At 45.8% G+C, this 125978-nt stretch overlaps 2 protein-coding genes across 2 annotated transcripts; both read left to right on the forward strand.

The window, feature by feature from the left end:
* The first annotated feature begins 59966 nt into the window (after window positions 1–59966).
* Window positions 59967–100121, forward strand: LOC127585402 (synaptotagmin-1-like). Its single transcript, XM_052042826.1, has 8 exons — window positions 59967–59982; window positions 64226–64407; window positions 69816–69929; window positions 71864–72031; window positions 84068–84235; window positions 86955–87072; window positions 92736–92869; window positions 96439–100121. The coding sequence occupies exons 1-8, from the start codon at window positions 59967–59969 to the stop codon at window positions 96646–96648; spliced, it is 1110 nt and encodes a 369-aa protein (XP_051898786.1). The 3' UTR covers window positions 96649–100121.
* A 4802-nt stretch (window positions 100122–104923) lies between these two features.
* On the forward strand, window positions 104924–121380 carry LOC127585612 (dynein axonemal assembly factor 3-like). The gene is made up of 12 exons (XM_052043214.1): window positions 104924–105027; window positions 109075–109170; window positions 110475–110617; window positions 111990–112083; window positions 113176–113333; window positions 114534–114710; window positions 115529–115651; window positions 116610–116732; window positions 119013–119295; window positions 119682–119796; window positions 120060–120134; window positions 121003–121380. The coding sequence occupies exons 2-12, from the start codon at window positions 109089–109091 to the stop codon at window positions 121148–121150; spliced, it is 1521 nt and encodes a 506-aa protein (XP_051899174.1). The 5' UTR covers window positions 104924–105027; window positions 109075–109088; the 3' UTR covers window positions 121151–121380.
* Window positions 121381–125978: the final 4598 nt, after the last annotated feature.

A 125978-nucleotide genomic window follows, 5' to 3' on the forward strand; every position in this document is an offset into this window, starting at 1 on the left:
AGGAGTCGTACAACCTGCAGGCTGAGGAAGGGTTAAAAACAGGAAAAAGCTCTGCAGGTCGGGCAGCATCTGCGGAGAGAGAAACTTCGTGTTCATGTAACAGGTTGATGACCTTTCGTTAGAACAGAAATTCAGGTGTTGCATGGAAAATGATTGAAACCTCCAGCCAATTGCGTGGGTGAAGACAAACAAGGTACATGACTACAGCCTGGGGGATGACAAGCCGTGGCAAACCATGGCCTCCTCTGTTCCTTTTGCACTTTCTACAGTTTCCCAAGCCACCAATTCACATCTCTTGCTTCTCAGTGCATTCATCAGTAATTTCCTTTCAATGTTTAATGTTCTTGCGGCTGTGTTACGTAAAAAGAACTCCACGGCATTTACTGGCTGTGTGTACTGTAACCAGATGTAGCTGGATTCCCTTCAGCAACTCCCGATTACACCCATCAAATCCTCACTCACTCTCTTTCATGTGTCAATTCTACCTCCTGTCACTTTCTCACAGCCTCCCTGTACATCTGTGCTGTCATATTCTGGGATTGTTCCTCCTGCAGGTTAGGAGACGTGAGAAGGGATTTGTAAAGGAGTTTCATTTTCAGATGGTTAATTCTAGTTAATTACGGATTATTACATTTCACTGATTTGCATTGAGCAGTATTGCTTCTGAAGGGGTAAAAATTGAAGATAAAATGCTTGTCGAGATCTCACACCAGTTCGTCATGTGTGGGCGCTCCCTGTTGTGATTTCTTCATTAATCCTGGCTGTTCTGTGTAAGATATTCTGGCAGGCAGCCTGCACTCAGCCCCAGCACTAATCTCACAGCCATTCTTACTTGCTTCAATGCCCACAGGAACCTTCCTACTGGAGACCTTCCTATTGCCGCCCTATGACCAGGTGTAACCACACCTCAGTGGGCTAACCCCGGGCATGGCTCCCCACTGCCCCGGTACCTGCCACTCTCAATCACCTCTTACACTTCTCAAACATCTCTCATATTCAGAAGCACCTCAAGGCAGTTTAAATTAATTTAAATAACCTAAGATTATTTTTAAATAATTTAAAATAAAAATAAAATATCTTAAAACTTGTAAATTAATTTAAACATAAATATTAAGTGAAATAAAGATGCATTTTACATGAGGGTTGTCAGCCCGTTCTCATGTAGAGCGAAGGGGCAAGATGGGGAGTGGGAGCAGGAGGTTAGATGCACAGTGCCTAAGCTCCAGCGCAATTCCAGATGTGGATGTCCGGGAGCCTGAAGACCCACACCTCAAGGTTCAACCACAGCTGAACCCACCTGAGAAACCCCAACACCACCTCAGACTGTGTTTCTTTTTCTCTCTCTCTACCTGCACAGGTGTATTTATGTTTATTTTGTTGTGTGGGTTTTGTATAATTTAATGTATAATTTAAACTGACGTATGTAAATGTGTTTATGTTAATTTATGTTTGCCATGTCTGTAATGTATTGTTCTGCTGCTGCGAAAAGCTAACTTTCATAGCATTTATACCTGTGATTGTATTCCCAAGGCAATAAACTTGAACTTGAACACCTGTGGAGCACCAGTGGGCTGTTCCCTTTGGAACCCACTCCCACACCAGAGCTTGAACTGGCATAGTAAGAACCAGCACTTGTCAGCCTGGTCTTTGCAACCAACTGATTGGAGTTATAATCCCCATTGCACTGCAGAGGGAACGACTGTGTGCAGTATCCTAGACATTGCATTGAGATCTTAACACAACTGGTTAACAGATGCAGGTACACCCTCCTTATTGGATCAGTGTTTGGCTGCAGTCCTTTCATATTCATCTCTTCATCTTGTAGATTGGAGGTGTCGATAAGTTCATTCTAACGGTTCTGTGGCTGTTTGCTGTGCTCCTGGTTTTGGAACAAGAGCTTTAGACTTTTTCCTCTCTATGTTATGGCCTTTGTATTGCCAGTGTGAAAACTGTCCTGGTTCACAAGAGAGCTGACCTACTCCATTCCCATTCCTCACCAGGGTATGTCCATAACCAAATCCCCTCTTTCCCTCAGCTCCCATTCTGGAAGATGATTATGGAATGGGAGGAGATGCATGAAATTCAGGAGTCATGCTATTTGAATGTCCTATGAGATTTTAATTCTAAGTAGCTGCAGGATTCAGATAGATCACAACCTACCCAGAACCAAGAAAGGAAGTGTTACATTTCTATAGCTGGGGTTATAGAGATCCTGCAATCAAGTGCTGAGATCTTATTGAAAGGCAGAGCAGGCTTGAGGGGACGAATGGCCAAATCCTGCTTTGATTTCTTCTGCTCTTGTAAATTGCAGCAACCAATTTTGACAAGGAAATTTCCTGCTTTTCAGTAATTGGTTGAGGAGGAGATGCTGACCAAGACACCAGGTATAACTTCTCTCCCCTTCAACAACTTTGACATCTCCCTGAGAGATCAGACAGAGCCTCAGTTTAACCTCTCACCTGGAGAAACCGACTGCCTTTGGTGCAGCACTCCCGGTTAATATTTTGTGTCTAAAATGGGAATTGAACCCACAACCTTCTGACTGTGAGGGTGCTGCCAACTGTGGCTCAGAGTCTGTGACCTACAAAACAACATTGGAGGTCACAAGTTTAGCAGTAATTCAAAATTAACAAGAAGCCTGAATGCTAATTAAAGATCATACTGCCTCTAATTAATTAAGACTGCATCTCCTTTAGTTCAAACATTGTGACATCCCAATGTTCAGTGGAGGCTTTGACTTGTTTGAAAATGATTGAGAGGGGCCTGACTAATACCCTCCATTAGTTCCTATTTACTCTGAGATGTCTCCAACAATTTAAAAAATTAACTGATAAATTAAAACTGAAACATCTCCGATTAACCCTATCTTGCTCCCAGGTAAAGAGATCTTGCTCTAAAAGTTTTAAGAAGAATTACAGCCATATCTCTTTTGAGAAAATGGTTTTATTATGCACCCTCTTATTGGAGCAATAATTGTGAAAGATGAGTGGGGGAGGGTGGCAGGGGAAATGGAGACACTTGGTGAGGACAAGTGCTCTGCTGTTTGTTGGTCTGCCTCTGATATTCTTATCTAAACCTGGCGTAAAAAATGACACACAGGAAGTAGATCACTTATCAAGGGAGGCAGTCATTAATGAGATATAGAGACACTGTTGGATTATTTCTAGATTATGCAATGTTTGCATCATATGCCTCTGCTCATTTCCTTTTCCTACAGACAGGAAGGGGTCGATAATGGTGCTGGGTGTCTTTTTATAGGCCGCCCAATAGTGACAGGGTTATTGAGGAGCAGATAGGGAACAGATCCTAGAAAGGTGTGAGAATAACAGAGTTGTTGTGATGGGGGATTTTAATTTCCCAAACATCGACTGGCATCTCCAAACAGTGAGGGGTTTAAATGGGGTGGAGTTTGTTAGGTGTGTTCAGGAAGGGTTCTTGCCGCCGTATGTAAATAGACCTACAAGAGGAGAGGCTGTGCTTGATTTGATATTGGGTAATGAACCTGGTCAGGTGTCAGATCTCTCAGTGGGTGAACATTTTGGTGATAGTGATCATAATTCTATCTCCTTTACATTAGCACTAGAGAGGGATAGGAACAGACAGGCTAGAAAGGTGTTTACTTGGAGTAAAGGGAATTATGAGGCTCTCAGGCAGGAAATTGGAAGATTAAATTGGGAACAGATGTTCTCTGGGAAAAGTACAGAAGATATGTGGCAAATATTCAGGGGATATTTGTGTGGAGCTCTGAACAGACATGTTCCGATGAGACAGGGGAGTCACGAGAGGATACAGGAACCGTGGTGTACGAAGGCTCTAATAAATCTAGTCAAAAGGAAAAGAAAAGCTTACAAAAGGTACAGGGAGCTAAGTAATGTTAGAGATCTGGAGGAGTACAAGGCTAAAAGGAAGGAATTTAAGAAAGAGATTAGGAGAGCCAGAAGGGGACATGAAAAGGCCTTGGCGGGCAGGATCAAGGAAACCCCAAGGTGTTCTACAGGTATGTGAAGAGTAAGAGGATGAAATGCGAAAGAATAGGGCCTATCAAGTGCAGCAGTGGGAAAGTGTGTATGGATCCGGAAGAAATAGCGGAGGTACTTAATGAATACTTTATGTCAGTATTCACCACGGAAAAAGATCTGGGGGATTATAGTGGGGACTTGCAGTGGCCTGAAAAGCTTGAGCATGTAGATATTAGAAAAGAGGTCATGCTGAAACTTTTGGAAAGCATCAAGTTAGATAAGTCACCGGGACCTGATGAAATGTACCCCAGGTTGCTGTGGGAGGCGAGGGAGGAGATTACGGAACCTCTGACTATGATCTTTGTGTCGTCCATGGAGACGGGAGAGGTTCCGGAAGATTGGAGGGTTGCGGATGTTGTTCCCTTATTCAAGAAGGGGAGTAGGGATGGTCAATGAAATTATAGACCGGTGAGTCTTACCTCAGTGGTTGGTAAGCTGATGGAGAAGATCCTGAGAGGCAGGATTTATGAACATTTGGAGAGGTATAATATGATTAGGAATAGTCAGCATGGCTTTGTTAAGGGCAGGTCCTGTCTTACGAGCCTGATTGAATTTTTTGAGGATGTGACTAAGCTCATCGATGAAGGGAGAGCAGTAGATGTAGTGTATATGGATTTCAGCAAAGCATTTGATAAAGTACCCCATGCGAGGCTTATGGAGAAGGTGAGGAGACATGGGATCCAAGGGGACATTGCAGTGTGGATCCAGAACTGGCTGGCCCACTGAAGGCAAAGAGTGGTTGTTCAAGGGTCATATTCTGAGTGGAGGTCAGAGACCAGTGGTGTACCTCAGGGATCTGTATTGGGACCCTTACTATTTGTGATTTTTATGTGACCTGGATGAGGAAGTGGAGGGGTGGGTTAGTAAGTTTGCAGATGACACGAAGGTTGGGGTTGTTGTGGATAGTTTGGAGGGCTGTCAGAGGTTACAGAGGGATATAGATAGGATGCAGAGTTGGGCTGAGAGGTGGCAGATGCAGTTCAACCCGAATAAGTGTGAAGTGGTTCATTTTGGTAGGTCAAATATGTTGGCGGAATATAGTATTAATGGTAGGACTCTTGGCAGTGTGGAGGATCAGAGGGATCTTGGGGTCTGAGTCCATAGGACGCTCAAAGCGGCTGCGCAGGTTGACTCTGTGGTTAAGAAGGCATACGGTGTATTGTCCTTCATCAATCGGGGAATTGAATTTAGGAGCCGTGAGGTATTGTTGCAGCTATATAGGTCCCTGGTCAGACCCCACTTGGAGTATTATGTTCAGTTCTGGTCACCTCACTGCAGGAAAGATGTGGAAGCCATAGAGAGGGTGCAGAGGAGATTTACAAGGATGCTGCCTGGAATGCGGAGCATGCCTTATGAAAGCAGGCTGAGGGAACTCGGCCTTTTCTCTTGGAGAGACAGAGAATGAGGGGGGACCTGATGGAGGTGTATAAGATGATGAGAGGTATTGATAGGGCAGATAGTCAGAGGCTTTTCCCCAGGGCTGAATTGGTGGCCACAAGAGGACATAGGTTTAAGGTGCTGGGGAGTAGGTACAGAGGAGATGTCAGGGGTAAGTTTTTTACTCAGAGAGTGGTGAGTGTGTGGAATGGGCTGCCAGAAATGGTGGTGGAGGCTGATACGGTAGGGTCTTTCAAGAGACTGTTAGATCGGTACATGGAGCTGAATAAAATAGAAGGCTATGGGTAAGCCTAGTAATTTCTAGGGTAGGGACATGTTCGGCACAGCTTTGTGGGCCAAAGGGCCTGAATTGTGCTGTAATTGTTCTATGTTCTATAGACATGTAGAAACTGTGAAACATCAGTTTCTTAGAGCAAAGCAAAATAGATTTTGCAAATGTGATTAAGGAATTGGACTTTCAGTCTCAACGGAACTATTCCCAATTACCTGCATGTTTTAAAGCAAGGGACAGATTGATCTGTTGTGGAGGTTGGTGGCAATGAGAATGAACTGCATTAGTTCTGAGGATGGAGTCATGAGCAGGCCAGATGGGTCACGGGGGTAGGTTTTCGGAGGTCTACCTACTTTTGGGATCATCCAGATATCCAGATATAGGACGGGCTCATGCTGAATGTGTTCCTCTAGCAGTGGTCTAGCAGAGGAATAGATAGAGTAGACAGTCAGCGCCTCCTTTCCAGGGCACCAATGCTCAAGACGAGAGGTCATGGCTTTAAGGTTATGGGTGGGAGGTTCAGGGGAGATGTCAGAGGGAGGTTTTTCACCCAAAGAGTGGTTGGTGCACGGAATGCACTGCCTGGGGTGGTGGTGGAGGCAGATACATTGAACAGGTTCAAGAGCTTGTTGGATAGGCATATGGAGGAACGTGAGATAGAGGCATATGTGGGAGGAAGGGGTTAGGTAGTGTGAGGGTGGTCTGATGGACGGCACGACACGGTGGGCCGAAGGGCCTGTTTTGTGCTGTATGGTTCTATGGTTAACCCCTGCACGTACCTGATCGTGATGTTGAGTGCTGATCTTGCTGGTGGGGAGGCCTCAGGGGCAACAATTTGCAAAGGGTGTGTCCTTGGGGCAATGCCTGGACATCTTAAAGCTGCCAGTACCTCTGACAGCTATTAACGTTGACGTAATTAATTTTTTTAAAAATGGATGTTTTTAAAGCACAAAAAAGTTAATTGAAAACACAAAGCCTTGGAAATAATTTTGAAAATTAATCTGAAATATTTTTGTTTAATTTCTTCCATCGCCGTGCTCCCTGGTTCATGGGCCGATATTCCCCACTAAAGTCATTGGATCTCAGTTGGCACAGGCTGTGTGAGCAGTGTAATGTTGGGACTCCCAGCAACACTGGGCACCACTGCTGCAATACACCTGGTGTGACAGGAACAGGGGGTGTGGCAGATGCAGTGGCACCTGTCCGTCAGGCAGCCGAGACCTACTGAAGGTTCTGCAGGTCACATCAGAACCGTTAAATGAAGTCGGAGAATGTTCCCATCGGATCTGGATTGTAACCAGAGTGTGCAGAACTCCCTGTTCAGAGTACTGTTGGAGAAGGAATTCATAAAGTAGGTATGGGAGGAGGGAGAACAGAACATCACCAGGAATAAACATTCCAGGAGGTTTGAGAATTGAAGGAAAGGCACCTTACCTTCTCTGTGTCTTTTCTCCAGTTTTAGTGGCACCACCGCTGGCAGTCCAAGGGCCTCACTTCTGGAATTCCCTCCTCAAACTTCTTAACATTTCCCCTCTGGCTTGTTCCCGAGAACACGGCATTGCTTTTGGCTGTGTATCCCAACATTGTCTTCTGTCTGATCACACTCTTGTGAATCACTTTGTCACATCTTCCAGCAATGTTTCACATAGATCTGGGGTGTTGTTATTGTTGCTTGCTGCCATTGGAGTGTAGATTGTGCCCCTGGAGAGGAGCTTCTCAGGTCACTTTTGTAAACATCTTGCAGCAGAGGAAATCTTTTTTCCCTTGGGGAAGTCCTTCCCCTTTTCACAAATAGACTAAGTGTGGTGTCTGTTGTGGACTGAGTAATGATCCTTTCATAACACTGTGCTTGTATTGTGTGACTCTTAGCTCTGGATAGGGGAGAGGATGCACTACAGAAACTGAGAGGTCTTTCTGCAACTGTACTGGGCTGTTGGACTACACCTGGAGTACCGTGTGCAGTCCTGATCTCCTTATCTAAGGAGAGATACACTTGACTTGGAGGCGGTGCAGGGAAGGTTCAATCGATTGATTCCAGGCATGAAGAATGATTGAGCAGCTTGGGGTTTAGAAGGTTGAGAGGCATCATACCAGAGTCTGAGGGGTGTTTGACGGAGTGGATAGAAACATATAAACATAGAAAAACTACAGCACAATTCAGGCCCTTTGGCCCACAAAGCTGTGCCGAACATGTCCCTACCCTAGAAATTACTAGGCTTACCCATAACCCTCTATTTTATTCAGCTCCATGTACCTATCTAACATTCTCTTGAAAGACCCTATCGTATCAGCCTCCACCACCGTTTCCGGCAGCCCATTCCACGCACTCACCATTCTCTGAGTAAAAAAACTTACTCCTGACATCTCCTCTATATCTACTCCCCAGCACCTTAAACCTATGTCCTCTTGTGGCCACCAATTCAGCCCTGGGGAAAAGCCTCTGACTATCTGCCCTATCAATACCTCTCATCATCTTATACACCTCAATCAGGTCCCCCCCAACCTCCGTCTCTCCAAGGAGAAAAGGCCGAGTTCCCTCAACCTGTTTTCAAAAGGCGTGCTCCGCATTCCAGGCAGCGTCCTTGTAAATCTCCTCTGCACCCTCTCTATGGCTTCCACATCTTTCCTGTAGTGAGGTAACCAGAACTGAACATAATACTCCAAGTGAGGTCTGACAAGGGACCTATATAACTGCAACAATACCTCACTGCTCCTAATTTCAATTCCCCGATTGATGAAGGACAATACACCATATGCCTTCTTAACCACAGGGTCAACCTGCGCAGCCGCTTTGAGTGGCCTATGGACTCGGACCCCAAGATCCCTCTGATCCTCCACTGCCAAGAGTCCTACCATTAAGACTATATTCCGCCAACATATTTGACCTACTTGGATGTTGAGAGAATGTTTTCCCTAATGGAGTCTAAGGGGACAAAGTTTTAGAACAAGGGTCTCCCATTTAATTCAGGGATGAGGAGAAATTTCTTAGAGAAATACAGCACAGAAACAGGCCCTTCAGCCCAACTTGTCCATGGTGACCAAGGTGCCTACCTGAGCTACTCCCATTTGCCAAGTTTGGCCCCTGTTCCTTTAGACCTTCCCTATCCAGGTACCTGTCCAAATATTTTTTAAATGTTGTAACTGTCTACCTTTACCACTTCCTCTGGCAGCTGGTTCCACACACCAACCACCCTCTGTGTGGAAAACTTGCCCCTCATGTCCCCTTTAAATCTCTCCCCTCTCACCTTAAACCTGTGCCCTCTGGTTTTAGACTCAAACCCTCCATTCCAGAGATTTGCACATCTTTGGAGTTCTTTGGCCCAGAACGTTGTGAGTCAATGAAAATATTTAAGGACAAGATTGAAAGATTTACAGGGGGAATTAAGAGTTCAGGGGAGCAGGCAAGGAAGACTGGATTAGCCATGGCTTATTGAATGGTGGAGGTTCTCCTGCTCCTGATTCTTGTTCTTCCCAGTTAACCCTACGGAATAAGTTTACACACCATGCCTTTCTCCACTTCCAGATGGGCACCTCTTGGAGTGACAAGTCCGCATCACACTGTGCTCTGAGGTTTTCCAGTTCCACTGGTACCTTAGGACTCTGGAAAGCACTGGATGGCAGAAGTGGTCTTGGATATTATAGGTTAGGTAGTGTGAGGGTGGTTTGATGGACAGCACAACATGGTGGCTGAAGGGCCTGTTTTGTGCTGTATGGTTCTATGGAACTAACGTCAATTCAGAGTTTGAACAGTGAACTTTTTCAGAGTAAAGTGTACCCCAGAGAGCAAGTCACATGCATTCCTGCTCTGGTCATGTATCCAAGGCTATGCAGTGAGGTAACATGTAGCTGGCCTCCGATCCCATCGGAACCTTGACCAATACCCATATTATATTCTCCAAATAGAGGGATATTCAGAGTCACACTTCTGTACCCAGGGACTCGTGCTTCATGTATAGGGTGGTTAGGGGTCAACAGAGATGAAAACCTCTGTCAAAATGAGAAATTCATCTGCTAGACCATGCAATGGATGGCATGAACACAGGGGTTGAAAGGGAGTCAGTGGAAGGCATTGCGTGGTATACCCACTGCAGTCGAGACCAGAGCACAAAACTGTTCATAATCCTGAACATGCAAAATCATCTCATGCCCCTGAGACAACTTGGAGATTCATTGAAATTTACAGCACAGAAGGAGGCCACTCAGTCCATTGTACCCATGCCCACCAAAATTGGACTTTAGGTCTACCTCATTTCCACACTCTTGGTCATAGCCCTGCAGACAGTTCCTTAAGTGTTCACCAAAGTACTTTATAAATGCGGTGTATAGATCTGGGTCCAGGGCATTTTCAGGCAGTCAGTGCCAGATCCCACCACTCATTGAGCCCACTATTAACTGGTTTTACATCAGAGACCAGCATTTACAACCCTTATGCCTTCACCTATTACTCCCAGCCCCTGCCTCCCAACAACACCCCTCCCCTTCCCCCACCTGGCTCCATCTACCCATCATCCCTCCACCTAGATCCACCGATCACCTACTGGCCCCTGTCCCTCCCCTTCCCCTCTCCCCTTTATTCTGCCTATCCTCTCTCTACACTCTCAGTCCTGTTACTGGGTCTTGACCTGACATCATTGACTATTCCTTTCCCTCCACAGATGCTGCCTGACCCTCTGAGTTCCTCCAGCAGTTTGTTTTCTGCCCCGTCTATTCCAGATATTGGTCTAGTGACCCTTCTCTGAACTCCTTTTAATGCCTTAACTCCCTTCCTTAAGTAAGGAGACCAGTATTGGACACAATATTCCAGGTGTGGTCTCAGCAACACATAGAAACGTCATTTTCCTGCCACTGCATTCATTTCCCTGACAACAAACAGTAACACAACGTGCAATTAGTAGTACTGCTTCCTAACAATTCCAGAGACCCAGGTTCAATCCTGACCTCCACTGCTGTCTGTGTGGAGTTTGCACGTTCTCCCTGTGACCACGTGGGTTTCCCCCGGGTGTTCCAGTTTCATCACCCATCCCAAAAACGTGGGTTAGTAAGTTAATTGGCTGCTGTAACTCACCACTTGTGTATTGAGGCGAATGTTGATGGTAATATGGGGAGAATAAAATGGGGTTGGTGTAAATGGGTGGTTGATGGTTGGCAGTAACTTGATGGGCCGAAGGGCCTGTATCACTCTCTGACTCTATTGCATTGTGTTCATTTTCCTAATTACTTGCCACACCTGCACACTGGCCTTTTCTGAATCATGGACCAAGACACCCAGATCCCTCTGTGCCTCAGATCTCTGCAATCTCTCACCACTTAGATAATGTATTTTATTAATTTTCCTGCCAAAATGAACAATTCCACATTTTCCCACATCATACTGCATTTGTCCTGAGGCCGAAACATTGACAATTCCTTCCCCCCACCCCCACAGATGCTGCTCGACCAGCTGAGGTCCTCCAGCAGATTGTTTGTTGCTCCAGATTCCAGCGTCTGCAGTCTCCTGTGTCTCCATCTGACAGATCTTTGCCCACTCATTTAATGTATCTATATCATAGACAGTTATATATGCATATGTAATAAAATCAGAATCCCTTCTGTAAGAAATTCATCAGTGAGATTTTGGGCTTAAGACACAGTCCTGAAGCAGCATCAGGCACTTTTGCTTTGTTACTGTTTTGTTTTTCTTTCATCTGAGATTTCTCTGTAAGATCGGCTTAAAAGACGTGTAAATATTTCACATCACAGGATAGTGAACAGGAGGCAGAGAAAAGAGTGAATTAGGACGTGGATGTTGAGAGAGGAGGAGGTAAGGAGGGAGGTGGGAAGATGGAAGGATCCAAGCAGAGTTTTTCAGAGACCGCAGCATAGTGACTGAACAAACAGAAAGAGTGCTGAGGAATGGAAGGATCCCAGGTGCGTTGGACATCACTGATGTACCACATGAAGCATTTGAGCTCTGGAAAGTGAGGGCAGAGATTTTGTATTGAACTCTCCAGGGCAGAGGGATGTGTTGGAATTTGGGAGCACAGAAACAGGGAGGAGAGTGGAGAGCAACATCAAGATAGAAATCGGCTGCTGTGTGTGTATGAAAATAATCGCAGGAGGCAGCTTAGTCAAGAAAGCGAAAGTAACGGTCTTGTGATTAGCTCAAGAAACATCCGGTGGGAGATGTCTGTGCCTGTGGGAAGGGGTGGTGATGTCTCCATGTCTTAGGATCTGAGCTGGTGGAGTGACTGAGGCAAGAGGCAGAAGGTCATCTCCAACCAAGCCTCCCGATGCTGCTGCGGGGATTGTGTGGCTGGGGCGTATTGCTCTACCTCTGTGAGCACTAACATTTATCGTAGAAAAACTATCCATCAAACAATAGCTAAAGGTCACAGCAGAATGAAATCATTTCCCATCTCAAGCATATTGCAGCTGACTCATGTAAGATTGTGGAAGAAATCTGCCTCTTTTATTAAAAAAAGGTACATTTGGCATTAACTCCCAATTTCTAAATTACTGTCAGCATCAATTAGCTCCCAGACATGGAATCCTTCCAGATGAGGATTCCCACTGGCCGGAGTCAGTGCCGAGGGTGAGGTCGAAGGTCGGTCAGGTTCCATTGTTCTACAGCCTCCAACCTCTCCCCACCTTGTCGCTATGGTGATATATGAACAGCCAACCCACAGCCACGTGGGTGTATTCAAAGCCTGTTATTAAGCTCACCCGCTGAGCCTGAATGTACCACATCAGTGTCAGATGAGCTTTGGCAAGCCCCGGCATTAAGGGAGAACACATCCAATTCCTTTGGGAACGGTTCGGGGCTGTCAGGATGAGAACGTCGGACAAATGCCACCCCCGCATTAGCCTGATGCATCATCGAACAAAAAACAAAAGCAGATGATTGGACCTGTGTCATTGTTTTGTTGGGGGCAGAGGGGTGAGGGGGAAGTTGTGACAAGAAGTCAGCGGCAGATGGTGAACAGGTTGCAGAGAGTGGGGAGTGTAACTCGATAATTTGCAACAGAAAGGAGCCTGTTTTTGCCAAGAATAAGTGAGAAAACATTTTTGTCAAGCATCACTCTGTCTGCACAGTGCACTTGCAGCCCATCCGATGGGATTGTGTGAAAGTTCCGTACCTTTTCTCCACCATCACGTGCCCCACTAACAAAGTTATCTTGATCACATTCCCATAAAGCACGTTGTCGTGATGTTTGCTAGGTTAAAGATGTTGTATAAGTGTCAGGATTGTTGCTTTACTAATGTGTTTAAACTTGGATCGTGAACAGCTTCTTTCTCTGCTATGGTGACTTGTCCCCCACCCACCCAACAGACCCACACTGTCGAAAACCCTGAGTCCATCCAAAGCTTTGCTGCTTGTACCCTCACATGTTCCGAGTTCCTTTCACCTCTCACCCCATGCTTGCTAACCTGCACTGTCTTTCAATCCAGACAATGCTTTGATTTTAAAATTACAACCTCACCCCTCCCTATATCAGTAACTTCCTCTAACCGTACATTGCTGCACGATCTTTGAGCTCATCCAATGTTAGTCTTCTGAAGACCCCCAAATCCCCTCCTTCACCCGGTCGCCCCCACCTCCAGTCGACGCCTTTGACCAGACTTTTGATCATCCACTGTAATTTCTTAAGTGGTTCAGCACAGCTTGATTACACAACTGTACAGAATACTGAAATGTTTTACTGCGTTAAATGCACATTTAAACACAGATGTTATTATTTGTTTATTGAGGGCTGAGTACAATAAGATTAAAGTTCCTTCTTTCCACAGACGGAGATAATTGCTGCAATTATTGGGTCTCTCCCTCATGTGAGATTGCTGGACTGTGAAAGGAGTTAAGCAGCTGATCTTGCCTCCCATTCATAACATGACGGGTTTAGACAGGGCGGTTAGAAGGAAGTGAAATGTCCAGGGATCAGCGGACACAGATTCAAAGTGAATGTGTAATAAGTACAGTGGGGATGTGAGGAACGACTTTCTTCTCAAGGAGTGGTGACTTGGATTCTCTGCCAACGAGGGTGTTGAAATAAAACATAAGTCAGGGCTTTCAACAGGGGTTTGTAAAGGCACCTAACTAGTGGAGCGTGGGTAAAGAACAAGGGAAGTGATGGGATTGTTCTACATTCAATGGGCCAAATGGCCTCCTTCTGTGCCACAATGGTTCTATGCCAACCCCCACCCCCGACACCCCACCCCCGACCTACCACCCCAGTAGCCATGTGTCTGCTACAATATACACTGGCACCCGGATCTGCCCTGATTTGTTCCAGAGCCCTTGGTTCTTCAGTCTGAGTGCTGAGGGCACAGACCCCATGGCACTTTAACAAGGACATTAGCTCCTCTTGCCCACTGCTGAGTCAGGGACCTGCAGCAAACCCCTGCCGGTGCTCTCGTAGCGAAGAATTGCCTGGGACTCGGTGTGGGAGGCTGCCACTGGGGCTGGTGTTGGGCTGGGCTACGTCAGCTGTACGGCCACTCGGCACTGAGACCTGGGGCTCAGGGCCATGGTGAGTGTGAGCTGGGTACTGACCGACAGCCCAGATCCCACAGCTCCTCCATCACCACTCTCTGTGCTTGACCTATCACCACCACCGAGCTTGTCACCCTACGGAAATAGCACCAGGTTCCCAACACTAGGCGCACTGAAGTAGAGAGCGTGGAGGTGCGCCGGATCCCATCTGTAAGGAGGGCGGGGAGGCGTCAGATTCCATCAGTTCCTGGGCCCGAGCAAGTCTCAGTTTCCCTGCTGGATGGTTTGAACCTTTGTGCTGCTAGTTACTGCTGATTTTCCAGCGAAACTGTTGGTTGGAACATTGGGCAATGGTGGAGTCCACAAGGCATTTTATTGTCTGCATCGACTCAGTCTGAATATAATTCGCTAAAGTGTAGGGTTACGTACCTGTAACCTAAGACAAAGATGCCCTGAGGGTTTCTAAAAAGTTACACTGAACTCCTGGGCACCCCTCTGGTGCTGCAGCTGACGTTATTCATTTGTAACTTGTTGCCTGTTTGGCGATGACATTTCTAACGTTTCAGCAACAGAGGAGCCATCTGTTCTGCATAGCTTTTGATTATCTATTTGTACTTATCTTTATTGCCCACCATCCCACTCTGAACCACTTATTAATCTGGTGCCATTTAAAGGTGTTAACATGCAAAGCAGACACAGCTTTAATTGGAGAGTTCAGTTTCTCTTTGCACAACAAAGACAGCTTTGAAAATCACCGCCTTTGTCCACTGTTTGTTAATTTAATGCTCACTGCCTTTAGCTCTGTATTAGCTCTGGTTAGAGAACATACTTGCGCTGAAGTATTGACCCTTTTATCCTTTGGAATCAGTTTCTTGATTGAGAAATGATCAATGTGTTTTGGGACATGCCTCCGTGAGCTGATTCCCTGTCACTCTCCTGAGCTGCCCACAGTGTACCTGTGACCCTTGTCACGGTGCGATTATGAGATCACATAACAAGAGTGGGATTGTGAGAGAGGTAAAGGATCGCACTGCTCCCTCAATATCTTTAAGTAAATTTTAAAAATTGTCTGCCATTTCTGACTGCATCCACTCCATCTGTGTAATTCTCTTCAACACGATTGGCCTTTTGTATTCACCATTGATCCACTGGGTTTGACATTGTCTGTAAATCTTACAACATGACATGTAACTTCCCTTTTCGATCCATTAGTTTAATGGGCTCACATCTCAAGAGCCCAAAGGACCTCCAAAGGGTGAGGAAAGCAATGTATGTCACATTGGGGCAGCTTATATATAACTTCCACAAAATAACGATGCTCCTGCCAGGATAAAACAGTGAGTGTCTTGAGGTGAGAGGCACTGAAGGGGATTTGAATGTATCATTGAATGGTGTGAGATCCAGGCCAGAATCCAGCAATGTTGCCAGATAGAAGTGAAGAATGTAGGAGCGAGACATTTCCACCCCTCCTGCCTGCTTTCTCATTCCATAAGTTTGCAGCTGATCTTTTAAGAGCCCTTGATTCCCTCACTCCACCATTCACCATCCTGAATATACTCAGCAGCCAAGCCCCCACTACCTTCTTGGGAAGAGAATTCCAAAGATTCACAACCGTTTAAATGAAACGTTCTTCTCATCACTGCCTGAGTGGCTGACACCTTATGTGGCCCCTGGTTGCAGACCCACCAGCCAGGGGCTTCTGCCCTGTCGAGACCAGTAAGTACTTTCTGCATTTCGATGACATCACTTCTGATTATTCTAAACTGGAGGGAATGTGGGTCCAATCTGCTTCTCCTCTGCTCACAGATCACACCTGTATCCTGGGAACAAATCTGTGCTTTTGACTTCCTGATCCTTGAACCCCATTCCTTTCCCACAGCCTTGTGGAGTCTGCCTGCTGCTCCAAACTTGGAGCTTGGTCATTGTCGATTTTCAGTGTTTCCATGGTTTCAACAACAAGGTCAACTGGTTGGAAGTCATGTGTGCCGTGGATAAAGGGAGCCGGTGGATATGCTGTCAGATGGCAATAATGAGGTGCCTCTTCAAGGGTTATTGTGGAAACCAAAAGCTCATGGTGTGGGAGGCCGTGTATCGGTGTGGCAAGAAGATTGGCCAGCTAACAGGAGGCAGAGATTCAGCAGAAATGGGTCTCTGAAAATAAGATAAACTGCAGACGCTGGAAATCTAAAATCAAAACCGAAAATGCTGGAAACACTCAGCAGGTCAGGCAGCATCTGTGGGAAGTGAAGCAGTCAACGTTTCAGGTCTTAAACCCTTCATCACCTGCTAAAATTTCCCAGCATTTTCAGTTTATATTATAAAGGGGTCATTCTCTGACTGTCAAGGTGGAGTGAGTCGTGTGCCTCTGTTAAAGGATAAGGAGCAGACACCCCAGATGTAATGAAAATGGGTGACAATTTTGCAAGTGATGTGTTGTTTAACTAGGAGCCAGTGCGGATCAGTGAGTGGTGAGTAAATGGCACCTGGTATGAATTATGACGTTGGCATCAGATTTGTGGATTTCATTCTCCCCACATTCCCATCAACTCCCCCAGATTCTGCCACCCACCTACACACTAGAGACCATACACAGTGGCCAATTAAACCCACCAACCCGCATGTCGTTGGGATGTAGGAGGAAACTGGAGCACCCGAGGGAAACCTGCGCGGTCACAGGGAGAACGTGCAAACTCCACACAGGCAGCAGCCGAGGTTGGGACTGAGTTGGGTCTCTGGAGCTGTGGGGCAGCAGAACTACCCGCTGCCCTACTGTGCCTCCCTCACTCACACATATACAAGGAGGCTGAGGTCAACTGGATTCCCTTGGTCACATGCACAGGATGTGGAAACCTGTTGAAATTTTCGGACGATGCAGGAATGAGAAAGCTGAGAGCAGATTTATGGAAGCAGCAAGTTGCTCAGTGACTCCAGAGAGCAACGCCAGGCTGAGGATCGGTTGGTAATTTGCAGGGATGAGGAGGTTAAGAAAAGTGTGGAGGTTGAATCATTGAATCAAGACTGAGGTAAACTTCTGGATTTCTGGGAGTCAAGGATTATGGGAAAGGGGCAGGATAGTGAAACCAAGGCCCAGATGTCAGACAGACTTAGGGCTCTGTCTGGCCCATCCCTTCTCATATTTCTTTTGTCGTGTTAGTGTTTGGGAAGGCATGGTGGTTACAGGGAATGGAATGGTACCTGAGGAGGGAGAATTGTGAACACCAGCTGGCAGTTGGAATGGCAAGTACTTCAGTGGGATCGGAGCAGTGGAGCAGGAACTGGTCTCATGGCCAAGGTCAACTCAGACAAGGTAGGACGGGATCAAGGAAGGGAATGTCTGGGGTGGGCTGGGGAAAGGGAAGCAGCTGATTGGATGGTCTCAACGTCAGTAACAAGGAAGCCTCTGACCTGCCTCCCAGGTGTTGGAGGAGAGGGTAATCCCTGTATGTATGAGCACCAAGTTCTCAGACTCCCTCCCTACACATCCCCATAGGTTTACCTCTCTTTCCTTTCCTTAAAACACTCCCTCAACCTCATTGACAAAGTCTTGTTACCTCTCGGTATTTTTCGGTATGTGGGGATCACTGGCAAGGCTGCTATTGGATGGCTATCGCTATGGAAGATGGGGGTGAGACATCTTCCTGATCCACTGCAGTTCTTCTGCTTGAGGTGCTCCCACAGTGCCAGTGGCTAGGGTCCAGCAACAGTGAGGGACCAGAAAGGTAGCATCACTGATGTCTACCTCAGGGACAGCCATTGCCGGTCCTTCTAATCCCTCTCCTCTGAGTGGCTGAAGAACCGTTCCCCGAATCTCAGTGTGGATTTCGAGGTACCGTGGGCATGATCTTTACCACACAACAACTTCAGAGAAATGCAAGGAGCAGCCTCAGCCACTTATCTGACTTCACTAAAGCCATTGACGCTGTACCAACAGAGCCTGTGGAAGACCCTCTTCAGTTTTGGCCACTTGTGGAATTCCAGTCATTGATCCTAACCAGTGGATCCACAGCAGAGACAATCTCAGTGCAGACTGGTGTCAAACAAGGCTGCATCATGGCCCGACACTTCCTTCAGTCTATTCTGCACCAACACTGCGCCCCTCCGCCAGCAAGCTTCCCACCAGAGGGGATCGAATCCACAGAACTAATGGGAAAGTGTTCTGTTTCCATCCCTGAACCAAGATCACATCAAGCTCAGCAGATGAGCTACACTGCACAGACTGCTTGCATTTTCATACGTTTGGAAGCTGAGCTCCAGGTCATCACTGGCCTGTTCATGCAAGTGGATGGATCAACCTCTGCAAACCAAAGGTCCTGCATCAACCTGCCTCCAACGCCAAGACCCAGGAAAATCTCCCAGGCCTCAGGCACCTTCCCTCAGTGAAAACAGACATCCATGATATAATTGCCTTCATCGGACACAGCATTGAGTACAGGAGTTGGGGAATAAGGTCACAGTGGTACAAGGCCACATCTGGAGTACCGTGTACAGTTCTGGTCGCCCTGCTGTAGGAAGGATGTCATTAAACTGGAGAGGGGGCAGAGAAGGTTCACAAGGGTGTTTCCGGGACTGGAGGGCTTGGGTTATAAGGAGAGGCTGGACAGGCTGGGATGGTTTTCTCTGGAGTGTTGGAGACTGAGGGATGACCTTATAGAGGTGTATTAAATCACGAGGGGCAGAGGTAAGGTGGATAGCAAAGATTTTTCCCCATGGTAGGGTAGGGGAGTCTAAAACTAAGGGGCTTAGGTTTAAGGTGAGAGGGGAAAGATTTAAAGGGGAGCTGAGAGGCAACTTTGTCACACAGAGGGTGGTGGGTATATGGAACGGGCTGCCAGAGGAAGTGGTAGACGTGGGTACAATTATGACATTTAAAAGACACTTTGGACAGGTACACAGATAGCAAAGGTTTAGAGGGATATGGGCCAAACACGGGCAAATGGGACTAGCTCAGGTAGGCAACTTGCTCAGCACAGATGAGTTGGGCCGAAAGCCCTGTTTCCATGCTGTCTGAATCCATGACTAAATTCACCATAGCTTTCACTGCACACGTAGTCTTTGCCTGCCTGAAGTAAAGGGTGTTTGAAGACCAACACCTTAACTTGGTGAACAACAGGTGGTCTGCTGGATAACAGTGACCCCTGCCCTCCCGTACACTCCAGAGACAACAGGCGGCTCCTCAAGGTAATGGAGAGAAACCACCAATGCTGTCTCCACAGATCTCCTCCAAACCCTCCCGAAGGATAGAAAACTAACTTCATTCAGTGTCTTCTCCCAGGCCAAGGCTCAACACTGGGGCCTGATTACACTCTGTCCACCCCTGTTGGATGGGCTACATCACTGATGCCAGACTTCTGAAACAAACAGCATATCCCAAGCTCTGTCGTAGGAACAAATGACCCGACAGACAGAGGAAACGAGTCAGGAATGTTCTCATTGAGAAAATGCCTCTGACTCCTGAGAATTCCTGGCCCAAGAGCACTCAAAGTGCAGCAGGAGCATTCCAAATGGCACTGAGTCCATGTGTCTGGAGTACACAAGTGTCCTACGTCAACGGCAGAAGGATAAAATAAGAGATAAGATAAGATATCTTTATTAGTCACATGTACATCAAAACACACAGTGAAATACATCTTTTGCGTAGAGTGTTCTGGGGACAGCCCACAAGTGTCGCCACACTTCTGGTGCCAACATGGCATGCCCACAACTTCCCAATCCATACACCTTTGGAATGCGGGAGGAAACCGGAGCACCCAGAGGAAACCCACGCAGACACGGGGAGAACGTACAAACTCCTTACAGACAGCGGCAGGAATTGAACCTGGGTCACTGACGCTGTAATAGCGTTACGCTAACTGCTACACCACCGTGCCGGCCGTCTCACGGAATCCCCACCCACCCATCACATCAGGTACCTCATACCCCCTGGGGAAGTCCCACATTGACCTCATCAGCCACCTCAGGACCAGAGTGGAAGTAACTCATCCTCAAGCCCGAGAGACAGCCCAAGGAGTACAACAGTAATTCATATCACTTGGATGTTAAATGTTAACTGACCAAACCCTGTGAAATCAACAGCACCCTATGTATAAGTGCATGTTTTTGTCCAAAATCTTTTCTGTGTCTACAAGTTCTGCTTTTTCAGTAAGAGGGTTAAATTGACTTTTTCAATGATTTTGTGAAATCTTATCCAAGTAAGAGTTAGCACACACTGGTTATGGGTTTTATATAAATACAAAAGCCTGAGAATTGCAGGCTCTAATTCGCCAAGGTTGACATTTCCTGAAGTGTTATCTGTGTTATGAGGAGACAGTGACTGACCTCCATGGCTCTAGGTTAGATTACAAACGAATTAGAGGGATCAGTCTCACTGACAGCTGGACTAACATCATTATATACAAGAAGATAGATTTGTTTTCCACGCAGCTTTGACGTAAAGGCTATGGGGCCAGCTGTGGTTGCAAGTGGTAATGGTTGTTATTTGTTGGGTTCCTGAGCCTGTCAGGAAGTTGTCTCAGCATGGTTTGTTTGGGGAGGTCTATCACTGCACGGTGTGTTTGGGGAGGTCTATCACTGCAAAGGATGTGCATTCATTTGTTCTCAATGAGGTTCAGGCTGTAGATGTGCAATAACGTTATAGAACAACATAACCTGTGACCCGACTGATTCAGCAGGTCCCAGTGAGTAGCAGTGTGCAAGATTCCAAGCTGAACCTTAACTGGGTCCGTGAGTGGGGGCTGGTGGGAGCGAAGAGGGGAATGAGGGCTCGGTTATAACCTGGTGGTGTTCACAGTAATTATTTATACCCTGCTCTCCTGAGATAGAGGGAGGAAGTATAGACAGGAGTGTGTGTGTGCGCGCGCGCAAGTACGCACCTGCGTATATAGACGCATCCAGATATTTGCATGCGTGTGTGTATAGTGTATGTGTTTTTACATTGTCCATATTGTGGTTATTGTTTTTTGTTTGTGTGTGGATTTGTGCATGCAGCTTGCGTGTGTACATGTGTATGTGCACAAGCAAATCAAATGCAGGCCATACTGAGTTGCCAAAACCGTGTCCATGTCTGAATCCCTGCACAACTATCGGATACTTGGAGCACACTGAGGTACGCACCAACTAACCCAGCCGCCAGGCACAGGACAGGCAAGTGACTGAGCCCAGGTCTGAACCACATTGCAGTTAAAGTATTTCTGCACCTCTATGTCCAGCTTATAACACACGGGCAGGGACTTCTCTCAGAATAACAGCTGCTTCCCTTTCACTCTCTCTTCACAGCCCCACTATCAGTAAAACCACACCAGGTTTCATTGTGAAAACCCACACTTGTTTTTATGTTCCTCCTTGTTGGTTGTTCCAACACCAAATGTTCAACGACAGATACAATAAACATGAGTGGAACCGGGAACCCACAGTTGTATCATCGACTGCCCCGGCTCTCGCCGGTGCTGATGCAGTTGACACAGGTTTAGTCAGAGAGTGGACCCACAGAATCACACAGCACACAACAGGAGACAATTCAGACCCTTGCACTTGTGCTAACTTTTTAACCGTCCAATTCATCCCACTTCCCCTGATCCGTCCTCCGAAACATGGAATCACAGAGTCATATGGAAACAGGCCCTTCAGCCCAAATGGTCCATGCCGACCAAGATGCCCATCTGAGCCAGTCCCACTTGCCCATGTTTGACTCACATCCCTCCAAACCTTTCCTATCCGTGTACCTTAAAAATGTCTTTAAAATGTGGTTATTGTACCTGCCTCTACCACTTCCTCCATAGACTGACCACCTTCTGCGTGAAGCAGTTGTCCCTCAGGTCCCTTTTAAATCTTTCCCTTCTCACCTCAAACCTACACCTTCTGGATTTTGATTCCCCAACCCTGAGAAAAAGACTGTGTGCATCCACCCTATCGATGCCCCTCGTGAATTTATACACCTCTATAAGGTCACCTCTCAGTATCCTACGCTCCAAGGAATAAAGTTCTAGCCTGGCCAACCTCTCCCTATAACTCAGGCCCTTGAGTCCTGGCAGCATCCTCATAAATCTTCCTTGCCTTGCAAATTTTCCCTTTCCTGGTCTTCACTTTGGAAGCAGTATTCAACCCTCCCCCTGGCTGAGCATTTCAGATCATGACAGCACATTGTGTGAATCATCTCTCCCATCACCATGGGGTTTTTCTCTCTCCATGCAGTAAGTCCGTCTCCTCTGGTTACTGAGCAGTAATTAGGGATTTCTTTTGTCTGAAATTGAGGCTCTGAAAGAAGTTGTGAATAGTGTGTTAGCAAAGAGCAGGAGCCAGAGTGGGAGGAGAGCGAGCTACTCATTTACAATGATGTGTGAAGAGATTCACCAGACCCGCAAAAGAACTTATCAACTGCATCTGGCTTTGCAAAAAAAATGGATGGGGGAAACCTGAAACAAAAAAACGCTGGAAACATTTAGCAAGTCAGGTGGTGTCAGTGGGGAGAGACACAGAGTCAAGGGTCTGGTGAAGGAACAGGAAAAGTGAGAAAACGAGTGTGGTTTAAATTGTGGGGGGAGGGAGAGATGGAGAGACGGGGAGCGTTTGTGCAGAACGAACTTGTCAAGGTAACAATTACTTTAAAAAATAGCCATTGGAGATAAATGTTGGGAAGAAAGGTACAAACAATTCCCTGGGGAGCGAGAGAACAAGGAGGGGGTCTGAAATTGTTAAGTTCAAAGGTTAGTTTGCCTCCACTGTCTCTGGTCTGAGACTGACTGCTGGGATCGTACTCTGCAGGTTAGATCAGTCCTGCTCTTTCTGAACAGGGCACATATGGGGAATGATCAAAAATCAGTTTGGCAGAGGTGGTGGGTCAGTGTGTGAGGAGGGGTCAGTGAGGGGGCAGTGAAGGGGGTCAGTGTGTTGAAGGGTCAGTGTGTGTGGGAGAGAGGGTCAGTATGTGAGGGAGGGAGGGTCAGTGTGTTGGAGGGTCAGTGGGGGAGGGTCACACTGCCAGAAGTACCAGCCAGTCAGGCAGCTTCTGTGAGGAGACAAACAAAGTGAATGTTTCAGGGCAATCACCCCTCGTCGGGTGAAAGTTCATTGAGCTGAAACGTTGACTCCCATTTTTCTCTCCACAGGCGCTGGCTGACCTGCCGAGTGTTTCTGGCACTCTGTTTACTACGTACAGGACAGTCTTGCTTTCGCCAGTATGTTGGAGCAAGGACTCCTTTAAGAAGGGTGTGGAGCTCGTCCTTCATATCCGTGTGGGAGTCTGGCATTTACATATCTGCGTGGGCGGCTGTTCTTTGTGAGTGTGGCTGTATTAAATCGGTTTCCATGACTTCAGTGGAACTGAAAATTAAAAGAGGTATATAATGGGCAGCTGAATCGATTTTGCACCCTCACCTAATGTCAACATTAACCTCTCAGCTCCCACACAGGTTCAGACACAACTGGGACCCAGCTCCTGCACAGTCACCTTGTAAGTCAGGACTAATTCAGAGAAACCTGAGGATGATTTCTCCGCCTGTTGGTACCAAGCTCTCATCCACAACAACATCCGTTCACCTGTCCATTTACCTGTCTGTCTACAGATTCGTACTTGAGGTCTAATACTTGTTGACTCAAGAAACATGATGCAGAAGAGGGACATTCAGCCCATCGTGTACATGGCAGTCAGAGAAAAGCTGCCCAACCTAATTCCACCTTCCAGCACTGGGCCTGTAGCTCCCAGGTCCCAGTTCAGCCATTGTTTAAACGCAAGGAGTGTTTCTGCCTCAACCACTCTGGAGGCAGTGAGTTACAGCCCCACAACCTCTGGCTGAAGCCTCTAAACGTCTAAACCAGGAAGTCCAGGTGGAGCACACCTGGTGAGGCAGGTCTGATTAGACAGAGCACAAGCCCTTGCCATACCTGATGAGGACTGGCTCACACGTAGAATTATTGAATCAGGGAATGGCTGCAGCTCATCAGGAGACCTCTCAGAATGGGACAACATGGATTGCCCTTGCAATATAGACTCAATGGGCCGATGGCCTCCTTTCACACTGACACCATTTTGTGAAGATTAATCCCACATCCACATTCTTTTCCCAAGGCACTGCCAATTGCTTTTTTAACTCCCAGCTCCCTTATGAAATTTATTGTTGAACATTTCTGTGCTTCTCCTTGTTCTATTTGCACCAACCCCCACAGTCCCCTGTACGACTGACTTCTCACTCCACCAGCAGAAAGCAGCGAGGTGGCTTCCTGTGGCTGTGGGATTGATTGAAGCTGAAGTGATAGTCAGGAAGCAGCCAGTGTCTCCTTGGAGCTGAGGCTATGAACCTGTCCCCTGTAGGGCAGGTCCCAGGTCCCAGGTTCCTGGGCTTGGTGTTGGCTGCACCTCCCAGAGCAGTCAAGGTCTATCTGCTATTATTGGCAGGTGAGAATATTGGTAAAGTTAAGTAAATCTGGAATTTAAAAGCTGGTGACCATTACCGATACCTGATTGTGATAAACACCTTCTAGTTCAGTCTGTCAGTCTAACCTGATCTGACTCATGTGAAACTCCAGACCCATAAATGTGGTTGACTTTTAACCCTTCTCTGGAATGGCCCAGGAAGCCCCTTAGCTGGGGACAGTTGGGGATAGACCACACACTGGGCTGGTCAGTGAGATCATGTCCTGGAACAAATAAATGCAACAGAGCCTGAGTTTGTGACACTGAATCACAGCACAGAAGGAATCATCGCTGCCCTTTGAAGATCCACCCAGTTAGTTGCCTCTCCTCCTGCCATCCCCCTTGATGGCAAGTTATTTCCTCCTTTCAAGTATTGATCCAGTTCTCCTTTGTTATAATTAGATAATTTCAGGCAGTGTGCTTCAGATCACAACTAACTGTGTAGATTCATTTTACATCACCCCTCCATTGTTCACCATAGGTCTGTGTTGTCTGGTTATAGACTTTTCTGCCACTGGAAACAGTTGCTCATTATTTACTTGATAGGTATTCATGGATATTGGAGACATCAGTAGGAGAGAGGCAATAGAAGTGTTAAGATATTCCATTTTATCACAGCCACCAGGTAGCTGTGTTGACCCTGCCTTCACTGATGTTCTTTGGCACTTCAGACCAGGGGAATATGTACAGTCCCAAAGACAGGGCCCTAATTTACACCACTGAGCCTGACAGCAGTGACTGAACCTGTGGCAATCCTGGTTCAATTCCCTTCACTTCCACCCACCCTCCAGCTGGTGTTTCAGATCCAGTAAACTGAGGGCACTCGTTTTGTGAGTTCACATAACTGCTCGGGGGCTCGGGAGTAGCGAGGGTGGGGGTGACAGATTATGCAGGTAGCTGGGAACAATCAGATCATACGATCTTGTTAAACAGCGGGTCAGGTTTGAAGGTCTCGAACTGTTCCTAGTTCGTACATTTGTGTGTCTGTTCGGTGGTTGTGTCGGAGAAAGACCCAATCAGGTTCTGTCCTTGGGGCCGTTCTTCGTTAGGGTGGGCCACTGTTAGAAGAGTCCACGGCCACAATTCATTAGTCAAGTGAGTTGCCCTCATTTTGTCCCAGACGTGGTGCTGTGATCTCCTTGCCCTCCAGTGAGACTGCTTTCCCAACAGCTGTTCAGATGATGGTTTAGTTCTATTTGTCTTTTCATCTTTTTCATCCTTTGTATTTTTTCTCCATTGCTTGCTCTGTCTCATTCTTTTTCCTTCTCTCCATTTCTCTCTCTTTCCCCCTCTCTGCTCCCATTTCTCTCTCTCCCTCCTCTCCATTTTCCCGACATCCTCTCACTCTCCCTCACTCTCTCTGTTTCTGTGTTTACCCTTCACATTAAAAACCGCAACCCTTGGAGAATAGTCCCAGATCCCCTTTGAAGTTGTTGTCTGTGCTCTGAACTGTTTCATCTATGCCAATACACAAGGAATTATGGGATATTTGTTGCTAGGTAACTCCTACTCCCTGTTTTCAATGATGCATTGGCAACCTTCACAGGAATCGATTGGATGAAGTGTCCATGAGTTAACTCCTGCGATGCCAATGGCTCAGCAATGCTGATATACTTCTCCACAGACTGAAACGGCTGCTTCATCAGTCCCACCATTCCTTGTAAGAGTGTAGATCAGAGACCATTAAATGCGGAGAGGGTGGAGAATAGATGTCCCTGTGTATATGTCAGTGCAGGCTGAGGCTTTACTTGGCTCCCACTCTGAGAATGTTTGACCACCCTGGCCAATCAGACACAGGTCATCATGGTAGGCCAGTTTCAGCTGCCCTCACCTCTGCCAGTATTTCCCGAGAGGAAGAGCCCTTCATCTACACAGCAGCATGGTCAGACACAGCCCATGCGAAGCTGTCAGTCATGGGTCAGCCCAGAGTGAACTCACTGCCCCAATAGAGAGTCACCACCATTGAGGGATATGGGTCAAATGTGGGCAAACGGGGCTAGCTTAGATGGGCATCTTGATCAGCATAGATGAGTTGGGCTGAAGGGCCTGTGTCCATGTTGTATGACTCTATGTCCATTTGGCAAGGCACCCAGTGACGGGACCTGACAACGGGCACCCTGGAGGAAGTGAGGATTGGCTGCTCTGTGCTACCACAAGGTCTGTGGTGGGAAGGGGACTCTCCCCACCTCTGACCAGAATCTGCTCTTGGTGTTGGTCTCCATTCATTGCAGCAACTCAGCAGGGACCAACAGATGTGGGAAGACCCTCTGCTCTGTCAGAGAGTTCTGGTGGTCCACCTGCAACCCACTGCTCTTCCAGCAGGAGGAGCCGTCCCAGGCTGAGGGTAGCTGACCACCTCTCCCCAGATGTTCCTTGCTGACCACCACCTGATGGACTTGTGGTCAAAGGTTTTATCCTGGTGGAAGTGCTCACCAAGCTTACATCAAGAGATTCTTTCCTCCTTTTCATCAGAGGAGGCCTTGGATTGCCTTTTCCAGGGTGACGTGAAAATCTTCTTCCTCATTGACTTTTGCATGGATTCCACTTCTCAGAACACGAGATATAAATCAATGCAAACTGAGGACGTGAATGTTAATCAAACAACTCTAACTACACTGAACACTGGCAGATACAGTAGGTGCAGATTGCGGGCATACCCCATCACAATGAGTGTATGTGTACAACTAATCAGTGAATAGTTAACATTGAACTTTGACTGATGTGGGGCAGCACAGTGCCCTAGGTGTGGTGTGTCACAGTGACAGTGCTAGTAGAACTGCTTCCTCAGAGTTTCAGAGACTGGGGTTCGATCCCGACATCGGATGTTGTTCTGTGTGGAGTTTACACGTTCTCCCTGTGACCACGTGGGTTTCCCCCGGGTGCCCCGGTTTCCTCCTACATTCCAAAGGTGTGTGGGTCGGTGGGTTAATTGATCATTGTAACTTGATCTTAGTCTTTAAATGAGTGGTAGAATCTTGGGGTTCGATGGGAATGTGGGGAGAATAAAATGGGATGAATGTAAATGGGTGGTTTCCATGCTATGTTGTTCTAGGGCCCTCTCAGGACTTGAGATGTTCCCCTCTTCTCCAATGGATGCTAAGGCTCCCAGTTACAGAGATATTGTCCCATCCCATGCAGAGTCATCCAGCAGATAGAAGCTTCATTTGACACCTATATCAAACCTCAAGTGGGACAATCTTGGTTCCACCTTCTAGAAAAATGTAAAATGGATGATATAGGATCAGCTGTCAGTGAAGGGGATGTTAGAGCAAAGTCGGCAAGAACTTTTTCACCCAGAGGGTAGTTGGAATCTGAACTGCGCTTCCTGAGGGAATGCCGGAGACAGAGGCTCTCACAGCATTTAGACAGGCACTTGAATCACCAAGGCACAGAAGGATATGGGCCAAGAGCTGGAAAATGGGATTAGTACAGAGGAGTACTCAATTGGGTCAGCATGGAACTGGTGGGCCGAAGGGCCTGTTTCTCTGCTCTTTGATTCTAATAGTAGCTGGACAGAGGTTATCTGTTTTATGTCCATCTGATGCATCAGCCCACAGCCAGTAGTTGAACCTAATGAGGGAGAAGATGGACCCACTGACCAAGAGATGAAGAGATTTTTTACCCAGTAAGTTGTGGAATTTGGCTCCTGAAAGAAAAGTGAAGTAAATACAATTGTGGCCTTTGATAGGGGACTGTATAAACATTTGAACATTTAGAAGGATACAGAGAAAGAACAGAGCTTTTTTTGTGCCAAAGGAGCGGTGGACATTTCAGGTTGAGGTGCTAGATCTGATGAAGGGACCTGAATCGAAACGTCAACCATCCCTTTGCTTCCACAGATGCTGCCTCACCTGCCGAGTTCCTTTTTGCTCCAGATTCCAGCTCCTGCAGTCTCTTGTGTCCCCAGAGTCTTTCTTGACTTATTCCTTTTTAGGATGAAGTCACCACGAGCAAGGCCAGAACCAATGGCCTTACAGAAGTAATGGTGAAGGTGCTGCCACAATGTGTTCCATAATAGTGTCTCAGCTGGAATGGGACATATTTTCAAGTCAGGATAGTGTGTGACTGACAGCGGGATGTGGTTCCAGATGCCTGCTGCCCTGGTCCCTGGTTTGGAAAGTGTTGACAGAGCAGCCTTGGTGAGTACCTGCAGTGTAGATGGACACACTGCAACATAGTGCAATGGTGGAGGAGGGGGTGAAGGTGCAGGCTCAGGTCTGGGGTGGGAGTGAATTGGGATGCTCTGTCCTGGTGTTGGGACAACAGATGCACGATGGGCTGAATGTTGTTGGACTCATTGACTTTCCCACAAGGTTGCCCGCCGTTGAGCAGGTGGGTTCAGGGAGCTCTCTCTGTCTGACTCCTACACTAAAAGTACCAACTGAGCCAGCCTACTGGCTGGGAGAGGGTTAAGATCAGAATTTTCTTGGTTGAAGATCAAGAACCCAGGTGCGTTCCTGTTGCTGTTGCCAGCACAAGGAGTGTTGGGAAACTCGAACACATGGAGAACACGGCACACAGTTGAGGATTGCTGTGTGAAGGTGTGCGATCTGTACCGAAGGGATTGTCGGTCATTACAGTGAAGGCAAAAATTTTATTCAGAATGCAAGTGAAATTCGAGACCAACACACCAGATGCTGGAGGAACTCAGCAGGTCAGGCAGCATCTGTGGAGGGAAATGAACAGTAGACGTTTTGGGCTGAGACCCTTCATCAGACTTCAAGTGAAATTGTCTTGTCCAGTACCAAGGTATTATCTGTCGAAACAACACCAGGAAATAACATGGCAGTGAGGTGGATTTGACTGATAACAGTTACTTGAGTGTTTACTGGGTGACAATCAGCTAGACTGTCAATTGTGTAATATTACTGAGAGCACTGACACAGGAGCTTGTTATAACACAAGTTCTTGCTCGATTCTAAACAGAATTAATACAGTCTTGGATGGAATGCTAAAGGGATAGACTGCCTCTGTTTAAACATGATGAAGTGTAAGAATGTGCAGCAGGGAATCTGGGCAGAAATAAGTCATCTGGAGTCAGATTGAGGAAGAATGAAAATAAATTGAATCTCAAAAGTGCCTTCAGAGAAGTACAACAGGACGACAATGTCATTTTCACTGGTCTGCATGAGAAAGATTGAAATCAGAATTTATTCAACGTGATCCTGATGATTGCAACTCTGGGATGTGTTCAAACTGAGAATAGCAAAGGCCAAATATGGAGATGGTGCACTGTTAACCTGACTGAATGTAAATCCTATTAACCCCCTCCTTTCTGGCAAATGTGATTCAGACACAACCTGTAAGCATACATAAGGAGCAGCAAACGTTAGACTTCATATTGTCCAGTTCAGCCAATCCATTGACAATGAACAGGACATGTCACCATTTATCGCCTCTCTGTATGCTGGAGGCACGGGCTCCCATGGTGGCAAACAGTTCACCTAACCTTTGTAGGATCTGCCTGTGCACTTATTTGCCTGCATTTTACTTGGAGGATAATTTATTTCAGGCATCTTTAGAGCTAGGATCATGATTTTTTTATATTGGGACTGAAATCCAGTAGTCAATGAGAAAGGAGAGATGGAATTTGGACTACAGTTGTGTGGTTTTCAGGAGAGGATGGAGAGGAAGAATTGGGCTCTGTGGTGTTCTGAGAAAGGATGAGAGGAGGTGAAGCATGGGGTGCTCGCAGCTGAAGGTTGCACTGTGATTCAGCTGAGGGCACTATCCTGAGTCATGCCCACATTCCTTTCTAATGGCTGGAGCACTGCATTCATTTCTGTAGGGAGGATGCAAAGTCAAAGAGAGACCAAGAAGAGATTTACTGGAACGGTTCCAGGGAGGATCTACAGGATTGGACTGGAGACGTTGGGGTTGTTCTTCTTGGGGCAGAGGGAGTTGTGAGGAGGTGGACAAGATCATGACAGGTTTCGACAGAGAAGTTGTTCCCAATTACAAATGGTTTGTGGGGCATGAGAAACAGATTTGAAGTGATGATGGAAGAGGGATGTGTGAAAATACTATTTTATGCAGAGACTGCATGATGTAGGATTCACTGACGTGTGTATGATGGAAACAAAGACCATCAGGGCTTTCAAAAGAGAATTGAATAGGCACAAGGGAAGATTATTTGTGTGACTCCAGGGAAAGTATCGGGAATGGAACTGTTTGGATTGCTCTACAAAGAGCTAGTATGTTACTTGATGGGCCAAATGCCATTCTCTGAGCTGTAATGACTCCATGCACTGTTGGCTACACTACAAATCAATAAGATCCTTTGCTTTGTTTGTAGTCTCCTTTTATGTGAGCTCTGTTCCATTCTATTGTCTCATTAAAAACTTCCCTTTGATTCCCTGTTATCCATTCTAAAACCTTTTAATGATCACCACCTCAGAGAGAGAATGCCTTCCCGCAGTCGTGCTTTCCAGCACAATCATCAAACATGGAAACTTTGCTTTAATCCCTTGTCACTGTCACATACATCGGAAAAACAGAGGCTAAAGGATTGATCCCCCAGGATATCTCTAATCATCCTTCTCCGGTTGAAAGAATTCCCGTGCAACCATCCTTGTGTGTGGAATGCTTTGCATCCAGATTTTCTCCATCAACATCAACCACCCTTCTGCCCCATCCCCTCCATCCTCCCAAGTTATCGTCCTGGTGTCCTGCTGAAGGTGCCATAACCCACATTCCAGAGTAGTGCTCCCAAACAACAGTTTGCATAATACACACAAGAATGTTCCACTCTATAAGTTATAAATAGATCAACATTTCAGAGCCTCTCCTCTCCCGTGCACAGGGCTGGAAACATGTTTTGGAACTTAGTCATCACATTCGACAATGTCGCATTTCAATCCACACCTGTGAATTTGGCACCCAATTAATCTCCGTTCCAAGGGGACGCTGTCATTGTCAGTGAGGAAGGGGTGTCACATGACATTTCATTCAGCATACACTTGCACAAGTAGAGCTGCTGCCTCACAGCTCCAGAGACATGGGTTCAATCCCGATCTCTGGCACTGTCTGTGTGGAGTTTGCACGCTTTCCCTGTGACCGCGTGGGTTTCCCCCGGGTGCTCTGGTTTCCTCCTACATCCCAAAGACGTGCGGGTATGTGGGTAAATCAGCCACTGTAAATTGTGAAGCTGAGTGGTGGGATTTGGGGGTGTTGATTGGAATGTGGGAAGAATAAAATATGGGTTAGGATAGAATTAGTCTAAATGGGTGCTCGATGGTCAGCACAGACTCAGAGGGCCAAAGGGCCTTTTCCCATGCTGTGTCTCTCTATGACTCTATTGAGCTCCCCCAGGGAAGCAGAACCCTCACCACACCTCCACCTTCTTCCCATTGTCAGTCGTGGCTCAGTTGTTTCCCCTTCACCCTCGGATTCATTGCTTGAGTCCTAATGTGGCCTCAGTGTCCTCTCCCTCCACAACCCCCTCTGAGGGGTCTCTATCTACCAATTCTGGCCTCTTACCAGGGTGAAAGTGAAGTTCCTACTCCCTGGTCGAATTGCTAACATTGCCATTGTACCCAATGTGTACCAGTAGCGATGGCTACTTCCTTCCCATTCTGGCCCATGGTAACTTACTGTCACCTCTGCCTCTACCTTTCTGTAATCTGAGTGGCCAGACCCAAAGCTTGGAATTCTCCAATTTTCTTCCCACACAGGAGGAGGTCATACAGCCCATCAAGTCCATGCTAGCTCTCAGACCATTCCCATCCGTCCCGCTGGTAGCCTCTTCCCTCTCTCCTGCCCATCAACTCTCCCACAGTGCTCTTGTCAGTCCCTACACTCAGGATAATTCACAGTGCTCCAAATAATCTATGACCAGAGCACATCTTTGGGATGTGGGAGGGAACCCCTGGAGTCACAGGGAGAATGTGCAAACTTCACATAGACAGCACCGGAGGTCAGGATCGCACTGGTGTCTCTGTGCCCTGAGGCAGCAGCACCAGTGCTGTCTGTGCTGCCCTAGGTCATTCCCCAAACCTGTCTGTTTCTCTTTCCTCACTTAAGTGGCTTCTTAAGCTCTTTGATAAAGCTCTTGTACTTTTGTATTCTTATCACGTTGACAGTGGACCTCGCATGGGAAGGCGCCTAGTGTTTTCAGGAAGCTGTAACCAGGAAATTTAAGGATGTTCCTGGCCCAAGCTAATCTGCGTGATAATTGAAGGAACAAGTAGCCAGTGTGAGGCAAGGCCTTCCTGTCCTTCTGCTCTTTTCTGCTAATTACTGCCATTCTTTAGTCACACGTAATGTTACGGGGAACTCACAGTACACATGGCACAGAACAACAACAAGTAACCCTTATTAAGTTGCCTTCTGATGGATGCTGGACCGGCCTTAGGCAATGGACCGCGTGCTGGTGAGTACAGCTGTGATTACCCGCTGACCTGGTGTCTGCGAGAGTTTGTTTTCACTGTGTATGTTCTAACAACTCAGAGATCTGACTGCAGTCTCCAGTTACTTCAAATCTAAGTTGGAGGTGTCAGATGTGTGTGAAGCTTGAACTTCAAGTGTTTTTTAAATGGCTGAACAAACTTGGGATGTTTTCTCTGTAGCATCCGAGACTGTGGGGAGTCCTGATAGAAGTTTATAAGATGATGAGAGGTAGAGATAGAGCAGTCTTTTCCCCAGGGTGGAAATGTCAAAAATTAGAGGGCATAGCTTCAAGGTGAGAGGGAGAAAGTGTAAGGGAGATTTACACAGAAAGTGGTGGGTGCCTGCAATGGGCTGTCAGGGGAGGTGGTGGAGGCAGATACAATAACAATGTTTGAGAGGCAGTTAATCAGACACACGAACAGGCTGGGAATGGAGGGATGTGGATCATGTGCAGGCAGATGGGATAAGTTCAAATTGACATCTTGGTCAGCACAGACTTGGTGGGCCGAAGGGCCTATTCCTGTGTGGTATGTTCTATGATATCAACTACTGCTTGAGGTAGGATTGGAATAATTCCATCAGCACCTCCAAGGGCAGTGTCTGATTCCCTGGCGGTGCACTAAACCCACATCATTGGCCGAGAGAACAGTTGCTCAGATTAACCCAATGCCCCTCCAACCCCGGTAGTGACCTCCCTCCACAGTTTGTGGCCTGACTGAACCTACCAATCACCAATCTGCAGAACACCAAACCCACCTGCCCTCCCCCCTGCTCCCCTCACCTCCCCAGCCATAGATTTCCCTCCGCAGGCTGCTGGCTCCTGACCTCCAGCAGCTAACGCAGGCCCCGACTCCTCAACCAACCCTCTGGCAACCTCTGGCCTCTTTACCGATCTGCCCTGACCACTCCTACTTACCCAATGAGCCCATAAGACTGGAAGCCAGCAGTAGTGGGCTAAAGGGCCTGTTCCTGTGTTGCACTACTGTATGTTCCCTCGGGCATTCCCTCAGAGATGAGGATGACTTCTGAGGTGACGGATGGAGCCCACCAAGCCTGCACAGGTTGACGGGAGGTGCCCAATAGGACAAGTAGCTTCCTGTAGGCTGACTTCTGCATGCTCCTGACCGTAGCCTCGAGCTTCTCAGCGTCACCCCATAAGTCCTGGGCCAGAGTTTCCCACATGTTGGGGGGAAGCTGTATCTTCTCAAGGAGGCTTTGAGGTCATCCTTGACTGTTTCTTCTCTCCGCCTGCGAATCCCAGTGTCTGAGCCGGTGTAGGGCAGTCAGCACATGGGTGAGGGGCAATGGGATCTGGGGTAAACCTTGACAACAGAGTGGAGACGCCAGAGACTGCAGACACTGGAATCCAGAGCAAAAAACAGACTGCTAGAGGAACTCAGAGGGTAAGGCAGCGTCTGTGGGGGGAAAGGGTGCAGGGTCTCAGCAACCGTCCCTCTGCCTCCACAGATGCTGCCTGACCCACTGAGTTCCTCCAGCAGTTTGTTTTTTGCTTGATGGTAGGATGCTGGATCAGTGCAAGATGTAGGGCCACCATGGGACTGACTGACTGAGGAACAGAGTTCATATCCCTGGAATCGTTGAAGAAACAATTGGAGATTGTTCAGAGCCTCAGATTTTCAGAATGTCATTGTTTGTTCTGTTTGATTAATTGTGTGGGCCAATCAGTCTTTTATATAAGAATTATCTCAAGGGGATAAAAGAGGTCTCGCCTGCCTGCCTCCCTCACCAAATCATTGCAAAATTATTAAAATAAGATCTCCTTTCCGTTGACAGCTAAATATTTAATGCCAATTAAAAGTCAGATGTTCTTTCACAGTTTCTGCCAGGTAGCAATTCTCTGTCAATACTCACTCTGAGCAAGTCCTGCTAATTATCAGTAATTGGCCTCCTAATGTTCCTGTTCAAACTATCCCTTCTGTTTTGAGTCCTTGTGACGTGCAGATGTGTCTCGCTGCTCCGCACTCCCACAGCCTGTCAGTAGAAAAACTGAGCTGTCTCAGGTTTTGGAATTTTACATCTTCACAATCTTGGTTCTCACTCATCGCCTTCACTAGACGGTGAACATAAGGCCACTCAGTCCCTTGAGCGGGTCATCCTGCCCTCAGTGAGCTCATGGCTGACCTTCTGAGGCAGTCCCTTGGCTTCAAGGATGACTTGATCCCACTCCATTTCTGTGGGTCTAAGGTAGCTGATGGAACCTGCAGACTCAGCCTCAGACGGGACAGGGGGTGAGTGGGGGTAGTTTGGGAAAGGGTACATTCCCTCAGCCCTTTTAACTTGGCACCTGCTTGCTTCTGTTGAGGAGACTCGAGGTGCCCAGTGCCTTCTCCACTTCTGCTTCTGCATCTTGCGTGGGCATGGTTCAGGGATCCCTGTAACTATAAAACATTGGCTAAGACCCCATTGGAGCATTGTGCCTAGTTCTGGACATGACACTTGGGGAGAGATGTGAAGGCTTTGGAGAGGGTGCATAGATGATTCCATGGTTGATGGACCTTGGTTATGTAGATTGACTGGAGAAGTTGGGGTTGTTCTCAGAAAAGAGGAGGTCCTGAGGACATCTGGCAAAGGGTTTTAAAATCATAAAGGGTATAGAGAGAGCAGATAAAAAAGAAATGATTCCCATTGGTGGTGGGTGGATCAAGAACTAGTGGAGATTTAGTGAAGGTGACACGGTGAGTGGTTGGGAAGTGTGTGTTCAGCCAGGGGTAATAGTGAAAGCAGATCCAATTGTAGCACTCGAAGGGGTCACAGAGTGATACAACATAGAAACAGGCCCTTCGGCCCACTAAGTCCATGCTGATCATTAAGCCCCCATTTTTACATGAACCCTGCACCAACCCATTTTATTCTTCCCACATTCCCATCATCTCCCTGGAGATTCTACCCCTCACCCACATGCTGAGGGCAATTCACCTATCAACCAGAGCACCCAGGAGAAATCCACACGGTCACAGGGGGAACATGCAAACCCCACACAGACAGCACCCGAGGTTGGAATTGAACCTGGATCCCTGGTGCTGCGAGGCAGCGGCTCTCTCTGCCGTGCCATCCAGCTGGAGAAGAATGTCACATTTTTCTCAAGGAGATTTTGTGGTTTCCGCTTGCGGAGCTGTGCTGGTAGGTTAATTGGCCTTTGTAAACTGTCCCTGAGGGTAGGTTAATGGCTAAAAGTATCAAAGGGAAGTCGATGGGAATTTGAGAGAAAATAAGTTTCAGGAAGACAGGGAAATGAGAGAGGCTCTGGGACTGATGGGATTGGTCAGCTGGGAGCCAGCATGGATTGTGGGGCTGAATGTCTGGCTGCCTTCTGTAATAAGTAAGTAGCTGAACTGTTGATCTGGGGAAGGTTGCCCCTGTAACTGCCTTGAACTCTCCTTGTCCTATCAACTACCTGCCACTCCCAGACCTGACACCACCATGGGATCCTTCATGGGAGAGAACATCCATGTCTTACATCACACTGTGTGTGACAGGCTTGCAGGTTTTGCTGCAATCTTGAGCGTGTGTAGGTGGAAAGTTTAGGTTGCCAACGAGTGGGGAGTTCCACTGAAGAGGTTCTGTGCATGGGCAGAATGCAGGACAAGCACACCGTGAAACGGGATAATCACCCTGTGTGAATCAGTGGTCCGCTGACACAAGAAGGGGGCCCTAGTGTGTACAAGGGGCCTGTTCCCACAAAACCACTGGAAGAGCATAGTGGGCCAATCCATACAGCTCGTAAGTGAAAGCTGGGAAGAGTTGGAGCTTGGCTAACAGCACAGAGAGTGGGCATGTTTGGTGCTACAGTGGTGGGACGGTCCCGAGGGGAATGGGACTAGCTCAGATGGGCATCTTGTTGGCATGGACAAGTTGGGCTGAAGGGCCTGTCTCCATGCTGTATCACGCTATGACTCTGTGAGGAGCGGGTGTGTGAGGGATGCCAGCTCTGGTCTACCACTGGAGGGATGTTGTGAGAGTGCCCAGCGGTAGATGTACATCAGAACAATGTGGTCTCACTTCCAGCAATGCTTTCACAGAATGACCCCATTCCCTGTGCCCCTGAACTGCTCATCAACTCGAGCACGATTCAAAACCACAAGTGCTCGATTGTCAAATTCTTCAAGTTGTTCCATTCACCCTGGAAGTTGTCACCGTACTCTGGAAACATAGCTGAAAATAACCAGCACTGTGCATAGTAATATCTAGGCCAGCAGATAATAGTTGGGAACTCAAATCCAATTACAGTTACACAGAGAGATGGCTAATAGGTTTAAAAGCCTATGAGAGTATCACAGGCACTTGAATCATCAAGGCATAGAAGGTTACAGACCAAATGGGAGTAACAGGGACTATTACAGTTTAATACACTGGTCTGCACAGACATGGTGGCCGAAAGGCCTGTTTCTGTGTTGTACAACTCTGTTGAGGTGGTCGGAAAGAACTGTAACCACAGTTGCTGAGTGACCTCAGTGTATTTCCAACATTCCTCCTTGCTTTCTTTCAGAGCTGCATCGACACTGATCTACAGAGTGCTTCACTGGGTTGGTGCAGAGGGAAGGTGAGAAAAGCAAAATAACATTGGTCTTAGTTATCGTCACACGTACCGAAATACAGTAAGCAGCTTTTGTTTGCATGCTATCCAGACAGATCATGCCGTACATAAGTAAATTGACATAGTAAAAGAAAAACAGAAAGCAGAATATCATGTTACAGTTACAGAGAAAGTGCAGGTAGACAGATAAAATGCAAGGGCCACGATGAGGTAGATTGGGAGATCAAGAGTTCATCTTTCATCATACAAGAGCTCTGCTCAAGAGTCTGATAACAGCGGGATAAAAGCTGTCCTTGAGCCTGGTGGTACGTGTTCCCAACCTTTTGTATCTCCTGTCCGATGGAAAGGGGGAGAAGAGAGAATGACCAGGGTGGATGGGGTCTTTGATTACGCTGGCTGCTTTCTGGAGGCAGCGGGAAGTGTAGACAGAGTCCATGAAGGGGAGGCTGGTTTGTGTGATGGACTGGGCTGTTTTTACAATTTCTTGTGGTCTTGGGGAGAGCAGTTGCCATACCAAGCCATGATGCATACGGATAGGATGCTTTCTATGGTGCATTGATAAAATTTGGGTGGTGGGTGGGGGGGTGTTCATCAGATACATGCCGAACTTCCTTAGCCCTCTAAGAAAGTCAAGGCTGTGGTGAGCTTTCTTGGCTTTAGCCTCCACATGGCTGAATCAGGACAAGTTGTTGGTGATACTACATAGGGACTTGAAGCTCTCAACCACCTCCACCTCAGCACCACTGATACGGACAGGCTTGCTCCGAGGGAATGTCTGTGATAAAGTGGAAGACAAGAGAGATTGAATAACAAAGGGGGAATCTGTGTAAGATAGAGAGGAGGTGGTAATGCTGTCATGGTGTGAACCACTGTAGTATCAAGGAATAGTAGGATCATTGTTGAAACTGTGGCAAAGGTTGGTGAATCTCTGGAATTCTTTACCCAGATGGTTGAGGAGACGAGATCATTGGAGGTTTTTAAAGTGGATGTCGATACATTTTTGAAAGATCAGGGAACTGAGGGCTCTGGAGAACTGGCACCGAAGAGGAGATGAGGCTTGGGGTTGATCAGCCGTGATCATATTGGATGGTGGGACAGGCTTGAGGGGCCGAGTGGACTCTCCTATTTTCTTCTGCGCCTGGAAGCCTGCAGTGTATTCGATGTGTGCCTGGTTTCTCTGTGAATGAACAGTGAAGGTTGTAGGTTTTCCCCAGGTTCTGCCGGACCCATGTCATTGGTTGCACAGCTGACGTCAGGAAACCACCAGCCACACCGAGGAGACTCACATCTGCATGTCCCTGGGGCAGTTCCCCAGTGGTGATGGTCTCATCCGGCAGAACTCACCAGTTTGATCTACACTTCTCGAGAAAATATGCATGTAAATGCATCCAATTTCTAGATTTGTATAATTTTTCCTCAAGCAACTTGGGACCAGAAAATATGACATTTGTCTGTCTGCTCTTTAATTTGCTGGCATGTCTAAAGAGAACTCGTACAGCGATGAAGCAAAGACAGGTTGCATTTCCTCAGTTTAATGCTGCTTGTCATCTCTTGTTAGTCGGAGAGACAAGCATATCATCAGTTTTTGCCTTTGGTTGCTCTGAGAGCTGAAAGGCTTCTGATTCACTGAGGAGTGAGGGTGAACGACAATGAATTCATCACCCCACATGTTTGTTCACCTCTGCTGGCTCCCACATGAGCAAGGCCTTGGCTTTAACATTTTCATCCTTGGTTTCAAAACACTCCACTGCCTTCCCTTCCCTTCCCCTAGAAACACTCCCCTAGAAGCGCACCATCTCTAGCTCTGATCTTCTCAGTCTCCGATGTTCAGCTTTCCAGCTGAAGTCTCAATTCACCCCTGAAACATCTCACCCGCTGTACCTCCTCATGAAGATGTTTTTAATAACTTGCCTCTTTGGCTGAGTTTTTGATCACTTGCCTTTTAATACATGGCTCAGTGTGACATCGTGGCACTTCTGTGGCAAAGCATTTCCTGTACATTTCACACTCAAAGGTGCTTCCCAACTCATTCTTAAACTTAAAGAGTAAGCAGGAAGGGTCCACTTCTTGAAGGGACATTTCAAATAATTGGATGCAGGACTAGAGCAGTGATGAGGAGCTTTTTCAGCAGAGGGCAATGGGTATCAGGAACTCACTGCCTGAAAGGGTGCTGAAGACAGATACCCTCACACATTTATAATGTAGAATATAGACCAATATGGCACAGGAACAGGCCCTTCAGCCTATCATGTTTGTGCCAACCATGATGCCAACTGAAGCTAATCTCATCCGTCTGTACGTGGTCCATGTCTCTCTATTCACCGGTCAGAATATTGAGTACAGGAGTCGGTACGTTATGATACAGCTGTACCAGATGTTGGTAAGGCCACATTTGGAGCACTGCGCACAGTTCTGGTCACCCTGTTATAGGAAAGATCCCATTAAACTGGTGAGGGTGCAGAAAAGATTTTTGAAGGTATTGCTGGGACTGGAGGGCTTGGATTATAGGGAGAGACTGGACAGGCTGGGACATTTTTCCCTGGAGTGAAGGAGGCTGAGGGGTGACCTTATAGAGGTTTATAAAATCATGAGGGGCAGAGATAAGGTGAATGGTCACAGTCTGTTCTCCAGGGTAGGGGAGTCCAAAGCTAGAGGTCGTAGGTTCAAACTGAGAGGGGAAGGATCTGAAAGGGACCTGAGGGGCAACTTTTTCACACAGAGGATGGAGGGTATATGGAATGAACTGCCAGAGGAAGTGGTAGAAGCAGGAACAGTTACAACACTTAAAAGGCATTTAAACAATTACATGGATAGGAAAGGTTTAGAGGGATATGGGCCAAATGTCAGCAAATGGGACTAGTTCAGTTAGGAAAATTGGTACGAACAAGTTGGGCCAAAGGAGCTATTTCCTCACTATTTAGTTCTGTGGCTCTCTGACTGTGCCTCCATTCCCGGCTTGTTCATGTGTCAGTATAAATGCCTCTTAAACACCACTATCGTATCTGCTTCCACCACCTCCCCTGGCAGCACGTTCTAGGCACCCACCACTCTCTGTGTAAAAATGTTGCCTTGTAAATCACCTCTCACCTTAAAGCCGTGCCTTCTAGTATTTGGCATTTCAACCCTGAGAAAAAGCCTCTGACTATCTACCCTATCATACAAACTTCTACCAGGTCTTCCCCCTGCCTCTGATGCTCCAGAGAAAACAACCCAAGTTTGTCCAACCTCTCCGTGTAGCTAATATTCTCTAATCCAGGCACATCCTGGTGAACCTCTTCTGCACTGTCTCCAAAGCCTCCACACCCTTCCTGTAACTGGCCGACCAGAACTGCACACAATACTCCAAGTGTGGCCTGACCAAAGTGTTATACAGCTGCAACGGGACTTCCCAACCTTTATGTTCAGCACCCCTACCAATGAAGGCAAGTGTACTGTACACCTTCTCTACCACCCTATCCACCTGTGTTGTCACTGTCAGGAGCTATGGACTTGCACCCCAGAATGCCCACATACATCAATGCTCATAATTTAATCAATTTCCAGCTGATCTATATTCTGCTGTTTGCTTTGACAACCTTCCTCACTATCTGCAGCTCCACCAATTTTTGTGTCATCTGCAGACTTACTAATCTGACCACCTACCTTTTCATACAGATCACTTATAGATATCCCAAACAGCAGAGGTCCCAGCACTGATCTCTGCAGAACACCACTGGTCACAGTTGTCCAGTCAGAGAAACACCCCCCACCACACCCGCTGTCTCTTGTGGCCAAACCAATTTTGAATCCAATCAACCAAGTCACCATGGCTCTCGTGCCTTAACCTTCAGGGTCAACCTACCAGGAGGGACTTTGTCAAAAGCCCGACCCTCATCAGCCATCTTTGTCATCTCCTCAAATAACTCAATCAGGTTCGTAAGACATGACCTCCCCTGCACAAAGCCATGTTGACTATTCTCTCTCAGGTACACTGAGAGTATTTAAAAAGCTTAATAAATGGAGGGCAACTGAAGGGTTAAACAGAGTGTTGAGTGGTTGATTAGAGGGAGTGAGTACTTGAGATAATTGGCAGGGACAAATATAAGGAGGGGTAACTGAAGAGGAGTGGTCAGTGAGGAGTGGAATGGAGCTTTGGCTTGAGAGGCTGAGGATGAGCTTGCTTCCAGTAAGGTAAGGCCAGGTAAGTTCCTTTAATTAATTTAATTAACTTAGGAATAGGTAATGAAGGCAGCAGTTAGGGCAGTTGTGTGCTCCATATGTGGGAAGTCAGGGACAGCACACTTGTCCCTGATGACTACAGCTGTAAAAGGTGCATCTAGCTGCAGCTCCTGACAGACTGAGTTAGGGAACTGGAGTTGGGTGAACTCTGGATCATTTGTGAGGCAGAGGCAGAAATAGACAGGAGTTTCAGGGAGATAGTCACCACTAAAAGTCATGAGGCAGGTAGCTGGGTGACAGTCAGGAAAGGGAAGGGGTAAAGACAGAAAGAGCAGGGCACCCCCTGTGGCTGTTCCCATCAACAGTAAATATACTGTTTTGGATACTGTTGGTGGGGGTGACCTACCAGGGACAAGTTGCAGTGGTTGTGTCTCTGGCACTGAGATGGGACCCTTGGCTCAGAAAGGAAGGAGGGAAAAGAGGAGAGCAGTAGTGATAGGGGATTTGATAGTTAGGGGGACAGATAGGAGGTTCTGTGGGAGAGATCGACAATCCCGGATGGTCTGTTGCCTCCCTGGTGCCAGGGGCTATGATATCTCAGGTAGAGCTCTCGATATTCTCAGGAGGGAGGGTGAGCAGCCAGATGTCATGGTCCATGTAGGGACCAATAATATGGATAGGAAGGAGGAGGAGGTCCTACAAAGAGTATAGAGAATTAGGTGCAAAGTTAAAGGACAGGACCTCCAGGATTGCAATCTCAGGATTGCTACCTGTGCCACAAGCTAGTGAGGCTAGAAATAGGAGGATGATGCAGCTAAATATGTGGCTAAGGAGATGGTGCAGGAGGGAGGGTTTCATGTTTCTGGACAATTGGGCTTCCTTCCAGGGAAGGTGGGACCTGTTCCAATTGGACAGTTTGCACCTGAACTGGAGAGGGACTAATGGGTAGGTTTGCTAGTTCTGCTCTGGGAGGTTGAAATTAGATTTGCAGGGGGAAGGGAACCAGAGTGTTAGAGCAGATAGTGAGGTGGAGGAGGAAAATGGTCATGCGAGGACTGCAGGCATAGACAGAAATCAAAGGTTTGTATGTGATAGAAATGTTCTCAGGTGCATCTATTTCAATGCAAGGAGTATTGTAGGTAAGGCAGATGAGTTTGGGGTGTGGATTGGCACGTGGGATTACGACATTATTGCTATTAGTGAGACTGGGTTGCAGGAGGGGCAGGACTGGCAGCTTAATGTTCTGGGGTTCTGTTGTTTCAGATGTGATAGAGGGGGAGGGATGAAAGGGGGAGGAGTGACATTACTGGTCAGGGAAAGTATCACAGCTGTGTGTAGAAGGACAGCCCAGAAGGCTTGTCTACAGAGGCCATATGGGTGAAGCTGAGGAACGGGAAAGGTGTGACCACACTAATAGGGTTATATTTTTGACCGCCCAATAGTCAGAATAGGAGGAGCAAATCTGTAGAGAGATAGCAGACTGATGTAAGAAACAAAAAGTCGTAATAGGGGTTTTTAACTTTCTACATATTGACTGGGACTCCCACACTGAAAGGGCTGGATGGCTTGGAGTTTGTCAAGTGTTCAGGAGAGTTTTCTAAATCAATATATAGAGGTACCAATGAGAGAGAATGCAATACTTGATCTCCTATTAGGGAACCAGACAGGTCAGGTGACAGAAGTATGTGTCGGAGAATATTTTGGGTCTTGTGACCATAATGTCATTAGTTTCAAGTTAATTATGGATAAGGACAGGTCTGGTCCTTGGGTTGAGGTTCTAAATTGGAGAAAGGCCAACTTTGTGGAAATGAGAAAGGATCTAGTAAGAGTGGATTGGGATAAGTTGTTTTCTGGCAAGGATGTGTTCAGTAAGTGGAAGGCCTTCAACAGTAAAATTTTGAGAGTGCAGAGTTTGCATGTTCCTGCCAGGATTAAAGGCAAAGTTAACAGGCAGGGGGAACCTTGGTTTTCAAGGGATATTGACGATCTGGTTAAGAAAGAGGTGTATAGCAGGTTTAGGCAACTAGGAACAAATGAGGTACTTGAAGAATATAGAAAATGTAAGAAAATACTAAAGAAGAAATCAGGAAGGCAAAAAGAAGACATGAGGCTGCTTTGGCAGATAATGTGAAGGTAAAGCTGGAGGGTTTCTACAAGTATATTAAGAGTAAAAGGATAGTAAGGGACAAAATTGGTCCCCCTAGAAGATCAGGGTGGTGGACTATGTGTGGAGTCCTGGGGAAGATCTTAAACAGTCTTTTGTTGCAGTATTTACTCAGGAAACGGGCATAGAGGATATGGAAGGAAGGGAAATGAGCAGTAGTGTCATGGAACATATAGAGATTAGAGGATGAGGTGCTTGCTGCCTTACAGTGAATAAAGGTAGATAAATCCCCTGGGTCTGACATGATAGTTCCTCAGACATTGAGAGAGACTAGTGTAGAAATTGCAGGGGCCCTGACAGATATATTTAATGTCCTTAGCCACGGGTGCGGTGCCAGAGGACTGGAGGGTAGCTCATGTTCCGTTGTTTAAGAAAGGCTCTAAACGTAAACCAGTTAATTACAGGCCAGTGAGCCTGACATCAGTAGTAGGTAAATTATTGACAGATCAGTTATACAAGTATTTGGACAGCCAAGGGCTGATTAAGGATAGTCAGCATGGCTTTGTGCGTGGTAGTTCATGTTTAATGAATCTTGTAGAGTTTTTTGAGGAGGTTACCAAGAAAGTAGATGAAGGAAAGGCTGTGGATGTTGTCTACATGGACTTTAGTAAAGGCTTTTGATAAGGTCCCACATGGGAGGTTAGTTCAGAAGGTTCAGACACTATGTATCCATGGAAGGTTGTAAACTGGATTTGAAATTGCTGTGTGGGAGAAGACAGTGGTAGTGGATGATTGTTTCTCAGACTGGAGGCCTGTGACTAGTGCTGTGCCTCAGGGATCTGTGCTGGGGCCATTGTTGTTTGTTGTCTATATCAATGATCTAGATGATAATGTGGTAAATTGGATCAGCAAGTTTGGAGATGACACTAAGATTGGAGGTGTCGTGGACAGTGAGGAAGGCTTTCAAAGCTTGCAGAGGGGTCTGGACCAGCTGGAAAAATGGGCCAGAAAATGGCAGATGGAATTTAATGCAGACAAGTGTGAGGTGTTACATTTTGGAAGGACAAATCAAGGTAGGACGTACACAGTAAATGGTAGGGCACTGAGGAACAAAGGGATCTGGGAGGTCAGATACATAATTCCCTGAAGGTGATGTCACAGGTAGACAGGGTTGTAGAAGCTTTTGGCATCCTGGCATTCATAAATCAAAGTATTGAGTATAGGAGTTGGGATGTTATGGTGAGGTTGTATAAAACATAAGGCCAAATTTGGAGTATTGTGTGCAGTTCTGGTCACCTAACTAGGAAGGACATCAGTAAGATTGAAAGACTGCAGAGGAGATTTACTAGAATGTTACTGGGTCTTTAGGAGTTGAGTTACAGGGAAAGATGGAACAGGTTAGGACTTTATTCCTTGGAGCATAGAAGAATGAGGGGAGATTTGATAGAGGTTTACAAAATTGGGAGGGGTAAAGACAGTAAATGTGAGTAGGCTCTTTCCACCCAGATTAGGAGAGAAGTATGAGAGGACATGGCTTTAGGGTAAAAAGGGAAAGGTTCAGGGGAACTTCTTCACTCAGTGGTGGGAGTGTGGAACAAGCTGCTATCTGACATGGTAAATGTGGGCTCACTCTGAGGTTTTAAGTATAAATTGGATAGATACATGGATGGGAGAGGTCCAGAGGGTAATGGACTGGGTGCAGGTCAATGGGACCAACAGAATAATGTTTTGGCACAGACTAGAAGGGCCAAATGGCCTGTTTTGTGCTGTAGTGTTCTATTGTTCTATGTCCATGCTTTTCCAAATGTGAGTAAATCCTGTCTCTAAATACCTTCTCCAATAACTTCTTGACCACTGGTAGAACAGAAGTGTACAGCCCATGTGTAGGCAGAGCGGATTAATTTAATTTGGCATCATGGTTGGCACAGATATGGTGGGCTGAAGGGCCTGTTCCTGCGCTGTACTGTTCAATGTTTAATGTGCTATGTTCAGAGTTCACCATTCAACCAGGAGTATGCAGTTGACCTTCATTATTTGAAGATCTACACCATCCTGCTCTCCCTCTACCCTTGTGTCCTGCCTACCAGCCAAACCTAACCCTGTTACAAAGCTGCCTCTTGTTCTGTAATTAAACAGAAAATGTTGGGAATATTTGGTAGGTCAGACAGCATCTGTGTAGAGACAGTTAATGACCTCATCAGGTTGAGAAAAAGCTAGAAATTGATGATCTGTTGAGTCAGGGGAGGGGCAGAGACAAAGGAATGTGTGTGACAGGTGAGGATCAAGAGAGATGGAACGAGTCAGCCAGTGCTAGCGCTGGTGAAGAAAAGCCAGTGAAGGAATGATCATCACAGCAAATGTGTCCAGAGGGGGTGGAAACGGGTGGAGAGGAATCAGAACAGATGAGGGGAGATAACATGATGCTGGAACTGAGGTAAAAATGGAAAATGCTGGAAACACTCAGCAGGTCAGGCAGCATCTGTGGAGAGAGAAGAACTGAGCGAATGTTCCAAGTGAATGATTGTTCATCAGAATTACTTCTAATTCCACATGGTTTCACTTTCCCTGACAACCTCAGGGGGGTTTATAAAACACTGTGGTTCATTAGATCCTTCCTACATCAGTGGTGACTCCTTTAATGGCAAGTACTTATCCAGGTGCCAGTGACCAAGGCCCTTACCAGCAGGCTTGTCTGGCTGGGTCAGATCTCATTTTGCACCCTGCCTAATCCTGCCCTGATTAACAGGTAAATACGCTATGAGATGTCAGAATGTGAAACTCAGAGGAAACTTTGTCCTCACTCTCTCTCCCAGTCTCCACAAAGAACTAGTTACAATTGGCCCTGCACCAACTGTCAGCACTCCACTGGACAGAACATATAACATTATACCCTCTGGCATCAGAATGTGGCAAGTCCCCCTCCTTCCAGAGTATAGTTAATTAGTTAACAAGTTTAACATTCTTTGAGTTGTACCATCCCCAGAATGTATATCCTGCTAGTGTTGCCATCAGTGACTTTGATCAGCATTACCTTTTGTATTACAAACAGGTTAATAATCGCTTGTTCCATCTGTTACTGTGAATGACTGTCACGGGCTGATTGAAGAGGACAGGCGGAATCAAATTGGTGTGACAGATGGGTAGCGCCTACATCTGCAAACTGTCAGAGCCCCTTCTGTGTCAGTGAACTGTCCTGATGAATTAACAAGCTGTGTAAACTGATATTCTAATCACTAAATGGTCAGGTCCCACTCCAGTGGCCCAGGGCTTTACTCCGAATCGTGGCAGGCAGACGTTAAACAAATCAAACAACTGCCCTGGGGAAGGTTTAATCAATTCCCCAGTAAAGTAGGGGTTGGATTGAAAGGAACCCACAAATGAATGGCTCAGTGAACTCAGACTTTCTGTTGGATGGGAGATGCCTGATGGAGATGAAATCCTTGTTCCGCTTCCCAGGAAATCTGCCTTTGTTTTCACTTATCTCAACAAAATCCAGCAAACGTTCCCCCTCTCACCTGGACTCTCCTCTCCCCTGCCAGCCTGTGCTGCTCCCCACCCCTGACTTCCTTATTCCAGCTTCTGCCCTCTTCCTTTCCAGTCCTGATGAAGGGTCTTGGCCTGAAACGTCGACTATTCATTTCCCTCCATGGATGTTGCCTGACCTGCTGCATTCCTCCACCATTCTGTGTGTGTTGCAGTAAATGTTGATACCTTCTTCTCAGACATTCCTCAGGATTGAGGATGACTTCCTTCAGTTCTGGCTCCACACACATGAATAATAGAAAAATAGGGGGCCATGTGGGAGGGAAGGGTTAGATAGATCTTAGAGCAGGATCAAATGTCAGCACAACATTGTGGGCCAAAGGGCCTGCACTGTGCTGTAGTGTTCTATGTTCTGTGTGGGTTTTGAGTTGACTGAGGCTGATGTGGGAACCACAGTAGGTCACAGATGGTTCCTACGGGGTAGACGGGTGGGCAGTTTGGGAGGTAGCCCACTCCTCTCTCCCGATGCATGGACTCCATCGTCCCCAATGCTGCTTCTCCACTTCGACTGGTTGTGGGCTGGGGTTCCAAGGAGTCAGTGGGGGTGTTCCATCCTCAAGGAGGTTTTGAGAACGTCCCTGACTGCCTGGTCATTATCAGGACCGAGTTTGGAACCAAGTGAGTGTGTCAGGAGTCTGTGGTTGCGTATGGGAGCACTGGCCTACTCAGCAGAGCTGACTGAGGGTAACTACTGGTCTGGGAGGGGATGCTGACATTCACTTCACCCCTGGTGGAGGTCGAGGATTTCGCCAAGACTTTCTGGTGGCATGGGATGTCTGCAGCAGGTAGTCCAGGTTTCAGAAGTAGACTGGGGAGGTTCACTGCTGCCCAATTACTCATGAGCCAGCACTGAGGCTTGATGTATCATTTTCTTCACCCAGCCAAAGTCTGCACTGGTGCACCAAGAGCGGCGGTGACTTTCTCCATTGGCGTCTGTGTGGTGCAGACATGAGAATTAGTCTGTGTTTTCCAGTCTCACCGGCAATGGAGTCAGCACACTGCCTGCCTAATGACACTGGCCCGTCAACTTGTGTGTGTGCAGCATTAATACTGCATGTGCACACATGGTCACACACATACTCGTGCTCAGAGTGGGATACACTCTCATGCGGTCTCGGATGCAGTCACATACTCAGTCTCTCACAGTCACACACACAATCTCACACTCAGTCTCTCACAGTCACACACACAATCTCACAGATGCTTACACACCCACAGAGTCACTGTTATACAAATGTGATCAGACTCCTCCACATCCATCTGTCATCATTTATTATCAGGAGGCAAATTTCAATCAATCTTCAGATAACCATGTTGCTCCTGGGTCTGAGGAACAGATTCAGCTGTGTACCATTGACATGCAGACTGAGAGATTGGGAGAGGGGCATTGGGCAGGAAAGTGGGTGAAACACCAGTTAAATGGTAGCAAAGTTTGAAGGGCTGAATGACCAACTCCTGCTTCTATTTCCATTCACTCTGCAAGTTGGGCAGAGTTTTCCTTTCCATTTATCGAACCTTTTACCTCGTTCTGTACTGGGAATTTTGATGTTATCTGAGAAATTTTGACATTGACTCCAGCACCAAATGAACAAGCTCCTGTTCACATCACTGGTGAGTGCACTAAAGGGGTTTCACAGGATATGGAAGCAATGTTTGGGCTGACCTGGAAGGTTTATTGCTGGGACTCCTTGCTTTGGGAAGGACAGTAAACTGCTTTCTTCAAGTGATGTTTCCTCTTTCAGGATTTCCATGACATTTGCCGATCTGACATCGTAATGAGTCATCTCCTGTATAATTCATAGCATACTGTACAGATATATTCAGGGCTTATTAAAGAGCACAGAACCATTTATTCACTCAAGGCACCTTCACACCAGGTATGCACATCCAAATCTCTTAGCTTTGTTGATGTAAGGTTCTTTGTACAAATATATTCAGAATAGTCAAGTGGATTATGAAGCTTGCTAGAATTCCAGATTTTCCAGGAATTCAGGAACTTTGTTTAGCTTTTTCTTCCTTTAGTGAGTCAGGACAAGGACAAGGGCAGGAACTAAGAACATACCATGAGCCACCTTGTCACAGGTCTCATGTGGGAAGGAGCTTCAGCTGCCATCACTTCATGTTTGGTTGATTTGCTGTTGGTCAGAAACTGAAATCAGAATGGAGAAGTATCTTTTAAAAAGAAAAATCAGTTCATAATGATTAGTACTTAGTGTAAACCCCTTTAGTGTGCTAATCACACTGAGGGGGACCGTGATAACTCAAATGTTGCCCTGGGGTGCATTGTTCAAGCTCCCAGAACATAACAAAATTCCCAGTGAAGGAGGTGCATTTCTGATTAAAATGGGAAGCAAAAATGTCACTAATTAAATCGTGTTTCTTGATTGAATGCAGAATGTGTACCATTTCTGATTGTGCCTAATCTCTGATTTATAAACCTTTTGACCTTAAAGTTTTCCACGACCCAGATAAGAAACATTCTTTGCACTGTCCCTTTGGTGACTTCAGGCAATCAGATGCGTTTGAACTGGAATCACTGTTGCAAATGTAGGAAGTGCCACTGTCAGTTTACATATTCCAAGCTACCACCAACAGGAGCCTGATAATGACCAGTTTTCTTATGTTGTACAGAGGACAGATGTTAGTCAGGACTCTTTTGCTGTTCTCCAGATAGTTCCACAGGATATTTAATGGTGACCCGACATGCTGCAGGTCAGGGGGAGGATGCACCAGCAATGGTGCAGTACTCCCTCTGCACTAGGCCTGGGAATGTGGAGAGAGGAATGTTTCGGATTGACCATCTCCATCAGGCCGGCTCCAGTTCTGCGGGGCGCTGTCCCTCCTGAGGATTTTCAGGATTTTCCACCTTTTATTTCAAATTTCCAGCATCTACATTGTTTTGATTTTGGATTTTTGGATCACCCCAGATGTTAGGCTGGGGTGAGGACTGAACTCCAGGCCCAGAGGTGAGAGTGCCAGCCGTACAGCCACAGCTGATCACTGATCAGATATCTGCTGCAGCCACTTGTATGTGAACACACCAACAACAAACCTGGAGGAAGGTATAAATCTCAGTGGAAAGAGGTAGGGGTTAGGCCACAACACCCGTTGCCCCATTCCCTGTTCTCGATGGTCTTACGGTTAAGTCAATGGTCTCAACCCTTCTAAGTGAAAGCCCCATTTATCCCCACTCAGTAAATGCCCTCCCCCTCCCACCATGGAAACACTCAGTGATCCAAGAGGCCACAACTTTTCGGGAGCTGGAACAGTCCGAGGGTCCCCAGTATATTTTTTTTAAATTCTGTGACATTTGAAATATCATTGAAGGCTCACAGACTCAGTCACCCCTCCTGTAACTGTGGCACCCCACTCTGAACCTTGGACACTCAGTGTTGGAAACCACAGTCTGGAAGAACTGCCTGATCCAGTATTAAATGTATTATTCTTGTGTCATCCATCACCAAAGCCCTGTCCCTTCTGCTGGTGAACACCAGGGTTCTAGTTTGTTTAGGGGATGTGAGACCATCCTGGGAATGTTTTCTCTTGGTGAATGCACATGGTCTTTACCCTTGGGACAGGGAACCAAAAACTAGAGGGCAGAGGCTTAAGCTGAGAGGGGCAACTTCTTCACACAGGGTGGTGGGTATATGCAACAAGCTGCCAGAGAAAGTAGTTGAGGCAGATACAATAACAACATCTAAGAGACATCTGGACAGCTACATGGAAAGGAAAGGTTTAGAGGGATATGGGTCAAACACAGGCAAATGAGACGAGCTTAGATGGAATCTTGGTCAGCATGGACAAGTTGGGCTGAAGTTTTCTGTATTGTGTAACTCTATGACCCTTTAACAGAAGCAGAGATAACATACTAATTCCAGTTTCACAACAACCTCATGGTCTGACACCTATAATCAGACTTTCTGGACTGCTAGCTATGGAAGTTTCTGCAGTTTCCAGTAATTTATCATCCAACACTGCTGGCTCTTTTATACAGGAATGTACACATTAACACTCCTGGCATCATAGGTCTCAGGAGGCTTCTTCTGTCATTCAAGATCAAGCTTCATCCACTTTGGAACTTCATTTTAAAAGGAGCCACTTGAAATCCTAATGGTGCACTTATTGTAAACTGAGAGGTCAGTGGACACAGAACCATTTCACTGTTATTTATCTTCTTACCCTGACGGTCAATTAGGAGAGGTGAAATATAAGACCAGGTCTTGCTGCATTTGTGAAGGACTTTGGTAGGACCACATTTGGATGCTACCTACACTTTTGGCTCATTTTAGCAAGGTTAAGGAGAGGTAATGTGGCAAAGGTTGATGGGATAAAGGTGTTGTCCTCTGATCAGAATGGGCCTCTGCTCTGTAGAGTTTTCAAGAATGAGTGGTGACCTTATTGATTCTAAGAGGGTTTGACAGGGTTGTTAGTGGAGGATGTTTTCCCTGGTGAGGGAGAATCTAGAACAAGAGGTCATAGCCTCAGAATAAGGGGTCATCCAGTTAAGGTTAGGGTGGGGAGAATTTCTTTCAGGGGCTGTGAAGCTTTGAAATTCTCTTCCCCAGAGGTGAGAGAGAAGTAGTTGGACTGTTGGGAAATCAGAGGTGACGGGGAGCAGGCAGGAGAATGTTGAGACCAACAATCCGACTAACAATGATCTTACTGATTGCAGAACAGGGTAGAGGGGCTGAATGGCCCACTGCTGGTTCTGCCTTGTTCTTGTGTCAAGACCCACCCTGGCCCACGGTGTGTTTTTTACTGCTGCCTTCCGATCTCGATCAGGATCCCGAGAGTGATGCCGTCTGGAGCTAAGCTCCTGGTAGGGTCACCCTTGGTGGTAAGGTTGATGGTGAGGTCCCTGACAAAGAACAATCCAACCAAGATCTCAACGGTGGAACAGGCGGACAAAGTTATTTTGAATTCAATGGCTGTGATGGCGGATGAAGGCTGCAACAAATCAATCAGCTCCAATCATCGTGGTTTCCATGCCATTGGAAACAGTTGGTTGATTTGTGAAGTATCGTGTGCTTTTTGTAGTGCAACATCAAGTACATGTTGAACAAATACACGCACAGGCGTCTTCACTCTGGGCTACTTCTCAAGTCTTTCAGTGACTGGGGGAGGGTGACGGGAGCAGGCAATATGATGGCTGGAAGCTCCTAGTCAAGAACTGGCTCAAAAGCATAAGCCACTTGAGAGCCCATAAATAGATGAACAGAATGAAGACCATCATCCTCGACCTCAAGGGATAGCCACGACGACGACTGCTGCCTCCCAGTACCTCACTCGTGGGGCTGTACACAAGCCCGTCTGGTGGGAATCTGCTGATCTCCAGTCAGTGCTGTGGGAACACATGGACTTTCCAGCAGGAAAGCCCAGACAGACAGGAACGGTTCAGAGGGATCCGGGCCAAACACAGGCAAATGGGACTAACTCAGGTGGGCATCTTGGTCAGCATGGACCAGCTGGGCCAAAGGGCCTGGTTCCGTGCTGTGACTCTCCGGCTAGTGATTGGAGAGGGATAGCTGGATTAACACCCCCTCTCCACACTCCGGTGGTGAGCAGACACTGCTGTCAAGGCAACCACTGGCCAGGATCACCAGCTTATGTCGTTAAGTATCACATCCATCGCCACACCAAGTGCACACTGAACGGCAGACACAACGGTTACAGGGAACTGTGCCTCAGTTACCATGGAGCCTGCACAGCAGCTGACTGGGTTACAAAACATTTCTATTTGAAATATAAATATGAATGAAAAGGTTATTCAGAGGTGACCTTTTCATTCCTTTGATTTCTTCCTGCCTGGCCTTCTGTTCCCAGTTGAGGTGCATTCAGGAACTCCAGGGATAAAACCGTTGCCTAGGAGACGTCTGAGCCGGGCCTCGGTGGTTGATGAGGGAGCAAGGAGTGACTGCAGGGGACGAGGAGGGAGCCAAGCTCCATCCCTGATGGCAAACCTCCAGCAGGTGACACGGATAATGTTCAGGTAAAATGTCAGCTGCAAGTGAGTCGGAGTTACACAGATCAGGGAAAAGAAACATTAGCAAATATGGCTGTGACGTCTCTGCTCGTTCTACAGGGAAGCTGTGCAAACAATGACAGATTGGTTCCAGAGATAACCAAGACACAACAGGAGCAGGAGAAGGCCTCTTGGCCCATCAAGTCTGCCCCACCATTCAACATGATCATGGCTGATCTGTCATGGAAACAGGCCCTTTGGCCCAACGTCCATGCTGACCAAAGTGCCTTCCTGAGCCTAGGCCCACTTGCCTGTGATTGACCCATATCCCTGTAAACATTTCCCATCCATGTACCTGTCCAAACATCTTTTGAATGTTGTAATTGTACACCTCTACTACTTCCTCTGGCAGCTTGTTCCATATACCCACCACCCTTGGTGTGAAAGGCTTGCCCCTCATGTCCCCTTTAAATCTTTCCCCTCTCACCTTAAGCCCATGTCCTCTAGTTGTAGACTCCCCTACCCTGGGAAAAAGATTAAGATAAGATGTCTTTATTAGTCACATGTACATTGAAACACAGTGAACTTCATCTTTTACGCAGAGTGTGCTGGGAGCAGCCTGCAAGTGTTGCCACGCTTCCGGTGCCAACACAGCATGCCCACAACTTCCTAACCCATACGTCTTTGGAATGTGGGAGGAAACTGGAGCACCCTGAGGAAACCCACTCAGACACAGGGAGGACGTACAAACTCCTTACAGACATTGGCTGGAATTGAACCCAGGTTGCTGGTGCTCTAAAGCATTACGCTAACTGCTACACTACCGTGACAGTGATCACTCACCTTAATAAGGTCACCCTATAAACCTCAATAAGGTCACCCCTCATCCCTTCGCTCCAGGGAAATGGTCCCAGCCTGTCCATGGCTCTTTATAACTCAAGCCCTCCAGTCCTTGCCACATCCTTGTGAACCTTTCCTGCACCCTCTCCAGCTGACCCTTGTCCTTCCTATAGCATAGCCAACGGATCTGCACACACTATTCCAGGTCTGGTCCCACCAATTCCATGTACCGCTCTTAACATGGCCCATCCGATGACGGCCAGTGCGCCATTTGCTGCCTTCGCCACCTTGTCTAACTGTGTCGCCACTTTCAGGGAACTATGTACCTGTACCCCAAGGATTCTCCGCTCTACAACCCTCCCCAAGGCCCTGTCATTCATGGTGTCTGTCCTGCCCAGGTTTAACTTCCCAAAACACATCACCTTGCACTTGTCTGAGTTAAATTCCATCTTCCATCCCTTTACCCACCTTCCCAGTTGATCAGGATCATATTATAACCTTAGACACCCTTCTTCAGCGTCCACCACACCACCACTTCTGGTGCTGTCTGCAGACTTACTGATCACGCCACCTACATTCTTATCAAAGTCATCAATATCGTTGACAAGCAACGGGACCCAGCACCGACCCCCACGGACGGATCCCCGCAGCACGCCATTCCCCACGGCGCACCATCGGTCACAGGCCTCCAGTGTGGGGAAACAACCCTCCACCCTCCCTCTGTCTCCTTCCACAGTCCATTCTGTATGCAGTTGGCTGGCTCACCCTGAATCCCATGTGATCTCACCTTCCGGACCGGCCAACCAGGTGGGACCTTGGCAAGAGCCTTGCCTGATGCATGTGGACAACATCTAACGCCCCGGCCTCATCAGTTCTCTTTTGTCACCTCTTCAAAACCTCAATTAGATCCATAACACACGATGTCCCTCCACCACATTCCTGTTCGAGCTGTAATATCCCCGTCCCACGCGCTGGTCCCTGGCCTGAGTCCATCGGCCTCACCTCTCCGGCTTCTTACGTTCAATAAATGCAGCTGAGTTCATCAGCCCTTCCCCTATTACATCCCCCCCCCGTCCCGTCCCCGGTCCTGCCCCCACCCCCACAGCACCCCCGCCCCACGCCCTCATGGACCGGCTTCCTCTAATTTCGATATTTGTCTCATTACTGCTGGGTCCCACCCGTGTCAGACGAGTTCAAGCCCTCCCGAGTAGCTCCAGCAAATCTCCCACCGGGATATTTGTTCCCTCCAGTTCAGGTGCAATGTGTGTCCCTTGCACTGGTCACCCTGCCCTCGGACTTAACCCCTTCACTGTGCCAGTTCCCAGCCCTCAACTCCCTGATCTTTCAAAAACACTTGAAATAATTCTAGTGATCTAGCCAGACATGCAGATTTTGGTTTTGGTTAATCCAGCCCACAGGTGCAAAGTGCAGCATCACACACTGTTTACACCTGATAATCTGCCAACAGTTGGGGATAAGTATTGGGCTGGGTTTGTTGGCAGTTCTGCAGGAACTGCTGATATCCACCAGCAAGTTCAGAGCTTTGGCTGAAGCATTCTCCAGTCCCCAGGTTCTGAATTTACAGACAGATTCCTACTGGTAAATTCCCTGGGATTTACAGCACGGAATCTGCTCTCAGGTCCTGCAATGGGTAGAGGTGGCGTAGGATTCACATTCCTCTAAGTGGAGACTTTACTGCTGTAAGGAGGAACAGTAAGAACGTAAGCAGCATGGTTTTTAATTAGTTCTGTTCACCAACTATTTTCAATTGTTTATTTTTTTAGGTGTTTTAGATGACTGGATGTTTATTTGAAAAGTAATATACTTTTAATAGTCTTTGAATTTCAAGGATATGCAGAAACACTTAAGTCCCTGACAGATGGCAAAGCTGGAGACGCGACTTGCCATCTATCAAGGCTGCCTCAGCAGTTTTGTTTGATGAAGCATAAAGTCATAGTCATACAGCATGGAAACAGGCCCTTCAGCCCAACTGGTCCATGCCAACCAAGGTTCCTACTGCAACTCATCCCATTTACCCACATTTGGCCCCTATCCTTCTAAACCTTTCCTATCCATGTGAAGGCTTGCCTGGTCCATCCATGTGATCCACCCACATTGCACAGGCCAAAACTGTTAAGTGTGGGAGGCTTTCATCCAGCAAGAACAGATGTTCAAAAGGTGAGCGTGGGAGGGTGGTGTATCTCAGTAGTGAGTTGCCCCCAGCAGAACCCAGGCTGTAAGGCAGGTAATTGAAGAGATAAGGTGCAGGTACTGCAGATAATTAGGAAGGCAGCTGGTGCATTGTCCTTTTGTGTGGGTACAGGAATAGGGACATTTGTTGCACTCGTAGCAATTCTACAGGGCCTCGATGAGACCGCACCTGGAATAATGTGTAAAGGTCTGGTCTCCCTATTTTGGTTAAAATTTGTTTTGGCTGCTAATCAGATGCAGTAATCCTGCTCTTCTTACTCCTGCGATGTACTGCCGTGACTCCAATGGGTGCAAAATTGAGAGAAATTTCCTGCAGTTAAACTGGGCTTGTAGTTCTTTACATCTTGAACTTTGTTCCCCTGATTCTTTTGTTTAATTGAAAATATTTCTCTGTAATTTCATAGTTAATCCCTTTTTTGTTTTAAGAGCTAGAATCACATCATAAAGCTGAGACAGCTTCTCTTATTAATTTATGTTTTGGGGACCTGGGAGTCACTGGGTAAGACCAGTATTTATTGCCTGTCCCTAGTTGCCCTTGAGAAGGTGCTGAATTGCCTTCCTGAACTGCTGCAGTCCTTGTGGTGAAGGTTCTTCCACAGGGCTGTCAGGGAAGGAAAGCCAGGATTTAGAATTATTAATAGACTAATGGCAATGTAGTTCCAACTTAGGATGGGGGGTAACATGGAGGGAGATCTGTGGGTTGGGTGGCTTTCCCATGCACCATCTGCTCTTGGCCTTCATTGAGACTGAGATCACCGGTTTCGAAGGAGCTGTTGTAGTCACCTTGGTACGTAACTGGTACCCTGTGCTGTCACCGTGTGTTGGTGTTGGAGGGAGTGGATGATCAGGGTGACGTAGGGACACCAGTTAAGCAGACAGCTTTGCCCTGCACGATGTCGAAGTTCTTGATGTCTTTGGAGCTGTGCCGATCCAGACAACTGGTGGATATTCCAATCACACCCCCTGACTTCTGCCTTGCAGAAGGTGGAAGCTGTAGGAAGGCAGGGGGTAGATCACTTGCCACAGGATCACAGCACCGGATTCACTCTGTAGTTTTTACATGGTGGACCCAGTTAAGTTTTAGGCCATTGATGGCCTTCATGATGTTGATAGGGAGACTTGGTGAGATAGATCGTTTATCCTAGTGTATCCATCTACATAAACCTTATAGTACACTCTTGATACATCCAACCATCTCTTAAATAATTCCAGCTTTGTCACCTCGATCGATTTACTCGGAAGTCCATCGTGTCCATGAGGAGAGGGTTTCCCAGAATTAGTTCAAAGTTGTCCTATTACCTGTTCGAATCTGCCCCTCCTCCATCTGACAGAGGAGATGGGTTTAGCTTCCAGATCTCCCAAGTGATGATCTAAGGACCACTCACAAGGCACACACTGAATGGATGATTTGAATGGACTGTTTAAAATGATCAAAAGAATCTGCAAACACCGTGTTTGGTTAATCTATTCCATACTGAGGGGGCAAGAAAGATGTTGAAGGCTATGTTGAGGGGTTGGGTGATGAAAGATGAGACAACACATGTGGAATATAACCACTGGCATTGCACAGCTGAGTTAAATGGTCTCTTTTTGTGCTGTGAACATTTGATAAAAACGTCATCAGAGGAAGCAGAGAACTCCTGGTACAGAGCCCGCTGTAGGGTGCAGGATTGTGGTGGATAGGTTACTGACCGAGTGTCCCGAGTGCCCAGTGACAGCAGGTTGGTTAATTAGCCACTGTAAGTCACCCCGAGGTAAGTGATAGAATCGGGTGGAAGTTGATGGGAATGTGGGGAGAATAAAAAATGGGATCAACGTAAATGGATGGTTGATTGTCAGCAAGGTCTGAGTGGGCTGAAGGACTTATTTCCGTGCTGCATCTCTCTTTGACTCTTTGATGCGAGGTTGAGAGATAAGAGCATATTTGAGAACCCTTAGAGAATGAAACATTCCTGTAGTATCCTGGTTTCCCACCATCATTCAGACTGATTTCATAGTTCCCTTTACTGAAATTAACTAAAAAAGGTTGAAGAAGCTTTCTGCTCAAAGATCTCCAAAGTGTTATTGGTTGCTTCTAGCAATGTGGATCAGTACAATTTCTCAATTATAAATTAATGGAATTGAGAGACCATGCAGTCCAGCAATGTGAGGATCCATGTTCCCTAATATTTCTCTGTTCCCCTAAGGCATAGAAGGAGACCATTCTGCCCATTGAGTCCATGCAGCTCATAGAGAAATCCCATTCTCCCACTAATTTTCCGTCACCTGTTTTCCCCATGTTCCCATCAATTCTACCAGGCACACCACACCGAGTAAGTTAAAGTGGGTAATTCACCTCCCACTTGCATATCTTTGGGACATGGGAGGAAACCACAGCCTCTGAAGGAAGTGGACACGGTCACAAGGAGAACGTGCAAACTCCACGCAGACGACACCAGAGATCAGGATTGAACCTGGGTCATTGGAGCTGTGAGGCAGCAGCTGTACCAGCTGCAGGACTAAAATTAAATAATTAGAATATTAACTTGCCTTATTTGGTATTCTGCTTCTGTCAGTAAGTCTAGACCTTTCATGCCTGAGCTCCCAAAGGATGATCCGGAGATATGAGTTGAAATCCCACCATCAGCTGGGAATTTAAAATTCTGAAATGTAAATAACTAGAATTGAAAAAGCTGGTATAAATAATGACGGTGAAAACTTCTGGGTTATTGTAATGACTTGTTCATGCCCTTCTGGAAGAGGAAGCCTCTGTCTGTGTCCAGCCTTCCCTAATGTGACTGCACCAATAAACCACTGAGGTTGTGGTGATTAGACATGGGACCATATGCTAACTCATGCCCACAACTAATGAACATTTGTTTAGTTGGGGTGTTGCAGGATTCTGCAGTGGAACTCAGGCTGCAACCAGTTGACCCTGGGTGCAGGTTCATACCCACAGATGTTAATGTTGTAGCATTGGGCCACAGTAAGATGAAGGGTTACAAGTTTGAGGAGAGGAATAGAATGTTTGGGGCTTTGTCTTCAGAGCTGAGAGGGCTCAGAAACCCATCCTCAGCCTCCTAGTCCAAATGTGTGACTGAATGTTGAACTGTGCTTTTTTCAGAGGCAGACTCCAGGGTTACTCGGTGCAGGTCTAGGACTTATAATTGCAGAGGGGTGTCTGGGAGAGGCCCAGATTCTGGTGGTGATCTCTTGGGAAGATTTTAAAGATCATGAATGAATATAATGAAATAAACTGTAGTTGATTGTTTCTACGATCATTAAGATGGAACAAATATATAATAACATAAAGAATTAGAGCTGAGACTAGAAAGAAGTTTCTTACACAGAAACCAATTTCATTACATTTTTTTCTCTGAGGTTTCATTCTTGCTAATTTATTGGTACACTTCTGGATGTTTTGTTGAAGTTACGTTCTGTATTTTCTTTCCAGGCACTTGTTGGCTAATTGGATAATTACTTATTCCAACATCTGTCGGGGCTACACCCATCTCACCTGCTGAAGCTTGAGAATGAATGCAGCACGTAGGGAAGCCGCGGTGGTCTCCACGGTGACCACTCCAGAACCACAGCCAGGGCACAACGTCACCGAGACACCGAGCAAACAGGATGTGTTCTCACACATGAAGAACAATTCATGAATGAATGAGCAAAATACCAAGTAAGTCCCCTCAGCAAACACTCTGACTCTTGGACTGGAGGAAATTCCAGAGAAATCATCCCATCTCCACACAACAAACGTACAAGTGAATTAAGAGCGGGAGCAGACCAGTCCTCCCTCCAGCCTCTCCACCATCCAATAACGTCAAGGCTGGTCTGACTGTAAGCTCAGCTCTACATTCGCCTGAGCCGAGAACCTCTGACCTTGTTCCTCATCGTGAACTTAACTTCCTCCTCAGAATTTACAAAGACCCTTCCGTTGTTCCAAAGACTCATAACTGCCTTAACCCCTAATTTTAAGCAATGACTAGATCTAGATTGTCCCACAGGAGGAAACATTCTCTTCACAACCACACTGTCAAGATCTCTCAGGGTCTTATATCATTCACCGTGCCCACTCTATGAAGGATAATATTCTCTGAAACACCTGGTGAGGGACAGGGATACGTCAGAGGATTTGGGGTCTATAACAGCTCATCTGGTTAAATGAAAGAGAATTAGAAATGAATCATTTATATTAAACAAAGTGGTATAGTGTGGTAAGCGTGGGGTAATCTGATAATGAGGCAAAACTACAGGAAGAACAGCTCTTAAACTTGGAAAAACAAGCTGCTGGAGGAACTCAGCGGGTCAGGCAGATCTGTGGAGGGAAATGGACAGTCGACGTTTTGGGTTGAGACCCTTCATCTGGACACAGAGAGGAGGTAAACTTCTTCAGAATGGGCTTACCTTGAAGCCCAAATGAAGGGTCCCAACCCGAAACGTTGACTGTCGGTTTCCCTCCACAGATGCTGCCTGACCCGCTGAGTTCCTCCAGCGTCCGTAGTCTCTTGTGTCTCCAGTTCTTAAACTAAGACTGTTTTATCCATCTGTAGCATGAAATTAAGCAAGGAACAAACATTCTGTACACTTCGTACTTGCACTGACAATTACAATTATATAAAGCACGATGACAGTGCTGAATGTGACAATATAGAGAGGTGATTACAGTGAGGGATGTGGGGTGTCTTAGTGTCACAGTGAAGGATGGGGACATCTCAGTGTTAAAGTGGGAGATGTAGATTACATCGAGGGTTGTGGAATATTTCAGTGTTAAACCGTATCGTTGACTCCACTGACCGCTGTAACCGATATTACGTTAGATAGTTTTTACCGCATTCGTGGTTCAGTTCATGCACTTGTTGGATATTTGACTGCCACCTTATTTTCTGTGCTGTTTAAGCTAAATGGCCCGAGCCTTTTCATAGAATTTATGGGGTTAACTTTACATATGGGGTTGACTTTACATACAAACCTGGTAACACAGAGGCTCATTTAACGGAAATGTAATCAGAAAATCAGATTTGGTAACTTCCTCAGCCAGCTCTATTTAATTCTTGGCTTGGCTTCCTGCAGTATGAGGTCGCACAGCAGAAACCTTTAGATTGTAGAATATATCCATATTTTTGTTTATTTCTCATTGTTTCCTGTTTCTTACTCTTTATTTTTCTTTCCCTTTTCAGTGCATGCAAGAAAATGTAAGTAGAACGTGGAAATTGATGGACAGGAGCTTAATGTTATATTTTTCAGTGTGGAAATTTAATGAGGCTGAAATGATTCCAGAATTTGAGAATACGGAAATGTAGCACTTGTGTGCAGGAGCTGCTGAACTGGTATTGAGAAATATGTAATATTGATTAAAAACATGAGTCTGGATCCAGTGTGGGGACTTGAAATTCAAGTACTTAACTAAAAACTTAAAATGCTACTATCAGCGACAGCAATCAAAGAAATTATTGGTTTGTTGTTGAAAAACTATCTGGTCCTTCAACGTCCTTCTGTCACCTTTACTTTGGACCGTATATGACTCCAGAGCCACCAATGAGATTGGCTCTTGAATTGGTCAAGGGAGGTTAGACACAGGTAATAAATGCTGGCTTTCCTAGCAATGTGCTATTAAATAAAAAGAAAGTTTGAACGGGCTATAAATTGGTAACTTGGTTCATGCTTGTCACCAGTAGCGAGGTGTGGTGGAGACGGGTGAGAGCATGAAGCCCATTTGGTTTTCTTCATGTGGTGTGGGTGTTGTCAGAGAGTCTGTATTTACTGCCCATTCCTGGCTGCCATGAGTTGAAGAGTTGATGAACCAATAAATGTGGTAGAGGATGTCTCACACATACTACGTGTGCTACACAAGGCTTTCAACAAACTATCAAATTATTTTAAGAATAACTATAACGGAGAGTCCAGTTACTTTGATGGAAGCTCATGGGATAGCTATAAGTTGGTTTTAAAACCTGCCTAGAGTTACATCCCTTTGATGTATCATTCTACATTGGTAACGATGAATTATGGATTCAGGTTTCCTGTGGACCCCAGTATAGGCCCTACTGCTTTCCTGTCTGGGACATCAAAAAAACAAAAGACCATAGAGAAACAAATTAACACCTAAAAATTAATTTTTACATCTGGTAACAAGACTGTTAGACTTCCAAAAGTTAAATATCTGAGGTGTCACAAAATCGTAAGGTCTTCAAAGGTGGTGTCTTTCTCTTTGTAAACTCTAATTTAAAGGTCCTGAAAATATTATAAGTGGGGATAAAACTGGCTTAACAATCAAAAATCACTCAGTTGAATACAGTTTGCTTTCAAGTTAGTAATGAAATTCGGATATCAGATGTTGGCCGGCCAGGAGCGTAAGAGGAGTGGTTGAAGGAAGAAGGTCATCTGTCGGACTCGCTGTGGGACTGGCCGATTAAAGCTGACAATCCCAGCTGGCAGATCCTTCCTTTTGCTGACTGCCAACATGGTCTTGCACTCCTTGGCTTCTACTGACTCCAAGCCTTTGGAAAGTATAGGGGCCAGGTGCACAGTTACAGACCACAGCAAACCATTGGGCATCCTGTTAGTCCAGCTCCATAGTATGTTATCAGCCACAACGCCAGGACACTCGAGCAGTGTTACTGAGCCACTTTGTGATGTGGTTCTCCAGATAGAAACAATAATGGTGTCTTACTGCAAAGCTCTACCTAAATTCCAATCTGTGCATGTTAAATTGCAATAACAACAGATGAAGTCTGGCACAGAAGTTTGATATTAATGGTTGTTAGGTAATCAGATCATTCTATGTGGCAACTATTCATCTGACCCTTTTGTTTGAGAGTCGGGGAAGAGAGATTCAGTTTGGAACCGTCACTGGAAGATTATGGCGACGGCTGTGAGAAATCACTTCACACAAGTTGTTGCAAGTGGAAGAGACTGTTGAATCTACTCAATGAAAAGTGGATAAGCGCTTGACGCAGAGAGAGTTAAACAGGTTGGGGAAGGAGCACAGAAGTGATGGGTCCAGCTGATTGGTGGCCCAGTGCCATAAACGGAATGGTCTTGTGTTAGAAATATCAGGTTATGATAATTAATTATCACAGCACAACTGGTGTTTACAGATGTTCTGACATATGCACTGCATGGAAGGAGAAGCACCATGTGTTGCTGGACTTTCTCCAGTGGCCTGGACTAACCTTACCAGCACATGACTTTCACCATGGTAGCAAGGGAGTTTCATCTCTGTTAATTAAGTCAGTTTGAAATAAACCCTGGTCATGGACACCATGAAACTTCAGGGTTGTTGTAAAACCATCTGATTCACAAACTTGACCTCTTACCTGATGTGGCTCCAGACTTCACCAACATGGTTAACTCTGAACTGGCTTAGCACAGGTTCAGAGACAATTCAGCAGGGACTAGCGGTGTGGGGGGGAGGAGGTGCAATAAATGTTGGCCAGGCCACCAATGCCCACATCAGGTGAAGGAGCAAACTGAAAGGAAACTTGATCTCATGTGGGGCAGTTATGTTCATGGACAAGTCACCCAGATCTTTCAATAACACATCAGTGAGTAACCAGGAATCTCTTATTTGATCTCTAACCTGGACTGGGTAGTGTGGTTGACGTTCATGGAACTACAGGCCCAGGAAGCTAATGTCTTCAGAGGAGAAATAAGTGTTGAGATCAAGTTGTAAGGAAATAAAAGGAGATCAAATTTGCTGATGTACAACGAATACAGAGGCAGCTTTTGAGCTCACATACTTTGGCATTGTGACAGGTTTAACAACGTGAACTGTTATTCATAGGAAGACGTACAAGTCTCATGTTGCTATTGAACTTAAGCCTGTATTAAGATCGGTACATTAACCCATCATTCCCTGATGCTGTTATCACATTGTTTTGTGATGTTGATTATGATTTTGTTGCCTGTACTTTGTGCAGTACCACCCTGGGCCCTTGCTGCCATCATCATCGTAGCCTGCCTGCTCCTCCTATGCTGCTGCTTCTGCATCTGCAAGAAATGCTGCTCCAAGAAGAAGAAGCAGAAGAAAGGAAAGGACAAGGGCAAAGCTCAAATCAACATGAAGGAGGTGAAGGACCTGGGGAAGAGCTACATCGACAAGGTGAGTGGGAGGCAGCCTGAAGGACGAGCCTGGAAGTCCTGTCAGGCGGACACAAGAAAATGGGAGCAGGAGGAGGCCACTCGGCCCCTCCAGCCTGCCCCACCATTCACTATGATCACGGCTGATCTGCCCCAGGTCTCATCTCCTCTCTGCCAGTTCCCCGATCTTTTAACAATGCATCTCCCTCCAGTGATCTGTCCTCCACAGCCCATGCGGGAGAGAATGCCAGCGATTCACCACCTCTATGAGAAGAAATTCCAACACGCCTCAGTTTTAAATGACCACCCCCTTATCTTGTAACTATAATGTATTCTGACTTTGGTGTCTCAATGTACCCAAACTGCAGAGAGTCCTTAGCACTATACCAAACACCGTAGACAAAAGGAAAGTATTGTTTGTAAATGCTTGAAGTCCAAAATCTAATAATCTGCAAATATGGATCAGATCGTCCAGTTGTAACTGGCAAAACAGACTAGGGGTAACCAGTGTATTTGGTACATTTGGACCTGCAATAGGTTGCATTCAAAAAGTTATTAAACAAAATTTGTCATACATTCTGAAGATTGAGCAAACTGGCCCCCTTCACTCTTGAGTTCAGAAGAATAAGATGTGATCTCAGTGAAAGATACGAAATCTCATGGGGCATTACGTGATTAGGATAACAGTATGTTACCCCTGGCTGAAGTGTCGAGAGCCTGAGGTCACAATCTCAAAATAAGGGCTGGGGCATTCAGGACTGCTGCTCCTTCACCCAGAATTCTTCTCCCTGGAGGGCTGAGGAGGCCCAATCTATGAACGCATTTGAGACAGATCTTGTACATTATCGCATGTGAAGGGAATCAAATGATGAGGGACACGCACAGGAGAGAGGCACTGGGGGAGATCAGCCATGATCTTGTTGAACGGCAGGGTGGGTACAAAGGGTGAATGGTCTGCTCCTGCTCCTGGTTCTTCTGTCCATCTTAATGTTCAGCTGGTCTCCACAGATTTCCACCATCTGTAGCACCTCCCCTCTCAATTAATACGTAAGGCAGCTCCAAAAAATCAACAGCTCTCTGGTTAGAGAGAATTCCAGAGCAATTAAATATTTCCAGCAAATTCCATTGTGTTCTTTTAGAGTGGAAAAAATACAAAGTTAAAATGATCATGGAATGATACAGCACAGAGGGAGGCCATTGAACCCATTGTGACTGTGCTGGCTCATTAGTAGAGTATTCATTAAACCTCTTTTCCCAGCTTTTTCCCCACACTTTACCCTTCGTGTATTATTTCAGTTCTCATTCATTGTTACTACTGAATGTTCTCCTCCAGCCCCTATGGCAGTGACCTCCTGCAAGAAACACAGATACAGCAAGTGATTGGGAAGGTAAAGGGCACGTTGGGCTTTAATGCATGAGGGATGGGGTACAAAAGCAGCCACGATCTGACACCTGGAGTTCTGGTGTCATTATTTTAGGCAGTGGTGCAGAGTAGGTCCGAGTTCAAGTTCATTGTTGTCATAGGCAGACAAACCCAGGGTATAAATGCCATAAATATCAGCTTTTTGCAGCAGCAGCAGCACAGTACACTACAAGACGAGGACAAACTTAAGTTAACAAGAAGTTAAATTAATATGAAGTGTACATAACTTACCCATGTGCAGAATAACACAATGACACCAGTGCAATATTGAGAGAGAGAAAGAAACACACCTCGAGGCAGAGTTTGGGTTTTCAGGTGGCATCAACAATCTGACAGCAGTGGGGAAGAAGCTGTTGTTGAACCGTGAGGTGTGGGTCTTCAGGCTCCTGGACCTCCTGCCTGATGGCAGCATCGAGAAGAGGGCATGGCCCAGATGGTGGGGGTCCCTGATGATGGATGTCACATTCCTAAGACATGTCCTCGATGGTGGGGAGACACTAATCCCAGGTATAAAGATATTATGTTAAGGTCAGATTAAGCCAGTTGAACCCAATTTGGACCATAAGACATAGGAGAAGAATTAGGCCATTCGGCCCATTGAGTCTGCTTTGCCATTTAATCATGGCAGATTTGTTTTTCCCTCTCAACCCCGTTCTCCTGCCTTCTTCCCGTAACCTTTGATACCCTTACTAATCAAGAACCAATCAACCTCTGCTTTACATATACTCAATGACTTGGCCTCCACAGCCGTGTGTGGCAATGAATTCCACAGATGCACCACCCTCTGGCTAAAGAAATTCCTCCTCATCTCTGTTCTAAAGGGACGTCCTTCTATTCTGAGGCTGTGCCCCCTGGTCCTGGACTCCCCCACTTCCAGAAACATCTTCTCTGTGTCCACTCTATCCAGACCTTTCAATATTCAGTAGGTTTCAATGAAATCCCCCCTTATCCTTCTAAACTCCAGTGAGTACAGACTCTCAGCCATCAAATGTTCCTCATAGGTTAACCCTTTCATTCCTGGGATCATTCTTGTAAATCTCCTCTGCAGCCTCTCCAATGCCAGCACATCCTTCCTTAGATATGGGGCCCAAAACTGCTCTCAATGCACCAATTGTGGTCTGATCAACACCTTATAAAGCCTCAGCGTTACATCCTTGCTTTATGATTTCATGTTTCATCTTCTCTGAAGTTCAGAAAAGAACGAGAGGTGATCTGCCTGATGTATGTAGAATGTTGAGGGGCCCTGACAGGGAAGATGTCGTTTCCCCGACTGGGGAATCCAGAACTGTGTGCATAGCCACAAATAAGGGCACATGTTTAAGGCAGGCATGGGGGGGGGGGGGGGGGGGGGGGGGGGGAGTTTCTTCCCTCAGACGGTGGTGACTTGGGAATTCTCTCCCCGAGGCAGCTGTGGAGGTTGAGTCATTGAATAAATATTCAAGGCCATGATATATATTTAGACTTTAGGAGAATCGGGAGCCATTGGAATCTACTGGAAAGCAGAGTTGAGCCAAAGACTAGACTTGATCTTATTGACTTGGGGGAATGGGTTTATGGGGCCATGTGGTGAATTCCTGCTCCTATTTCTTGCATTAAGTGAAAAAGATTTTGCCGAGTCTCCTCTGCTTTTGCCATTCATTTAATGTCTCTGCTGGTTAATGACCCTCTGCCATTGGGAAATCTCTCCTTATCTGTCAAAACCCTTCACGAATCCCTCCAGCAACTCTCCACTGCCGGTTGGAGAACACCCTCGTAGCTGAAGCCCCCATCCCGTGAGTCATTCAGGAAAACCTATTCCCACACTGATATACTTCCATCCTGGGATTGACCAAAGTTCTCCACCTGAGGCCTAACTAAAGTTTTAGTAAGATGTGTCATCGTAAGGACAGAACACTGGCCACATTAACCCTAGAGTCTGCTCTGTCTTTTAACAAAATCACAGCAGTTCTTATCTTGGTTTCAGCTCCACTATCCTTCATAACTTACAAGTCTCCTGTAGCCCAGAAGTCTATTTTTCTTGCCCCTAGATGTTCAACGATTTGGCCTTCACAGCTCTTTGGGGTACAGAGAGAGGGTGCCTCCTCATTGTCTTCAGAGTGACCCCTCATTCTGGAAATATGTCTGCCAGTTCCATGCTCCCCACGACTGGAAACACCCAGTCAAGTTTACTTCCTCTATTGTGTTTGTCTCATCTCATTCGTACGTTTCAATAAGATCCCACCTTCCATGACTCTCACAAGACAAACCATTCATTCCAGGATTCAACCTGGTGAACCTTCTTTGCATTATCTCCACAGTGCCCCACACTGTCAAACCAACCCACATCAAAATTACTGCTGCTCCTCTGGTAAGGAACTAGGCGAAGGCAGGTCAGGATCGCAAGGGTCGAGTGCAATGGTTGGGCCCCAGTATAAACTTAAGAGCATTAACTTTTCCTCCTTGTCATTTGATAAAAGTGTTCAATTTATAGCCCTGTAGAAGTGACACCTCAGCATTACAGGTCATAAAACCCTCTCAGCAATTGTAACCCATACTCTGGATTTATATTAACTCATTTGCCAAGAATTTTAATCACACTTGGGAATGCTGTGTTGAAACTCTACACGTGGGCACTGGAATTTCTGCTCCGATCAGTGACAGAACACCCACAAAATCATAGCTTGAGAGGAAGAAGACTCTTTCAGCTTCTTTGAAGTGATCCACTGGATATGTCTCTGAATGTCTTATTCATGCCATCTGCCTCTTCTCTGAGTTCCGTGCCCTAAAATCAGTCCCTCTTCCTGGAAGCCCTCTCAGCTGTTGATCACTGTCAGTGAAGAGATATTTCCTACTCATTTTGACCTTGGTGGTGATGAACCTGTGTCCCCTGGGCATTAGTGGAGATGTGCTCCAGTTTACTTTCTCCATTGTGTTTATGTCTCATCCCGTTCATACATGAGTTCTAAATATTGTTATAAAATCTTTTAAATAAAGTGTAGCCCAGAGTTTATTTGGCACAGTTGCAGGCAGTTCAGCCACATGCCATCTCTGATGCACTTGGTTGCACTTTGGCATCTGAAATAAAATGTTCTTAGTTCAAGTCCCGTTCCAGGGCCTTGTACGTGAAAGTCCAGGCTGATACTCTGGGACAGTAGTGAGGAACTGCTGACAGGCCAGAATCCCACAGCTGCACTGAGAAATACATTTGGGTAAGACCTTAACCTGAGGCTTGCTCTCTTTCTCTCTCCCACTCAAAGGGACATTATCACCAGTGAAAATCAAAGAACTGCAGATGCTGGAAATTTGAAATTAAAACAAAGTGTTGGAAACACTCAGTAAGCCAGGCAGCGTCTGCAAAAAGAGAAACAGCCAACGTGTTCGATCCAGAATCATACAGCAGGGAAAGAGGCCATTCGGCCCACCAGATCCACACTGACCAGTGAGCACCCGTCCATATTAATCCCACCTCCCGGCACCTGGCCCGGAACCTTCTATACCTGGACGATTCAAATGCTGATCTGGACCCTACTTAGACACTGTCAGTGCCTCTGCTTCCACCAGTCTCTTGGGCCGTGTGTTCCCGGTACTCACCGTGCTCTGGGTGAAGAAGGTCTGTGACTGCTTTCTCTTTCCACAGATGCTGCCTGACTAACTGAATTTTCCAGCATTTGTTTTTGCTTGGCATTTTCGCCAGCACCCTGGCTGATAGCTATCCCTCACACAATTTCACTAAACGAAGTTATCTGGTTATCAATGCATTGCTGTATATGGGATCTTGCTGCGTGTGAATTGGCTGAGGCCTTTCCCTTGCCGTGGAGGACTGGTCCTATGGGAATCTTCCCATCAGAGGCACAATCAGGAATTCCAGGGAGCACAGCCAATGATATTCCAACTGTGTACTTTGATAGCTGGAACACCTGCTTCTTCCTCCAACATTCCCCATGGTGGGAGAGGCAGGTGCATGGACTGGAGTATCGACTAAAGGGCTGTGCCTGAATCTTAATCAACTTTCTGCTTTGGGATTGAAGGTGCAGCCAGATGTGGAAGATCTGGATCCAAGTTTACTTGGAGATGAAAAGAAGGAGGAAGAGAAGCTCGGGAAGCTGCAGTATTCCCTGGATTACGACTTTCAGAGCGGGCAGGTTTGTGTCCAGTTTAACACGGGTAATACAACTGATGTTTCAGGAATGCCTCACTCTGTGAGGTAACAGCAGCTGGATTTCATGCCAATTATATCCCCTTGTCCCGAGAGTTCCTTCTCAGTTATGTGGACAAAGGCCCAGCCACACTCACACTGTCACAGGAGAACCACATCAAGCCCAGCCATGTGTGTGATCACAACCAGGGGTCTTTGGTTCCACAGGGACCAGTACTCAGCAGGTGTGGTGATGATCCACACAGGCAGCAGCTGCAGCTTGTTGAAGTGTTCTGGCAAGAGGCCAATGAGAGTGTTAGTCATCTTGGCTGCTCTCCGCGACCTTACTGCAGACTAGCCAAGTAAAGTGGAGCTGCTTTGTCCAAGAAATTCTGTGACCTAGAAATCCACTGAAGGAGTGGGTGCAGAGTTCATTCGCTGTAGAACGGTGCGGCCCACCACAGAGCTGATGTGACGTTACACTAGCAAAACCAGCAAAGTGTGGGTTGCTACAAACTGGGTGCCCGCTGGTCCTTCAACAGCCCCACAGGCTGGCACCCCGTTAAGTCCGAGGGTGATCAGGAGAGGAGGCCTTTGTAGCCCAGAACCTCAAAGAAACACAGATCAATTTCTTCAAGCTCCTAAAAATGGTGTAATAATGGTCACAGACTTCCCTCCGTCATATACACAAAGCACAGACAAACATGCAAGTTGCGCACACACACAAACACATGCATGTAGTGCATACACCCACACACACTCACAAACACACACACACACATACACAGGTGCACACACTCACAGACACACATACACAGGCGCACACACTCACAGACGCACACTCAAAACGTTCTCACACTCACAACTCTCACACAATCATACATGCACACGCGCGCACACAGACACACACAACCACACATACTCTCTCTCGCTCTCTCTCACACACACACACACACACTCACACACACTCACACACACACACACACACACACACACACACACACACACACACACACACACACACACACACACACACAAGCTGTCCTCTACAAGGGGACTGCCTGTCCAAGCAGCACATGAACATCCTCAGGAACTGGTTTAGGTCTGGTCTCTGATAAATTACAGAGTTTCCTGATCCCCAGTGACCTGGACAGTAAGTCCAATGTCACCGCAGAATGTTGCTCATTAGCCTAAGAGGGGCATTTTCTAACTGCAGAGCAAAGTGTGACACCTAAAATGGAGAAATGTTTGAGGCATCAAGCCTCATTGAAGGCCGTGGCCACCCACCACAAGGTGACAGTGCCCGTTCCTGCCCCACCTCCAGTGAGGCAGGTTGAACCACAGTTTAACGTTATAACATCCCACGGGCCTGACCCTGCTGCTGTATGGGTTGAGGTTGCCATATCTTTGGTTCCTCATACACCCTGAAGTGATCTGGCATGCTGCCATCATTCTCCAGAACCGATGGACCCACATGTTGGCTGAGCCAATCCCAGGCTGAGGAGGCAGGTATTTGGTCAGTGGGGTAATCAAGGTCTGTGGGAGACATCGGGAAAAGGGAGCTGAGGCGAAAATCACCTCTCCCGTGATCCTACTGAATGGCAGTGCAAGGCTGAATGGCTTTCTCCTGCTCCCATTTCCCATGGTTGATGACAATTGGACAGGAACTGCAGCCAAACTATTGCCCACCATCAGAAGGGGGTTGTATGTTGTTCCTCACCCTGCCTTATGGACATCCCTCTCTGGCCACCACAGTCAAGATTGGCAATGAAAATACAGACAGAAAACCAGCACTCCTATTTCCCTGCTCCATATGGTTCAGACCCACCACTGACCAAAGGTTCCACCAAAGAACGACCTTGGTAGGGAACAGCTGGCTACTTGACCAAGGCAGGTAATGTTACAGTGGGAACTGCTAACCATTTGTGTGTGTGATTTCAGCTAATTGTCGGGATCATCCAGGCAGCTGAGTTGGCTGCTTTGGACATCGGTGGGACATCGGATCCCTATGTGAAAGTCTTCCTCTTGCCAGATAAGAAGAAAAAGTTTGAGACCAAAGTTCATCGCAAGACTCTCAACCCCACTTTTAACGAATCGTTTACCTTTAAGGTAGGATGAATCGAGCCATGAATAGTTAAACTACTTACTTTTATCTGATTGTTTTTATTGAGGTTCCCAGGCATAGAATCTGGTGACAGAATGTTGTTACCATGGAAGTGTGTTCACACCAGGATTCCAGCTGAAGTGCAATGGTAGGCGTGTGAAATGTTCACACTATGTTCACAATGTGAAAAACATCAAGCTGTGTCATTACATATTTCATCTTTCCAAACTGGGATTGTTTTGTGAAAGGGAATATGTCAAACGATGTAACACCAGGTGAAGTACTGGTGGTGAAAGCAGCGGGAAACAGGTGACGTATTAAGTGAGGATGTGCTCTTTCTTCAATGAATTTTGGCCTCAGCAACCACCTTTCTGTAATGAAATTACAATCAGTGCTAGCCTTGGCTCAGTGGGAGTTACATTGGCCTCTGAGACCAGCAGGTTGTAGAATCAAGTCCCACCTTCCAGACTTGAGTTCATTAGTGATATTGCAAGGTGGGGAGTGCAGTCAGAGTGGGTATCTAACAAACTGCCCCCATCCTCTCAGTTGATGGAATCAATCCCCTGACCCATCCTGAAGAATTGGGATTCTCAGACTAATATTTATTCCCCATTCAACGTTACTAAAAATAAAATTATCTGGTCATCCACATTGTGGCTGTTTGTGGAACATTGCTAAGGTCTAATTGTCTGCCCATAGTACAGGAGGAACAATATTTAGCGGGTGTGGGGTGATTGGAGCCATCAACACTTCAGCTGAAACCCTGCACCAAGGCCTTCAGATCCCAGCATCTGCAGCCCCTTGTGTCATCAATATTTCAACAAGCACTTATTGTCTGCAGAGTCCTTGTGAGGTTTTGTGGAGAAGGCCACATAAATGTGACAAACCTTCCTTTTTTTTTCTAATATGACTGATGTTGGGCACAAGAAGTGGGGAGGAAGAATTGTTCCTTGCAATGATATCCCTCTGTGTGATGAACATACTAACCCCACTGAAAACACATGGCCACAATGATGTCAACCATTGTGAGTGTGAGCAACATTTTATCAAATATATTCTGATACCTCTGGTTTTAATTATGACACAAGTGCTCCTACCCCACTGGTGACTGAATGAGTCAATTCCCAGTGGATCTGGCCACATCTATGGAGGGAAATCTTCATCAAGATGTCCCAATGAATGGTCTCAGCCTGAAACATCAGTTGTCCATTGCCCTCAATAGATGCTGCCTGACCCGCTGAGTTCCTCTAGTTTTGTGTTTTTTGTGTTGCTGGCAATGCATTGTTCGCATCTTCCTGCAGGTGAGGTGGAACTTTGGATTAATGGATCCCAATTTAAGGTCACAAATTAAACACAGGGTTGCAATTGCAATTTTAGTTGGTCTTTCTTCACTCAGTGGAGCAACTGATTTACTTCCAATGTCACAAACTTCCATTGTGGCGTCATTCCAGAGGAACATTACTGGGGAAGGGCTGCTTGTGTACTTGTTCAGGTGGATGTTAATCTTATGGCAAGGTGTGGGTCGCAACCCTCGACTGGGTCACAATGTTAGCATGTGAGGATATCAGTGGGGCTGCCAGTTATTTACTTATTGCCATGTTAGCTGTGCCAATGGGAGGAAGAGAGAGAGGGAGAGGACTTCCTCCCACATCCCTAAGACAAGTGGGTTGGAAAGTTACTTGACTGCTGTAACTTGCCCCTGGTGCACAGGGGGGTGGTAAAACCTGGGGGAAGTTGGTGAGAATGTAGGGAGGATAAAAAATGGAATTAGTGTAGGATTAGTGTAAGTGGGTGGCCAATGGTCGGTAGAGACTCGGTGGGCTGAATGGCCTGTTTCCCTGCTGTATCTCCATGAGAGTCAGACAGACATAGAAAGAGGAGGAGGAGGATGTGAGGGAGAGGGAGGGAGAAAGAGAAGGAAGGGGTCTTGGCAAGTAATCTTTTCATAAAACAACATTAAAGTAGGTTTACATATCTATAAGCGACCTGAAAATGTGTTCATCTGAGATTCAAGCAGGAAGGACCCAGCCTGGTTCAATCAGAGCTCATTGGGTAATTGGGGTCTGAGCAGGAAAAGCTGATTTATCAGAGGAAGAAAATACATCCCATCTGAAGCCATTACGATCCACATTTCAATGTTGACAATGATATGATTCATGTTGGTTGTTATTCATTGCTGCTTTGTTGGCTTTTGTGCTGATGTAAAACTACAAGTGCTGAAATGCAGCTGTTTTGGGAAAATAGTTCAAAGAACAAGGAGATTTTCCAACATTCTGACCAAAATTCCTTCAATATTATTCCCCAAAAAGTCAGGCGTAGTCTCCCAGAAATTGGATTTCATATTTTTTGGGGCAAGAAAACTTGGTGTGTGTAGCACAGTTGCCAAATCAGGACACACCCCCTGCTCGAGAGAGGTAGACATTAAAGACACAGTGGTTCTCTGTACAGATATCTGTTTTATTAGAGCAAGGATAAAACTAGACCATGGGATGGATATCTTTTATGTATTTATGTTATCATTTGAAGCAGAAGATCATGAGAAATAGGAGCAGATGGCTACTCAGCCCCTCCACCCGATCCTGCCATCCATAACATGTTGGTCTGCTCTTTGTCTCAACACTTTTCTTCTAAATCCCCACAACCCCTGATTCCACACAGCCCAAAAATCTATTTATCTCAACCTCGAATGGTCACTGATTCAGCTTCCACAGTTCTCTGGGTAGAGAATTCTGAGGATTCACAACCTTGGATATTCCTCCTCACCCTACAACCTGAGACAATAACCCCCTGCTTCTAAATTCTCCCTCAAGGAAAAGCATCTTTCCTTCTTCTCTGTACGTCTCTTAAAACAATGGATTGGATCCAAGCTCTGTAACTGTGGAGACAGTCATCCGAGGCCTCCTCGTCCGTCCATTACAGAGTGCCAGTTCAGCTGACCTGGTCAAACCGTGTGACACAGACACACTGGGAGGTGGTTAATGCATTTCTTGCTCGGTCCCAAAGAGCAGCTGATTAAAGACTGACTTGGGCAGCTGTCCCTTGGCGAGACCCATTTGAGAAATGACAGATTGGAGCAGTTAGTAAGAGCCAAATCTCAGTATAATAAATGCTGATTTATGTTGGCAATCACTTCCCCTCAGGAGAAATTGGAGGTGACTCGCCCCCCAGTTAACTCCTCACATTCCAAATGGTGAATTTCTAGGGGTTTATGATGAAAGTGGTAATTGTTATCAATATTTTTCTTTCTATTATGATATTTACAAGTTCTAAGTGAACCAAAGGCACAGACTTCTAGGACACAATGGTTTCTTGGAATCAGGTGCATTGAGTCATATCTCAAAAGAACAAGCAAACATTTATTTATGTGTGGACAGATAAGGCAAACCAAACAACTTGCACAAGCTCACAATGACTGGCTCTGGCTTCTTTGTATTTAACTGTTTCTGTCTGTATTCATTTCATGGATCTGCTCCCTTGCAACCAGCAGCAAGGGTAACTCACTGAGCCAGACAAACCACAAGGCTGCTGGAGGTTGAGTGTTGGAGCAGTATCTGTTGGAACGTCTGTGGGGGGAAAGGAATTGTTGGCCCTTTGGGTCGAAAGCCTACATCAAGTTGTGGAAACCTGATGCAGGGCTTCGACCCGAAACATCGACAATTCCTTTACCCCCACAGATGCTGCTCGTCCCGCTGAGTTCCTCCAGCAGATTGTGTGTTGCTCCAGATTCCAGCATCCAGTATGAATTTTTATGTTTTTTTGTTTGTCCTTGAAAGGTAAATAAGCAAACTAATCACACAGTTAAAAAAGCGCTGGCTGATTGACGGGAGAAGTCATTGATTGGGGCCACCAGGTAGATTTACCTCATTAGGGACCGCATCTACTCTCTGCCCTACTGTGGCAGTGTAGTGGTTGAGTTCCTGGATTATCCAGAGTCCTGGCCTGTGGATCTACCATCATGAGTTAGAATCCCACCGTGACATCAGGAGAATAAAATTCAACTAAATAACTAAATCTGGAACAAGAGAACTTGGATCCATCTTGGTGAAGGTGGAACTGACAGACTGTCACAGGTTCACTAATATCTGGGAGGAAAAGGAAACTGCCGTCCTTAACCAGTCTGGCTACTTGTGACTCCACACCCACTGACGAGGTTGACTCTTAACTTTGTCCTCAGTTTAGGGGCAATTAGGGATGTGCAATAAATGCTGGCGTTGCCAGTGACCTCCACGTTCTGGGAATGGGTAAACCTGTCAACATTCTGCTGGAACTTCTAATCTGCTTGAACATTGGAAAAATAATTCACAGCTTTGAATATGAGTAATGAACTTGGCATTTTTATTTATCCCACTCTGAAGTAATCCACACAGTCCTCCAGCAACACTTTTTATCTGCCAATTTCATGAACACAATTAAGTACAAGGAGCAAGACGGAAAGGTAACAAACAGAAGGGAAAGGTGCCCACTATACACAAGGTTTCCACTATACACACATCTGCTTTCGTCATTAAACAATGTTTCAAAGACAGGAAAACGGAAAAGAAAATGAGATTGGGGTGACTGGAAAGTTTGATCAAACGATTTCAAAGGAGAAAGTAATTAGGAAAGAGGGGAAGTTTAGGGAAGGGATTCCAGAGACTCAGGCACCCAGTCTCAATATGTAAACATGTAAAGTCACTGCATGACACATATGATCATGTGTGCATCGTTGTACACATCTATGAGAAGAACCTTGAATAAACCAGCACACATCTTGTCGAGCTCGCCACGTTTCCTGTGTGTTACCCTACACACGCTGCATGTTTCTCCACTAGGGTTTAGGAATCCACAGAAGCACATTCACTACACTGGAAACGAGGATGGGAGATGAGAGAGCCAAAGCTGATGAAGTCGACAACCTTATACTTATGATGGCAGTGGGCATCAGAGAACCCACAACTTGTCATGATAAGTGCAACGTGCAGACTGGAAGTAACGGAACTGGAGTACAGCAGAAACTAGGGGTAATGTGTGTTGATTGTTGAGCATGAACATTGCAATAGTTTAAGCTCAACTGGTGCAAGATGCTCAGATCCTGTCTGCTATAACAGGCACTGAATTGCTTAGGTAAAGCACACGAGCTCTTTGGTTCTAGAATGAATGGAAAAGTTCTTTAAAGTCAATAATATTCCTGAAATGGAGGAAGGACTGCTCAAGATGAAGCAATACAACAGCGTAAAGAAGCACTGTTGGGAGATGGAAGCCAGTTCTTTTAACTCAGGATAGCCAACAAGTGTCTCTCATATCTGCTGAGAACAATTTGCAGGGGAAACAAGACATCGTAAAAGTGAGACAACCATCCTGAACTCAGCTTAACCCTCAGACGTGGACCAGATCAAGAGGCAAGTAGTAGTGAGGCCAACATTCAAAGGGGTGAGAAGAACAAACATCAGACGGCATTTGTCCTGCTGCTCGCAGACTGACACCTCAACCCAAACCCTAAGTTCGCATCTGTTTCCACACTGGAGAAAATAATGTTGGGATGAGAAGGGAAGTAATAACTTGAAGGAAAATCCATTTACTTTCACCTCTTCTGTGGCCAACATTTACTTTAGACAATTGAATGACCAACGAGCTGTAATGGTTTTTGAAACATTATTTACAGGTGGGTTCTAAGTATTCCCAGATATATTCAGGGAAAACAAGGAAGGGCTGAAAGGAGGAGCAGTGGCAATATTGAATAAGGGGAATCGTGTAGTGCTGTGTTGGGATGATTCAGGACAGAAACTATCTGTTTGGAAGTGGGGAACAACAGAGATGCATTTACGCTTGGACTGTCCCATAGGCATCCAACAGGGGAAGGATAGTGAGTAGAGAATTTGCAGAGTAGTGATGCAGCTAAACACAGGCTTGGAGAGCAACAACGTAAGGAAGAAATAGGGGGATGATTTCTGAAAGGTATCCACAAGAGCTCCTTTGATCAGCGTGTTCCTGGCCCAGCGAGGACGCCGGCATTGTTAGACTCAGATCCAGAGAAGGAGCTGTATCAGTGGGGGACCATCTGGGAAACAATGATCATAATATGTTTAGAAAAGGCATCAAAGAAGATTTGGTCTATTCCAAGTTAAAGATAGTTAAGTAGAGAAGAGCCAGTTTCAAAAGGATAAGACCAGATTTGGCCCATGTTAATTCAAATCAAAAAACAGAACACTGCAAAAACTGGCCATGTCAAGCAGCATCTGCGGAGGCATAAGTCGACACTTCAGAAAGAAACCCTGCATCAGGACTGAGAGGGAAGGGGAAAGATTTGCAGGATATAGCAGTACAAGAGAGGGGGTTGGATGGGTGCTGGTCGGTGATGGGTGGAAGCAGATGGAACGGGTGGGGAGAGGCAGAAGCAGTTGGCGTTTCATGTGGAAGATTCGTCAGCTGAATTTCTTCTCCTGCATTTCTGGTTTTGTTTCAAACCCCAGCTTTGGCAGATTTATTGGTTTTCCAATCTTGCAGCTTTTACCTGTGTACCAGGTCACGTTTATTACTCATCACCACTTGGTCTGAATAGGAAGCTTTGGACTTCATTGTGGAGATGATGTTTGGTAGGGAGCCCAAGGATATTGAACTGGTAACGATTAACATCAGCTGGGATGTGGTGTGATTTGGAGGTTATGTTTGGAATAAAAGTGTTCCTTTAAACACCACCACTTATGTTATTTTTACTGATTGTAGTTTGCTCGGAAGTAAACTTAACACAAGTCACAACATGGTATCTGTTTGCTCTGTGACATTAAAGCTCTAAGCAGCTCATGTAATAGAAACTTAAAGCTAAAGTTAATTATGCCAGCATTTAAACTCCAGTTACCAGTTTGAGAGCTGACACCAATACCTTCAGTTTTAGTTACCACTGGTATTTGTCTGCAGCAGGAGAGAGGTGCTTATGTGTTTGATGCCACAGGTGCGTCATGTCAGAACCCAATGATGTACAATTCCCCTCAGACCCAGGGTGTTAACAGGCTCCGTGCAGAGCCCCCTGACCAGAAGGAGGAGCAGACCACCCAGTCACAGAGTCACAGACCAATACAGCATTGATACAGGCCCTTTGGCCCAACCAGTCCATGCCGACCACGGTGCCCACTCAGCTAGTCCCAATTTCCTGCGTTCGGCCCATATCCCTCCAAGCCCCACCCCTCCATGTACCTATCCAAGTGCTTCTTAAATGACACTGTTGTACCTGCCTCACCCACTCCCTCTGGCAGCTCATTCCACACACTCACCACCCTCTGCGTGAAACAGTTGCCCCTCAGGTCCCTTTTAAATCTTTCCCCTCTCACCCTAAATATGTGCCCGCTAGTTTTGGACTCCCCTACCCTGGGGAAAAGACTGTTACCGTCCATCTTATCTCTGCCTCTCATGATTTTACACTCCTCTATAAAGTCGCCCCTCATTCTCCTACGTTCCAAGGAATAAAGACCCAGCCTGGCCAACCTCTCCCTGTAACTCCGGCCCTCGAGTCCTGGCAACATCCTTGTAAATCTTCTCTGCACTCTTTGCAGTGTAACCATGTCTTTCCTATAACAGGGTGACCAGAACTGTACACAGTGCTCCAAGTGCAGCCTCACCAACGATTTCTACAACTGCAACATAATGTCCCTACTCCTGTGCTCAGTGCCCTGGCTGATGAAGGTCAACGTGCTAGATGCTTTTTTCACTACCCTGTCTACCTGTGATGTCACTTTCAATGAACTTTTACTCCTGGGTCCCTCTGTTTCTGCCAACAGAGAGACCCGATCCTAATGCCAGACCCCCAGTGTTCAGGGAAGGGCCATCGCTGTCCTGTTAAATATTCAAATGAATATCAGCTTGTCCAATAAAGCCAGTTATCCACTTTGTAAGCAGCTGTGACAATGTGTCATTAGTTATCCACAGAGATTATAGCTGGAGGAAATGCCAAGAGAAGTTGTTCCCTGTATGAACAGAACAGGGGGCAGTAATTTCCATACAGTGATCCCATTTCTCCCCTTTCTTAGAAAATATTTTTATAGATGAATGCGTACACACGGTTCACCGTGGGCATGTATGCACGCAATTCACCGTGCATGCGTACACACGCGGTTCACCGTGGGCATGTATGCACGCAATTCACCGTGCATGTGTACACACGCGGTTCACCGTGAGCATGAATGCACGCAATTCACCGTGCATGCGTACACACGCGGTTCACCGTGAGCATGTATGCACGCAATTCACCATGAATGCATGTGCATGCAGTTCACCGTGAGCATGTATGCACGCAATTCACCATGAATGCGTACACATGCGGTTCACCGTGAGCATGTATGCACGCAATTCACCATGAATGCATACACATGCGGTTCACCGTGAACATGTATGCACGCAATTCACCATGCATGCATGTGCATGCAGTTCACCGTGAACTCATACACACACGTTCACCATGAATGTGTACACATGCAGTTCACTGTGAACGCGTACACACACTCTCACCGTACATGTGTACACATGCGGTTCACCGTGAACACACACACACACTCACCGTGAACACACGCTCACACTCACCGTGCATTCATATAGGACCGTCTCACACTGAGCAATCACATTTTGATTTTGCTCTCCTCCGGGACACTGTGTGCAGAGGGAGGTTCGAGGGACTGACGTCCCACAGCAGCCTTACCCCCCCCCCCCCCCCGGACCTTGTATAGCTACCACTGTGCTTGAGGTGACTCACAGGAAACCGTCGGAGAGGGTGCTGGACGACAACACCCGGTCCTGGAGATTTCCAGATGGATGGTGGGACTTCTCTGACAGCAGATGATCCTCCCGTGTCGGTTAATGTCTGGTTCGATGTGTATCCCTGGAAAGAAACTCGAGAGTCTGATGTAATTGGGCTGATGGAGGGGAGCAGGGAGAGGTTCGAATCCCTTTCCCTGCACGCCCTGCCGCAGCAGGCAGACGGCAGTCCCTTCCCTCCCACAGCCCCGGGGGCAGTTCTGGGGGGTACTGAAGCTCTGAGTTTGTCAGGGTGACAACACAGGAGGGACTTTCCCCACCACCGTCCAGTTCCAACAATGAGACATGTTGGTAAAATGTTAACCAATTGGTCGGGGAGATTCCCACCCGGATCTGCTCTCCCCACACAGATTCCAGTCTGATCGTTGGACTGTCCCGTCTAGGGGAAAGCTCATACTCACCTTGGGTGGGTCCTGTCAGAGGGTTACACTTCCTTCCTCAGAGCACTGTGAAGCAGGGTGTGGAGCTCTGCTCCGTGTGATGTTGTAAACTATATTTGTGGCTTTAAAGTTGTCATCCCTTGAAGGACTGTGTCATGTGACTAACCATCCCCTTGACTACTGACAATGTGTACAGAAAACGCCAAAGGCATCTATGAAGAGTTCTTGAATAAAACACACGGCTGTCTCACACACATTGATGTTTGCGTTTAAACGGGTCTCTTTGGAGATTAAGATCTCACTGAGCATACATACTTCTCAGCAGGGAAAACATGAATTTTCTTTTTCTTTCTATTCATCAAGTAGAAATACTGACATGAGAGGTTTATGTAAGTGCTGCTAACAGAGCGCTGGGTGGAAATTACCAAGATAATTACTGACACAACTTCCCCCTTTCCACATATTGTCTGAACTTGCAGTGTTATCTCTGTGACACAAGCATGGACTCAGTGACCTGTGGGAGGCTCCCTGACCTGAAACGTTGATTGGTTTCTCCTTCCACAGCTGCTGGCTGACAGGCTGTGTTCTTCCAGTGGTTCTGTCACTGACTCAATATACCCATTCTTTACAAGTGAAGCTAAATAGTCGCTACATTTATAATGTCGGGTTTGTGCCACTTTAAGGATTGTACCCTATAGAGTCACAGAGTTACACAGCACATACAGGCCCTTCGGCCCAACTCATCCATGCCAACCAAGATGTCTACCTGGATGTGCCCATATATGCCCATTTCCCTCTGAACCTTTTCTATGCATGTCCCTGTCCAAATATCTTTTAAACATTGTAATTTTACCCAACTCTACAGCTTCCTCTGGCAGCTCATTGCATAGACCCACCACCCACTGTGTGAAGAGATTGCCCCTCAGGTCCCTTTTAAATCTCTCCCTTCTCACCTTAAACCTGTGCCCCTAGTTTTAGACTCCCCTACCCTGGGAAATGGCCATCCACACACCCACCCATTACTGTTTTCCCCAACATTTAGTGTAAAAGCTTCCAGAAATCTGCTTCTGTGGAGTTAGGCCTCAGTGTAAGTGCTATCCTATCTCTGTAAATTCTTTATTGATAAAGTGCCATTTGTTTAATTTACTGCATATCCTCCAATATCTAAAGAGGGGCCGAGAAAGATGTGGAGCCGGCAGTGGTTATCACCAGGACCTCTATCAAAGCAGTAAAATGTTTCTGATATCATACAAATGATCAGCATCACTAGGTGGTCTTCAGGTGGCTATTGCACTGCTAAAGGAGGAAGTGCTGTTATTGAATTGAAGCAGTAGAGACGGCTTTAAACCACCCAAAAGCAAAATACTACAGCTGCTGGAAATATGAAATAAAACAGAAAGTATGGAAATTCCCAGCAGGTCAGGCAGCATCTGTGGAGAGAGAAAATGACTTAATGTTTCAAGTCAATGACCTTACTGATGATCATGAAGCTAATACTAGTGGCTTGACATAAAAAATATTCCATTTCCCCATCATTCACATACCTCTGGAGAGTGTTGTGTAAATGGCAGGATCCTGAGAAATGTTGTAGAACAGAGAGACCTAGGGTTACAAGTACGTAGTTCCCTGAATGTGATTACACAGGTAGACAGGATGGTGAAGAGGTGTTTGGCACGCTGGCCTTCATTGGTCAGTGCACTGAGTACAGGAGATGGGACATTACATTACAGCTGTACAGGACGTTGGTGAGACGCACTTGGAGTATTGTGTGCAGTTCAAGTCGCCCAGCTATAGGAAGGATGTCGTTAAGCTGGAGACAGTGCAGGAAAGATTCACAAGGATGTTACCAGGACAGGAGGGCTTGAGTTATAAGGAGAGATAGGCTGGGGCTTTTCTCCCTCCAGTGTAGGAGGCTGAGGGGTGATCTAATAGAGGTTTATAAAATGGTAACAGGTGTAGATGAGGTGAATAGCCACAGTCTTTGTCCAGGGCAGGGGAGTCTAAACCCGAGGTTTAAGGTGTGAGGGGAAAAATTTAAAGGGGAGCTAAGGGGCAAGTTTTTCACACAGGTGGTGGGTGTGTGGAACAGGCTGCCCGAGGAAGTGGTAGATTTAGGTACAGTTACAATGTTTAAAAGGCATTCAGGCAGGTACATGGATAGGAAAGGTTTAGAGGGATATGGGCCAAACACGAGCAAATGGAACTAGCTCAGGTAGGCACCTTGGTCGGCATGGATCAGTGGGGCTGAAGGGCCTGTTTCCATGCTGTATGACTCAATGACTCTGCCTTTACTTGGCACAACACCAATACAATAAAGTCAAACTTATTTAGGATGGGGGTAGAGCAGTTCAATCACTATATAAAGAGTGGAGGTGATTGGCTAATTCCTCGTCAATCAAGCTTGGTGCTTACACTGTTGTAAATCACAGAGACTGATTTTAAGTTACATGCAACTACCTTTCACCCTGCACTTTCCTGGAGAAATCATCCTGCTCTCAATGGAAGAAGTCACTGTAGCTTAGCTTTCCTCCGCTCTTTAAATATTTTGTTTCCTGAGTAAACGGACTTTGTTTGCTGTACAATAGATTTTCGATGTGCCCTGACAGCTCACCTCCAGCGTGTCTCTGACTTCTTTGTTGTAATGCACTGGGATGTCAGTGTAAGTTGAACCGACCTATGGTGGTTCTTCATGGATCTATCGGCCCCAGGTGAGTGTGATACGGCCCAGTGTGTACACCTGCGTGGTTGTCAAAGGGAGGGAAGGTTGTCTGTCGTTTACATTGAGTCCCGACACAGGGCACCATCTGAAGGAACAAGCTGAATATTTCCTGTAACTCCTGTGGCTTCTGCTTTTAGTTCACACTTGATTTCCTGTTCCAGATTCCTTACTCGGAGCTTGGAGGTAAAGTCCTTGTCATGGCCGTGTACGACTTTGACCGGTTTTCAAAGCACGATGCCATCGGTGAAATTCGGATTCCAATGAGCAGTATTGACCTAGCTCACGTGATCGAGGAGTGGAGAGACCTTGAGTCAGCTGAGAAGGAGGAGGTATGGAGATAACATCTGGGGAGCTACTGCACATTGCTGGAGGGGAACATCTGGGGAGCTACTGCACACTGCTGGAGGGGAACATCTGGGGAGCTACTGCACACTGCTGGTGGGGAACCTTCATTACTAGGAAATTGTTCTAGGAATGCAAGCAACAGAAAACATAAGATACTCACTCAAACATACTCTGTCGAAACAGTTGAGAGGGAAGTCGTCATTGTGATCCTTGACGGGGACCATGTCCTTCAATTAGCAGCGGGTAGAGTGTTTGAGATTCCCAGTTTGACCAGAACAGCTCGTTTTGGAAGGGTCTCCCAGTTAACTTTGCAACTGAAAACCAGATATTAAATCCTCAAAGTTACCAGTTTGTGCTTTTTTAGATCATACTTGTGTGAGGCTTCTTGAGGTGGTCTGCCACATCAGAGACCGTTTTTAATGGAGTTCCTTGTTGCACAGGTGCAGGGCTTTGATCCCTTATCTAAGAGAAAACATTCCACACATCCACAGAAGGACCTACCTAAAACACACAAACAATTTAGTGTTAATTAGCACAATGGCATAAATTCTTCAACTCAATGCTGTCAGTGTCTTGGAGTTATAGTTATACAGCAGGGAAACAGGCCCTTCGGCCCAACTTGTCCATACTGACCAAGGTGCCTTCCTGCACTAGTCCCATTCCCTGCATTTGGCCCCTATCCTGGGAATTTTCTATCCATGAACCTGTTTAAACATTGTAATTGTACCCGCCTCCACCACCTGCTCTGGCAGCTTGTACCACATAGCCACTCAGGTCCCCTTTAAATCTTTCCCCTCTCACTTTAAACCGGTGCCCCTAGTTTTAGACTCCCCTACCCTGGGAAAAAGTCTGTGACCATCCACCTTATCTATGCCTCTGTAAGGTCACCCCTCAGCCTCCTTCGTTCCGGGGAAAACAGTGCCAGCCTGTCCAGTCTCTCCTTATAACTCACGCCCTCCAGTCCAGGCAATGTCCTTGTGAATCTTTTCTGCACCCTCTCGCTTCACCAGATCCTTGTAGAGTCATAGATTCATACAGCACAGAAACAGGCACTTCAGCCCTACTGGTCCATGCTGAACAAGGTGCCCCATCCAAGCTAGTCATTTGCCACCGTTTGGCCCATAACTTCTAAACCTTTCCAATCCATGTACCTGTCCAGCTGTCTTTTAAAAGTTGTTATTGAACCTGCCTGAACCACTTCCTCTGGCAGCTCGTTGCACATAGATACTACTCTTTGAATAAAAAAGTTCCCTCTCAGGTTCCTATTAAATCTCTCCCCTCTCGCCTTAAACCTATGCCCTCTAGTTCTTGATTCCCTAACTCTGGGAAAAAGACTGAGTGCATTCACCCTATCTATGCCCCTCATGATTTTATACACCTCTATAAATCACCCCTCAGCCTCCTATGTTCCTAGGAATAAAGTCCCAGCCTGCCCAACCTCTCCCTGTAACTCAGTCCCTCAAGTCCTGGCAACATCCTTGTAAATCTTTTCTGCGCTCTTTCTGGTTTATTAACACCTTTCCTACAGCAGGGCGACCAAAACTGAACACAATACTCCAAGTGCGGCCTCACCAGCGTCCTGTATAACTGCACCATGACATCCCAACCTTTATACCCAGTGCCCTGACTGATGAAGGCCAGCGTGTCAAAAGCCTTCTTCCCCACCCTGTCTACCTGTGACTCCACTTTCAATGAACCATGTACTTGTACTCCAAGGTCCTTCTGTTCTACAACACTCCCCAGGGCCCTGCCGTTCACTGTGAAAGTCCTACCTGGATTTGACTTTCCAAAATGCAACACCTCGCACTCATCCTAATTAAACTCCATTTACCATTCCTCAGCCCACTTATTCAGCTGATCAAGATCCCCCTGTAATTTTTGACAACCTTCTTCATTGTCCACTATACCACCTATGTTAGTGTCACCTGCAGACTTACTAACCATGCCTTGTACATTCTTATCCAAATCGTTGCTATAGATGACAAACAACAAAGGGCCCAACACCGACCCCGAGGCACATCACTAGTCACTTGTGTTGAAGAATTGTGTTGTGTTGTTGTAGATGTGTCTCTGGTTCTGTGCTCCCTTCAATCCCAACTCCCAACTTGTAGGATAGAATCACTGGATTGACCCTGGAGATGCCTGAGCAATTACACTGGGGTTCTGATGCTCCCAACACATGAACCTGGGGTTTCCAATGTCATACAGAACATTCCTTCTCATGGGCCAGGGATTCCCAAGAGTCAGTGGGGATGTCATATTTTTTCACAGAGGCTTTGAGCATATCCTCAACTCTTTCCCTCTCTCTAGTATGGAGATCTCTAACCATGGCAATGTTTGTTTCAGGAGTCTGGTGTTGGGCTACCTGACTGACTGTGATTAGAGCCTCAGTACTGTGAGTGTTGGTCTGGGCAAGGACACTGATACCCCAGTCGAGAGGAGCCCTCTCTACGCAACCAATTAATAACTCAGGATGTTTGAAATGGAAATGATTTCATTTCCACGCACCAACTCTGGTCAGCAAAGAAAAAACATTTTGATTACAAAAAGACATCAACCAAAGATCAATGATTATTTTGGAAATAAATTGGAAAAAGCCTGTAATTTTTATCATGTGACATAATTCATTCATCATTTTGAGAGCATACTGCTTAGTTCTGTCTTGTATGAGAAATTCACGAACATTTTTATCACTTGTTAAAGCAAGAGAAACTGGGCGACATCTGCTTCTCCCTTCGCTACGTTCCAACTGCGGGCAAGCTTACCGTCATTGTGCTGGAGGCCAAAAACCTGAAGAAAATGGATGTTGGTGGACTGTCAGGTAAGACCGGAGTGAGCTGAACATGGATTTCAGTTTGAAAGGAAAGGTTGATAATTTGACAGGGGTTGAGAGTTCCCAGTGAGAATCTCATCACCTCCACAAGAGCTCCGTCTCCAAATCTCCCAATGGCAACGTCCTAGAGACACGAGAGATTGCAGATGCTGAAATATGGAGCAACACACAGATGCTGGAAGAACTCAGCAGATCTGGCAGCACCTGTGGGGGGGAATGAACAGTCGACAGTTTGGGTTGAGACCCTCCATCTGGATTGGATGAAGGATCTCAACCCAAAATGTCAACTGTCCATTTCTCTCCATCGATGCTGCCTGACCTGCTGAGATCCTCCAGCATCTTGTGGGTTGATCCTGGGAGGATTATTGACAAGAAAAACCACATAAGATTATGGCCATTAAAGCAGGTCAGAGATTGGGTATCCTGCAGTGAACTGGTTCTTCTGCTGACTCTTCACCTGGAAGACACAAATCAGTCATGTGATGGAACACTCTAACTTGCCTTTATTGGTACAGGCGTAACAAAGCTGAGGACATCTTGTTACACCTTCCATCCAGGACAGGACAGTCCACCTGCACCACTCCTTCCATCATCAGCCAACCGTGGCTGCAGCCATCATGGAAGAATGGCTTTTCCGGGAGTGATTTCCCAACCGATGCCCTCTGAATACAAGGTTAATGGCAGGACTCTTAGCAGTGTGGAGGAACAGAGGGATCTTGGGGTCCACATCCATAGATCCCTGAAAGTTGCCACGCAGGTCGATAGGGTTGTTAAGGTGGCGAATGGTGTGTTGGTCTTCATTAGTCAGGGGAATTGAGTTCAAGAGACGCGAGGTGATGTTGCAGCTCTATAGAACTCTGGTCAGAATTGGAGTATTATGTTCAGTTCTGGTCGCCTCATTATAGGAAGGATGTGGAAGCTTTAGAGAGGGTGCAGAGGAGATTTACCAGGATGCTGCCTGGATTGGAGAGCATGTCTTATGAGGATAGGTTGAGTGAGCTAGGGCTTTTCTCTTTGGAGAGAAGGAGAATGAGAGGTGACTTGCTAGAGGTGTACAAGATGATGAGGCATAGATCAAGTGGACAGTCAGAAACTTTTTCCCAGGGCGACAATGGCTAACACGAGGGGGCATAATTTTAAGGTGATTGGAGGAAGATATAAGGGGGATGTCAGAGGTAACATTTTTGCACAGGCAGTGGTCCGCACTGCCTGCAGAGGTTGTGGGGGCAGATACATTAGAGACATTTAAGAGACTCTTAGATAGCCACATGAATGTTAGAGAAATTGAGGGCTATGTGGGAGGGAAGGTTAAATAGATCTTAGAGCAGGATAAAATGTCCGCACAACATTGTGGGCCGAAGGGCCTGTAGTGTGCTGTAGTGTTCTATGTTCTATGTTCTATGACCCTGAGAGGGTCACGGGTCCACCATCCCAGCCATCACCATCACCACCCAACCTGGAGAAGAATCACCTCGTTATTACTTGTGGCAACAATCTGTCACCTCCCATTAATGAGCCGCATTGCAGCAGTTTGTGAAGGTTTACCCACATCTTCGGAAAGGCAATGAGGAGTGAGCAATGGGTCTGGTGTTGTCCGTGGTGTTATATGGAACGAATGTAACACAGAAGTTACCTGTTTTCTTCTTGCTTTCTTCTCTTTCTGCCTTTTTGCTTTTGTTTTCCGCCTACACCGTTCCATGGTGACATTTGTATATTTAAGAGTTTTCTTATTAACTAGATGTTAACTATTAACTAACATGTTACCTATTAACTACACGTACCCATCTCTCACCAGACATACATCCAGCTCTGGCATACAAACCTAATTAATGCCTTTCCCAAAATATTATCAGCTATAGTTTCCATCCACTCGGAACAAATCCACATCTGCTGTTCCGGAGGAAGGTGTAACAAAATAAAACCAAGGCTTGTTTATAAATTGCATTTTAGGAAATGGATGAGAAAAAGATTAAGTTCACACCAGGAATGGTGATATGTGCAACTGTTAAGGATGTGACAGTAGATAGAGAGATGGCGGGCTCCTGGGATTCAGTTCCATTTCACCATGCCAAAATTCCTGTCTCTTCAACCAACCCCAACCCATTTGGTCCAAAGGAAATTCACTGCATCTTCAGTTCAATGTCATTTCTTGCTGATCTTGAGAACAGGGCTTCCAGGAGCTTGACGAATCCTGAGGTGCTCATGATAGATACGGACTCTGCTGTAGATGGTTAACCAAACACCCGGATGGGAAGTTTAAGCTGCTCCACTGCACTCTGCTAGGTTCCTGCTTGGTGTCACTGAACAGGCTCAAAGTACTCAGCGGCTTCTCAAGTGTTTCCCCCCAGTCTGAGTGCTCTTGGTTTAGGAGCTCCCTTGAGTTAGTGTTAACATTAGACTTCTTCAAGAAGGCTTTAAGAATGTCTGAAGTATTTCCTCCTGGAGATCAGTTGCCATAGCAATGCTGCAGTCAGGGAATCATGGAGTCACACAGCACGGAGACAGGCCCTTCAGCCCATCAACCAACCACCCATCTGCACCAATCCTACCTTAATCCCATTTTTATCCTCCCCACATTGTCATTGTCCCCCCCCCCTCCCCAGCTTTCACACAGCAGCCAAGGTCACAAACAGGTCAGACTAGATAGGGAGTGCAAATTCACCTCCTTGAACAGAAGCTACTGTCGTTGGAACATTGGTGCCTTGTGGATTTTAATGAAAATGCAATAAATGTACGACCTCAATGCACTCTGCACTGACTCAGTGTAACTGCACTGTGTAATGAATTGACCTGTACGAACAGTGTGCAAGACAGGTTTTTCACTGAACCTCAGTGCAAGTGACAATCATAAACCAATTCCAATTCCAATAAATAAACCCTAAAGTCAGATTGCCACAAACATTGAGCACGGTTTCACTGTTTACCCAAGTAGGACTGGTGCTTCCAGCTGCTCGCCCAGCTGCCTGGCACTGTAATCGTTGTGCTGGTGCTCCCAACTGACGGACACCCCGTACACATGATCAAGTGTCTGGGACACCAGCGGGATGGACGGGGATGGATTTGTCGGCTGCTGCAGGGCTGCAGACATCTCCTGCGGGGTGGGAATGGTACGGGACACTTCCATGTGCCTCCTCTCTCCGCCCACACCCTGACCCCATCCCCCACCGAGCTGGGTGGAGCCGAGCAGAGATGGGAGCACTGAGCGGACTCGCTCACGCTCTCCCTGAATCCGTGAGGCCTGCCGACGGCCAGTCTTCCCGCTCCTGTACGCTCTCCCGCCGCCATCGCCGTCTCCGTTCATTTCTGACTTATGAGCAGTTCAGGTTGTGAACCGTTCTCAGGAGCAGAACCCTGTCGTAACCCAGGGACTGTCTGTACTGGGACAAGTCAGCAACAGGGGCAAAGTCAGGTGTTTTACACTGACAACAGTGTGCCCAGTGAGATGGTGAATGTGAATGAGCAGAGATTTGCCGGGGACTGGAGAGAGAGGGTGAGGTTCACATAATAAAGATGGATTGTCAGAAGAAATAGACATGGGGACGAAACACTGTCAGTGAGGGTTGGCCCAAGTGGTAGGTTTCCCCACAGATGGTATCAGGAATATTGATCCTTTTTTCTGTAATGTCCAACACGATCCTATATATTGTTTCGTTAGCTGGGCAATGTGAACAGCCTGGCATGTGTAAAATGCAATGTAAGGCTGAAATATTTTGATTCCTTTGATTTTTATACGATTATTAAAGAAGGCTGGACAAGAGCCGACATTCAACCACGTCACCTCCTCGATATGTCCTGTAATGCTCTGCTTTGCCCATTTAATCTATGAAGCACACAGTTTGTACAAATGCCCCCAATGAAACAGAACTCCAGATCGTCTGAGATTCCCAGGGACCCACCATTCAAGCCAAGCTGGCCGAGTTCTGCAGCTGTCACTCCCTAAACCAAGGCAGTGTACGAATCATCTCAGCCTGGTAGACTCTTGTTGCTATTGTACTAACTTGTATTTGTTTAATGATGTTTACATAATAAAATATCCTGAGGTAGAATGGACAGATGTTAAATAATGATTGGAAGGAGATTATCACAACTTGATCAGAAAGCTGTGCTTGGAGGAAGGTTTTACAATCACAACACAGTGAGGTTTAGGAGGGAGATTCTGGGGAGCAAGGCCCAGGTAGGTGAAGGCTCACCGCAGCACTTGCATTCACTCAACCAGCTGTGTTGATGAGGAAATAACATTCCTTCCTGGGAATGGAATCTCGGAGAGGGTATACATAACATAAGGCCGTTTGGCCCATCCAGTCCAACGACAGTTCTATCCCACTGCCCTGCTTACTCTAATAGAAGTGGGTTTCCAGTTTCTTTTTGAACCCATGACCAAATTATCCTCCACTACTCCTTCTGCAGGAAACGCATTCCGGATTGTGATATTTGGTCTTTCTTTCTGGTAGTGGTTGCAGTGGGCGTGGCCTTAGTGCAGTGCATCTTTACATGGTCTACACTGCAGGCAAGGTCAGACTAGACACAGAGTACAGATTCATCTCCTTGAATAGAAGCCACTGTTGAGGAGCATTGGTGCATCATGGGTTTTACTGAATGTGTAATAAATAACACTCATAATCAGATTGCCACAAATATTGAATCATTTTCATTCCAGCTCAGCCGGCTCCTGACCCTCCATCAATGGGAACAGTTGCTCCCACTCAACCCTATCTGGACCCTCCTCTCCCAGTTCCCCCTCACCTTCCTCTATCCCACAGAAAACAACCCCAGCTTCTCCAGTCTTGACGAAAACCCAACCGACCAATGGTCCTGTCACCACCAGATACTAACACAGTAACAAAGGATTCATCACCAGTAATACTGAAAAATAATCGTGCTTAAGGAATAAAAAGCCTCACCTATACTTTCCTTGTCATCCTTTCCCCTCCTGTCTCTCTCCCCTATCCTATACTCTAACTGCAACTTTACTTTCTAAATAGGATCAATGCTGAGGTTTTTCACAGTGTTTTTAAATGATTATATTTATTCTACTGTCTCCCTGCTTCCACTGTTCATTGGGATCAAGAGCTGTTAAAAATAATTTCCACCCATTATCAGCAACACATGAAACGCCGGTAGAGCTCGTGAGTCAGGCAGCATCTGTGGAGGGTGAAGGCAATGGACAGTTCATGTTTCAGGTCCAGACCAGTGAAGGGTCTCAGACCGAAATGTCGACTGTCCATTTCCTTCCACAGATGCTGCCTGACCCACTGAGTTTCTCCAGCGTTTTGTGTGTTTCTGCAGATCCGAGCATCTGCAGCCACTTGTGTCTCCACTCACTGTTAGTTCTGTAGATTTGTTCTCCATTCGTTAATCTGGACTTTGAAGACTGAGGACGTCACATTGCAGCCTTTGACCTGTTAGGATACAGTTTCCTTGGGCGATGGGAGTTTGTTCTTCGCTCCATTCATGTGAAGCAGTGATCCCAGGAATAGCTTTATTGTCCAAAGGCTTTGTGCTAAAGGTTTGCTTTGTTGGTGCTCCTGCAACCAACAGCACAAAGGCAGACAGAGCTCTCCTGGGTCGTACTAAGTATAACATACCGAATTTTATTCACTCCAATAAAGTTTGCATTTACTGATTATTCCTGTAATTAATGTCCATCCTAGATCCGTATGTGAAGATCCATCTCATGCAGAATGCCAAGAGGCTGAAGAAAAAGAAGACTACCATCAAAAAGAACACGTTGAATCCATACTACAACGAGTCCTTCAGCTTTGAAGTACCCTTTGAGCAGATTCAGGTACGGACAGCCGCTTGTTTGTAAAAGACCTGTTCTATTTTTATTGTCTCCAACAAGCAGGAGTCCAACACTTGACATTTAACACCAACCCCCACCATCAGCACCCTGGAGAGAGGCAGGGATCACCAGTGAAGAGAAGCTTTGGTCAGCCTTCCAAGTACAGGTTGAGACTCTCTTGTCTGGCAACTCCCGTGTTCCGGCTTGTTTTGATTCTGTAGTACAGAACTACACTAATTACCTCATTCTAACTAAGATCTAACTAAGGCTAAAATTAACTAAAATCCATCCTAACCTGTAGCTAATTAACCTACCAGGCAACTTCTGCGATCTCAGACTACAGCATTTCTGACTTACAGAAACTTTGGGTTACTGACAGTTCTTGGAACCCTTACATGACCTGGGGAGTGTCTATACTTAAACAGAATGGTTCTCCTGCTCAGAAGAAGATGATCAAGGGCAGTTTCTGTGGTCTGGATGTTCTGTGGTCCGCCAATGTAAGGATGCCAGACTAGAGCGTTTCGACCTGTAGTCTGCTACAAGAGCAGGTTGGCAGCTTGTGACTACAGCAAGCTCCCAGAGCTGTTCCATCTCCTACAGAGCATGCCAGGAGTGTGGTGGAACACTCCCCAATTGTCTGGGACAGTCCAGCTGCAAGGGCACTCAGAAACTTCAACTCCATTCCAAAGAAACCTGTTTGATTAACATCCTATCCATCACTATAAAAATATTATTCCCACCATCATGGGGACATTGTGATTGCAAACTGCACCACAAATTCAGTGCAGCTTTTTGCCAAGGCTTTTCCAGCAGCAGCTCTCAAACCCGTGACCTCAACCACCACAGAGAACAAGGGCGATGGCCCCATGGTAATGTCATCAACTGCAGGTCTTCTCCAAGTCACACACCGTCCTGACTTAAACATAAATCGCTGATCCTTTGTGCTCATTGGATCTAAATCTCACAGCACTATAGGAGCACCTCTACCAGAAGGAATGTAGTTGTTCAGGAGGGCTGGGTGAGATATGCTGCCCTTGCCAGCACCATCCTTACCCCATGACTGAGCTTTAAAAAACGGAAGATTCAAACAATTTTGAAAACTTTGACAAGTCTAATCTCAATGGAAAGGCTTTGAGACAAAATGTGTTTGTGAAGTGTCCCCTGTGTAAAAACAGAGCTTTGAATCCAATGTTTTCATCTTACCCTGTTTCCATGGTAACTATTGTGCAAGATCCTTTCATTTTAAAAGAATTTCTTATACAGATAATTTTTGAAATTCTCCAACTGTGTCTTTATTCTACAGATTTATGGTATTTCTGTTGTCACCTCATTTTTCAAAGCTATTTCTAACCTGGAGTTGCTGGCTGATGGTTCGGGGTCTGACAGCCTTTGCCGATTCTGATCTTCGATGTGGGTGTATCAGTCTGCATGCGCTCTGACCCTGTTCTCTTGCCTGCCAGAGGCATTGACTCCAAGTGCTAAAAGCTCCAATGTAACACAAATCCTTCCCTTGTTTTGTGGCACTCGCAGGGAAGGTTCCTCTCATGTTTATCTCATTTTGTTCACTGGAGATATAACCCACATCAACACTCTGATGACTTCTTACATCGGTGATGTGTAGGGAAAGAAATACTTTCTCACAGTTAGTGCGATCCTCATCTACATCATCCCCACTTGTGGAATTAACAGTAACTCTGTACAATTATGCCCAGTGTAACCTTTATCCTGTTGAATGAACATGAATATTGTACAGTTGTAGAGAGCTTCTGAGTAAACAGTTACCCTCTACAATTAAGCACAATGTGTCATCCATTTGCCCTCCCTTGGGTTCCAGGGTCTCTCCAGTGCACAACCCCTGGTCTATTGAATAAACAGGAACACTATAGTGTTTCACTCGGAGGAGCCCTCTTCCTGCTGAATAAACAGAAGTTAAGTTTAATTATAGAGTGTGTGATCGCATTGAATAGATTTAAGTCTTCTGTTGCACATTCATAGTGAGTGGCCCTCAACCCAGTGATTAAACGGTGTATTCAGACACATAGAAAGCCCATGCAATGAGTAACACGTATCCTACTCGATAGTAGTAATACTGACCATTTCCACAATGAGTAACACCTACCTTGCTGAATGAACAGATCCAGTTGCTGTACAGTGAGTAACACAACTCTTCTGAATAAGCCAGAACTCACACAACCTACGCACCAGTACAATAACGAATCAAGGAACAACTGCAGCTGCTAGAGTCAGTTCTCTGCAGCTTGTTCTCTCAGTGACCGTGTGGGGTTTCTCCAGCTGCTCCACATTGCTCCCACGTCCCGGAGATGCGCTGCTGGGTTAATTGGCTGCTGTAAATTACCCATTAGGCAGGTTAATGGCAGAAAGGATCAAAGAGGAGTTGATGTGGCTGTGTGAGAGAGAGTAAAACTTTATAAAACTTTATTTCTACAGCATGGTAACAGGCCCTTCTGGCCCAACTCCACGCCGCCCATTTAAACCCATGTTAACCTACCTGTACGTCCTTGGGGAAACTGGAGCACCTGGAGGAAACCCACGGGGAGAACGTACAAACTCCTTACAGACAGCGACGGGAATTGAATCCTGATCGCTGGTGCTGTAATAGCGTTACACTAACCGCTACGCTACCGTCCTGCTATGTTGGCTCAGGAAATAAGGAGAGGGGAGGGGGACCAATAGGGTTGTTCCCTGGGAACCAGCACGAGCTGAGGTGCTGAATTGCCTCTGACTTTCTTGTTGTAACCGATGAAGGTAAGCACGCCGTACGCCTTCTTTCCCACCCCATCTACTTGTGTGGCCACTTTCAGGGAGCTTTGGCCACTCTCCACATCCAATTGTGCCATCACTGACCCCATCACTGACCCAGGCACTTCTCTCACTACACAAAAACGCTTCACTTCAGAGAAAATATTTCCATGGAATATACAGTACCTGCACATCTCATCCAAACATTTTACATAGCTTCATCCAATACCTTTGTACAACACAGTAATACAAAGGGCAATCACAACTTTGTTATGGACACACCACCTCAGCCAATCCCTCTAGTGCTTTGCGTTGAGTGGAAGTTGCATTTGTAGCCTTCCCCCATTGGTCCTTTGCTTTGGTCCCACCTCGCCCGAGTGTGTTCCACACATAATCCTGGTCCTAAGAACACGCCCATCACCAATGCTCAATGAGGGATAGTTTGTTCTGCGAGAAGGGCAGCCAATTCTTGGCGGATCACAGGACTTCTTTAATTGAACTGATGGTCTTTCAGTGGTAATTGCGCCTCTCTCAGTGTACGTCCCTGGGTACAGCATCTTGTGTTGATGGGGATGAACTGGGACAGAGGTCCCAATGATGCAAATGGTGCAGAGTCCAGGATTTGGAGCAGGTTCTTCTCCTTGCATGGACAAATGAGATGTCCTAGTCCTGGTTCTAAGGACTTATCTAGTAAAGGGCCCAATATATGACTGGAAGTTGATGGATGGACAACACTGGGAGTTTCTGGAATTGAATTTACCAAACTGTGCCTTGCCTTTGCTGGATGAGAAGTAAGAATTTGTGTCTTGCAGAAAGTCCAAGTGGTCATCACCGTTCTGGATTACGACAAACTGGGAAAGAACGAAGCGATTGGCAAGTGTTTTGTGGGCTGCAATGCCACGGGCGCCGAGCTTCGACATTGGTCGGACATGCTGGCCAACCCCAGGCGACCCATCGCACAGTGGCATACTCTTCAGCCCGAGGAAGAGGTGGATATCGCCCTGGGAATCAAGACGTCATGATACCACACTCGGGCCATTAGGTTTTGCAGTAGTTGAATAAGCTTTGAACAGCCGTTTGTTTTCTGTGGCTATTTGTAAAATATATCACAAACAAGTTGTTGATGAGCCTACACATGTACCTGTTTCAGGATGTCACAGTGTGTTCAGAATAACCTTGAATAAGCCCAGGTGTTTCTCTACTTTTCAGGTGGCCTGGGCTCAGTGATTATATTCAAGGAAACTGTTTTTATTCGAGACCTGGTTGTATTGTTATTCTACTTTCATTCTATGACTGTGTAGCGTTGTGCCTGTTTTGTAAGGAGGAAGTTGGAAAGAGGGATGAGATGGGTGGAGAGGAAATGTAACTGGAAAGGGAAGACAAAAGTGCGGGTAACGTGAAAGGTACAAAAGAGTTGACGGAGGAATAAGAGAACCGACTGTACAACGAGCCCTAAAACGATCAGAGATTGGGGTGAGCAGACAGAATTCTATTTTGTGAACAGAAGTTTGATCTGTTGAATAAACCTTAAGTTATTGTTCCTCATGGGCTGTGACTGGTGCTGGTTACTGTAAGCTGCTCGTCCAAGTCATGGGCCCACCAGCCAAACTCTGCACACGTCTGGGGAGGATGTAGAGAACCGTTGAAGCTGCCCACCAACCCAACCGCCCCTTCACCACCACAGCCAGGCAGGGTGCAGCCAGCAGCTACCACTGAGGTCCCGTCCTTTTACAGGGGGCAAAGCTTCAGCTTCTGTCCAAACCTTGTAAGTTTTTACATGTCTCTGAACAATCTAAAGTCATTAAAATTGATGTAAGTAATTAAAAATAGTTTAAAAATAAAATTGATTGAAAGCTGGAAATGCTAGAAAATAATTAAAATCATTTACATTAAAACAAGGAGAAGAGAACGAATTGAACATCCCTTTTTCTTCCTGATCTCCAGGCTGGGAATCCCCAGTGAAATGAATGGAGTTTCTGGCCCTACACCAGAACTGGCGCAAGGAGGAAAATCAAAAAAGACTGCAGATGCTGGAAATCTGAAATAAAAACTGAGAAAGCTAGAAACACTCAGCAGGTCAGGCAGCATCCGTGGAAAGAGAAACAGTCAACAATTCAGGTCTGAGACCCTTTTGAATCTGAAACGTTAACTCTTTCTCTTTCCACAGACGCTGTCTGACCTGAGTAGAGATGCAGAGACAGTGTCTCCAGTGTTACGCATAGTCCCGGCATGTTGAGTGATGGATGCACCACGTCTGTCAGTCAGGTTATCCCAGGGTCACAAGCCCAAGGAAGTCTTGGACTCACATACCCAGGAGCAGAAAAACACTGATGGTTCCCTTTGCATTTTCCAGCTACAGCCACCACAATCCAGCTCAAAAAGATCTCGACACATACATAATACCACATTCACATCAGTTGCTTTACTGTTATGAACCTGAATTAACGTAGTACGGTAACATGGCCTAAGAGCAAGATGCAGCCGAGAGCCCCATACCAGTGCATACCAACCCAACCACCCTTTCACCACCACAGCCAGTCAGGGTGCAGCTACCAGCAAGATGCATACCAGTGTGCTGGTTCACAAGAGCAGTTACTACCTACTCTGAATGACAAGATGGAAATCTACTGACTAACATAGAGCAGAAGTTGAATGCAACGCCAGTTGTTCGTGCTCCCTCAGACGAGTGCAAGAGTTTAGAGTCAGGCATATGTTCAGGGCAGATCAATGATTACACAGAACTGCTCTGGAGCCTATACAGTGCTCAGTAAATTGGGATTACACAGAGGTTTCCCTGAAGCCTGTGAATGCCATGGCAAAAGAAGTCGTCGTTCTCAGAACAAAAATTCATTGAATCTTACAGCACAGATCAAGGCCATTCATCCAACAGAGACATCCAATTAGTCCCCTGTCCTTTCCCCTTGCAATTGCCATTTTCTCCCTTTGTCTATTTATCTCACAATCTTATCTAATGGTACAGGCACATAGTCCCTGAAAGTGACGTCACAGGCAGACAGGGTGAAGAAAGTTTTTAGCACGCTGGCCTTCATCAGTCAGGGCACTGAAAGTAGGAGTTGGGATGTTGCAGTTGTGCAAGTCATTGGTGAGACCACACTTGGAGTATTGTGCACAGTTTTGGCCACCCTGTTATAGGAAATATTCCACTAAAGTGGAAAGAGCACAGAGAAGATTTACGAGGATGTTTCCAGGACTCGAGGGCCTGAGTTATAGGGAGAGGTTGGACAGGCTAGGACTTTATTCCTTGGAGCGTAGGAGACTGAGAGGTGACCTTTATAGAGGTCAATAAATCATGAGGGGTATCGATAGTGTGAATGCACACTGTCTTTTTCCCAGGGTTGGGGAACCAAGAACCAGAGGGCATAGGTTTAAGGTGAGAGGGGAGAGATTTAATAGAAACCCGTAACTTTTCCACACAGAAGGAGGTCAGTATATGGAACGAGCTGCCAGAGGAAGTGGTAGGGGTGGGTACGTTAACAACATTTAAAAGACACTTTGACACTAGGAAACATTTAGAGGAATATGTGTCAAACAAAGGCAAATGGGACTAGCTTATATGGGGAATCTTGGTGGGCATGGACCAGTTGGGCCAAAGGGCCTGTTTCTGTGCTGTATGACTCTATGACTCTTGGAATCTGTGATAAAACCTGCTGCCATTGGCCTCTTATGGAGCCATAGGAGGTCATTGCTCCAATTCCAATCATCCCATTCCTGTGAAGGGCCTTTCCAATTCCCGTCTGAAGGTTCTGACTGACTCACTTGCCAACAGCACTTTCCAGACCATCAGAAAGCAGAAGACTGCAGATAAAAACAGAAACTGGCAAAAGAAGTCGCTCCCTCCAGCAAGTAGGGAGCGACATTTCAGTTCTCCATTTCTCAGACCTGCTGAGTATTTCAGCATTTTCTGTTTTTACTTCAGAGTTCCACAACACAACCACTGTTTGTGTAGAGAAACATTTCTCCTTACCTCCCTCCTGTGTCTTTACCCATCAATTTGGAAATGTGCCCTCTGGTCCTTGATCCCTCTGCTAATGGGGTCAGTTCCCCTTTACACTATCTAAACCCATTCTGATCTAGGACATGTCCATCACATCTCCTCTCCACCTCCGTTGCTTCAAGGGGAACAAGCACATCACTGAAACCCATCATAGTAAAACTCTTCTGCAGCCTCTCAGACCAGACCTGGACCCATCCTCCATGAGGGGCAATTTATGGAAAGGAGTTGTCCTAGGCCCACCTCAGACTCCACTGCCAACTACTTCCAAATTCTCTTGAACTTGTTTGAACAGTTGGATCTGTGTATTTCCTTCAACAATGTCAGTGGTTAGAATTAAAGCAGAAAGTGTTGGAAATGTACAGGAATTCAGATAACATCTGTGGAGAGAGGAGCTGAGTTAATGTTGTGGGGCACAGGGGAGACAATATCCGTTCCTCGTGGAGCCCACTGCACAATTTTTCATCAGTGATCTTTGGACAACTTTTGCCGTCATTTAGTTATCAGCAGAGCAAATATATTCACTATGTTTAGGTATAACATAGCAAATACTGGTAGCCCTGTGCCTGCCCTGTTAGTGGACTAATACACAGAGGGAGGGCAGTCATACAGGTGTGTTTATCATTCGTTAGTAACAGGGGTTTCATGGTCTACATGTCAATCAGCCTCAATAGCAGATGCCAATGGCCCAACGTCAAGTGGCCTGATGCACAGAATAGACGGAATTATTTGAAGATCTGGTTGCAACTGGGGGACTTTGGTCAACATGAAGTAAGTATCACTCAACATCATCGTACTTATGGTGTAATTAAGGGCAGGACAGGGTCACTGCTAGTAGAGCCACTGCCTCACAGTGCAAGAAACCCGGGTTCAATCCCGACCTTGGGTGCTGTCTGTGTGGAGTTTGCACGTTCTCCATGTGACCATGTGGGTTTCCCCCGGGTGCTCCAGTTTCCTCCCACATGCAGTGTGGTGGGGTAACTGGGTGCTGTAAGTTGCTCCTGGTGTGTAGGTGAGGGGTAGAAGCTGTGGGAGTTGATGGAAATGGGGGAGGATGAAAATGGGAACAGTGTTGGATTGGTGTAAGGGGTGAGTCGTGGTCAGTACAGACTTAATGGGACGAAGGGCCTGATCCCATCTTGTATCTGTGACTCTGGCCCAAAAAAGTTGCAACTTCACTGTAGAAATTGATGTAGTTTAAACGTGCTTCCCTGCTGTTGCAGGATAATGAGTAACCAATGGGGGTCCTCATTAAAGTGTACAAAATATGAAAAATTTGGAAGTGATAGGCTCAAAATATCACTTCAAAGCAGAACAAAGGACAGAAGGAACCTTGCACAAAGCATGATGGACATTTGGACAAATGTATTGGATGTGAGTTGCAGAGTTTAAGGTGGATGTTGGGGTGGGAAAGTCACAAATCTAAACTTCAGTGACTCAATGCTTCTCTCTCTCCCTCATCTGTTCCGACTGGGGTGAACCACTTTGCAAATACATCGAGTATTGTCCAAGCCCACCCTCTTCAGGAGAATGTTGATCATTACAAATGTTAAAGTCAAGTTGAGTTTACTGTCAGATGCACAAGTCCATGTGTGCACAGGTGCAATGAAAAACTTACCTGCAGCAGCATCACAGGCACAGAGCATCAGATAAGCAGCACTCACAAGAAAAACATAAATTACTCATAAATTGTACATAATTTTTACAAGAAAGAACACAATTAGAACAAAAAAGTCAAAGTTAATTTTAGTGCAAAGTGACCAAAGTGGTCCCAGTGTTGCAGCACTGAGGCAGTGATTAGGGTTGTACCGGTTGGTTCAAGAACCGAATGGTTGAAGGGAAGTCACTGTTCCTGAACCTGATGGTGTGGGGACTTCAAGCTTCTGTAACTCCTGCCCGATGGGAGCTGCAAGAAGATGGCACAGCCCGGATGGTGGGGATCTTTGATGATGGTTGTTGCCTTCTTGAGGCAGCGCCTCCTGTAGATACTACCGATGGTGGGAGTGGTGTTTAAGAGGCTTTTAGATAGGCACATGAATATGCAGGGAATGGAGGAATGTGGATCAGGTGCAGGCAGAAGGGACTAGTTTAATTTGGCATCGTGTTCGGCACAGACACCTTGGGCCGAAGGGTCTGTTCCTGTGCTGTACAGTTCTGTGTTCTATGGGACAGAGATTCCCAGGAGTTTGAGGGCCTGTGGCATTTCTTCAAGAAGGCTTTGAGCACATTGTTGAATCTTTTCTCCCATCTACCTGGCAACTTCTTCTCATGACAGCGCTCGGAATAGAGTGTCTGTTTCAGGAGCCTGGTGCTGGGCACGTGAGCAACATAACCTGCCCAACACAGCCAACTGTCTGTAACTGGGACCTCGAGACTGGTGATGTCATGGCCACTTCCCTTCAATGCTTCAACCTCTCCTCGGAGGCTCCAAAGCAAAAAAAATCTTTTCTTGGGAGATGAAGTGCATTGAATGCTGACCGTAATGGAGCAGTTTGGGCATGGTTATGGACTGAACAACCATTCTTCACTCCACTATTTTCTCAGCCCACTATTTCTAATCTGTGGTCTGAGGGATTTATTACTAAGTAGAGGTATGGCTCAGGGACAAAGTGCCAACTGATTGCTCTCTGAGTGAGGCAATGATAGATTTAAAGCAATTTCACCACTGTGAATTGCAGAGAAACTACTATACTCAAAAAAAAGAAATCTTGTAGCTTAGTGTGAAAAGAACTTGCAATAATACCTTTTCACAGTATCAAGAAATCCTAAAGAAGCTATTATTCAATTTTCTTTTGGATATGTGGTTGGTTTTGTTGGTAGACAAATGCTGCAGGCAAATTCTGCACAGGAAGACTCCATAAAACATGCAGAGGATGTCACTGCCCAAATAATTGTCGAGTAGGTATTCCTATAGTCAGGGCACAATTCTGTGAATTGTAGTGGGGATCCAATACACTCATATGTACCCCATTAACACAGCATAAGTGCTCATTAACTACACCGGCATGTGCAGAATCTTGCTGTATCCAGAATTGATTCTTGCAACAGTGCCTGGACCTTCAACAGCACCTCAACCAAATGGACTTTTACAGCAATCCAGTAGTTCCACTGTTACCAGTCTTGGTTTTGTACTCCAGATTATGTAATTCATCGAATTAAAATTTCCCAGCCACCAAGGACGGAACTTGAACTCACTTGTTCAGTTAATTAGCCCAGGCTTCTGGATTGCTAGTCCGGTTGCATACTGTTCTGTTTAGAGAGATACAGCACAGAAACAGCCCACTGAGTCCATGCCAGACATTTACACTAATTCCAGTTTGTTTATTCTCCCCATATTCTCTTTAGCTACCCCCAGATCCCACCCCTCATCTGCACACTAGGGGCAATTTACAGCGGCCAATTAACCCACCAATCTGCACATCTCATGCATGTGGGAGGAAACCAGAGCACCCGGGGAAAACCCACACGGTCACAGGGAGAACGTGCAAATTCCACACAGATAGCACCAGGCGTCAGAATTGAACCCCGTCCTCTGGAGCTGTGAGGCAGTGGCTCTACTACTGGGTTGTGAACCGTTTCTGTTCCCTAAAGGTGGTGCAATGGCTGCAGGCACCCAGCAATCAGTTGGCATTACATTCGTGCATTAGTCAGTGGCTGTGCAGCAGGTCAGTGAATGTCTTATTCAAGGTCCAACTGCTGGCAAATTCAACGGTGCACCAGGTGCAGGTTCTTGTGTGCTGGGAATTAGAATTGGGATTGGTTCATTATTGTCACATGTACGGAGATACAGTGAAAAACTTAGTTTTGCATGCCATCCATACAGATTATTCCGTACATCAGTGCATCGAAGTAGTACAAGGGAACACAAGAACAAAATGCAGAATATAGTATTACAGTTACAGAGAAAGTGCAATGCGTTTCGTCAGGAGGATCCTGTTGGAGATAGCCTACCCTACATCATCCCCGCCAATCACGTCTTGCCAGATGGTTACATCTGTTCCTAATCTGGTGTTGGTACTTGCCCAGTAAAGGAATAATTTATGTTAATACACTTGAAAAGGTGCTTTTCTCTAATACCTTTCACATTCGATGCGCCTTACCGAGGTACTTTTAAAGTTCATTCATGTTCTAAATTAGGAAACATAGCAGTTGATGTGTGCACAGCAAGATCACAAAACAGCAAGGTGCTAATTCATTTTAGTAGCATTGCTGGAAGAGTAAATATTGGCCAGGAATTGTGTGAATCTTCCCTGTTTTCTGCAATCACAAAGAAGGTACGCTAGCGGCTCTGCTTTGTTAGGAGTTTGAGGAGATTTGCTACGACACCAAAGACTCTTGCAAATTTCTGCAGGTGTACGGTGGAGAGCATTCTGACTGGTTGCATTACCGCCTGGTACGAAGGCTCCAATGCGCAGGATCGCAAGAGGCTGCAGAGGGTTGTAGACTCAGCCAGCTCCATCATGGGCACAACCCTCCCCACCATCAAAGACATCAAGAAGGCGGCATCCATCACTGAGGACCCTCACCACCTGGGACATGCCCTCTTCTCGTTACTACCACCAGGGAGGAGGTACAGGAGCCTGAAAACCCACACTCAACGATTCAGGAACAGCTTCTTCCCCTCTGCCGTCAGATTTCTGAATGATCCATGAACCCATAGACACTACCTCATTGTTCCTCTTTTGCACTGTTTATCTATTTTTGTAACTTATAGTAATTTTTATGTCTTTATGTCTTGCACTGCCCTGCTGCCACAAAACAAATTTCATGACATATGTCAGTGATAATAAACTTGTTTCTGATTCTGTTCAAAGTAGTGCCATGAAATATTTAACTTATTCAAAAAGTCAGAGCCTCTGACAGTGCAGCACTCCCTCGGTGCAGCAGGCTTTTGTTGCCAATGGTGGGACTCGAACCCACAGTCTTCAGACTCAGGGCTGCCCGTGGGCGGGGAGGAGAAGTGTCACGTGACCGGTGGCAGCTCGGGGCTCGGCTGCAGTTCGTGGCAGCTCCTGGTGGCGGCGCCGTGCCCGGCGGACCGCGCAAAGCGCGCGCCCGCTTCAAATCTCCCCGCGCGCCGCCGCGGACCGTTGGCCCCTCGTTGCCATGGAGACCGCGTCCTCCGCCAAACCGGTAGTCCCACCTTCGCCCCTTCACGATTGGCTATGCGGCAGCGATTGCGGGGGTTCTTCCGGCCAGGACGAGGTTTGATTGGTGCAGAGGGCTGTCTGTCAATGGGCGGAGATTCCGCGGTTCACTTTCGGCCTGCGGTGAGTTTACAAAATTGGGTCTCGGCGAGTTTACCGGCTGAAGGTTGATCACAAAAAGCGCGGCGGTTACCGGGCCCGGTCCGTGAGAATTGCGTCCAGTAGACGTCTGGCAGGGAAAGGTGGGAGTGAATGGTTGGTGTGGGGGTCATGACCTGGGACTGGGGTCTTGGACTGGGATTGGGGTCATGGACGGATTGAGGGTCAAGGATTGGGGTCATGGACTGGGATTGGGGTCATGGACGGGTCATGACTGGGGATTGGGGGTCATGGACTGGGATTGGGGTCATGGACTGGGGTCATGACTGGGGACTGGGGGTCATGGACTGGGATTGGGGTCATGGACTGGGGTCATGACTGGGATTGAGGTCACTGACTGGGGATTGAGGGTCATGGACTGGGATTGGGGTCATGACTGGGGATTGGGGTCATAGACTGGGATTGGGGGTCATGGACGGATTGAGGGTCAAGGATTGGGGTCATGGACTGGGATTGGGGTCATGGACGGGTCATGACTGGGGATTGGGGGTCATGGACTGGGATTGGGGTCATGGACTGGGGTCATGACTGGGGACTGGGGGTCATGGACTGGGATTGGGGTCATGGACTGGGGTCATGACTGGGATTGAGGTCACTGACTGGGGATTGAGGGTCATGGACTGGGATTGGGGTCATGACTGGGGATTGGGGTCATAGACTGGGATTGGGGGTCATGGACGGATTGAGGGTCAAGGATTGGGGTCATGGACTGGAATTGGGGTCATGGACTGGGGTCATGACTGGGGATTGGGGGTCATGGACTGGGATTGGGGTCATGGACTGGGGTCATGACTGGGGATTGGGGGTCATGGACTGGGATTGGGGTCATGGACTGGGGTCATGACTGGGGATTGGGGGTCATGGACTGGGATTGGGGTCACTGACTGGGGATTGAGGGTCATGGACTGCGGTCTTGACTGGGGTTTGGAGTCATGAACTGGAATTGGGGGTCATTGACTGGGATTGAGGGTCATGGACTGGGGTCATGAACTGACATTAGGGTCATGGCATAATCACGTTTGAAGGTGATAAATCTGCGGATAAAGGCTTCCAGCTGAAAAGTCTGTGTGGATCAGGACCAGAATATTCCTACAATATTCCTGGAGATAGTGACCATAACTCCTTGACCTTTACTGTAGCCTTGGAGAGGGATAGGAGCAGACAATACGGGAAAGTATTCAACTGGGGGAGGGGGAATTGTGATGCTATTAGGCAGGAACTTGGGAGTGTAAATTGGGAACAGATGGTCTTGGGGAAGTGCACAGCGAAAATGTGGAGGTTGTTTAGGGAGTACTTGCACGGGGTTCTGGATAGATTTGTCCCATTGAGGCAGGGTAAGGATGGTAGAGTGAAGGAACCGTGGTTGACACGAGATGTAGAATATCTTGTTAAGAAGGAGAAAGAAACTTAACTGAAGTTTAGAAAGCATGGATCAGACAGGGCTCTGGAGAGTTACAATGTAGCTAGGAGGGAGTTTAGAATGGACTTAGGAAAGCTCGAAGGGGGCATGAGAAGTCCTTGGCGAGTAGGATCAAGGAGAATCCCAAGGCGTTCTACACATATGTGAAGAATAGGAGGATGACTAGAGTGAGGGTAGGACTGATCAGGGATAAAAGAGGAAACATGTGCCTGGAGTTGGAAGAGGTAGGGGAGGTCCTTAATGAATACTTTGCTTGAGTTTTCACCAGAGAGAGAGACCTTGATGTTTGACAGGATGGAGTACACAAGGGCATGTCGCCGTGAGGGAGAGGATGTGCTGGCACTTTTGAAAAACATTAGGATAGATAAGTCACCAGGGCCGGACAGGATATATCCGAGGTTATTACGGGAAGCGAGTGAAGAGATTGCTGCACCTTTGGTGATGATCTTTGCATCCTCACTGGCGACAGGAGTAGCGCCAGATGACTGGAGGGTGACAAATGTTGTTCCTTTGTTCAAAAAAGGAGTAGGGATAACCCTGGGAATTACAGACCAGAGAGTCTTACTTCAATGATGGGCAAATTACTGGAGAAGATTCTTAGAGACAGGATTTATGGGCATTTGGAGAAGCATAGGCTGATTAGGGACAGTCAGCATGGCTTTGTGAGGGACAGGTCGTGCCTCATAAGCCTGATTGAATTCTTTGCGGATGTGACAAAGCACATTGATGAAGGTTGAGCAGTGGATGTGGTGTACGTGGATTTTAGTAAGGCGTTTGATAAGGTTCCTCATGGAAGGCTCATTCAGAAAGTCAGGGGATAAGGGATCCAGGGAAACCTGGCTGTGTGGATTCAGAATTGGCTCACTTATAGAAGACAGAGGGTAGTGGTAGATGGAGCGTATTCTGTCTGGAGGTCGGTGACCAGTGGTGTTCTGCAGGATCTGTTCTGGGACCCCTGCTCTTTGTGATTTTTATAAGTGACTTGGATGAGGATGTGGAAGGGTGGGTTAGTAAGTTTGCTGATGATACAAAGGTAGGTGGTGTGGATGGTGCAGAAGGTTGTTGTGGATTGCAACAGGACATTGATAGGATGCAGAGCTGGGCTGAGAAGTGGCAGATGGAGTTCAACCCGGAAAAGTGTGAAGTGATGCACTTCGGGAGATCGAATTTGAAGGCAGAATGCAAGGTTAATGGCAGGACTCTTAGCAGTGTGGAGGAACAGAGGGATCTTGGAGTCCACGTCAGTAGATCTCTCAAGGTTGCTGCACAGGTCAATAGGGTTGTTAAGAAGGTGTATGGAGTGTTGGCCTTCATTAGTCGGGGTATTGAGTTCAAGAGCCTTGAGGTAATGTTGGAGCTCTATAGAACTCTGGTTAGACCACACTTGGAGTATTGTGTTCTGTTCTGGTCGCCTCATTATAGGAAGGATGTGGAAGCTTTAGAGAGGGTGCAGAGGAGATTTACCAGGATGTTGCCTGGATTGGAGAGCATGTCTTATGAGGATAGGTTGAGTGAGCTAGGGCTTTTCTCTTTGCAGAGAAAGAGGATGAGCGGTAACTTGATAGAGTTGTACAAGATGATAAGAGGCATAGATCAAGTGGACAGTCAGAGACTTTTTCCCAGGGTGACAATGGCTAACATGAGGGGGCATAATTTTAAGGTGATTGGAGGAAGATATAAGGGGGATGTCAGGATAAGTTTTTTACACAGAGTGGTGGGTGTGTGGAACACACTGTCAGCAGAGGTTGTGGGGGCAGATACACTAGGGACATTTAAGAGACTCTTAGATAGACACATGGATGATAGAGAAATGGAGGGCTATGTGGGAGGGAAGGGTTAGTTAGATCTTAGAGCAGGATAAAATGTCAGCACAATATTGTGGGCCGAAGGGCCTGTACTGTAATGTTCTATGTGAACATATCCAAGAACCACATACCACAGTGTGACATTTTAGAAGCCACAGTGTTGTTGGTAAAAAAAATCAATAAATAATGTAGCAACAAACTTAGGTAATTGTTTGTTCATTGAGTGCTCACATGGATTTGGGGCCAATTCAATACAAATTACACTCATATCAGCCAGGGAAGTACAGGCATCCCTCTTGCCTAGTTTTGCCGTGGCAGGTGACGCACACATCTTTAACACTGTTACAGCAGATCTCCCTATTAATGCCAGATGTATATTGTATATTACCCCATCACACCGAGGGAAACATCGAAGTGGGTGCCGGTATGTTGTCATCCTGTGCCTTTACTTCCCATGTCACTCAGCTTACACTGAGAGCTAACATGATCCAAGTGGCATCTCTATCCCATGTTCTGCAAATATAAATTAAACTATGGTGCATTCATGAATGGCATGGTGGAATTCCTCTTCTAATAATGTTTTGCCATCTGTAAACATTAAGGAATATATCCTTTTTACACCCTTTGGAGTCAAACATCTGGACAACAGTTTTTACTGTAACTGGTGATGTAAATGCTACCTGTGACTGTTGGAGGTGAGAGTACCATCTCTCTGATTATGGCTTTGGAGGGAAACTAAAGTTGTAGATAAGTTAAGTCAGCATCAGAAGGAAGAGGTCCTCACCACAGCAAAATGATGGTCATAATTCTTAGAAGACAATGCTGCAAATGACCAGAAACCTAATTCTTTCTAGCTTGATGGACCATTGCAGTGTATTCGATGTCATTGTTTGTTTATCCCTCAGACTCGTGGCAAGAAATGACTGCCTGTGGGACTGGGGAGGGATTCGGAGCAGTGACCTGGTGGGGGTTCAGCCCAGCAATGGATTTCCAAAAAGAAGGTGAGAACAATTTGAAAAATTTGAAAACGATTTGAAAAATAAAATTAATCATAGTAACTTTAACTCCTTAAACTCTCTCCGTCGGAGTATATAGAGGTAGTATCACAATCAGCTGCATTTGGTTCAGGCAGCTGGACTGCCACCCAATCAACATCTTAAAATCATGTTATTTTGTGGTGGGGGATGGATGGAGGTGTGGGAGGGAACAAATGCAGTTAGGCGTGTTTTAAAACCAGGGTTTACCCCAGAGGGTGCTCAGAAGGTTTAGCAAATGACAATGGAGTTTGAGGAACAGGACTAGGCTCAGAATATTTATAGTTAAAAATAGATTGCTATCCAAAATCCAGGCTGTGAAGTAAAAGTAAAACTGTAATTTAAGATAATCTAGCATAAGAAAAATAAATAAATTAGAAATATCTCTGAGCATGAAACCATTGAAAACTCAGTTGGAGATTTTGTCATTTGAGTCAGAAAGTTAGAAATGTATTGTGTAAGACAATGTGAAACTAACTGGGAGGACAGAGAGAGGCTCCTAAAGGATATGGACAAGCAGAGTGAGTGGGTGAGAATACGGCAAATGGAATATAATGTGGAAAAATGTGAGGTCATCCATTTTGGCACATACAATAAAAAAAGCAGGGTATTTGTTAAATGATCAGAGACTGGGTAGAGTGGACGTTCAAGGGGACTGGGCATGCTTGAATGCAATTCATTGAAGTTCAACATTTGAATACAGGAATAAGGAAGCTTTATTACAACTGCAGTATTGTTCAGAATCTGATCTCCTTACCTAAGACAGGATGTACTTGCTATAGAGGGAGTGCAACAAAGGTTCACCAGACTGGTTCCAAGAAAAGTAGGTGTGCGGTATGAGGAAAGATTGTGTAGATTGGAGTTGTATTCTCTATAGGTTAGAAGAATAAGAGGAGATCTGATTGAAACTTGCAAAATTCTTAAAGGGTTTAACAGTCTGGAAGTAAGAAGGATGTTCCCCTGGCTGAGGTATGTTATGTGGGACCAAAGCTCTATAAAAGTTTTTGAAACAATGCAGAAAAAAATGTAATGGTAGTTTGGATTAATATTAGTAAAGTGACTAGTCAGGAAGACACTTTTTAAAGCACCAGTTCATTTTAGAATGGGAGCAATGGTCTGACTTCACTGTACTCCCTTTTACAGATGCAATGGGAATAAAATAGAGAGTTTCTTATCAGAATTGATATAAAAGAATAATGCCTACTTAAAATTCAGTTCTACCTATTTCTTCCAACTGCATCTAATGTAGTCTTTGCTTTCTTTATTCTCAGGCTTATCTGCATCAATGAAGGCTCTGCACTCAAATGAAGAGAATGTCCCTGAGCTGCATATCCTCATGGTTGGTGCTGGTGACAGCCGGCATCTCTTAACAACTATCTGCCGGGCTCACCGATGGCCACGGAGAAAGCTTCATGTGAGAACCATGACACAGCAGAATCTCTTTTGAGTTTATTTCCTTCCTTTCCTGAGGCCGTCAATTCATGCTGGAGTATTAGTCTGCTGATGCTGACTGCTTTAGCAGTTCAACATCAGTCTATTCAAGATGGTAGTATCCTCACAAATTGTCAACACATCCATTTTCCAGTGAGGCCTCAGTGCATCAATAATTAGGGATGTGAGCAGTGCTGTTCATGTTTCTCCCCCTCCCCAGTCCCAAGAATTGACGTCAACTGCTGTGACTTTGAAGTGAATGAATACATTTAGCTGCCAACTTGGTTTCTGGGCCCCAGCTTTTCACGGTCTTTGGCAATGATTTGACTGAGGCAACCAAATGGTATATTTCCAAGTTTGCTGATGAAACAAAACCACGAGGGATTGTGAGTAGGGGAGAGAATATAAAGAGGCTTCATTTGGATATAGACGAGCTGAATGAGTGGGCAAGATCTTGGCAGGTGCAACATAATGTAAAAAATTTGATGAGATCCACTTTGGTGCACAAAACAGAAAAGCAAGATTTGTTTTTAAATGGTGAGAGACTGGGTAATGTTGATGTTCAAAGAAACCTAGATGTCCTTGTACATATGTCACTAGAACCAGGGATTAAGATCTCAGAATAAAGGAGCAGGGAATTTAGGCTTGAAGTGAGGAGAAGTTTCTTAGTGCAGAAGGCAGTGAGTCTTTGGAGGAATTCTCTGCCCCTGACGGTGGTGGAGGCTGACTATTGAACTCATTCAGAACAGAGATCAATAGATTTCTGGATATTAAGGGAAACAGGTGATGTGGGGATGGTGCAAGGAAATTGTGTTGAGGTGGAAGATCAGCCATTATCTTGTTGAATAGCAGACTAGCATCGAAGGACCAAGTGATCTACTCAAGTTCTTCTATGTTCATACCTTGCTTCTTGATAATCAGTCACAGTTGCATTGGTGAGTACTGCAGCCTGGAGCATCCCTTCTGGCTGAAGCAACCAGTTTTAAGACAGGCTGATTGTAAAAGAAAACACATATCCAATTAATGGAGACACAAGAGATTCTGCAGATACTAGAATCTGGAGCAACACACACAAAAAGTGCTGGAGGGACTCAGCAGGTCAGGCAGCATCTATGGAGAGAGGACTTGATGAAGGGTCTCGACCCGAAACGTCGACTGTTTATTTCTCTCCATAGATGCTGCCTGAACTGCTGAGTTTCTCCAGCACTTTTTGTACATATCCAATTAATGATTTTTTTTAAAATCATTTTGATGGTGCATTTTTAGATGCTGTTCAACAAAGAATTGTAATGTGCTACCTGTGTTTTACAATCATACTTGGTGTGGAATGACATTTCACTACTTCCTTTTGCCAGTTCTACGTTGTGGAGAATAATTTGGAGCTGATAGGCCGACACCTTCTTTTTCTCACCATTGCTGTGGAGCCCCTGAGGTCAATGGGTTTACAAGGTATATGTACTACCTTCCAGTAACATGTCTGCACTGCACGCTGCTAGTTCACCAGTGTGGTGCTTGCCTTTGTTTTGTCAGACTTCTGAACTAATCACCTCTTTCACATCCCCTTTCCGGTGGTGCTGTCACATTCTCAAACCCTTCAGGAGGGAGGACGGTGTACATGCTCCTGTTTACATCAACGGTGCTGAGGTCAAGAGGGTTGAGAGCTTCAAGTTCCTAGGAGTTAACATCACCAATAACCTGTCCTGGTCCAACCACGTATATGCCATGGCCAAGAAAGCTCACCAGCACCTTTACTTCCTCAGGAGGCTAAAGAAACTTACCATGTTGCTGTCGACCCTCACCAACTTTTATCGATGCACCACAGAAAGCATCCTGTCTGTATGCATCACGACTTGGTATGGCAACTGCTCTGCCCGTGACTACAAGAAACTGCAGAGTTGTGGACACGCCTCAGCACATCACGGAGACCAGCCTCCCCTCCTCGCTGCCTCGGTAAAGCAGCCAGCATAATCAAAGACCCCACCCACCCTGGACATTTCTCTCTTCTCCCCTCTCCCGTCGGGCAGAAGATACAAAAGACAGAAAGTATGTCCCACCAGGCTCAAGGACAGCTTCTATCCTGCTGTTATAAGACTGTTGAATGGTTTCCTAGTACAATAAGATCGATTCTTGACCTCACAATCTACCTCATTATGACCTTGCACCTCATTGTCTACCTGCACCGTACTTTCTCTGTAACTATAACACTTTATTCTACATTCTGTTATTGTTTTACCCTGTACTGCCTCGATGCACTGTGTAATAAATTGATCTGTATGAACGGTATGCAGGGTAAGTTTTTCACTGTACCTCGGTACATGTGACAATAATAAACCTTTTCCAATTCCAATTCCCTTCATTCTACCTCTTCCGTGATGGTCACCAGCATTTCTGTTTCAGATTGCACTACTATACTTTGCACCATTCCATTGTTTTGCGCTCGTTGCTGTATTTATTATTACCATGTACACTGTTTACTTTGTGAGCTTTTCCTGAGTCCGAATCTGAATCAGTGATCACCTTAACTCTCTTTCTCTTTGGCAGAAAAGTCTGAACTCTTGCTTGAATTGTTTGGTAATAGTCTGATAAGGAGTCAAACTGCAACCTATCTGCAGGAGAATGCTAACAACTTTATCCACTACATCACAGACCTTGATTACCTTCATAAGAAACTGCCAATGGTTGACATGTGTAGCCTAAAGGTAGGAGATGAGTGTAGCTTCCCGTAGTTGATAATGAAACAAAAACTGCAGATGATGGAAATCTGAAATAAAAACAGAAAACGCTGGACATGAAACATGAAACGTTAACTCCGTTTCTCTTTCTGCAGATGCTGCCCGACCTGCTGAGCGTTTCCAGCATTTTCTGGTTTTAGCATCTGGTAGTGCCTTGTTTTGATGCAATGTCTTCTCAAAGGGAACAAACACTTGGAAGGAAAGCAATTTCCTTAACACAGTAGCAGGAACTTATTTTCCTCCAGTTGTCATTCATTGATGTCTAATCAAAGCCTAACATTTCCAGTCCTGTTTTTAAAAAGTCTTCATTTCATATCATTGTTATTTAAATATGATAAGTTAATTGTGTATGTATGTGGAGCTTAATGAAACATACACAATCCCAGATAATGTTTGATCAATTTGGATATGGTTCATTTATGTAATTACTTGTCTGTTTTGATAAACTTACTGTTTGTCTTCCTGTCCCTAATGTGGATTATCTGGAGACAAGACCAGAAACAAACATTATGCATAATTGACATTCGTCAGTAAGGCAAAGAGGGGCCTCCAGGTCATCATTGTTTCTTTTTTCTATCCCTCATTCTCTGTTTCTCCCAGACCTACAGAGGTTTCCTTTATTGTTGGTGAACTTACTTCCTCTCCTTTTCATACCACCTCTCTCTCTGTTCCACAAATGTCTATGGTGGATGCAACTATTGACTCATTTACTCCACCCTCCTCTGGGTGGCTATGAGCTTCCTGCAAGCTGTGATAGGCTGCTGGTCTGATCGGCATTGCCTGTGACTATCTTTCCTGCAGTAGATCCCAATAGAAACCCCATGATTAAATATATTGTTTTGTTCTCATTGGAATGGTGTGTATTAATAACTTCTCTTTGACATCAAATTTATGTCCTTTTAATTGATTGCTTATAAACCTAAGGATTGTGCATAACAGGGATTGAGCTGCAAGTCACCCAGGGAGTCACTGGGTGCACATTACCATGGTTTCCAGTGACAATCATACCTTGGTTACTAGCTGCAACTGGCTGTATGAAGCTTAGGATAAGATACTTGAAGCTTAATACTGTAATACAAAAGTTGTTTAACCACTTGTCACCAAAAGATGTGAATGTTTGAGAGTTTGATTTTCAGTTTTAAAATCTTCTTTGCACCTTCCTTATAGTTTAAAGAGAGAGACCAGTTAGAAGCTATTTTTAAATTCTGGAGGAATCCGGATCCAAGGATGTTTCAGATCAATAAGTTATGGGACCTACGAAACAGGCAATACCTGGGCAATCGATATGATTCGAAGCAGGGAGCCTATGACTGGGACTTGCATATGAAATTGCACGATAGAGGAGTAAGTATTAGAGCTCATTGGGCTCCATTTGTTTGAGTTAACTCTAGATGTTTGGTGATGAGAAGACATAGGATTCTCCCTCTGAGGTGTATGACCTCAGCAAATGATCCCTTTCTATGAGTTTTTCAATGTGTTCATAACAAGAATGCACAGATTCAACAGATTTTGAATGCAAGACTGCCAAAGCGCTTGATGCATTCTTCAGATATTAGAAGTCTTTTGAGTGAAACAGCACGGCATAACCAAAGCACTGTTGGAATTGTGTTGTTTGAAATATCGCCCAAAATCCTAAACCCAACACTGGTAGAATTTGGATAGTCATAGTAGTGGCATTGACAATTTAGGGCATTTTGAAAGGCAGACAGGTAAAATTGCTTAGCACAATTTCTGCAATTCGGACTGAGGATTTTGGAGACATGAAAACAAGTCAATAACTCATCACTACTGGGAGGGTGCACTATCGGATCAACAACTTACACAGGTACATCTCCATTGTACATTTGGACATGGGAAATATTCTAATGAATAATAGAAAATGTTTGTTGACCTAAACATTTTTAAATTCTCTTTAATAAGTTCCTTGCTGGATTTTCCATGAGGAACTATAATCATGTAGTTTTCGGTGATGCAATGTCAGAAGCTGAGCAATAATTGTGAAAAGGAATACCAATATATTTCTATCTCTTTAAAATAGCATTTTTTTTCATAATGAGATGATCCACTAAACTCAATAAAAGTTTTCTAATGTTATTGGGCTAAGTCTTAAGCATCATTGTGCTGTTCACATTCTGATACCTTAATACTTTTATCTCTTGTAGGCTTGTGTAATCAACAACCGGCAGTATTATCAATGGAGAGATAAAGGCTTGGCATTTGAGATTCGTGAGGGGTTGTATGATGTTCCCAACAAATCCCTGGCTTCAGGGCTGCTTATGAATTATGTACGTTCAATTTTATATCAAGTATCTGTTTTGTATATTTTGCATAGTATTGAAAAAGTTACACATTTATGGAGAAGATGAAGGAATGTTTTATTACATTTTAAATGAGGGACCTTTTCACTGGCAGTGAGAATGTGGAGCAGCGTTCTTCAATCTTTACCATTGTTTTTTTTACCAAAAAAGAGAACAATTCAAGTAAGTCCACCTGAAGGAGTTACCCAGTACTACTTATGGCCTATCAGGAATACTGATGTTTACCCATTGATATATTCTTGTTTCCTTCATGTGCATCCCCTTGAAAGAAGAGACCACACAAAAGCATTAGGAGATGAATGGAATCAAGAAAAGGGTCCCATCATGAAGAAAGAAAATGAACCTGCTTTTTGCTGGTCTTGCTGTGGAACTTCCTTGAAGTTCTGAACAGAGGAAAAGGAAGCAGTGAAAGTCATACAGAAGGAGAATCAAAATCCGAGTTCAAAAAGTAGCTGAAAGGGTAGCTGATCCTTGGGGAAGGGGAGCAGAATGCACAATTGTGAAGGCACTCTTCTCTGCAGCCTCCCTCTTCTCCATGGCTGCCTGTGTGATGCCAGTGTGACTGACATGAGGATTGTACCTTTAAGGGCTGGCAGTCATTTGTAAGTGCAGTGCAGCAAAGGGGAAGCTGGTTGCAGTGACACCACTCCCATTGGAACCCACACAGGTTGTGAATTCAGGTTCAGCACATCTTTTGAAGAAGAAAACACTTAATCTGTTGTACACTTGTTATGTTTTGCCAATTTCACCAATTTGGTGCCTGCTCTACAATTTACAATATCTAAACACAGCAAAAGAAGTGCAATGCCGTTGCTGGGCAGGTTCCCAGATATAAGCAAAAGAATTGTTATTTTTGTGTGAGAAAAGTTAGTAAAGATTAATTACTTTCACAGATTCTTTAAAAATTTACATGGTCTCCCTGCAGAAAGGAGAGAAGATTCCTGCCCGTGGTTACTGGGGAGATATTGTCACTAGTCCATACATCGCCTATGGAATCACTAGTGAAGAAGAATCTCTTCTGAAGAAAGCTAATGGCATCCATGTTAAGGTAAAGAAGGAAGCTTATGGTATGTCAGGCATAGATAATTGGTATCAAATGAGTCCTATAAATTTCATAAGAGATATCTGGGAGAACTTAAGAAAGAAGTTAGGAGGGCAAAAAGGGGACATGAAATGGCCTTGGAAAGCAGGATTAAGGAGAATCCCAAAACCTTTTATAATTGAAAGCAAGAGGGAAAGAGTAGCCCCGTCAGGGACCAAAGGGAAAATCTATGTGTGGAGCCAGAAGATATGAGTGGAGTCCTAAATAAGTACTTCTCATCAGTATTGACTAGGGAGAAGGATGCAGAGGGTGGAGAGTTAAGGGACGAGTACACTGATATTCTGGAACATGTTTCTGTCAAAGAGGAAGTGTTACAAATATTGGCACATGTTATGGTGAAAAATCTCTAGAGCCTAGCAGGATCTATTCTAGGATGCTATGGGAAGCAAGGGAGGAGATTGCCAGGGCTCTGATGGAGATTTTTGCCTCGGTGTTGTCGCAGAAGACCAGAGGGAAGCAAATGTTCCCTTATTCAAAGAAGGCAGTAGGGACAAGACAGTAAACTACAGGCTGCTGAGCCTCACATCTATAGTAGGGAAGTTACTGGAAAGAATTCTCCGGGACAGGATTTATGTTTACTTGGAAAGGTAGCAACTGGTCAGGAGGAACCTGCATAGGTTTATGCAGGACAAATCCTGTCTCACAAATCTGATCTCGTGTTTTTAGGAGGTAACTAAGAAAGTTGATGAAGGCAGGGCAGTCGATGTTATACACATGGACTTTAGCAAGGCTTTTGACAATGTCCTGCACAGTAGTTGGTCCAGAAGATTAAAGCCCATGGGATCCAAGGTGATGGTAAAACTGAATCCAAATTTGACTTGGTGATAGCAGGTAGAGGGTAGTGATGGAGGATTGTTTTCCTGACTGGATGTCTGTAGCCAGTGGTGTATCGCAGGGGTCGGTGCTGGGACCTTTGTTGTTTGTCATATGTATAAATGACTCAGATGAGAATGTAGGTGGTCTGATTAGTAGGTTTGTTGTGACATAAAAATTGGTGAAGTCGCAGCTAGTGAGAACGATTGTCTAAGGATATAGCAGGTACACAGATCACCTGGAAAGTTGGGCAGAGTCATGGCAGATATAGTTTAATCCAGACAAATGTGACGTAATGCAGTTTGGGACATCAAATATTGACAAGACATATACAGTAAATGGCAGGGATCTTAGGAGCTGTACAGAGAGACCTTGGGGTACAAATTCACAGTTTCCTGAAAATGTCTTCACAAGTGGATGGGGTAGTGAAGGAGGCATTCGGCATACTTGCCTTCATAGGTCGAGGCATTGAGTACAAGAGTTGGAACATTATGTTGCAGTTGTACAAAACATTGCTTAAGCCACACTTGGAGTATTGTGTACACTTCTGGCTGCCACACTACAGGAAGGATGTGGGAGCTTTGGAAAGAGTACAGAATAGAATTACCAGGATATTGCCTGGAACAGAAGGCTTTAGTTACAAGGAGAAATTGGATAGGCTAGGTTTGTTCTCACTGGAGTGTGGGAAGTTGAGGGGTGACCTCATAAGAGGAGCACGAATAGGATAGATGGTCAGAGTCTTCTTCCCAGGACAGGGGAGTCTAGAGTTAGGGATCACAGGTTTAAGGTGAGAGGGGAAAAATTTAAAGGAAATCTGCGGGACAGGTTTTCCACACAAAGGGTGGTGGTTATCCGGACTGAGCTGCCAGAGGAAGTGGTAGAGGCAGATACAATTACAACATTTAAAAGGAATTGGACTTGGACAGGAAAGGAGCAGAGGGATACAGGTCTACTACAGGCCAGTTGGATTTAGTGTAGATAGACTTTGTGGTCGACATGGATGTGGTGGGCCCAAGGGCCTGTTTCTGTGCTGTACAGCTCTGTGACTCTATGTAACAAGTCAATGCTTTTCTAGTCCATTATTATGAAGGGCTTAGTACTCATTTAAAGAGTGAAGGACCGTAGGACTATTATGGTCTTGAACTGTTAATAACCATTGATTCAGGATTTGTATTAAGGACAATGGGATTCTCACCTCTTCGTCCAGCAGGGGTGATTGTATTCCCTAAAGGAGATTGCTGATCAGTACTATGTTCAGTGCAGGGTTGGGCCGTAGCCCTGGGCCAACCATACTGTGGTTGAAAATGTAATGAATTTCATCTATATAGGATCCAGATAATAGTCCAAATGTGAATTTACATACATGTTTATTTAACGGAAACATAAAAAGTTGGTCATGTTTCTTTCCTGCAGACAGCACAAGATGTCTCTCAGTATAATGTAACAGCCCTGCTCCATGAGCTGGTTACTAAGGAGAGATATGTACTGCTGCCACCAATGGAAGAGGCCGGCTTGAGTGAGATTACAGAAGAAGATGAAGATGAAGCTGAGATGCTGAAAGAGACTTCTCATATAAAGAACAAACCAACTCACAAAAGTGAACAGCCAGAGATTGTGTTAGAGGAACAAACAGTGAGACAATGCCATGAGGTGGACAATACAGGACCCAATGGAAGCCCATGTACAGCTGAATGTGGTACAGTTCACAGATGACTGGGGACGGTGATGTAACACTTCCCAGCAATAATTTATTGTGTGTTTGGATTTACACAAGTTACATACTGAACAGGTACAATCAGGTTAGAGGAAGACACCATTCCTTATCTTGACCATCATATATCTCTGGGTCAGTGCAAAACATCAGGAAATATACCAAAAAAAGTGTTGTTGCTCTGGCCAATTTCTGATTTAATGATTCTGTGATCCATCACCTCCTTAAACATAAAATCATATATCCATATTCACAAACATGACACGCAGGAATGTTTGTTCATTATGATTTTTTAATCATGGGTCTCTGGTTTCCTGTATTGGCTTGAAAAATTGTAAATAAATTCAATAATATTTTTTTTCTTCCTTCAGATTACCTCCCATTGCCTGATGTAAAAATTCATTTCCTACCATTAAACTGTGTGACAGAGCTTCATAAAAAAAGCAATTATAGAAACCTGTTTAATGTGATCTACTTCTCCTGCAGGTGAACAAATGACCTTCTTTGAGTGTTTAATTTTGCTGCACACATTCATTGCCAACACCTTTATTTCCATCAGCATTATTTTGCATCTTTTGCATATGTTCTTTTGTACCTTTTACTTCTCTCATTGGCTTCTACTCTCTCTCACTTTCTCATGGCCCTCTCATTGGTTCTTGCTCTCTGTTGCCTTTCTGCTTGGTCCATTTCACATTTTATGAACTGTTCTTGTGTTGGATTCACTGGATTGTTGCATTTTTTTTTCACAGTATGGTTCACCAGTTAAAACCAGAGTTGAAGCAGATTGCTGCACCTCAAGCAACTCTAATTGTGGAATTAACAAAGTAAGTTTTTTGTGACTTTAATACTTTACTTGAATGGATCTTATGCTGATCACAAATGTGATCTTAAGGTCTTGTGCACTTCCTTGCCAAGCTTGCAGCTGAATGAATCCTTTAGTCAGTATTTGTTTGATACAAGGAGAACCAGATCACTTTTTAAGGCTCTGCAGACAAGCAGTGTATCTATTTGCATTTTGAGTTGTGGAGAATGTCAGCCTAGGGCAACACACACATTTACTTAAATCCAGAGATGGTGGGGATGGATTGACAGAATAAAGGTTTAACAGACTAGGCTCCTTTGGGAATTTGAACAGCAGAATCAAGCAGTCTTCCAGCACTGAGCGTTGCTGTGTTTTTACAGCTCGTTCAACACAAATTACCCTGTTACAAATGTCATGAGTACTGAACGTGCATGTTGGAACCAGTTGGTATGGAATGAAATACATCTGTGCTGAATGCTGATCCTATTTTCATTTCAGCCCCATTTTATTGAAAACAGCAATGGTCACACAAAAGAGTGGAACTGAAGGATCTTTGTTTGAGAGGTTAAAGGAATGGAGCAATGAACTCATGTTGTTTAGTGAAGCAAACTAAGATGCTCATAAGGAGCTCCTGGTATTTGATGTCCACTAAATGAAACCTGAAATAAATAGTTTAAGCAAAAAAAATACTGTTACCAGCCACCAGAAACAGCATAACACTTAACGCTGTTTTATAAATACAAGAAAAATGAACTATTTATTTACAATTGTCATTGATTTTGAACAATTTTTACTAGACGCATGAATGAAAGACATATCATTTTGGCTGGCTCAGAGTGGATTGGAGAACGATCACGGTTTGAAATAAAGGCTGCCGTTATGTTTTGTAGGTTTATGTTAGATCTGCGGAATGAAACAATAACCAAGTTTGCCAGCCGAGCTGCTGAATTGGCAATGGAGGCCGGCTTTGTGCCTTTTGGGAGTATGGATGGCGAGAAAGACTCATTTGTACGATTTGAACTAAAAGATGGCCCATAACTCTGATCATCTAGTGTGAGGTAGACCTGAGGCATCAAACAGCTTCAGTAGTGAATACTGATTGTCCCAATGCTTTTAAAGATGATGGTGGCTGGACTGGACGTGATATCAGGAGCACATGGTCCAAGGACTGGGATCACATTTGAAAGCAACCAGCTGAGTGGATTATTATTTCAAGCGTGCGGTGTCATGATGGAAAATTATTATCCATAATAATTTCTGCATCAAAGATTAGGACTTTAGTCTGGAATACTGAATAAAAAATGGATAAACTTTGACATTGTACAGTGTGTGAACGTTTCATTCCAGTTAAGGCTTCCCTACAAAAAATAATTGTGAATAAATTAGATACGTGCAAGTTTGTGAGCACATCCTCCACAACTTGCATCCTGAAGCACCAGCTTCAGCCTTCTGCCACCTCTTATCTGGGGAACCAGATGTATTGAGCTGACTTGTGCCATTGGTTCCAGTTGGAACCACTGGTGTTCAGTCATTGAACCTGAAGTTAGTCCTAGAAGCATGTGAATGTACAATCAAACACAGAAATCCTGGACTTACTGAGATCAGAAGGCTGAGTTTGGCAGGACATTCCATGCTGAACTCCATTTAAAACATGTTTTTGGGAGGAGAGGTAATGAAACAAAAATAAAGGGGGATATTTCATTCAGGAGTTTTCAGAAGTATAAGGCTTGCACTGAGCTGGCACAGATGTGGTGGTTGGATGGGCTCCCTCTGTGCTGGGAAGTCAGTACACAGGAATAGGACTCAGCCATTCTGTCTCAGAGTCTGTTCTCCCAATAGATGCAATATACCTGATCTATGAGCTAACTCCATACACCTGCTCTGTCTCATACACTTCTAGCTGCTTCTGAAAAGCTGCCAACATAATTAAAGATCCCTCCCACACCAGACATTCTCTCTTCTCCTCCATCCCATCGGGCAGAAGATACAAAAGCCTGAAAGCACATATCACCAGGCTCAAGGACAGCTTCTATCCTGCTGTTATAAGACTATTGAACGGTTCCCTAGTATAAGATGGACTTTTGACCTTACAATCTACCTTGTCATCACCTTGCACCTTATTGTCTGCCTGCCCTGCGCTTTCTCTGTAACTGTAACACTTTATTCTGCACTCTGTTATTGTTTTCCCTTGTGCTGCCTCAATGCACTGATGTGATGAAATGATCTGTATAGACGGCATGCAAAACAAAGTTCTTCACTGTACCTCAGTACATGTGACAATAATAAACCAATTTATCAATTTAATCTTGAGGCAAACGGCTGATGCCAAACGTGAAGCTACTGTCTGGTGTTGAATGCTCACTCTGGTGAGAAGCCAGCCTTTGCTGGGGCTCAGTTCTACCAATGTCGGTCCTTGGAGAGATTACCTACATTGTTGTTCTTTGTGAACTATCCCAGACTGTGCTCTTAGCTGCACAACTGCAATGGGCATCATGAAAAACCAAACTGGTCTCATGCCCAACCCACAAGGCTCCCAGCAAAGGTGGGATAATGATCAGCTGATTGATTTAACTTGAGGCACACAAGACTGCAGATGCTCGAATCTGCAGAGACTATTGAATGGTCCCCTAGTACAATAAGATGGACCCTTGACCTCTCAATCTACCTTGTTATGGCCTTACACCTTATTGTCTGCCTGCCCTGCACTTTCTCTGTAACTGTCTCACTTTATTCTGCATTCTGTTATTGTTTTCCCTTGTACTACCTCAATGCACTGATATGGTGAAATGATCTGTATGGATGGCATGCAAAACAAAGTTCTTCACTGTACCTCAGTACATGTGACAATAATAAACCAATTACCAATGCCCCTAATTATCCTCGGTTAACAGCTACGTGGTTCCGATATTTCAAAAGAGGAAATTTCTCAACATCTAGGTGTGATCCATGGCTTGTCCCCCTGCCCTTCCTTATCCAAGTTAAAGAAATCTGTCCTCTGGAATAAATGTTTGTGAGTGTGCATACATTCCTAATGCGGACTCTGTAAGTAGAAGACATATGACTTGTGGAGTGCCAGTGGGTGATATCACATTGACTGTCTGTTATATACAGTGGAGGCACAGACTGCAGATGGTGATAAGTGGAGACAATGACTTGCTTAATCCCAGCCTCTGTCGCTATCTCCACCCTTCCTAACCCCACCTGCCTATCAACCCCTCCTCACCCGAACCCATCTATCGCTTGCCTGCTCCTGTCTCAGCCCTCCCCCTCATCTCTTTGTAGTGGCCATCTTTCTTTAACACTCTCAGTCCTGATGCAGGGTAATTGATAGTTGGTTTATTGTTGTCACATGTACTGAGGTACAGTGAAAAGCTTTTGTTTGCGTGCCATCCAGAGAGATCATTCCGTACATAAGTACCTCGAGGTAGTACAAAAGGATAAAAACAGAATGCAGAATAAAGTGTTATAGTTATAGAGACAGTGCAGTGTAGGCAGACAATAAGGTGCAAGGGCCATCACAAGGTAGACTGAGAGATCAAGAGTTCAGTGCCTGATACTAATTTCCATCATAGTCAATGGATGTAAGCATCAGCTGTCTGCTCTACATCAGACAGCTGATTCAGTGCCTTCTGCCTTGTGCTCATATTTCTAGCCATTCTTTTTGTTCTGTCAAAGGGCCCACTCCTGGATCAGAGCATACTGCTGCTGCAACACCCATGGTGCCCTGTTGTGCTGTAACCCAGTGCCCAACAGTGCCACCTGCAGCACCATCCTGGGACCCACTGCGGCATCTCTTATGGGTGCCAGAACAACCTACGGGAGCACACCGATGGGTGAGTTTCCAAGTCATTCAATGCTTCCTGGATTAGTGTAGTAGCTCATTATACCTCCTGGTGGTGCTGACGCACAGCTATGCTACACATAGAACAATAGAATTTCTGTGGCCAAACGTCAGAATCAGGTTTATTATCACTGACATATGTCATGAAATTTGTTGTTTTGCGGCAGCAGCACAGACCAAGACATAAAAAATTACTATAAGTTACAAAAATAAATAAATTGTGCAAAAGAGGAATACAAGGTAGTGTTCATGGGTTCATGGACCGTTCAGAAATTTAATGGCAGAGGGGAAGAAGCTGTTCCTGAATCATTGAGTGTGGGTCTTTAGGCTTCTGTACCTCCTCCCCGATGGTAGTAAGGTGAAGAGGGCATGTCCCAGGTGGTGAGGGGCCTTAAAAATAGATGTCGCCATCTTAAGGCACCTCCTCTTGAAGGTGTCCTCGATGGAGGGGTGGGTTGTGCCCGTGATTTATCACCCTACGTTTATCATATGATCTGCATTTACACAGTTGCATTGAACAGGACAAGGTGAATGCCACTCTGGCCGGAGCAGATTACTTAGTGCAACGGTAAGTGAGATTGAGTTGAGCTCTGCCCCTTTCCTGTTTGAACAGGGAGCCATTCAGGGGCTGCGTTTTCTGTGCAGGAGAGAGATAGATCAGTTATAAAGAGCTTCAGACCTGTGAAACCAACATGAGCATCTCACAGCAACCCAAAGGTGGCATTAGCCATGGTCCCGGAGCACCCAATGAGACCAAACCAAGGAGATCATGGAGACCAGACATGTGGCAGATCTCTGAGAAGCTGGTCCACGCTCGTTCTGCTTCTACTAACCATCAAGTATCAGCCTCGACCAAGTCAAAGAGTGGGTTAACATCCACCCTGAGGACTTGAGGGAATAATTTAGGTTATGATTTAACACAGAAGTGAGGGAGCGTTTCACCTTGGGAGATGACAAACTGGAGCCACCTCTGTCTTCTCCAAAGGAGACATAAGAACCTGAGCAGCTCTTTGGAGAAGAGCAGCGGGGAATTCTCCGCAGTGTCCTGGCCAATGTTACCGTTCAATCATCATCACTTAAAAATACTCTGGCATTCTGATAACTAGCACGTTACTGTGTGGAATGTTTCTGTACACAGTTTGCCTCTTGCACTTTTCTATATTCTAACTATGGCAGAATTCAATTCCACAAAACTAAGGGTGTGGAAAAAATGAAGCAATTGATGAATGAGTGTCCCATGAGAAACCTTCTGTTATCACCTGTAAAAGTATAAAAAGTAATTATGCTTGAATGATTACATCATATTTTCATTGTATTCCTTTGGCAATATCATTACATTTATGGGAAAAATAGGTGAACTATTCAGGAAGTCTCAGGTGGTTTGTTAGTTACCGGAATGCATACATTAATGGACTTCAGTTATTAAGGATAGCATCTATTTATTGAGAGGTGTGTGTGAGATGAACTTAAAAATATAATCATGCCAAGCCACTAACTACAATCATGCTTTTACCTCACATATTACTTAACTGTTTGTGAAGCATTTGAGGACACCCCAGGATGGGGAAACGTGTGTCTCCTCCCCGTCTATAAAGGCAGAAACTCATGATTCTAGAATTCATGGCAACTTTTATGTATACATCAGATAACTGGCCAGATTTTATGTTTGAGCTCAGTCAACGGATACACCATGGGAGCCCAATAGTGGTCACACTTGGAAACTTAGAATTGAATTTCTCAGTTAAGAAAGAGAAACAGGAATAAGCTAATTGTTATTTTTTAATCTTGTGGGAAACTGAAAGCACTTCTGCCTCCCCCGACACTGAGGCAGTTGAGGTCAGGACTGACAGGAATTGATGATGGGTCTTCCTGTTTGTTTATTGCACAAGAGTTCCGTTACTCACCGGCCATCGGTCTGTTTAATGATGCTCGATATGCGCCTTGTGTTGCTCTGCCAGTCAATAAGATTATGGTTGATTTTTTACCTTGGTGCCACAAACCGCATCTTTTTAGGCAGTCTTTCAC

This window comes from Pristis pectinata, chromosome 33 (assembly GCF_009764475.1).
Source record: "Pristis pectinata isolate sPriPec2 chromosome 33, sPriPec2.1.pri, whole genome shotgun sequence".
Taxonomy (NCBI): Eukaryota; Metazoa; Chordata; class Chondrichthyes; order Rhinopristiformes; family Pristidae; genus Pristis; species Pristis pectinata.

Excerpts from the sequence above, each read along its gene's own strand:
- LOC127585402 (XM_052042826.1), top strand. Across the intron at positions 69,930-71,863 it reads ACGACTTTCAGAGCGGGCAG|CTAATTGTCGGGATCATCCA; the intron begins GTTTGTGTCCAG and ends GTGTGATTTCAG. Across the intron at positions 87,073-92,735 it reads GGATGTTGGTGGACTGTCAG|ATCCGTATGTGAAGATCCAT; the intron begins GTAAGACCGGAG and ends TGTCCATCCTAG.
- LOC127585612 (XM_052043214.1), top strand. The coding sequence starts at position 109,089 with ATGACTGCCTGTGGGACTGGGGAGGGATTCGGAGCAGTGACCTGGTGG. Across the intron at positions 110,618-111,989 it reads GGCCACGGAGAAAGCTTCAT|TTCTACGTTGTGGAGAATAA; the intron begins GTGAGAACCATG and ends TCCTTTTGCCAG. Across the intron at positions 114,711-115,528 it reads TGAAATTGCACGATAGAGGA|GCTTGTGTAATCAACAACCG; the intron begins GTAAGTATTAGA and ends TATCTCTTGTAG.